Genomic DNA, 106,914 nt, shown 5'->3' with positions numbered 1-106,914 from the left:
TTATATCTTATATCAGTCATTCTGCTTTTATAAGCCAAGATGAACATCTTCCTAAACCCTGAACCGGACACACAAGACAAGCATGTAGCTATATGATGTGATACAGTCATCAATACTACTATGCATTTATTGTATCTTCGGAGGCCTCCATCGATAAATAAAATAGCGCGCTAGACCAGCGTAATGACTCAGGAGCCTCTCGGAAGGTGGAATATTTTTGAGTACGGCGTAAAACACCAATCAAATAAATAAATAAATATGTTATCTTCACTACTTTCTGCCAACAAAGAACTTTTAATACCTCATACAGGCACTGAAAACGCTGAAAAAATATATCTATTAAAAACAAGACGACACTAAATATTGTATGAACTCTTGGGTGATAACCCTTTCACATGATATCGGCTCCAGTGATTTTCAAAGGCCTGGAATGTGATCGCGTTTATCTCCCTTTTAACTGTACTATGCATACTTTCATTTGGGATTGTAAACGAATGTTTCATGAACGAAAACTTCTGGTTTATAATCACCGGTATAACCGTAATACATGGGCTTATATCTTTTTGTCACTTCATTTGATATGACCATAAGCTGATCGAAAACATGCTAATAAAGCTTTATCTTTGGTGGGAAATAAATTGGCGAATGTCGAGAAGAAGGAATGGCACGTTGCAGACTGTTATTATGTATGTTCTTGTCATTTCCTCGAAAGTTTCGATGTTAAGTATGTATGCAGTCAGTCGTGACACCGAAAGTTTCAGTCGCTGCGAAACGAGAAGAGTAGGCCTAAAGAAAAACCGCAGAACTTTAGGGATTCGTTGAAAGTATTTAAAGGCACGAGTAACATTACGTTAGTCTAGTTCAGTGAACGAAGTTCATTCATTGCATAGCGTGTCTCATTACCGACATTATACATACATGTATTGATGAAAGTTAATTATTGAGCATATTGTTAAAGTTGCTAATGAACGTTCAGGTGAGTTTTATTTAACAGGGAGTCTAGATTACGCTGTATATAGAGCGTCCATATAACGTGTCGGGATAAGGTGGTGAACGCATGTTATTTCTACTGTAAACATGATCCAGTATTCATCAGTCGATAATGTTAGACAATGCAGCTGTTATGAAATCCAACTCACTAGATGATTTGAAAGGCGAAAATCTCTTTATCCTGAAGTCCGATTTTCAAGCTGTTTATACTATACATTTAGGCCTACCTGTAAAATTTATTTATTTATTTTATTTGATGGGTATTTAACGCCGTACTCAAGAATATTTCACTTATATAACGGCGGCCAGAATTATGGTGGGAGAAAACCGGCACAGAACCCAGCAGGTTGCTGGCAGACCTTCCCACTTACGGCCGGAGAGGAATCCAACATGAGCTGGACTTGCACTCACAGCGATCGCATTGGTACGTGTAAGACGCGAACACAAAACGCATCACAGCACATTTCAAATCGTATGCAAAGCATGTTCAGATGGGCCGCCATTTACAGGGTTATCAGTTTTGAAATTGAATTGTCCAGCTTATGCATGCTGGTTTCTCTCCGGCCGTACGTGGGAAGATCTGCCATCAACCTGCGGATGGCTCTGCCCGGTTTGCTCCCACCATAACGCTGGTTGCCGTCGTATAAATGAAATATTCTTGAGTACGGCGTAAAACTCCAATCAAATAAATAAATAAATAAATACATGAAATCGAATTATTGCTTAAAGGAGTTTTATATATTGAGTTTTATAAACGAGAAATGGCGTGCCATATAGTTAACAACTCTTATAGGAATGTACACTTTCACACACACAGGCACACACATGTAGTGCATAGTGCATACATTCTTATAGTCACAGTTATAAATAACCTTTCCGCCACCCAGAAACCCGGCGATAGACACAGTGGCATCAAACACATAGCAAATAAATAAAATATTTATAAGCTCTATCGGATTATATCGTTGGCTATAGCTATTTGTAATCTGCATCTCCAGAGGACTAATATAGGCTTAACCAGGCTTCTGGTGTACAGCACTGATATATAAACTTAAAATGGATCTGATTTAAAAAAAAAAAAAATACTTTACACTGTATACATTGTCTACACAAATAGGCTTATCTATAGATAAGGGCATATATGGTACACAGTATACACAGTATATCAAGTCCGCGCACTGAAGCGACCCACGTTCAAACAGACCATGTGTCCGTTATATAGCTGCACTGTTTGCCTACCCTGAACAATATATCGCTGTGCACCACCATGCATCACCTATTCAAGATCAGCCTTAAACTAGGCCAAAAAGTTTTAAATTTCATACCCTGTGAAAATTCGTGCTATTTTAGCAGGGACCCTTATCACACAAAGAGTCGGATATGAATTTCTTTATGTTTCAGCACGATCTAGTCACGCTGGAGATGTCGCCAGGCGGTGCGAAGTCCGTGGCCGGGGTATTCAGCTCCGGCCGTTCCGCCTTGCATTGTTAATATAAGGACATGTAGATAGTCACATCGGAAAACAAAGTACTAGATGTCCTCTCATCTGCACTTAGAATGGAAATATCTCTGCCACAACTAAACACCATGGCCCATGGGGGAAATGGAGAGTGGTGAAAATTTAAGTGTCTTTAATGTGCTTCATAGGCACATGGTTAGAAAAGGCTCTACTGAAATAAGATTAAGGCAATTTCTGACTTTGGTGGTGGTGGTTGGGGTGCGGGGTGGGGTATCGGGGAGGTTTTGGAGTGGCATAAATATTTTTCTTGCATAGAATAGAAATCATGAAATATTTTCTTACTCCAGCTATTTTAAGAAAGACAAAAAAAAAAGTTGAAAAATTAATTCATCATTGAAAATCAAAAGTTTTCACATTTTTTTCTTGCCTAACATAGTTTTCAAATTGCTTTTTTACGTTAAGACCCACAACAGTTTGAATAAAAAAAATGCACTTCTCAAAAACGTGCTAGATTGAGAAAAGTTTTTTTTTAAATATAGCACATTTTCTCCGTCAGGAAAATACGTTTCAAAACTCTCCCATTTCTGACTTACTTTCTTGAAAACTACTTTCTTATTGAAACTGATATTTATGCTTTGTAAGATAAGGACTACGTTATCAAAATTCTCCCGCGTTGTGTTCAGAGAAATGTTTATAGAGAAATATTTTAAAAAATCATTCTTTGTGAAAAAAGGAAAACACTTCATACATGTATACCACCTGATACTTTTCTGAAAACTATACGGATTTCAATAACGTGAAGATGTAATATACAAAATATTTTACAGCGTAAATTAGAATCTTCCCGTCTCAGTTCACTTTCCCAAATCTTACTTGCACGGGCATGTATCTCTTGCTTGCGACTTTATTTAATGATGTATTAAAGAGTCTTCGTCAACATGTCAAAACTTAGGCTATATTGCTTGGAAAATAAGTTTCGAAAAGGCCTCGCATATTAATATAATGAACAATGATATATCGGGCTTACGCTGGTCAGTGAATTGTTTACTGTGACAAAGTATCTAACGATATGTAGCTATGTTTGTTCCACATATGAGGCGCCTTTTTGACATTTGCATCAAACTAACGGCACATCTCAACTATTGTTTGTCATGCACGTTTTGTAATATTCACTATGTTTCATATATACTTGTGCGTTCTAGTTTAGAGGAAAATAATTTGAATTTTTCAAGACAAAAATCTGTATTGAACATATATTTAACATTCAGGCGGAAAACCAAAATTCGATGGTGTCTTTTCTTATTCAATCATAATATTTTGCCTCAGTCACGGCACCATGCAGGCAGTAAAAACCATGCATTGTATGGAAGAAAAACTCGCTATTTGTAAAGTGAGTTTACTAAATGACCAGACACATAGAGATGGATGAACTGTTTGAATCCCTCGACAGGAAGATGGGTATATATGTATATTTCTAAAGGGACATGCCTTCTGTCCGACCTTTAATTATTTTCGTGCTCAAAAAGACGAAATGCTTCAAGTAGGGCGTACATGTATAGGCGTCCTCTGACAGGCCATTCTCCCTACAGGTCGAGTACAGTATACAAATTACCTCCCCCTTTATACGTGTCAGTCTGTCTATCTGTTAGCAATGCTACAGAAAAATTTACACATGAATGAAATTATATGCACAGGTAGCTTTGGGCTGATCCGTTAATGTTCAGAAATGCGGAACATTGTCCCTTTGACTGTAGTGGGGAAATTTATACATTTTAAGTTGCAGGTTTGTGTTCTCGGAGTCCATGCCGTCTACAGTTGAATATTGAATACTCATATATGCCTTTACATAATAATGATTACAGCGTTCCAGCATATGTTTTACGTATTAAGTATTCATAAAGATAAAATAATTGAACTTACATTACGGTTTTTAATCAAGTATTGCCGACCACATAGCTGATTTTTAAATATTGAAATGAAGTTCTCGAGCTGAATTAATGCTCATACTGAATACAAAAGAACATGGTTTGGGTTTTTTAAATGGTTACAGAATCTGTGCTGATTGGCTAACAGTGGAGACAAGCCTTCCTGGGTTAAATCTTACAGCCTTGGTCACGGTTGAATAAATATCATACTTATCATACCTAAAATCCAGTCTATCAGAACGGATTCCGTATACCTTTGATCATAACGTTTGGCTAACTCTGGACAAACGATTTGTTTATCTGTTATTATACTCCTCTAAGACAGATGACTGTTCATAGCTTTCCATCCACGAGAAACGATATAGATTTGTACATGATCTGTTCTGGGGAATTTGCATGGGGAGGAACTGCTAGTATCGGGCGAGAGTCCGGAAGCTCGGGCCTTTCAGATACCTAGAGACGCGTTATTAGGGGAGTTTGTCTGGTGACTAAATAAAGGTAGGAAGCCTGAATAGCCTGGGGAGCCTAAACTGTCCTTTAGCGGCAAGTCTTATTGTTTTGGGGTCTTGATGAAATAAATGACATCAATCTAGGCCCTATAAGGCTTATATCGGTCAAGAAAACAGGTTAGCACCGTAACCAGTAATTTGTCAACAAATATAGGCTAACTGAATATTTGTTTGTTTAATCTGAATTCGCCCACACTTTTATTGTGATAAAACCTTTAAAACAAGGAAAGAATTTGACAGGATCTGACTATTCCTGGAACATTGCCTTGCCTCAGTGTTCGGGTTTTCGGGGTGTTGTGGTGCGGTGATTAGGGAGGGTGATACTGGGTGATCAGTTATTGAACCTTGGGAGTATGATTGATTTTAAATACAGGACTTACATACTAGGTGTTAAAAATGCCGATCCACTGCGTGTGAAACCCGTAAATGTTTTAGACAAGTACAAGATGGCCGTCGTAGATTGCTGAGGTTGCCTTGAAAATCGTGTCAGTCGGTGACCTTTATGTGAGCACGCCGTGCGCACATGTAGGTCAATGCTGTCACGCTTGGATGGGAGAGGAGAGAGCAAAAGTTGGCACCTTGACAGCCTTCAAGATTGTAACTCGGCGGGAAGGTGGCCTCTGGTGAGTAACATAGAAGAACTGTACTCTCGTTTTGTCACGTATTCCATTGGTGTATACCTGTAGATGTCTCTGTCTTAATGAGTAACCAAACAGTGAGTAGAAGTTTCCAGTCCATTTGTTGTTGTTGTTGTAATATCGGCCATACAGTTTGAAGACGACACCGTCGTCGTGATCTAAAAGATCTTCACGCTGTGGAATTTTCTAGGACTTATTTTGGTTATGTTATACATTCTATTCCATTCTTCTAACCCAAGATCTATCTATGGTTCATAATGTTTTTGTGCACTTTGGGCGTTAAAACTCATTCATGAAGATTTTTGTGCTAATTATTACGGCGATTGGTGTTAATGTGACTAAATTTTTATTTCCTGGTATTCTAGCCCATGATTCTTAATTTGAAATTCGATAAAAATTGAAAAATTTTTAGATGCTTTTCCACAATATCCAACTTTCAAGAAGACAAAAGGTCCCTTAAATTTCATAGCCCTATATGCCAACGATGAAGTATATTGGTTGTATGGTTTTTGGTGACAGATTTTGATATTTAGTATGATCAATATAAGATTACATTATAATTCCTGCTACTGGGTTTATTTTAAACAAATCTACAGCAAGATATTAAGAAAACATATTGAAATCCTTCTCTCAGTGCCCAAATTTAATACAGTCTCTTCCTGTGCTGGGACAAGAAATGTAGCCCATCGACTCAAGAATTCATTAAGTAATCATGTAAATAACAGTATAATAACAGTACACATTGATGTCTGTGGCCTTTGAAATCGACAACCCTTCCATTGGAAAATTAACTGTGAAAATTCTGAAAATTTTGTGCAGAAAGAAAGAGAATACCAGTAATCAAAGTCAACTGCAAATCATTTGCGAGGAACCATAAATATTTTACCAAAAATACAGATTGACGTTAATCCATAACACATGGCAGAGAAATGAAGTCAACAGTGGCGCTTTTAATTGGGGATAGGCTGAAAGTGTCATAGGAGTTCATGCTGACCGTTGATGAGGATGTGTAATGTCAGTGAGGTTCCAGGCTCAGGTCCAGTTGCTCTTAGTTTAGTTTTTGTGTCAGGAGATTTGTCGTTACTAGGTGAATTGTGGCAATGTCTAAAATGGGTGGAACCAGTTGTCCTTAACTTAAACCTGACAGCTGTCATATAAGCAAAAAACTCACATTGCTGATAAAATTTTGGTACGTTTGACAAAGTTTTCTTGTAGGACATTATTATCTAAGTACAGATAATAGGCACTTCAGTTTAAGAAGCATCTCTGGTTGTAATATATTACATCTTACATGTATAATCATCAGATACTACATTCAAGTTACAAAAACAAATTTCCTGTTAACAAAGGGATGCTGACTTGTAAGTTTGCTGCAGTGTGAAATCGACCATTCGGTCTATGTAGGCTGAGGTGAATTAAAGTTTTTAGGTGATTTATTCATTATGTATTCAAGTGTGATCAATATTAGATTCTTTAACCCATGATCCCTGAACTCCTGTGTCAGCTAATCATCATCTACTCTGTATCTTTTTTTGATGTATTGTGGACAGAAGAACTCAGAAAGAAAGCAGCACACTATTATTTTTAAAGCACAAATGAAAGATTAAGAATAAATCTTAATTGCTTCAGCATGTGCGTGTTGCTGTGGAAGTATAAGAAACAAAGATACAAATGTACAGACTGATCACAATCAAAATCTATTTACTTACACTACTGTACATATATATCACATTGTTTAAAGCCAGTTCCAAGCACCTGGCATGAAGAAAAGAAGGGTCTTGACAGCTTTAATTGCTTTAATACAATACATTAGTATTTGGAAGCACTTTTTCGTTAATTATTGAAGGTTTTCTTGTGAAGCAAATCGATTACTGTGTGTATTTATTTTGATAAAAATGAGTTTTTAATACCTGGACATAATATCGTCCATACAGATATGAGGCAATTTACTTTTCCAGCATTAATGTTCCATATACAAGAATTCCAATGTCTGGCAGGTTACTTTGAGTTTCCTTGTGGATAAGAAAATGTCATAAGAAAGGCAATGTTGTTGCAAGAGTATTCTATGAGTATTATTCTGTGTAGACATAAAATTATACTTCTTGTGAAACCATGAAATTGGTTAATCCAACCAATGTAGTTTCTTCTCCAAATTCAAGTTTCAAAGGTGCATAAAGCACATTGAAAGTTACACCATTCATTTGCCAAATCATGGTTGAAAAGTTAGGGTATATAATTATATATATATATATATATATATATATATATATATATATATATATATATATACACATGTATGGAGATGTAGGTGTGATCAGTGTACTGGTACATGTATGCTGATGTCAAGCCATGGAGCCAGTCTGACCTGAGAACATTGGTCTAGTACATACACACATCAGTCTATACAGGTCTGGTTTACACCCCAGCCATCAGACCATAGTCTGGCCTCTTGTTTACCAACCCACTGTTTGAGCTGACAGGCTCTGCTACACCCTGTGGGTCTGCATGGCTGCCCCAAATTCACATCAAACCTGAGCACAGCTTCTATAAACAATAGGCAGATCAGGTTACTTCCAAATCTGTTGCTAACCTAGGCATGCCCCAGCAACTGCCCCCAAATCAACTCTGCTAAGGCTGGTTTTGGGCACTGAGCAACACTATAGATCGAGATAGAAGGTATATTTTAAGCAAGAAGTGGGTTCTTGGGAAATATCAGAAACATCAAAGAAAAGCTTTCAGCAGGAGAAAGTCATCAGATAGTCATCTTTTCATAATGATAGTGCACAATTGTTGTGCTCTCTTTCTTTTGGTGTACAGTTTTAAATCGGCCGTCATATTTGTGTCAAGAGTTATGTAGTGCTTAGCCAGTGGATGTGTGGGGGACCTGAACTTGTGCGTTGTACTATGACCATCTCTTCCTCAAGAGTTGATTGAAGTCTTTATCCTGATGGTGACATATAATGTCCCATTGTTCACAGAGATTTAGGTGACATCCGTGTTATATTGTGTACACAAGAGAACTGACACTTAAAAATAAAAAAAAATTGACTGAAAATAAAAATCCACCTTGTTATTTTGTACAATCTTTATGAATTTTATGATTTTACCTATTTTTCCCCACAAAATATATATTTCCACATATTGGATGATTTTCAAATTTTATTTTTGTCTTCTCGTATGACAAAAAGACAAAAGATTTCTTCTACTTTTAAAACAATTAAGATTGTTATGCCCATATGTGACAGTTTTTGTCTGTCTGGCATGCTTTTACTCCCCCCATGACCATTTAGATTATTTACACCTGAAATCATTAAAGAAAAGTGAGTTAATTATTCATTAAATATCAGCTGATGGAAAACATGTAGAAGTGAGAAACAGTTGGTAGAAACGTAGCAGCCCTTAAGTGCACACGTCTTTGACAGAAGAAACTTGAGGCTACATGTACATGTGCAGAAATGACCTGGTCGAAAGCTTCACATAGTTTTAAAGAGTTACAGGTTGGTGATGAAACTTTTTTACTGTTTACGCCTGAAGAATATCATCCAGGGTAAAGGCGATCAGCAAGATGTCACCAGCTCACCACTAGCAGACTTGCAGCAGGCGTCTAGCATTCTACCCCCATTCACCTAGCTGCCATGCAACAATTTACTCAGCGATGTGGTAATATTGATATCGTGAGCAGCAAACCATGTCATTGAATAACTGCACCATAGGCATACTACCCTCAGGTTGTGGGCTTGTAGAGAGCTAAGCTTGTGAATACAGGTGTTAGGTAAATACCTGTAATTAACTGGATGTTTCAACTACTGATGACCCTTTTGTTCACATTCTGTACTGCCTGTTGTACAAAAGCCAAAAAAAAGGGCGTTACGATTACCCTAAATGACCTAAAATCCAACCCACAAAAGTGCATTTTTAGAGGCAAATAAATGTCACAAAATATTATTTTTGGTGCTGAAAATTAAAATTTTCCAGTAGAATATCATTCTATGTTGTACACAAACCTCGAACACCTTTCTGAAGTCAATAGAACTCTCAGAATTCAGAAAAATGGGCAGGTTTGTCATGGACGAAATTTATGATCGTGTGAATCATGTGAAATTACATGCATGTATTTATGTAACTTACATGTAAGGTGTCAGACCGGCCCCGATAGCACAGTTGGTAGAACATCCACTGCGGTAGTGGTAGATCCAGTGTCAATCCTGGGTCGAGTCACACCTAACACTTTAAAAGAGGAAGTTGTAACCCTTGGTTGGTGTTCAGCATGAAGGGGATAGTGCAATGACTGGTTGACCCATATCATTATAATGGCACAGCTGATTTGTCTTCAGTGAAGCAGCACTAGATAAAAGAGCGGTGGAAATCCGTCCTGCAACAAGAAGGCAGCACATTACATGCACTCTAAGGATTCCTTGGTCGTCATATGACCGAGAAATTGTTAAGTGCGTGTTAAACCCCAAGCACTCACTCACTGCAGCTACCAGACCCTTGACCATTGAATCTAGAGTTACATACAAGAGCCTTCTTTGAAATTAGTTCTACCAAGATTCATTTTAAAGAATAATATGTGCTGTTTAACACCTTTGTCCTCTTTCCTTTCCCAATAGCCCCTCCCATCAAAGTTTCCCGAGCTATAAATCAGATTGTCATTGTACATGTTTTGCGTATAAGTGAAATGTTTTACCCCTCATCTCATACCCTTGTCCATTGATACATGTACAATGCAGGTTGCATTAATATTGACCAAAAGGTTTCAAATTCACAGTAAAACTGTATTAAAATGGAGGAGAATAGTGATCAGGACAGTAGAATATTCCAGGGAGATAACTCTTAGTCTTCCTGGAAACAAGGCTTCAGCTGTCAAAAACCATGATTGATAGGGTAGGAGCTTGCTCTGACAACTTTATTAGGTTTGTACAGCCTTTGATTATCCATTTCTGTCAAGAGATATGCTTGAAAAGGTTTTTCCCCAACATGTAATATGTACCCGTTATTTATGTTATGGCATGATCGTGTGTGCTTGGAAATTTTGATTTGTTGCATTACATGCATGGATGTCACATTACAAATTGTCATATATCTTATAGATCACTCACACTTATGGCCATTTTGAATCTCTAACAAAAGAATTTCATGGTCCAGTGTGTGTAGTCATAGGCACACTTGTGGAGATACCATGAACATTGTTTGTTAGAGATACAGCATGGTCTCAACTGCAAATCAACAATACTGAACTTGTAAATAACTTAAAGATTTCATTTTTAGAGGCCAATAAATGCCATAACATCTTACTTTTTGTGCTGAAACTTCTTCAGGAGGATATTATCCTACTTTCCAAATGACCCTCTAAATACCTTTCTAAGATCAGTAGAACTCTTAGAATCAGGCAAAATGTGTGAATCAGTCATGGGCGACTTAATCGTGGGCGACATCTTAGGTCCTTTACAGTATATTTACTTAAAATACAATTATATAGTTTATGGAAACAGAAACCATGTTGTGCATATTCAACTTGTCACATATTCTTTCCTTTAGATTCCAAGCTTTTAATTTTGGTCAGTGCATCTGTCTGTCTTGCTTCAGTTACCGAGGAATAACCATGTCAAATATTGTCCTATGTGGATAAAAAATTTTGTTCGCAGTTATACAATTTTGGAATGGGCCGTAAAGTCTCTGAATTTGCTTCATCAGTTATAACATTGTCTCTAGGACTGTATATGTCATGATCAAGGCTTTCAATTGCACTTTAACAAGTATGCAAGATGTTAAGGATATTATCAACAAAATTGCATTGTTGTCTTGTGACTTCATTGGATAATAGTGAGTGATTGAGTGCTTGGGGTTTAATGTAGTACTTAACAATTTTTCAGTCATATGACGACGAAGGAATCCTTAGAGTGCATGTGATGTGCCTCCTTCTTGCAGGACGAATTTGCACTGCTCTTTTATCTGGTGTTGCTTCACTGAGACGACTTACCGAAAGCAAGTAAGCCGCCCCACCCGAGCCATTATACTGATACCGGTCAGCCAGTCGTTGTACTGTTCCCTTCATGCTGAACACCAAGCAAGGAAGTTACAACTTCCTCTTTGAAAGTCTTAGGTGTGACTCGATCCAGGATTGACCCTGCTTCTACTGCTCCCAAAGCGGACGCTCTACCAACTGTCGGGGTGGCTATTGGGGCCAGTCCATTGGATAAAAGTTAAATCAACAACTAGCTTGAACATAACATGTAATAGTAGACATTACAAAAGGTTAATTGTCCATTCTTGTGGGCGGGGAATTGCCTTAAAGACTGTATCAGTGTAGAACACAAAATTTATTTTCCTCTATTGGTTGGACGGCCATTTTTCTGACCACGCACCTCATTTGTTGATTTCCTTGTACATGTTTTTATGAATATATCTATATGTACATGTATGAATCTGTCTATCTTGGTTTCTTTTCGTGCAGTTTATAAACAGTCCTATTACCCCAGCCACAATCTTCGCTGTGGCAGCCCCTCTCATGAAAACAAAAAAAAACAAACAACAAAATAGCAAGCAGCAGAGAAGCTGGCAGTAATTTTCTTCCTGTGGTTTCTGCCTTGTGGCTTTCAGCCCTCTCTGTTACTCTCTAATTAATACCCCAACTCTGCTGTGGTTTTACCCCCTTTCAGGCATTACAAGTTCCATATGTGACTTTTTAGTCAGCCTCAGTGTCTGACAAATTAGTTACCACATTCCTAGTGCCCCACTCTGCGTTTGGATTAATTATGACCTGGCCTGTCAGATCTCTGACACTTTATGCACTAAAGACATTAGGAACATGGTGTTTCTTGTGAGGCTCAGGTGGAGGGGGTCACAGCTTGTAGAATTTGTGTTAAGACCACAACACACAGCTGGTTCATACATATTATTGAAGTAGTTGATATATAAATGTTAAGAATATGTAAATATTTTTTTTTTTAGTTTGATTTTTTTTTATAACTTATAATCAACAAGTTTAGATTTTATTTTATTTGCATCAGAAGAAAACATGTAAGTTTGTTGTGGTTGTGCATAAAATTGAAAAGACACTCTCACAGAAATTTTGTGTGTGTAAACATACCTGCAAATTGTTCGATACAAACAAAATATGGAAGTGATATAATTTTGTGGGTGATATTTTCTGTCCACTAATTATGCTAGAAATAGTGTTTAATACATCACTCTGTAAACATATAAAAACCACAGATCTTGTTTGTTGACAGATTTACTCACCTATTTATGTTGAAGGAAGTTGCAACATTATAAAAATTCTAAATTAATTATTATCACTTTTTAAGGTGACATTGATCATATCAATTGCTGTAAAATTTATTTCTGTCCACCTCCAGATTTGGACATCCCAAGTTAACTGAGAGTTTATCTTTAGCAATATCTGTTTATGGTTGTGTAAAATTTTAGCAACGTTTTGTAACAAGTTTGTGGTTACATTTTCAGTTTAAAATAAACTTTTTGGTGTGTTTTAATACTTCACATGCCCACTGAGCTTGTCGACTAATTAAAACAGTTGTCGGTATAAATTTATGAACATGATCTATTATTATATAAATATACGTATTATAAATGATAAATGTATGGCAATTAAACGTAGATAATGTAATTTCATTGATTCTGTTCATTTAGCTATTCTGTAAACTAAGTTTGAGAAAATAGATTATGCATTATTTACAAGTGTACACCAATGTGCTATTCTTTTTCCTAAGTGCTAATGTTTTAAAGTTTTGACTTTTTCATATGAGTTGATTGATCTGGCGTAGTGAAATGTCTAAAATGAAATGTGTCAGTTAGCGTGCCCAGAGAAATTAACACATTCATCAGTTTCATACCACCCATCCCACCCCCCTCCACCACCAGTTAAACACACATCTTAAATCCTTCTGCTTTAACTCAATCCATCCATCCTTCTGCCTACCCCTATCCACACTTCCACCTCTCTCACCCACTACCAACCCGGCTCTTCCAACAACCCTGTGTTCTGCATGCACACTGTTGAACACCTCTTACAAGGCCTTCTGCTCTAACTCCCATCCATCCCTCCTGCCAGATTCCCCCTCCCCACTCACTACCTATCCCCTCTTCCTTGAGTCCTATCACCCCCTACCCCAACCCACCCTGTTGAAAACATCTTATATTTCTGGGATTCCCATCCATCCCATCTTCCTAACCACCATCTACAGTCCTGCAACTACTCCCCAACCCCACCTGAAATCTCCAACCAGTCAACCCTCACCAACCCACCCATCTGCCTACCACCCTCCTCCCTTAGCCCCAGGCTTCCTCCTGTAGAAAGCTGACCTGTATCCCCCACGCATGACCTGGCAGTCTAGTCATGTTACTGTGTCTAGACTGCTAGGGTGGAGTCACAACTCTGCCAGCTGATAGCTCCTTTCCCCCCTTCACTCCAAGTGTGTATGTTGTGGAGTTCAGCCAGCCTTGTGACTATGACCCAGGAACTGATGTAATACAGCTGTGCTGCAGCCAAAGGAATCAAACCTAGGATTAAACACCCACCCAGCTTGGCCTGAAAGGCTGTACATGTATACAGTTGCATTATTGTTGAATACCCAGGTTCTAATGGCTAAGTCACAGAATCTTTGCAGAGAAACATTGACTTCAGGAACTGTGTTAAGGATATACAAGTATATACAGTATCCATGCTGAAACTGATAGATACACATGTTCACATGACATACATGTGTACATATGGTAATATTTATATACACCTATGTGCATATAATCAGCATACATGTACATGTGTTTATTTGAATGTGAAATCCAAACACCAGAACTTGAATGAATTAATGAATGAATGGGTGTAATATCATCATTAGATATGCAGTCACCATATTACATGTACGTATGCTTTGTATGGTACTTACGCATTGTTTAACAGTGTGACAAGAGTTGGGGTAAAAAAACATTTTGTGTCAGGACTTTTTTTTTTTTTTTTTTTTTAACTTTTTGGACCAGTGTGTATTATGGTAATATCGCAGAGGATTTCCCAGCATTATGCGTATGGTCAAGGGTTTCTCCTGGGCTCTGTCTAGTTTCCTCCCACCATAATGTTGGCCACTGTTGTGAAGTATTCTTTAGTATGTCTTGAAACATCAGCTGGTGCCTGAGCAAGCTCATGCATTGTGTACACTTGTCACTTTCATGTATATACATGTACCAATAATTGATTTTAATTACATATTGATGTCAGGAAATCAATAAAAAGGGACTACTTTTTACGATCATTTGACAACAGATGTCACTATCTGACTTAAGATTTGGTTCCTTGATGATATTGTTTTAACGTGAGCAGGACGAGAACTGAAGTGTGTTGACTTGGCCTACATAGTAAATCTCTGATCTGTGGTGTTCCGTGTGCATGATGTGACCAGCAGGCGGAACCACTGTGGTGGGTGAAAATGCCCTGTCATGGATAAGTTATGTCACAGCTGCTCTGAGCCAATCAGCAGCATACTCGTTGGTCATTTGACTAAATATTGGAGGTGAAACCAAAGAGAATTTAACCCAGGTGAGATAGGCATCGAAGAAGATTTTATCACAAAACATGAAAAATATAGTTTTTGGCTAAGAAATTCTGTCTGTAAAGATAATTAGAATGTGTCTAGTCTTCAGATATGATGGTTTCATTGCTGTGTGGTACTTTGAACTTCAGAAGATTTTGGCAGAAATCGGCATTTCTCCCATTTAGCTCCATGTTATTTATCGATCACTTCCTGCTCCTTTCGCCAGGAACCTGGGTTAAAAACCTGAAACTTTTTGTCGAATTTTTTATTGCTGATTGTAGTGATAAGAAACTATACCTTTCAGAGCCAAAATCCTGATTGTTTGTGGTGGTTTGTATTAGGAAAGATGTGATATACATACTTTTGAGTAGGAAGTATCACTATATATATATATATATATATATATATATATATATATATATATAGACACAGATGTAGAACCCCTGCTGATATTAAAGCTGATATTAAATGTACACAGGTTACCACGAATTTGACAAACAGTCTATATAGTTGGTGAATGTCCATTCTGTGTTGCTGAATGTGAACATGGATATCAAGGCATCTGTGATGCTGAATGTGAACATGGATATCAAGGCATCTGTGTTGCTGAATGTGAACATGGATATCAAGGCATCTGTGTTGCTGAATGTGAACATGGATATCAAGGTATACATGTACATAGATGTTTGCCTTGGCTGATTTTTCATGGATAGTGAAATCTAGCTTCTCAGTGTGAATTTTCTTCAAAATGACCGGAAGGATATGCGTACCCGAGTCTATCTGATAACGTAGAAGTCTTGCTATATACCCTAAATCTTCAATAAACTTGACCACAGACATAGTGCATGTTGTGGCATATTAGACAGGGTGCGCACAGTCCTTGAAACTCCTTGAACTTGCTTGAAAAATACAATTTCATTTTCAAGTACTTGAAAGTCCTTAAAAAAGACAAATACTCCTGGAAACTCCTTAAAAATCTTAGTTTGTCCTGAACTTAAAAGTTGGTGTTACTCCAATGTACTGATCATAATGTTGCATTTAAATAAAGATAAATACAGATGGGTTGAAAAAAGGATTGATTTTTTTTTTTCAAAAAACACACGCTGCTAATCATTGGTCCATTATTTTGATGGCAATTGTTCTAAATGTAACTTTTGATAAACACCAGATATAGCTGGAAGAGACCAAACTGATTTCTAGCAGCTACCCCAAGGCAGATAAAAACGAATTACAGAAGGAGACCTTCAAGAGTCATGGCCATTAAGGAAGTATGGCTAAAGAAAAATAGTATTTATTACGAAATCTGATGAGTGTCTAAAAGTGATTGGATGAAAAAAAATAGTAAAAATACTAACCCAGAGGAAGCCCTGCATAATGATATATAGGCCGGATCAAAGAATGTGTCACATTACAGAGCTGAAGGGCAGATATTTCGTGCAAAAGCAAGCGTACTATTCAATATACAAGATGCAAATTAAAGCATCTATAATTCAGACTTAAAATTTAATCTATAATTTGCACCATGGTATGTTTAAACTAGCCATGAAAATGACAAAAAAAACTCCTGGAAAACTCCTTGAATTTCATTTTCATATACCTGTACGAACCCTGTCAGATGAATGCTCTCTGAAACGGACATGTTCTTTTAGAACTTTTGTGAAGTTCATATTTGCCCCTACATTTTCTTATCAATTGTATTTTAAAATTGGATCTTAAGTTGTACTTTGCTCGTTGAATTTATTGAAAAGCATGGTTTTGCCTTATATGAATTTCACGCCACTTTTGTCGTGGATCTCTGACCACCTGAAATAATAGATTTTAGATTTGTTGTCTAGAAATTAAACAAAAGTATACATATAGGCCTATTTCCTTCCAGATTATGAAATGCTACATTCTTGTTCCTAAATATCTTGCTTTCAGTGTCAACTGAAAAACTTCCCTGTGATCTACAGCCTTGGTTGATTGAGCCTTAGTGAAATGCCTCAGTTACATGTATGTGTAGTTTTTGGTTTGTTTGCGTCGTCTTAATTGTCTAACAGTAATTACTATTCATCTGATGACTGATAAAATCAAGATCTACCTGAACAACAGCATTTATTTAGATCTACCTGTTCTTTAGATTTACCTACAGCCAATAGATACCTATTGGTTAGTATGTATACGCGCAGCTGTTCATCATTGTTATCTAACCATGGATTCTTTACTAATGTATACTTTCCCTAAATGACTATAAATTTTGTCCAAGATTAACTTGTCCTAGAAGGGTGTATTCAGGTTTGTTTGAACATGGGATGATATTCTACAGAAAAATTGCAAATTTCAGCACCAAAAATAATATTTGTGACATTTTATTTGCCTGTAAAAATCCATTTTTTTGGACCAAATTTTTTGTCATTTAGGGTATGTATATTTGTACATCACATTAACTTAATTTAGAAAATTCTTCACTGATCAGTGGTGCCAGAAGGTCATCTTGTACAGTATACCTGATGGTGTACTCACCAATCCCCTATACTTGTTTGCCACCTTTCAGGGGGAGGTTGTTGTAAAGTATACATGATGGTGTACTCACCAATCCCCTATACTTGTTTGCCACCTGTCAGATGCAGGTTGTTGTACAGTGTATCTGATGGTGTACTCACCAATTCCCTATACTTGTTTGCCACCTTTCAGGGGGAGGTTATTGTAGAGTGTACATGATGGTGTACTCACCAATCCCCTATACTTGTTTGCCACCTGTCAGAGGCAGGTTGTTGTAGAATGCACCTGATGGTGTACTCACCAGTCCCCTATACTTATTTGCCACCTGTCAGAGGCAGGTTGTTGTAGAATGCACCTGATGATGTACTCACCAATCCCTTATACCTGTTTGCCACCTGTTGGGGGCAGATTGTTGTACAGTGTACCTGATGGTGTACTCACCAATCCCCTATACTTGTTTGCCACCTTTCAGAGGGAGGTTGTTGTACAGTGCACTGATGGTGTACTCACCAATCCCTTATACCTGTTTGCCACCTGTTGGGGGCAGATTGTTGTACAGTGTACCTGATGGTGTACTCACCAATCCCCTATACTTGTTTGCCACCTTTCAGAGGGAGGTTGTTGTAGAGTGTACATGATGGTGTACTCACCAATCCCCTGTCAGAGGCAGGTTGTTGTAGAATGCACCTGATGATGTACTCACCAATCCCCTATACTTGTTTGCCACCTGTCAGAGGCAGATTGTTGTACAGTGTACCTGATGGTGTACTCACCAATCCCCTATACTTATTTGCCACCAGTGAGGGGCAGGTTGTTGTACAGTGTAGCTGATGGTGTACTCACCAATCTCCTATACTTGTTTGCCACCTTTCAGAGGGAGGTTGTTGTAGAGTGTACATGATGGTGTACTCACCAATCCCCTATACTTGTTTGCCACCTGTCAGAGGCAGGTTGTTGTAGAATGCACCTGATGGTGTACTCACCAATCCCCTATACTTATTTGCCACCTGTCAGAGGCAGGTTGTTGTAGAGTGTACATGATGGTGTACTCACCAATCCCCTATACTTATTTGCCACCTGTCAGAGGCAGGTTGTTGTACAGTGTACATGATGGTGTACTCACCAATCCCCTATACTTGTTTGCCACCTGTCAGAGGCAGGTTGTTGTAGAATGCACCTGATGGTGTACTCACCAATCCCCTATACTTATTTGCCACCTGTCAGAGGGAGGTTGTTGTAGAATGCACCTGATGATGTACTCACCAATCCCTTATACCTGTTTGCCACCTGTTGGGGGCAGATTGTTGTACAGTGTACCTGATGGTGTACTCACCAATCTCCTATGCTTGATAGCCACCTGTCAGAGGGAGGTTGTTGTACAGTGCACCTGATCGTGTACTCACCAATCTCCTATACTTGTTTGCCACCAGTGAGGGGCAGGTTGTTGTACAGTGTAGCTGATGGTGTACTCACCAATCCCCTATACTTGTTTACCACCTGTCAGAGGCAGATTGTTGTACAGTGCACTGATGGTGTACTCACCAATCCCTTATACCTGTTTGCCACCTGTTGGGGGCAGATTGTTGTACAGAGTACCTGATGGTGTACTCACCAATCCACTGTACTTGTTAGCCACCTGTCAGAGGCAGATTGTTTGTAAGGCAACACCTATTCTATACTGTGTTTAACGAGCGAGCTTAGGCTAAATCCAAATTTGAAATAAAAGTAAAATCGTTTCGTATGTTTCCTCTGATCTTAATGCTGTTATGACTTCCCAGTTTTTCAAGGTTTACCAGCCAAAGACCTATCTTTAACAGGAAAAGTTGCTGGGACAGTGTGCATTTCCCACAGATTAAATGATTTTTCATTTATATTTGTATGCCCGCCTCTCACATGAAGAAAAGCTTCATTCTGCCCTGTGAAACAAAAATTGTAATTGGTGTGGCCTGACCATACATTCACTCAGCATAGTTGTATACTGTCAGCAGGTATTGTGCCGTTTAGTAATTCCTACCTTGTACTGAAGCACATCCATGTGATATTGGCTTGTCTCATTGACTCCATACCTCTTTGTCAAGCATAACTGAAACATGATCGTTTAAGTCAGCTTTTTTAGGGGTTCTTTTAGTTCCGCCAGGGGTGTTGCATGATGTACATATAAAAGCTTACCACGCATCATTTCCTCAGTAAAGCACGGTACAATTTCCGGACATTGGAGGTACATTGAGGATCCAACAAAGTTGTGGGCAACGAGAATGGATGCGTGGGAATTAACCAACCTGCTGGTCATGGAAGGCATGTCATGTGGCACAGATAATACCTGTATGTGGACATACATGTATATATATGTACAGGTATGCTGTGCTGAGATCAAATCCGTTCATTTAGCAGGTAGATGTAAATGATGCTACAGTCTAAGATAGCTTTTGTAAAGCTTAACAGATTAGGTTGACTATTTTTTGTGACTCCCCCCCCCGCTAAAAAAAACAAAAAAAAAAAAAAAAAAAAAAAAAAAAACAAGAAAAACAAAACAAATGAAGAACAAGGAATTTCGTGCCATTTCATTTTATAGCAATTGGATTCTCTTGTGCAGATGAGAATTATCTCCCTTTGATTTCCATTTGACTAGCACTTCCACTGACTTTATTCATGTGGCTTTGGCACAGGTATGCAAATTTAAGGTTTTGCAAGCAATTTTCACTAAAATGTCACAGATGTTGATGTTCTGTGATACATGTACATTTATGCACATGTATGCGTAAAACAAGTGTTGTATTTACCCTCTTGAAAAGTTTGGTGTGTAAAATGCACTTTCAGAAACATATAAGTCCTTCAAAAGACACTTCTGATGCCAACACAAAAGCATTTATTCAAACTTCACAAAATATCATATGTAGTATATGTACATACTAGTACATGTTGCGCTATATTAAGGGGAATGAGTTGATCAGAATTAAGCAAAATGTGTCACTTAAAAAAAATACAATGCAAACTTCAGGTATTTGTATTTGATTTGATTTGTTAACTCTCCTCATCTTTAGATCGTGATCAACATTTAATACCTCATCATCCAGGCCATACCTCAGGAACATCAGCTGTATCCAGAAATACATTTCTGATGTACAACACAAGTGACCGATGTACTCGTATGTACTACGTATAGGTTGTCCTTGGGCTTAAATGTATAATTGTAAAAGGTAACCATGAGCTTAAGGATTAGTAAATCTGTAAAGTTAAAGATAATACACGTATTCAAGTTAAACATGAACAATTTATTTATTTATTCGATTTGTGTTTTACACCGTACTCAAGAATATTTCACTTATATGATGGCGGCCAGCATTGTGGTGGGAGGAAACCGGGCAGAGCCCAGGGGGAACCCACGGCCATGTGGAGGATGCTGGCAGACCTTCCCACATATGGCTGGAGAGGAAGTCAGCATGAGCTGGATTTGAACTCTCAGGAACTGCATGGGTGGGAGGCTCCTGGGTCATTATGCTGTGCTAGCCAACTGAGCCATGGTGACCCCCTAAATTTGAATTAAAGGAGAAGAAAATTTAAATATCAGTCAGATACCATTGAAAAGAGTAGGCATTTCCTCGCAGGTGCATACCATAAAAAAATTCTAATATGTACCTCAAGTTGATAAATTATAAATAAAGTCAGCGCCAACATCCAATGTGGGCGATTCCATTTTGCCTAAGAACTAGTCCTGAAGTCTTCTGTGTTAGGAGGAGAATTGCCGTCAGAAACCGCCGAAGTGCAATTCGTACATTTCCGGTAGAACTCTTCTTCCCAGAAGGTAGTGACCAGTACAGTTCGTTTTATATTTGACGATCGGGAAACCAGAATGTTGGACGTAGGTTCTGAGTTTACACAAATAAGCCGGCAGTTTTATCGACTCTCATTGGCTGAGAGGCAACACACCCCCAGCATAAATTACAGGGTGTTAAAGATGGAGGACACGATGAACTCAGCGATTTATGCCAGCTTTGCCGTTTTCAGGCTTTACATGTTTTGCAAGGAAAAATTGCACAATTATGCAACAGGCACCACCAGATAGAAAAAAATGTGCTCTTTTCAGCCTATAGTGCCATGTTTTTAAGTTTTCTTCACCTTTAAACTGTACAGGTACAGTATGTAGTGGTCTTGTTAACTGTAACCAGGTATGTATGGATTCATCTCAAGTGTTTCGACAGGAAAACTGGTGCAGTATTGGATTACATCAGTTTAGGTCAGATCAGCCCTGGGTGTATCCAGGTCAACTTGTGACCCTAGTCTCCTACCCATTGGGAGCGATGATTGATTGGTCATGTTACACAATATCCCTTTTATTATGCACGGTTCAGTGGTCAGGAAAATTACCAAGCTATCCCTGTGATATCCTAGAAGCTCCAGAATTAAGGTTGCATGGTCGACTTGCACCCAATCTCCACCAGAGGGTTTCGGAGCATTGGAGTGCAATCGGATCCTGCCATGGTTGGCTGTTCCTGTAATTAGTTATGCGACAGGGTGCGGACTCGCGTAACCGTACCACAGGGATAAATGCTAACGAGGATTTTGTGTACATATAGGTAAAGCTCTGTGCCTCGATTCAGTTTCCAATTCCCTAGCTTATCCATCACAGACAAAACAAGGCGTTCTAATACAGGTAATATAACCTTTTAATAAGCTCTGCTACAGTGAACCATAAAGTTAAACCTCACAACACAAAGATTTTTCAAGATTTAATTAAACTTACTTGGTCACCCTATAGTGTACATCACAGTAACATTCATGCACTTATGCAGTGTTACATATGTGTACATTTGGTTCATAAAAAGTGCAAAACTTTTCAGTTCATGTCCCATGGACAGTTTCATCCCTCAGCTGCCTCTTGATTTTCATTGCCACATTCCTACACATGTACACACAAGGACACATTCAAGCATATGTAACTGATTTGGCCACAGATACCATGTTGGTCCACAGTGCTTTCAAACAATTCTCACCTTCCTAGTTGTATTCATTGTCATGTTACCTACATACTTGTACCAATTTGGGCCACTTCGGTTATATACTTAAGAGCTTTACTCACACTGTTTCAACTTAAAACTTTCTCATCTTGTCTGCACTTATGAAGTCTGTCTGCTTACATCATGTAGCTTCATTCATTCTGTCTACTTGTACATGTACCGACTTACCAACTTGACTCATTGTGCCTACTTACCAACTTGACTCACTGTGTCTACTTACCAACTTGACTCGCTTTATTTACTTACCAACTTAACTCACTGTGCCTATTTACCAACTTGACTCACTGTACTAACTTACCAACTTGACTTACTGTGCCTATTTACCAACTTAGCCACTTGACTCACTATGCCTTCTTACCAACTCGACTCACTGTGTCTACTTATCAACTTGACTCATTTTGCCTACTTACCAGCTTTACTTCCCCTTCCTACTTACCAACTTGACTCACTGTGCCAACTTAGCAACTTGACTCATTGTGCCTACGTACCAACTTGACTCACTTTGTCTACTTAGCAACTTAACTCACTGTGCCTATTTACCAACTTGACTCATTGTACTAACTTAGCAACTTGACTTACTGTGCCTGTTTACGAACTTGACTCACTGTGCCTTCTTACCAACTTGACTCACTGTGTCTACTTACCAACTTGACTCACTTTGCCTACTTACCAGCTTTACTTCCCCTCCTACTTACCAACTTGACTCACTGTGCCAACTTACCAACTTGACTCACTGTGCCAACTTACCAACTTGACTCACTTTGCCTACTTACCAGCTTTTCTATCTCTTCCTTATCAACTTGACTTACTGTGCCTATTTACCAACTTGACTCACTGTGCCAACTTACCAACTTGACTCACTATGCTTTCTTACCAACTTGACTCACTGTGTCTACTTACCAACTTGACTCACTTTGCCTACTTACCAACTTTACTCACTGTGCCAACTTATCAACTTGACTCATTGTGCCAACGTACTAACTTGACTCACATGGCCTGCTTACCAGGTTTACTTCCCCTTCCTTCTTGCCAACTAAACAGGTAGCCAGTTTTACTCTCCCTTCCTAAATCACCTTATTTTTTCCACCTTGCCTACTAACCAATTTCCCTTACGTTGCTACTAATGTAAACTTTACTGGCCCTTCTTACTTACAAGCTATACTCACTATACTCACCTACTTATGAATCATACTCACTTGTCCTGCTTACAAACTGTACTCACTCACCTCTTTATAAACTGTCCTCACCTACACCTATGTGTACCTACTTACAAAATTTACTGGTCCTTCAAACTTACAAATTCATTCATTCTTTCTTTCTTACAAAGTATACTCTCTTCTCCTAATTATGAATCACACTCATGTGTTCTGTTTATAAACTGTACTCACTCACCTATTTATAAACTGTACTCACCTGCCTATTTACAACAGTACTCACCCTGCCTAATTACAAACTATACTAACCATACCTACTTTCAAGCTGTACTCACTCTGCCTACTTACAAACTGTACTCACTCTGCCTACTTACAAACTGTACTCACTCTGCCTACTTATAAACTGTACTCACTCTGCCTACTTACAAACTGTACTCACTCTGCCTACTTATAAACTGTACTCACTCTGCCTACTTATAAACTGTACTCACCTGCCTATTTACAACAGTACTCACCCTGCCTAATTACAAACTATACTAACCATACCTACTTTCAAACTGTACTCACTCTGCCTACTTACAAACTGTACTCGTTCTGCCTACTTACAAACTGTACTCGCTCTGCCTACTTACAAACTGTACTCACTCTGCCTACTTTCAAACTGTACTCACTCTGCCTACTTACAAACTGTACTCGCTCTGCCTACCTACAAACTGTACTCGCTCTGCCTACTTACAAACTGTACTCGCTCTGCCTACTTACAAACTGTACTCGCTCTGCCTACTTACAACTGTACTCACTCTGCCTACTCTAATACCGGATATCCATTCTATCTACATACATGATACTTATCAACATTTACTCACTGCATCTGCATGTGAACTTTGCTCATGATACATGGATGCCAACTGAACACATCTTACATACCCTAATTCCTCAACCTTTTTGCATATGTGAAAAAGCACCTTTCAATGCAATTTATGCACAGTTGCTTCGATTGGCCAGTTTTAGGGCTTCACAAAAAGAAGGATTTTAAAAGTCCACACAGAATAATGCCTTCAGAATATACTTGAATAAACACCTTGCGAAACATGCGAAAAAGGTGAAGAACTACAACATTTACTAACCATACTCTGCCTGCCTACTGGTACTTCTAAGTAGACAGGGTGATTAAAGATGGATTAGATAAAAATTCCATAGATTAGCTAGTATACACCGCACTTGTAGGATACATATAGATAATGACGATTAGTCAGGCAAATTACAACTAGCATCACGTGTGTGACTTTGTACAGTTATCTGGCAGTTCTGATACAGAGTAAATAGTACAAGTTTATTGAGGTACTGTCTGATATTCACCAGCCCAGCTGGAACAGGGACATAAATGAAGGGCCCATCATGTGCACAATATATTAAGTTTCTTTGCCTATCTATTTTGAGCTTGCAGATCTCTAGTAACATTCAGCGGGCTATGAGGAGCCTTGCTGAGGCAAAGGGTTTTTGATAATATATATGTATAAAAAAAAGAAGAAGAAAAAGTACTTCCGAGCTGAGTGACAGGCATATCCTGCTCTTGAGATTGTATATGATTTAACCAATGAAGGATTTGCTAGAGGTCTGTGCTGTTGTTCAAGTTAGTGACAAAGTTCTTCTTGTATTACTCTGCTTCCTCAGCCTTTTTCCACATGATTGCAAGATCATGCCTATTTAGGCATTATTCTGTGCAGACGGATAAAATTATGGTTTTTGTGAAGCCCTGAATTTGGCCCACATAACCTGCATGTATGTAAAATTAAAATTATGCTTTTTGTGAAGCCCTGAATTTGGCCCACACAACCTACATGTATGTAAAATTAAAATTATGCTTTTTGTGAAGCCCTGAATTTGGCCCACATAACCTACATGTATGTAAAATTAAAATTATGCTTTTTGTGAAGCCCTGAATTTGGCCCACATAACCTACATGTATGTAAAATTAAAATTATGCTTTTTGTGAAGCCCTGAATTTGGCCCACATAACCTACATGTATGTAAAATTAAAATTATGCTTTTGTGAAGCCCTGAATTTGGCCCACACAACCTACATGTATGTAAAATTAAAATTATGCTTTTTGTGAAGCCCTGAATTTGGCCACCATACACTATTATGCTTTTTTGTGAAGCCCTGAATTCGGCCACCATAACCAGTGTAGTTTTGTTTCCAAAATTAAATTTATAAAGTGTATAAATCGTACTGAAAGTTGAGGTTGAGGAATTAAAATAAAATCTGTCTGGCAGAGTAATTGTTGTCTTGGCTTGTTTTGGTGGGCTTGAAACACTGGTAATCCATGGGATTACTTCATGCATGATTTTATAAAAAGTGTGTTGATTTTTCATTCATTCATTTTGCAGTTTGTCCTCAAAAATTTGATATACCCTCCTACATGTAATTCTTAGCCTTTTCAGCTGCTTATGTGGCAGATATTTTTAAACATTCTGAGAGAACTATTGGGTGTAGAGAAATAATTTGCACGGTTTTGGGAAGACTGCATCTTCAGTGAAACAAACGAATCATTTTAGCCTCATTTTTATAATAATTGTATGGATAAATTCCACTCTAAAACTGTTCTGGAGGTTGAAAAGGTTGAAGATTTACAGTGTCATTGAAATATTATTAAATCTGTCCTGAGTGGATGTTTTTTTCAGAAAGTTTGTTCATAATTATATAATAATAATCACACAACCTTCTACTTGTATGTGTAGATCAAAATGCAAAATGGACCCCAAATGTTATCAAGATGATGAAGATCATTCATTGATTAGATGATAATGTCTTTTTTTTTTATTATGTTCTGAAGCTGTAGAATGTTAGGTGAACATCATGTCATGTAAAGAGCATCCGCTTCAGGAGGCGGTAGATCCAATGTCATTCCCGGGTCGAAGTTATAACTTCCTCGCTTGGTGTTCAGCATGAAGGGGATACTGCAATGGGTGGGTGACCCTTATCAGTGTAATGGCTTGGGCGGGGTGGCTTACTTGCCTTCTGTAAGTCGTCTCAGTGAATTAGCCCATAAAAGAGCGGTAAAAATCTGTCCTGCAACGAGAAGGCACATTACATGCATTCTAAGGATTCCTCATATGACGTCATATGACTGAAAAATAGTTAAGTACGACGTTAAACTGCAAGCACTCACTCACTCACGTCATGTAAAATGCTTGTGCATCCAGTATACTAAAGGAGGGATCAATTCCGCTTCAGTCATGAAGAAAATGTGTGTTAAGTACAGGTATAAATGTGAGTCCCGAGGAGTGTTATGAAGCATGTAATGTCACAGAATTCTGGACCACACCATTCATCCTGCTTGTTCATTATGTACAAGTATAGAAAGATGCAGTTCTAACTTTTACACACAGATTTCACACAATCTACCCAATAAGCTCGAGTATAGTCAGCCATTAGACTGGGTAAGTCTGGAAGCCCCACAGTTTTGCCTGGTTGGGCAGTTGGGCATTTGAGCTCAATCACTTTCGAACCGCATTTCACAGTCCGTCTCTGGAGCATGCTGATTGGAGCCGAAGCTTTCAAGGTTTCTGGATCGTTGTTTTCAGGCCAGTGCTTTTTCCGATTGACTAAGTTCAGAAGGATTTGCCATTATCCTACAGAAGCAGTCAGGCGGAACCAAATGTTATGAGCTGGCTTTACATCATCTGCTGTAAAACAAGGCGAGTCCATCAGTAGTGCCGTGGAAACCTGAGGGGGTGTGGTTCATCATCCCCTGTCTACATGTACACATAGCCACCTTAGTCATGGATGCATCCATCGGTCCTTCATGGTATGAACATATACATATTGAGTAACCTGTGTACATGTAGGTAGACTTCAAACCAGACCTGAATGTGCCTCCAGCTAGCCCCTGTTAGGGCATTGACTACATGTTGATAGATGTCTATCTTGTCATTCAACTGTTTTGTTCTTAAAGGTGTAAACCATACCTACACAGTAACCTGTATAGGTAGATTTCTAACCAGACCTGAATGTTCCTTCAACTAGCCCCAGTTAGGGCATTGACTACATGTTGATAGATGTCAAGTCATGATATCACGTCATTCAACTGTTTTGTTCTTAAAGGTGTAAACCATACCTACACAGTAACCTGTATAGGTAGACTTCTAACCAGACCTGAATGTTCCTCCAGCTAGCCCCAGTTAGGGCATTGACTGCATGTTGATAGATGTCTAGTCATGATATCATGTCATTCAACTGTTTTGTTCTTAAATGTGTAAACCATACCTACACAGTAACCTGTATAGGTAGACTTCAAACCAGACCTGAATGTTCCTCCAACTAGCCCCTGTTAGGGCATTGACTACATGTTGATAGATGTCTAGTCCTGATATCTTGTCATTCAACTGTTTTGTTCTTAAATGTGTAAACCATACCTACACAGTAACCTGTATAGGTAGACTTCAAACCAGACCTGAACGTGCCTCCAGCTAGCCCCTGTTAGGGCATAGACTACATGTTGATAGATGTCTAGTCATGATATCATGTCATTCAACTGTTTTGTTCTTAAATGTGTTAACCATACCTACACAGTAACCTGTATAGGTAGACTTCAAAACCAGACCTGAATGTTCCTCCAGCTAGCCCCAGTTAGGGCATTGACTACATGTTGATAAATGTCTAGTCATGATATCATGTCATTCAACTGTTTTGTTCTTAAATGTGTAAACCATACCTACACAGTAACCTGTAAAGGTAGACTTCTAACCAGACCTGAATGTGCCTACAGCTAGCCCCTGTTAGGGCATAGACTACATGTTGATTGATGTCTAGTCATGATATCATGTCATTCAACTGTTTTGTTCTTAAAGGTGTAAACCATACCTACACAGTAACCTGTATAGGTAGACTTCAAACCAGACGTGAATGTGCCTCCAGCTAGCCCCAGTTAGGGCATTGACTACATGCTGATAGATGTCTAGTCATGATATCACGTCATTCAACTGTTTTGTTCTTAAAGGTGTAAACCATACCTACACAGTAACCTGTATAGGTAGACTTCTAACCAGACCTGAATGTTCCTCCAGCTAGCCCCAGTTAGGGCATTGACTGCATGTTGATAGATGTCTAGTCATGATATCATGTCATTCAACTGTTTTGTTCTTAAATGTGTAAACCATACCTACACAGTAACCTGTATAGGTAGACTTCTAACCAGACCTGAATGTGCCTACAGCTAGCCCCTGTTAGGGCATAGACTACATGTTGATTGATGTCTAGTCATGATATCACGTCATTCAACTGTTTTGTTCTTAAATGTGTAAACCATACCTACACAGTAACCTGTATAGGTAGACTTCAAACCAGACCTGAATGTGCCTCCAGCAAGCCCCAGTTAGGGCATTGACTACATGTTGATTGATGTCTAGTCATGATATCACGTCATTCAACTGTTTTATTCTTCAAGGTGTAATCTGTATAGGTAGACTTAGTACATGTAGTCACTACAAACCACACCTGAATTTGCCTTAAACTGGCACTAGTTAAGACGTTGACAACATATTGATTGATCTAGTCATGATATGTCACTTTACTAAGAGTTTTGCCGGAAGAACCATACCTATATAGTAACCTGTACAGGTAGGCTACAAATCAGACCTTAAAGTGCCCCAAACTGGCCCTAGTTAAAACATTGATATATCACATAACCCATCACATATCACATAAGTGGCGCTAGTAGCTACATGTACCTAATACATTTACACTGTACATGTAAATGTTGGTGTGGGATCTTATGTTGATGGATTTAATTAGACGCTAATAAGGGATGTGTTGTAAATTAACTAGCATTCTCAAGGTCTTATTTCAGTCAGTCATGAAATTAGGAAAAACAAAATCAACTCAACATTATCAACACAAAACAGGAGTCAGACTTCCAGATTTTTCTTTTTTCTACATTTCTCTTTAAATCAAAACTAAAATTTGAACTCCTGCAACAGTTGCTTATTACTTAGTGTTGGCTCAGTAGCATGTGGGGATCATGCACATGTATTTTGTTTTGTTTCATATTTCTTTAAAAGATAGACAAAAAACCAGTCATATGTAATCTGTATAAATCATTGTTACCGTCATCAGTATTAATTGATAGATACATTGTAATAGACCAAGCTCTGTGGAGCTTTATTCTCGCCAATTTTTTCCTATATGGGTACGCCTCTGTAGATATATACAGTTTGTCCCAGAAGTCATGCACCATCCTGATTTTCATTTTTTTTCTGTGGTTCAGGTTTAATACTGATTTTAAAATTTTTTTTCTCTCTTAGAGTTAATTATGGCTAATAAACTAACAGTGCAAGAAAGAGTTGAATTGGTTTTTATGTTTGGAAGAGATGGGGCAACACACCGTTCTGTAGCTCAATCATTCAGTCTCAACCTGGATGGTGCCTGACTTCTGGTACACCCTGTATATATATATATATATATATATATATATATATATATATATATATATATATATTTATATGGTATATTGGTGAATGAAAAATCAAAATGAAATGAACAAATTAAGTATTAACCTCTTATCCATATAAAAATAAGAATAAGAAAATGATTTCATAGCTCAGTAATATATGTGTAGTTCTTTTGTTATATTTACTGTCTGTTCTATATTAATTTGCGCATATCTCAGTAATACATGTATAGTTCCTTTGTTATATTTACTGCCTGTTCTATATTAATTTGCGCATATCTCAGTAATACATGCATAGTTCCTTTGTTATATTTACTGTCTGTTCTATATTAATTTGTGCATATCTCAGTAATACATGTATAGTTCCTTTGTTATATTTACTGCCTGTTCTATATTAATTTGCGCATATCTCAGTAATACATGCATAGTTCTTTTGTTATATTTACTGTCTGTTCTATATTAATTTGCGCATATCTCAGTAATACATGTATAGTTCCTTTGTTATAATTACTGTCTGTTCTATATTAATTTGCGCATATCTCAGTAATACGTGTGTAGTTCCTTTGTTATAATTACTGCTTGTTATATATTAATTTGCGCATATCTCAGTAATACGTGTATAGTTCCTTTGTTATAATTACTGCTTGTTATATATTAATTTGCGCATATCTCAGTAATACGTGTGTAGTTCCTTTGTTATATTTACTGCCTGTTCTATATTAATTTGGGCATATCTCAGTAATACATGTATAGTTCCTTTGTTATATTTACTGTCTGTTCCATATTAATTTGCGCATAGCTCAGTAATACATGTATAGTTCTTTTGTTATATTTACTGCCTGTTCCATATTAATTTGCGCATATCTCAGTAATACATGTGTAGTTCCTTTGTTATATTTACTGCCTGTTCTATATTAATTTGCGCATATCTCAGTAATACATGTATAGTTCCTTTGTTATAATTACTGCTTGTTATATATTAATTTGCGCATATCTCAGTAATACGTGTGTAGTTCCTTTGTTATAATTACTGTCTGTTCTATATTAATTTGCGCATATCTCAGTAATACGTGTGTAGTTCCTTTGTTATAATTACTGCTTGTTATATATTAATTTGCGCATATCTCAGTAATACATGTATAGTTCCTTTGTTATATTTACTGCCTGTTCTATATTAATTTGCGCATTTGACAAATTAGCATTTTTGACCACGTGCTCTGGTAAATTTTATACTTGTACTGCATCAACTTCCTTGAAATGAAAAAAAAGAATCTTTTTAAATATTTTATAAATTGAATATTTAATTTTAAGTTTCTAGAGAATCCTGTTATTAATTTAGAATTCAATCTGTTTGCATCTTGACCACTACTATTTAAATATTTTCTTGTCTTATTTTATCTTATAAAAGCTTTACACATTTATTTAGGCAAGAAGGTGTCAAAATATGTGTGTTATTTTTAAGCAATTAAGAATGGAGAAAAAAATGATGACTTATTTATCTTCAGTAAAATTATGTCAGGTTTTATGTGAAAAGAGGGGCTGGATGTGTAAATAATTAGCTTGGAACATGTTAGGCTGGTACATTATGCATTACCTGTATACCGTCCATTTGTGTGTAGCTGTGGCGATTAAGGGCATATATTATATAGCGTGTGCTATTTTTACAAGAAGTACGGCCTTGTAAAACAGCGAACAAGGAAGCTCAGGACAGGCTGGCTTGTGTCCACAGCCAGGCGTTGTTGTCGCTCCAGTGAGCACGCTGGGATTGTCTCCGCTGTGCTCTGCCTTCAGACATTTCCTGCAAACACAGCGGAAATATCAGTGAGGCTCCAGTGAGCACGCTCCACGGCTGGTAGCCTAGCATGAGCTAGCCTTGCGTGAGAGTAGGTGTAGCTCATCGCCGTGTCGAGTTCAGTCAGCTGGGGCAGTGTATAAGCAGGCTGCTAGTGGAGGACACAAAACACTACCGCAATCCTCATTTACATTTATACACCTCCTCCAAGCTGCTCACTCTCTCTACATATATGCCTTGATGGGGTACAGCATCCTGGCTTTTGGATCGGGACACTGGACTAGTTAGACCAGGTCCTAGTGATTTTCACCTTTAGTGCAAATCTCCCTTGTACTAAAGCTAACCCCAATTTACAGCGTTCCTTACAGGCTGGCAGAAATCACCAGCCTTATCGACAAGGGGCGTTATACTTGATCCACCTTGCTGCAACGACAACAGCCTGTTATATTAGGCATTAACCCACATTGCATAAAGCAGTGTCTGTAGACCACAATGTGATGGTGGAGTACTGTCTATAAGCCAGCATGCATGTAAGTATATACATACCGTTTACTGCTGATTTTAGGTTTGATTGAGATTTTACAATGCTGAAATCTTAGTGCTTTAATAAGCATCACTAGGTAGATTGCGTTTAGCGTAACCGTCCACAGGTAAGCTTTATTGTATGTACCACTACTGAAATATTGTAGAAAAAAAAAATTATTGTTTAGAAAACGCTGTATACATGAGCATGTAGGTTAAGAATTGCAGTACATTCAGCTGGTGGTGTTGTTGTTGTACACAGCTGTAAAATGAACTGTACCAAACTCTTGCTCTATGGGGCCGGTACTTCGTGTAGCTACCACTGGCTGCTTTATTGTGGTGAGGGTGAAATGATGTATGTTTTGGGAGACTGCCGTTATGGTTTTTACCATTATCATGGTGAAGGGACTGATTTATGATATGAACGTGGCTGAAGTGCTTGTGTAACATGTGTGCGTAACAATCATATTTATGCCACTTAATTCCTATATCATCTTAGACCATAAACACCCCACAAACTTCCCGCCCCCAACCCACTTCTCCACTTTCTTAGCTCAGGGAGAAAGGTATTGTGTAAATATATATTCACCACGTTTTCAGGGAAAGAACACAATTAAGTGTTAACTTAACCTGAGGGGGCCAGGGGATAGGATTTCTTAGGGACTTCCCCCACTGTTTACATGGCTCATGCCATTTTTCTTGGAAATACAATATAGCTTTTACACGTGTAAATTCAAATAGTATTGTTTCGGTTATAGATAGATTGAAAGAAGACATTTAACAAATTCATCTAAAGATCCGTTACTAAAATTTTTTATGTTTTGTTTGAAAGCACATACTATGCATGTGTATTTACATTGTACTTGTACATGAATTTTAATGTTAAATATTCTCTCTATTTAGTTAATATGTGGTTTTAATTTATATTTACAGGGAAAATTTGTAAATCACAGTAAATGACGAAATTGTCAAAATGTCATTTAATAATACTTTTTGGGCAGAACGTTACATTTTCTCAGTAGGATATCATCGTACTGTACCTGAAAACACCTTCCCAAGATCAATAGAACTGCAGAATCAGGCAAAATGTGCTACTTAGTCAAAGGTGAAATTTTACATTGCGCTTTACATTGTATTCAAGCAAGTGTTTGAGTGTAAGGAGACCGTGTATATTGAAGCATAGAATGCACATGCATATATGATAGGTGAATAAAGAAAATAAGTAAATCTGTTTAGAGGTGCTGATGAACACCACTTACCTCTAGTCAGTAGGATGCGCATATCTGTACTCATAGGAGAAAATTCACCCATGAGAAACTTTGTCGGTGCATTGCCACAGGTTGATGGTTTACCCTGGGAAAACCACAAAACTGACTTCCATTACGTATTAAAGTGAGGATAAAAAGGCTTGAGTATGGTATTGAACAACAGTCAGATAAATTAAGAAAACATGTTTCATTTCAGTATGCGTATTCAAGCTAAGATATGGTTTTGTTGTATGTTTATATATGTTAAGTTTCTTTCAACACAGATACTTTTGAACTTGAGGTGCTTTTTTATGTGAATTTAACTTCCGGAAATTAAATTTTAAGAGCAAGAACTGTACATCTACGCAGATGAGTTTGCCTATCATTGTGTTTCTTCAGTGGGGAAAAAAAATCAAAAGATCTTTGCATTTGGAACTGTAATTTTCATGGTGTAGTTACGGTACATTTAGTATGAAATATTAGATTTCTGTGATTTTGACAAGTTTGAGTAAAATAATTCACACCAAACTACATATAGATCATTTAAGTTGTTAAGAATTTTTTTTTTTTTTTTTTTTTGTTCACTAAATATGATAAGAAGCAAAGGTCAACCAAGTGAGGGCTATAGGGATATGATAAACTGTGTACCTGGACAGTGTCTGATCTGAATGATGACCGTATAATCAGGGAGGCTCTAGAGGGGCGGACACTCTGAGGTGAGAAACAGCTCTTTCTGGTTGATCCACTGAACAGCTTAGCATAATAAATAAGCAAGGTAACTGGGAAGAAATTCATTTTGTTTGCTTTCAATATTTGGACTTAAATTCATCCTCAGGAGAATTGTCCTGAACGTACATGTCTAGAAGGCTGTGAAATATTTCATTTTAGGGAAGGGGGTGTAATTTGTAACCTGTGATTTGTGTAGAAGCTGTATGATTCTACTCCATAGTTATATGCACTGCACAGTTTACAATTTTGTAGTTCTCAAAAACTTAATAATATCACATGTGTTGTATTGGATTCTAGTTTCTACTCTCAACAACAACAACAATGTTTTGGTTTAAATGAGGGTTATAACTGCCAGGTGAAAAAATGTGAAAATGTGTTATTTTCTGTTTGTGATAGTCACTTGTTTCTGGTTGTGTAATTCTTTGACCTTTTCGTGTGTTTGCAAGGTGTTTATTCAGCAGTATTCTGGAAGGCATTTTTCTGTGTTGACTGATGAAATTGTACTTATTGTGAAACCCTGAAATTGGCCAATCAAACCAATGTAGTTTTGTCTCTAAAATCAGTTGCTCCTCCGTATGCGAAAAGGTTGAGGAATTAGGGCAATGTGCGTTAATTATAGAGATCTGGATTGATATTTTGGAAGTTTTGGGTTGGTCAGAGAAAAGCTTGTCTGTCCACACACAGACATCTTCCCTATGATGCACATTATTTAATGAGGGAACATCTGTTCGTCTGATTTGATGATTCTCAAATTATATGTGCTTCATTGCATTGTTAAATTTCAATGATTCTGTAGTCTGTTAATATTTAATGATTAATTTTAAAACAAAATGTGTGAGTTTACTCCTGGCCTTAGACATGAAATTTGTGGATCAATCCCTCTAACAGTTTTTTTTTGGATCTTTTCCCATGTAACAGTAAGCACTGCTCATGTGGCTGTTTGTGTTGTCTAACATTTGTTGAAGACCACTGGTCTTTCACCAGTATGATATGCATACAATTCTATGAATGTCACTTGTACGAAAGATTGCGAGGAACTTGACAAAGGCATGTGGCTTACCCCAGTGGCTTGAAGTATCGCCTCTAATAAAACTGACGAACATTATAACAGTGAAAGATTCTTCAGTATTTGGCTTCGAACAGCAATCAAATAAATCAAAGAATGTTTGTCTGACTCATAATTGAGTTGGCACACCTGTCCGCTGAGTGATTGGAAGAAGGAGATGTGGCCAAGTGCCACAGGTGCGGTGAAACAGACATCAGACAGGCTGGTAATCAGACAACTCCCTGTGACAGGGCCTGTCTACGTGCAGGACCAAGAAGTTCACAAGGAATCGAGATAAGTTGTATGGCACTGATTGCAGGGCAGCAAGGCAGCCCTCATTCATCTCTTAGGTTATTTTTTTAGTAGAGTAAAAGTCTACAATTTCTGTTTATGTCAGACATTGTATGTCATATATATACTGTATGCTTCTGAAGAAATGATCAAATGATTCAGGGAAATAAAACTGGTTTTTATCTCTGGTTGATGTAAACCTGGTTGTCCAAGAGTGCAAATCATCCCTAGGGTCAGTGTATGAATGGGTGTTTTTACAAACATTAAATACAGAAAGTAGCCCATCTATATATGCAAAGAGATGGAAGATGATCTTGAGAACAATATTGATATTAGTCAGTTAGATAAAGATATCAGCACATGATGCTTGAACACACACATGTGCCACATAACACCATGTTCAGTGTCTTCTTATACATGTATTAAAACAGATTACCAGTTCATGCATCTGTCAGTTCCTGCCTATGGTAACCCCCCATCGGAGCCCCGATGAAGTCAGGTGGGGAGTTAGTGTAGTCAGCAGGCCATGGGGATTACAAGCTTGTTATCAGTTGACCTAGTTGCGCTTTGTTCAGGAAATATCTGGGTGATTTTTCGCCTGAGCCGTGCTGACATGGTGTAAGGTGAGTGGATCGCTCAGTACTGGGTCTTACCTGGCACAGGTGTGTCGTGGTCTCACCTGACCGCTCGTTAAGGTAACCTGTCCAGACTAGGAGATATTCCCATTTCTTTTGTAGTCCACTGGTTGAGCTCAGCACAGGAAGGCCAGGCTTGCCTACATAGTCCAGCACCTCTATATTCCTGTTAATCTACCCTAATTGGTATAAATTAATTTACCACTACTTGTAGTTGCCCTCTTACACGGAACTATACTTGCCAGCCATTGTTATCTGCTGTAGCTTACTCAGTCAGGCAGGTCAAATTGAGGACATGCCCTTATTAGTCAATGGGTCTGTATACCAAATAAGTACATGTGTACATGTACTTGTTTAATATTTGTCAAGATATTTCATAGTTTTACCATTTTCATTAAGTCAAGGCAAATCTTACATGTACTGTGTATCGCTATGCTTTTATATCACTCAAGTCATGTACAGTAATTCTTCCAATTTTTTTCGAAAAGATATTAGTAGTGCTGAAAGCAAAAAATTACATTTCTCTCTCACTTTTGGTGGCAAATTTTAGTAAAGATATGGTGATGTTCTTCATTCTCCGGAATAACCATGTGAGAAAAAAGAAGCTATGGATTCCTGTTAGATTTGATCATATTATGTTGGCTAAAAGGAGCATGTCCGATGTCCCAAAAATGAGAAGGATTACAGTAAACCTGGCCATACACAAGTACATGTGAAGCATCTGACTTGATAAAATGTATACAGATCTTTATGTTATCTGTATATTGTTTCATCAATTGATTAACAAAAGGAACATAATGCCAGTGAAACCAAATCAGTTTGTTTACCAGTTGTCTATTGTACTCTGAGCTGACATCATGAATGTAGTTGTGAGTTCTAATCCAGCTTCGGCCGCCTGAAGATATTGAATATATTTCCCTAGATATTGTACATGTACCTGTAATGAATCCACCATTACCTGGTCTTAGTAAGCAGATGTGACTGCCACAGGTGGGAGAGATGGTCATGTGTGAGTTAATTAGCATTCAGAGATCTGGATGCTTTTGATGGTTTAGTAAATGTGTTTTTTTCTGGACTGTGAAGGTGATGTCTGGAGGTTGTGCCTGTAGAGCCTTGAGAAGCGAGCATGGGGAAATGGAAGGTGAACAGAGGTGAAAATTAGCCAAATTAAGATGAAAGAACCTTTGATAGAAACTGTTCGATGTTTTAAACTCTATTTATGCTAATTGTTTTGTAGGTAGAGTACATGTACTAATGAAAATGTGTTTTGAATTAATAAGTATATGATAAAGAAAAGAAGTGAAAGAATAAAGAACTGAAAGGTTTCACTGATATGGTATAATGACAAAAAAGTATCTAAAATATCCCTTGATTGTGTAAAATATAACAATTTGTTTGTAAACACTATTTTTTGGTTATATTGATAAATTTTGGTGGGGCAAAGTATGATATAATGGTGTACATGTACACTTCAGTGTAATCCGCATCAAAAAACTGTCGGAAAGACTGTGTAGTTTACTTGTATTTAGTTGTTGACTTTAATTTATCTGATAAACATAACTACATAAGAGGCTTTGGTTTTAATACTGTTCAAAACAAAAAAAGAAAAGATTATTACTGTGTGGTTGATAAATCACATACACTTCATTCTCTTTATGACAAACAATACTTTATAATGTTCTTGTGACTGGCACAGATGGGTTGAGGTTGTTTTTGAACAGTGGGAAGTTCCCTGTTGTTAATGAAAGCTAATGTTTACAAAAACTGCCTAGACTGGAGTTGATGATGGATTTAAAGGCAGAGAAAACACTCAACATAAAGTATGCTGAAAGACCATTAAAAACTACTCACAAAAATAGTTGGATATGTTTTTTTAGTATTTTGTCTACCCAGAAAAATGCATTTGGAACTTTTGATTGTAAAGATACCTTGTCTGACTATATTGGGACCAATGATGATCACACAACACACATACACCGCTTGATTTCATTATTCTAAATGCTTATTATATACATGTAGATCTTTGAATGTACTCTCTGAATGGACCGTGAAACAAACTTTTTGAAGGAAAAAATATAGATGTGATGTACCCTGTGTGACGTCACTGATACCCTGTGTGACGTCACTGATACCCTGTGTGACGTCACTGATACCCTGTGTGACGTCACTGATACCCTGTGTGACGTCACTAATACCCTGTGTGACGTCACTGGTACCCTGTGTGACGTCACTGATACCCTGTGTGACGTCACTGGTACCCTGTGTGACGTCACTGATACCCTGTGTGACGTCACTGATACCCTGTGTGACGTCACTGATACCCTGTGTGACGTCACTAATACCCTGTGTGACGTCACTGGTACCCTGTGTGACGTCACTGATACCCTGTGTGACGTCACTGGTACCCTGTGTGACGTCACTGATACCCTGTGTGACGTCACTGATACCCTGTGTGACGTCACTGATACCCTGTGTGATGTCACTGGTACCCTGTGTGACGTCACTTGTACCCTGTGTGACGTCACTGGTACCCTGTGTGACGTCACTGATACCCTGTGTGACGTCACTGATACCCTCTGGTTCACTACAAGCACCATAGATTCTGATGTTTTAGAACCGTTTTGTTCGGCTGGAAAAATTTTATAAAAAGTAAATCGAACTGTTTTCATGGAAAGTGTTTTGTGGTCTTTCACCTGATATATTCTTCATTTTAGTGTTTTCTTTGAATTTAAAATGACTTCATTCCGTCTAGGTATACATATATGTAAACTTCCTCTGGGCCATCAGGCTGAAACATCCAGTGTAGGAGAAGAATACAAAGTGCTACATATGAAATGGTTAGAGCATCCGCATCGGGAGCAGTAGATCCAGGGTCAATCCTGGGTCGGGTCACACCTAATACCTTAAAAAAAGAGGAAGTTGTAACTTGAAATGCCAATGAAATCAAATGAATAAATCTAATCCAAAGTGTGACAGTGGGTAACACACATGGAGACGTAGTCCTCAACACAAGACCTATCCCAGTGATCCTTATCTAAAATGTATCTAAGTGAAATCAAGCTGTGAACCTGAAACTTGGTTGAATATGAACAGGTGCATGACCATTAAGCCCCTTTCAGTTTTTTCCTCGAAATGCTAGGAAAAAAAGTGCAGCATGAATTAATTCAAACGTAGCGCTCTATTGGTAATACAGCAACCCATTCAGTTATAAATAGTATCTTTTTGATCTGTCATTTATATGAATTGGTTCTTCTGCTTTCTATGTTGTAGTTTAGTAAGAGTAGCTCATTTTTTTCCTTGTCATCTGTTCGTCTCCTGTATTTTTCTGAGTGATAATCATATGGTCACTGAACCATGACTGCCTTCTGAAAGTCGTCTGCTATTGTGAGTTCCAGGATCTCAGGCGCAAAGAAAAGGATGTGTGTCAAGATGTAGATATTTGTCAAGTACATCTTGCACAACTTTTCTTTGTTGGAGTTTAGCAGACTGTAAAAAGCCCCACATAACTTCCTCCAAGCTGTGGAACTGAATAGCAGGGTGTAACATGAACCGTGTGTATTTATACGGCACAAAAACTAGGTTTGCGTGACGCTGTAACGAGTCATTTGGCTGGAGATGTGTACTGGCCGCCATGCCTGTTGCTGGGATTTTCACGTCCACCTGTGTAAGCAGGCTGTGTGGATCTGTAGCTCTGATAACATTACAACCCATTCCCCAGCGCCTCCAGTGTACATGCAGAAAGCCTCTTATATCTTAGGGAGGGGGATGGAAAAGCTAAAATAAACTGTTACCTCAATTAAAAAGCTTTATAGGAAAAACTTGGTAACTTTCCTATATCATCAAATCAGTTCTTCTATTAAAGTGTAGTGTGATACTTACCCTAATTGTTTCTTTCCACTCTCAGTTTTATTTTGAGTTTGTACCTCATCTGTTTGCCCTTGTGTCTGAGCAGGCATGTCTGTGATTTGGCTCTCAGAAACAATTTGAAATTTAAGTTATATCTTTCATTTAAGTACCCTTTGATATTTGGTGTGTCTACTTGTTTGTCTGTCCATTTACTTGGCTGCCTGTTTGTCTGGCTCTCTGCCTGCCTGTTTGTCTGTGTGTCTGTCTGTCTGTTTGTCTGGCTGTCTGTCTGCCTGTTTGTCTGGCTGTAAACTACTCACCATGTATTGTACAATACCTTACACTATCATAGTACAACTATGGTATTGTATAAAGATTACAAGTATTCCAACAACTTCACGTAATACATCGACTTTGCAGTATGGCTGTACCACAACTGTGTTGCGTACCATACATTGCGCTTTCTTGTTGTGCAGTATGCTGTAACCCAGTGCAGTTCATTTTGCTGTTTTGTACTGTAATACTGTTCCCAGTGCATCATAGTACATCTGCTGTGCAAATTGTACTGTAACATATGATCACAGCACAACCTCTGTGTACATGTACTTTGTACAGTAATGTACAGTATTACAGTACAGATATTGTGTTGTGTATATATATCGTACAGTGTCACAGTACAACCACTGTGCAGTGTACATGTATATTAATACAGTGCCACAGTACAACCATTGTGCTGTGTACATGTATGTTAGTGCAGTGCCACAGTACAACCACTGTGCTGTGTACATGTATATTAGTACAGTGCCACAGTACAAGCACTTTGCTGTGTACATGTATATTAATACAGTGCCACAGTACATCCACTGTGCTGTGTACATGTATATTAGTACAGTGCCACAGTTCAACCACTGTGCTGTGTACATGTATATTTGTGCTGTGGCACAGTACAACCACTGTGCTGTGTACATGTATATTAGTACAGTGCCACAGTTCAATCACTGTGCTGTGTACATGTATATTTATGCTGTGCCACAGTACAACCATGGTGCTGTGTACATGTGTCTTAGTACAATGGCACAGTACAACCACTGTGCTGTGTACATGCATATTAGTGCAGTACCACAGTACAAGCACTGTGCTGTGTACATGTATATTAGTGCAGTGCCACAGTACAACCACTGTGCTGTGTACATGTATATTAGTACAGTGCCACAGTTCAACCACTGTGCTGTGTACATGTATATTTGTGCTGTGGCACAGTTCAAACACTGTACTGTGTACATGTATATTAGTATAGTGCCACAGTACAACCACTGTGCTTTGTACACGTATATTAGTGCAGTCTCTCAGTACATTTCTTGTCTGAACAGTATGAACAGTATTGCATTAGAACTGTTGTGTTACATACTTAAGTACTGTATGTACATGTACATGTACTGTGCATCTTTTATTAAGTCACTTAGGAGGTGTAATTATCATCTACGTTTTGAAGGGTTAAAGAAATGAACATGATTTGTCAGCTGTCAGAAGCTGTTAGTCATAATGATAGATGGTGTAATGTAATGTAGACCTGATGTCTTACTGGTAGACTGGGGCTTACAAGGAGGGGGTGCCACGCACATTGCAATTTCCGTACTGGTGGACTTGATGGAAAAGACTCTTGTCATTTTAATTTTTGTTTTTGTGTTTTACTGGTGAGTCTAGAGTAAAATATTGATACCTGCAATGAATAATGGAATTGATAATACAAATTTTTCTTTCGTTTGACATAGACATTTTTATGAGTCCCCTGCCTTTTTGTTAAGATTTTCTGATCTAATAAACAGGATATTTGGAGAAAAACTTGCTGGGACAGTCTACATTTACCATAAATTCAATAGTTTATTTTTATACCCTGAAAAATAGTGATTCTGCCCGTGAAAAAGAAATATAAATTGGTTTGGCCTTGATATCAAGATGCGGATGGTCGTGGGTTTCCCCCGGGCTCAGCCCGGTTTCCTCCCACCATAATGCTGGCCGCCGTCGTATAAGTGAAATATTCTTGAGTACGGCGTAAAACACCAATCAAATAAATAAATAAATAAATTGATATCAAGATTACAACACCTGTAGTAATCAACAGTTTAGCTCTAAGAATAAATTAAAAGTGATATTAACAGTTAACAGTTATATCATGTTACCAATACAAACATGAGTTAAGGTACGTGTGTAGTAGTTTTGGTTGCCTGTAGTAAAGAGTGAGTCAGATGGGAAAACTTGACTTTGAGATACAAGTGAATTAGAAATTGTATTTAGGTTTATTTGCGTGTATGGGCCACATATTCATAGTGACTGATCACTAATTGATCAACCACCACTTCGGTGGCCAAGTGGTTAACTTGGAGCATCTGCCTCGAAGGCGGAGGACCCAGGATCAAACCCAGGCCGGGTCATAGGAAAGACTTCAAAAATGGTACTTGTGACACTGCAGCACTGAGAAGTTAGAGCAAGGAAAGAGGACTGATTGGCTCAGTGTCAGTATAATGTGACTGGTTGGAGTATCATGTCTGGTGCCTTTGTTTTGATACTTCAGTGACGGCAGCACTTTGGTGGTATGGACTCACCCTGCCAAAAGAAGACAAGGTGTACATGTCTATACACATACCTAATGACTCCTCCTCGTCTTATGACTGAAAAGGTGCTAACTACATGACGTAAAACCCGAAGCATGCGTTCATTCATTCTGACTGGCCAACCAAAAACTTTGGAGAAAAGGCATCATAGATTCATGGAGTTGCCGACATATATGAATGAATGAGAGAGTGAATGATTATGGCTTTCTTCTACCTTGGCAGTATTTCAGCGATATCCGCGTGATATTCACATATCTATGATCTATGATATTAGGAAAGGCTGTTACCTGCACAGCTTGATTTCATAAGGGGAAATACCTTCAGCATTTTTTCCCCTTGACATTATTGTTTATGGTACTGACAATGTGCCTGTAAAAATATAGGGTATTAAATCTTCCTGGCAATAAAGCTCCAACTACTTTGTAATTTCTCAACTCAAGAGCCATATAAACTGAACTGTATTTATGTGAATGTCTAAGTTATTTCTTGTATGTGTAAAAGTTCTGTTGTTCTATTTTCAGGCAGTACAATGTATGGTACCTGTACCTTAATTATTGTAATTTTAATCTGTCTAATTTCATAAAATACGTGGCAATCTTGGTAATAAGCTTAATTTCATTAGGTTCTAACATCAGCAATCTAGCCAATTAATTATTAAACCCAGTGTGATGCCAGAGAAAAAATAAAATTTAAACAAAGGAATGAATTATATGTGCAAATGATTAGACCTGTGACATTTGTTTAACATTTGCCTTCCTTGATTTCTAGTTGAGACATTGCTAAAGCGGAGAAAAGAATAAAAATGTTAGAAGGGAAAAACAATATGGCCCTGTGTTAATCAGATTATATTACTGACAGAAGACAGCGTTCTTAACAAATGCATGCTGGTTGGCGTGTCAACTAAGATGTTTAGATCTGATGCGTGTGCCTGCAGCGAGAGTTAAATGTCTAATTACCAAAGAGTTGGCGGTTCAGCATTAGTTCTAAGGCGAATGATTTGTTGTTTGCTTGGTTTTCACCTGTTTACAAGGCAGCGTGGCAGAAGTACAGAAAGATCATTCTGGTATTGTTATCAGGCTCAGACCTGCAAACGTTCAGAAGAAAACCTTAACAAATATAGCCTTCACCTGACCACAATTACCTGTCTAGTTCACCGTGTAATTTACTCTAGCTATGCCCATAGGCAAGACTGCTTATGCTTGTTTTCCACAGCCTCATTAAAATTTCTTATTATTTACTCGTGCAAGAAGCCGAGTTAAGAACCAGGCTATTAAATAACTCATTTTACCCAACTCGTTATGTTCGAGCTGAGCAGTTTTATTCGCACCTGGCTATGTCCGCATTCATGTCATATCAACTCGCTTTAATCATTCTCTATTCAATTTTCTTTTATTCTATTATTATTATTTTTTTTTTGTTTCCTGCAGAATGGCACGGCCAAACAACTGAAGGGACGAGTAATACACAACTTGATGCTTCATGCTTTACCCCAGATCCCCTCCGTCAGAAAAAAGATCCGGTCTATTGTGGGTTTGGCAAATAATGGCACGAACCGAGCTTCCATAGAAAGCCAACCAGGCGTGCTGGAATAGCAGGAAGCCCAGGCAAGCAACAAGGCAGCATCTCAAATGGGCTGTTTCATCATGCTTGAATGATTATGAAAAGTTGGCTGCCTGGAGCCTGGCTTCCTATCCCTGCAAACACTTCACCATTAAAGCAGATGGTATGGTCTGCAGCCCAGGGAGCTGGGGAGGAGTAGGTTACTGTGGACATAGCCAGACTACAGCAGGATCCCTGTCAACTAGCAGCACCGACGACGGACGGCACTGTTTTCACGTCCCTGTGACTCGCTATGACAGCGGAAGTCCTTCAGTCCCCGCTGGAACGAGAAGTGATAGACGCAAGCCGTAAAGAGGAGGTGGATGGACTCGCTGCAGTTGTCCAAGGAGCAAAGACCTCTCCGGATGAACCCACGGTTGCCACGGAGACAGATATGGTGGTGATTCGCGAGGAGGTGTTCTCATTGAAACAGATGTCAACTGTGCTGTCAGCAAACGGGGTCAGTGCCAGTCACGCTAGTACTAAACTGGAGCCACCTGCCTGGTCAGATGAGGACGCAGCCACTCAGCCGGGGCAAGGCCAGATAATTCCCAATAACCAGTCCCCTCATCGGGAGCCAGGCAGTGGGGTCTCCGAGGAAACCAATGACAAATGCGCACAAGATACAAAAGCAGCAGAAGACAGCGTAGAATCATGCAGAAACAGTTTGTTGGCTTATGGAAGTTCCAGTCCTTCAGTATCGCCCAATAACTTGACCAGTGGCCAGAGCAGCCCATTTGGCTTTTCCCAGCCCAGTGCTACATTAGAGCCTGGAAGCGGCAACGCAAGTGTGTCGCAATGTGAGGGCAACGTGAATGTGATGAGTGCATCGACTGTCGCCGGGCTGATGTCAGCTGCTGCGACAGGTGCGGCAAAGATTGCCGGTGATGTGACATTCCAGGTAAACTCTTCCATGGTCATGGCTCAGTCTTATTTACAGTATCTGTCACAGAAGAGTCTTCATGAAGGTGGGAATGTCTGTAACCCTGACAAGCAGTCACCTGGTCAGGTGGGTGAGGAGAAGGCTCCTGACCCTCAGGAACCTCTGGACCATGTGGTTAGGGGATCAGATGTATCATTGGATGGCGTCTCGGACGATAGCAATGGGTATGAAGACCCCATTTTCTCTGACCCTGATGAATTAGAGGAATACCTGAGGAAAAAAGCTGAGGGCAGATTACAACATTCAGGTATGAAGCATTATTTATTATTCTCTAGTCCTCCAGTTCAGTTCTCTGCATAGTTCCATTCCATGTCCAGTCCTACTGTGTTGAACATGTATGTGCGCATGTACGGCTTTTGTGTACAGCTTTTGTCTACAGCTTTCTCTCCATGCTTGTTACGTTTGATTTACCAGTCCTACCTTTATTCTCTGGTCCTGCTCTTAACTCTCCATTCTGTCGTTTAATTCTCTATTCTTCCTCTCAGGTTTACCCATTCTGCCCCTTAATTCTCCATTCTACCCTCAAGTTTCCATTCTTCCCCTTAATTCTCCATTCTACCCTCAAGTTTTCATTCTGCCCCTTAATTCTCCATTCTACCCTCAAGTTTCCATTCTTCCCCTTAATTCTCCATTCTACCCTCAAGTTTTCATTCTGCCCCTTAATTCTCCATTCTTCCTTCAAGTTTCCATTCTACCCTCAAGTTTTCATTCTGCCCCTTAATTCTCCATTCTACCCTCAAGTTTCCATTCTTCCCCTTAATTCTCCATTCTACCCTCAAGTTTTCATTCTGCCCCTTAATTCTCCATTCTTCCTTCAAGTTTCCATTCTGCCCCTTAATTCTCCATTCTTCTGTCAAGGTTCCATTCTGCGCCTTAATTCTTCATTCTTCCCCTCAGGTTTCCATTCTGCCCCTTAACTCTACATTCTGTCTTTTAATTCTCCATTCTTTTTCCCCTCAAGTTTCCATTCTGTCCCTTAAGTCTCCATTATGCTTACTTGAGTTCATTGTTTTATAAATGGCAAAAGGAAAGGTTTGACGACATTAAACCCCAAACACTCACTCACTCACTCAAACCAAACAGTATTTGGCAGCATTAGGATGTGTAACTCTTTAGTGCAGGAGTTACATTTGAAAGATCAAACTTGGATGAATATGTCAATGTATGTGGCACAAAAATTCATAGCTCTTATTTGAAAATAACAATAATAATGTAAATTTACATGATGTACATGTAATGAGTGTAGTTGAGATGAAGGAAGACTTGTATTTTCTCCTGATACACCTCCGTCGACCTTGATACAAAACATCATAATAATTAAGAAATACAACAGCATGAAGTGACAGCATCTGAAAATTGTGTAAAATCATTCGTGAATATATTTTTTATACCTGATAAACGATGTTGACCAAAATAAGAAACCGTTCATGATTTTGCTGTTTAATGCAATTACAAATTTGACATAAATTTACACGTATGATTTCTTGAGTGCTCCCAGCGTATTAAATCTAAACAAAAAGTACGATAAAATTGGGCTCAAAATCTTTTTCAACAGAACTGGGTTAAATGTCTATGCAATTTAATAACCACAGGTGTTGACAAGAGTTTTATGGATATTCAAACAGATCACTACTGTACTGCTGGAGTGCTCAAGAAATTCTGCTTAACCATATACATGTATATATATATATGTATGTATGCAACCAGTGATTATCCCGAACAATATTTTATATAATATAATGATGTACTAAATGTAGCTCAGTAAATCATAAATCTTAGGTGCTATTCATCTGAATTTTGCTCTTTTTGATGGAAAAGGAAGGAATATTACATGTGTCCTAGGTAACTACGTGTATATTCACAGTGTACGTGTACATGTTTGACTACGGGTACATGTATATCTTGGTGTACTACATGTACAGAGTTACAATACACATGTACATGTACAGGTACACACATGTGTATCGATATGTACAAACCATTACGTACATCACTGAAAAAACAAATCTAGCCTGCAGAAAGAGATAATTTTCACCTCATCTACAACATGGCTGATTGTAAAACTTCAATTATGTTTACTGTATGATCAAAGCAATCCTGCCAGGTATACGTCCTCGTTAATGATTGCACGCACGACAAATGCAACGAAGCGTGACGGAATCGCTCGAGCGTCTCAGGACAGGTCTGTAGCTAAAGGTGTTAGGATGATTGATCAGGCGCCAAGCCTTACATGACGCCTGAGGCTGATCTACAAATTGCTGTGCGCAGTTTGAACAAATGCTTGGCTGTCGTACACGTGACATGCATGCTAATGCATACGCCTTGGGGCATCACAGCTTAGAGCTTACCTGTGCATGCAGTGCATCGTTCTACATTGGATTTTTGCTATTCTGAACACCACATTTCAGAATTTCTCCTAATTTTGCTTTTGTTGGGTGTTAATTCTTTTACAGATAATGAATTTAGGCCCTCATATAAAACACGGCTTTCAAGGCTTTCTCGTTAAAAGTAAATGTACATACATGTACAGCTTGACTAAAGAATCCTGAGGCTGTATTACTTTACTCTAACAGTTTCCATAAACTTTACCCTGTCATAATTCGCAAATACCTAAGACTGCAAACCTGAACACTGTCATTTATATGTAAAAGAGAAGTTTTTGAGTAAGGCATTAAATAATGTACCTATATATCCTACAAAATCAATCAAAATTGATCCGACAGCATTCAGATAAACAGGTCAATTTCTTGAGGAGATTTAAAACAGTATGCCTCATAAAGTGCACATAGTATCAGTGATGCGTTCCCTTCGTGCCACAGGAAATTGTTTGGGGCGATACAGTTCTGGGGTGGTGTATACACATCTGCTTAATGCCACGCTGGCAATATTTCAGCCGTGTCATTGTAACAGCTTCATAGAATTGTATTTCCTCCGGCCATAATACTGACCACCATAAGTGAAGAATTCTTGAGTATGTTGTTAAATGGCTATCAAGTAAATCAGTGCATTGGCTCAGATGTAACCTCTGACCATAATGTCAGCTGCCGTCACATGACTTATATATTCTTAACGGGCCTCCGTGGCTCAGTTGATTAGCGCACTATCGCAGCGTAATGACCCAGGAGCCTCTCACCATTGCGATGCTGTGAGTTCAAGTCCAGCTCATGCTGGCTTCCTCTCCGGGCTCTGCCTAGTTTCCTCCCACTGTAATGCTGGCTTTCGTAGTGTAAGTGAAATATTCTTGAGTGTGGAGTGAAACACCAATAAAATAAAAAATAAATAAATATTCTTGAGCATGGCATAAGATACCAAGCAAATAACTATATGTAAATAAATCAGATGTATTGGCCTTGCCGCACACAGTACCATATAAGCACAGTACCATAATGCTTGCCATGTCGTATAAGTGAAATATTTCTGAGTACGGTGTAAACACAATCAAATAAGTAGATGAATAAATGTAAGCATAGCAGTTTCCTTCCCCCATGGATGGATCGGGGTGGGTGGGTACAGCTCCGCGGCTGTTGACCAGGTAGCTCCTCATAAATGTGGTCGCTCATGCTGGTTTCCTCTCCAGCCGTATGCGGGAAGGTCTGCCAGCAACATGCGGATAGCCATGGGTTTCCCTCGGGCTCTCCCTGGTTTCCTATTGTATGAGTGAAATATACTTGAGTACGAAGGAAAACATTAATCAAATAAATAAATAAATAAATAATTAAACCCATGAAACTTTCTGTCATTGTAGAAGTGAAATATGTCAAAGTATGGAGTTCAACAAATAATCGATCAGTCCCTCATTCTTGGGAACCTTGCTTATATAAACATGGTGTTCTCATCATGTTGGTAAACTTCTTCGCCTCAAATCCCTGCAATGTTTAGCTTCAGCAACTTTCAAATTTTATTGATGATGTGGGCTAAGTTTTACTGAATGATGAATCTGAGTGCATGACTGCCTCTCCTCGCTTTACTGGTTCACCTGCAAAGCCCTGCATTTGATAGAAGTTGCTGAACTTAGGCTTTTTCCCCCAGATTTATTTATTTACGTTTTTACAACATGGTTTTTCTCTGACTTGTGCCAAAGCCCATCATGGCTTCTCTTCACGCTTGACCAGATTGTGAGCTCGTTGTGGCAGATGACAAAATCAACGGGTTACAGAACTCGACCATGCAGAAATTTAGCGCTAAGACTTCATCGAAAATTAATGGAAAAACCGACGAACTGTGGAAATCTTCTGCCTAGGGATCAGTGGCACATGGCCGATTTTGAACAAACCCCCTTGAAGCTGGCAGAATTTCAGGGCTGGAGTCTATAATGGTTGATTTAAAGTTGTCCCGATGGCATCTATAGCAAACACTTCAGTATGGAGTAAACCAGAGCAAAGCCTGGCTCCCATTGGTCATTATTTACACATGGAAGTCTTCGGAATGCAGCATCTGTACTTGTACCAATTGTCTCAGCAAGGAGATCTATGTGTAATATGAATTTTGTACATTATGCACAGACCATCCTAAAGAGGATTTTTTCATAAATAAAGCAACAATTGTCAGTATTTTATGAAAAAATAAGTGAAAGCAGGATCCGCATATATATCTTATCTGTAGTTCAATTTAGTGCTGTAGTTGAGCAGCCCGAGAAGGTAAAATACATGTAGCAACTCCAGAGATGTGTGATTAATCCTTAAATCTCAAGTGGTCTAAATGAAAACTCAATGTATATATTTTTTAAGAATTTATTGAATAGTTTGTTTAATGGCTACATGTATTGCACAAATGGCTGCCATGAGCCTCGCCAATGACTTATGGTCACCAAAGCCCAACAAATGGGGGAAATCTTCAGATTCCTTGTCCAAGCCCAGGACTGAACCGACGCTTTCTGTGTACTAGCTTTTGAAGGACAAACCACAACCTGCACCTCTGATGGAATTAAGTCTAGAAATTCTGGAAAATTCAGCATTGTTTGTCACCTACAGGCTACACGTTTCTATCAAAATAGCAAGGAATTGTGTAATGTGGACTCTAGCAGGAACAGTTTTATGTGTGACTCTTAGAATGCCATCATTGAATCTAATCTCATTGATGAAAGAGGAAGTAGTGATAGCAGAATTCTGGGAATTCATCCCTGGCGAATTACCTCCCCTGAACAACGCTTCACACAGACCTGGGCATTGCATATTTATGGAATTTGAACTCCGTTAAGATCCCTGATACAGTCTGGGCAGGCCCTTTACACTCTACCTATAAGTAGTGCAATAACTACAGTTGTTAACTCTTTCTTACATTTCATGATGTTATCTATCAAGATGGCGTTAACTGAAAAGCTGGATAGTGATCATAGCAGTCTTGTCTTTATTTTGGAGATTTTCAAACATGGTTTCCTCACTGCCCCAGTATAAGTGTAGAAATGCGATTAGAGCATTTAACTTGCATAAAGTGAATAAATAAATGAACTGATCAGTGTAGAAGAATTTATTTCTTTTGATCACTGACCTCAGAAGTTTAGTACTGTGTCTGTGTAAACTTCTTGCTAGTCCAACTTGTTATGACAACTTTCACAAAGTCATATTTCATTGAAGACGTCTTGGTTATAGCGTCATAAGGCAATGTCATTACGAAATAAAAGTTAGGAAAAATATATTTATGAAGCTTTGTGAAATGGGGCCCAGGGCTCTTATGTTTAAAAAAAGAAATAATTAGGTCATAAATTGAAAGTGCTTAAAAAGCCAATCTCAAAACAGGAAAGAACTTAAATTGTGGTTATTACATTGTTTTGAAGTAAAGAGTCACTGTGCAAATTCTAAACTTCCTAGAGCATAATGTTTTAATTGTAGCTGTGTATGAATTGTTGACTTAACACTTAAGAATGTGTATGAATTCTTGACTTAAGACTTAGGGATGTGTATGAATTCTTGACTTAAGACTTAAGAATGTGCATGAATTGTTGCCCTGATGAATATGCGGACATGTACAGTTTTGTCAAGTGAAGCAGTCTAGTGGCGCTGAACTACAAAAAACATGTTAAATTTGCATCTAACATGCTAAATCAAATTCAGAAGTCAATTTTCACATTTTTATTTGGTCTTTGCCTGTCAAACCATAGATTAGAACAATTGAATGGTGCTGGCATTTTAAATAAATGACACAGACCAAATGTCAGAACATCTGCCATGCTTGCACAGTTCTGACAACTCTATTGAACAGAATAATTCAGTTTCATGCAAAATGTTGTACAGGGTTTTCATTTAGAAGGGAAGGAAGTCTCAAAAGTATGCGGCTGAATTGAAAGTAATTAGGTCAGAATTACTATTGATTTAAATAGTAAGAATATTCAAAGTAGGCGGCCAAGGGGACGGCGGTAGACAGCTGTCTGCAGCCTGCTACGGGGACAGCAGTATACAGCTGTTTGCAGCCTGCTACATGTCCTTGCCCTTTTTGAACACCCTGTGCATGTGGGTGATTCAAAGAGTAGTAATACATTTCTGTCTTTAAATGTGTATAATCAGACATTGATTAGTTTGTACAACTGAACAAACATATTGTCAGGCTTCAGTCATATGCCGCAGTATTTAAGGGGTTTAGAGTTATTTCCCCTGAATCCACTACTATGGACAGATTTCATTTTATACATGTAAATTCCTATTGTTTTTTTGTTTTTTGTTTTGTGAGAGGCATGCAATTAGTTAAAGGACAAGACAGCACCTGACTAAAACATATCTCAATTGAAAGCAGGATACTCAAGCTTTCTAAAAAGTATCATACTTTATTATTTTAATGAGATTCACCAAATAACATGTGAAACAAAAGCGTTTACCCATTCACTCCATGAAGTGACATATGACAACACAAAACTACAGCATTATACATCATTTGTATACAACGATATAGTTACATGTAGCCAAAAGGCCATTTCACAAAGTGCTGTGGGGCAGGTCTGTATCATCTACGGACCACCACAGATGTAAAATTAGTTGATTTACAAGCTGTGTAATATTCAACGGTGGTATCATAAATTATATTAGACAGTATACATACCGTGTAGGTGCAAACCACATTCATCTCCCCAAATACATTTCTTGTAGTTCATTTTAGCATTCAGTCAACAGTTTCTAAATGACAAATATCAGAGTCAATGCAAACTTCACTTGGGATGCCAAGGGTGTATGTGAATGAGAAGACAGTGTTTAAGGCTTAAAATTAATGAAATCTTATGATGTAATTTGTTTTCTCTGAATTTATTACAGCTAAAGAATAGGAGCATAAAATCCAACCACATTTGAATGTCTAGATTAGCCTCAGTGGTACTTAGATTTCTTTCCATTTGTTTCAGAATTGAGCATGAATCTAGTTATACAACAATCCCAGTGTAATGTTGTAAACATTGAATAGGCCTCAAAATCACCAGAACAATCCCTGCCGAGGCTGCGGCCTGAACCAGGAATACCCCGGCTGTGTACATGCAGCTAGAATATTTAAACAGGGTCGCTGGAGTTCCTTGTAAATGATATAGTAAGCCTACTGTATGAACAGTGCAAGCAGTGGAAGAAATATTCTTCCAGTATGTCCAATTTCCAACAAAATTTTATATTTAACACTTGGGCTTTCATCACCGAATTCCACAAATTTAGATGCCACAGGCTACTGCTTAGACTATTGTATGGAAAAAACCTTTGACATTAGAGAGTTAGAATAAATGCCATGTCACTGTGCTCTCGATAATGGAGATTTACTGAAGCAGTGTGAAGACAAAGTTTCACTAAATTTTTACTGGGTTGAAAAAATTAAAAAAAAAATACTTTATGCCAATTTAAGATACTTTGAATGATAGATTTGCGGTGGACATAAACGATAGTCAGGTGCTGTCTTTCACTTTAACATACATGTTCTGTGCCATTTGCATGTATTTTTCACAGCTATTTGATTTATACGGGTACATACAATATATTGATTGATTTTTGTATCGATTATGGACGATATATTCAAGAATTTTTTGCCTTTACACAGTGTATACAATGGGAGCCAGGAAGTGCTCAGATTAAACCACCCCCCTCTGCCACATACATGTACATTGGCCCGACAAACCAAACTTAAGGCTGTAGAATTACCAGTCAGAGCTGGATCATAGGTCTAGCATCTTCTATGCACAGAGAGAGAGGGCTCAGTGCATAGTCAGTTTTCTGGGCTAGTACTGGTAGACCAGAGTGTTTAGTCTGAGGGCTATATTACTTGTAAGGTTTTATCAAGTGATACAGTGTAATGAATCACGGGGACATGAGTCAGTTATGCTTCTTCACTTGATCAGAATATCTTTGCTGTTAAAATAGCAGTTGTTATTATGGTCATTAGGGATGAAGCTTTCTGGATATAGCACAAATTCTAGTGCTCAAAATTGTATTTCTAAATAATGCTAATACTGTGACTTAAAATCCACTTTCTAAATCACATCTACAATCCTAATATCTCTTCTACTTGTTGCAGACATGTGCACACTGGGAGGGAGGAACGTGAACCAGTATGGACGGGAGTTTACAAACGGCCGCCCCCTCCCCGATCACCTGAGGGTGCAGATCTTACAGTTAGCTCTCCAGGGCATACGACCGTGCGAGATCAGTCGTCAGTTACAGGTGTCACACGGATGTGTCAGTAAAATTCTGAACAGGTATGATGTCATCTTAGAAGAGTTGTGTAATCATAATGTAGGATATATTGCCCATGACCATCCACAGGTTGCTGTCAGACCTTCCCACGTATGGCTGTAGAGGAAGCCAGCATGAGCTGGACTTGAACTCTCAGTGACCACATTGGTGAGAGACTTGTCACGACTTGAATCTAAATGTATTATGCAAGGGACATAAAAGTTCCTCAAGTGAACAATCAGTCATAATTGAATGGTGTCTATTACAGGTATCGTAAAACAGGCAGTATTAACCCGGGGCAGATTGGAGGAAGTAAACCCAAGGTCACCACTCCAGATGTTGTTAACAGAGTACGGAGGTACAAGGCCGAGAACCCACAGATGTTTGCTTGGGAGATTCGACAGAAGTAAGTACTGCTGCTAGCTCACTAAAGCGACACCAGTTGCGCTTTGTGCTTTTTGAGCGAGCCAGTAAAAGAAATAAAAGTGGAAATCCCCATTTTTATTTTGTCTGATCTTAATGTTTTAGATGATTTTCCTGTTTTTCTTTCCCTGGATGATCATGTTTGCTTTTTTTTATATTGGGATGGCGATTGCATAGTTATGGCTTACTGCCGTTCACCTCTGTAGGATATATAGTAAAGTTCTAGAAAACAGTTGATTAACAATCTCGTTGGCATGTCGAGTTACTCCTATAAAATGCTTAAGACCCCCAGACCGCCATCATCCATCATCATAACCACCATATCCACCGTATCCACCATCATAACCACCATATCCAGCATCATAACCACCGTATCCACCATCATAACCACCATATCCACCATCATAACCACCATAACCACTGTATCCCATCATAACCACCATATCCAGCATCATAACCACCGTATCCACCATCATAACCACCATATCCACCATCATAACCATCATAACCACTGTATCCAGCATCATAACCACTGTATCCAGCATCATAACCACCATATCCACCATCATAACCACCATAACCACTGTATCCAGCATCATAACCACCATATCCACCATCATAACCACCATAACCACTGTATCCAGCATCATAACCACCATATCCACCATCATAACCACCATAACCACCGTATCCACCATCATAACCACCGTATCCACCATCATAACCACCATATCCACCATCATAACCACCATAACCACTGTATCCACCATCATAACCACTGTATCCAGCATCATAACCACCATATCCACCATCATAACCACCATATCCACCATCATAACCACCATATCCACCATCATAACCACCATATCCAGCATCATAACCACTGTATCCATCATCATAACCACCATAACCACCATAACCACTGTATCCACCATCATAACCACTGTATCCAGCATCATAACCACCATATCCACCAGCATAACCACCATATCCACCATCATAACCACCATATCCAGCATCATAACCACCATATCCAGCATCATAACCACCGTATCCAGCATCATAACAGACTGACTACAGCAGCCATTTTGGGAACTTGGACCCAGCGGACAGATTGAGCATGATGAAATACTGATGGATGTTTATTGGTGAGATGATTGACATCATGCGGTCTGGGCCATATGTGGAACAAATTGAAGCTTCTGATCTCAGACTTTAAAGGTGTCATTGTGATCCTGCATAAAGAAATTTTATAAAATGTAGCTCAACATGATGCTTTTTGAGAGGTTTTACATCTGTGAAGTGAAGGAATTTGTATGAAAGCTTAATTTCTTTTATTTTGGTAAACCATTATATACTCGTTAAATTTTCATGTTTTTATAGAGTTTGATTATAGTTTGGGTGCCCAACAGTTTAGGAGCTTAAACATTTCCTGGAACTAAAATGGCTCTAGGTATGGTCCCGGTGGTCACATAAGAGGTTCATAGGAGACCACTTGCCTTCTTCAATATATCCTATGTCACAAGTAGGGTAACTCGTCAAAAGTTAGTGGTTACTATAGGCACAATAGTGGAAATATATTCCATTTAACATCAGTCAAATAAATAAATAAATATGTCAACTTGTTGAAAATATCATGCACGTACAACTGAATGCTCTTACATGTTACAGTCGAGTTCCTTATATACAGCTGAGTTCCACATGTACAGATGAGTTCCTTATATACAGCTGAGTTCCTTATATACAGCCGAGTTCCACATATACAGCCGAATTCCTTATATACTGCCAAGTTACATATATACAGCTGAGTTACATATATACAGCTGAGTTACATATATACAGCTGAGTTCCACATGTACAGATGAGTTCCTTATATACAGCCGAGTTCCACATATACAGTTGAGTTCCTTATATACAGCCGAGTTCCACATAAACAGTCGAGTTCCTTATATACAGCTGAGTTCCTTATATACAACCGAGTTCCACATATACAGCAGAATTCCTTATATACTGCCGAGTTACATATATACAGCTGAGTTACATATATACTACTGAGTTCCACATGTACAGATGAGTTCCTTATATACAGCCGAGTTCCACATAAACAGTCGAGTTCCTTATATACAGCCGAGTTCCACATATACAGCCGAATTCCTTATATACTGCCGAGTTACATATATACAGCTGAGTTCTACATGTACAGATGAGTTCCTTATATACTGCTGAGTTCCACATATACAGTCGAGTTCCTTATATACAGCCGAGTTCCACATATACAGCCGAATTCCTTATGTACTGCCAAGTTACATATATACAGCTGAGTTCCACATGTACAGATGAGTTCCTTATATACAGCCCTGTTCCACATATACAGCCAAGTTCCTGCAAGTGGTTTTACTTGCCAAAGCCAAATACAAAATAGATCACTGGTTTCTGTAATCAGCCTATTCCCTGTAGATTTGACATGCCGTGAATTTGTGATTGTCGGAAATTGGTAAACTATAGCACATATTTTCTTGTTTTAGATTGCTAGGTGATGGCATCTGTAGTGAGAAAAATATCCCCAGTATCAGTTCAATCAACCGTATCATCCGTGATAAAGCACTGCAGCAGAGACGGCTTGATTTTGGTCAGGGCAGTGAACAAGAAGATGTGAGTACTAACGAACATAATGCAGTAAATGTCATAGGTCATTCCTGCATAGAAATCAACCATTTGATTGGAGATAGAGGTAATCAGTTAAGTTGGAAAAAAAAAAACAAGAAAAATTTAGCGTTAAAATCTGTTGTGAAAAGGTGATGGTTTAATGCCCCTTTGTCAATATTACAGGTAAATATCATGAAGAGAACATGTATAAACCATGAGATGGAAAATGGTTTTGTAGTGTTTTGTAAAAACCAGCTGAAGGTAACAAATAGACAATCAGAATTTCTCTCTTCAAAATGGCTTAATTTTCGCTGATTCTGGTGAACGAGTCATAATCTATCAGTTAGTGGTAACTTCATTTTCCAGAAATTTTGAATGCTTGTGATTTTGAAGAACCTCCTATCATTGGTGATATCTGTGAAATTTGAAAATTGAAATGTTGCTGTTACAGGGAGACTCGGATGGGGACTCATCACTGATGTCACAGATGATCGACCAGTATCAGGTGGAATACGCACAGTACCGTGCTAAGGCCGACCAGCAAGCCGTCAGGAGAACCAGCACCCCCCAGGCACCCCAGGGGCTTCATCCTGCCTTCAATATCCCCAACAGGACCAGTCTCTTTGCTGTGCAGAGTCCTATTCATCTAGACAATGGTCCCGAGAGCTCTGGTTCAACTGTAAAACGTGTAAAGTCCAAAGAGTTGTCATTGTCTCCTTCAGACGATGCTTTGTTACCCAAGACTCCTGAGTTGGCTCACCTGAGAGGTGTGGCTGCTCATCAGGAGAGTCAGTCTGACGACGTGCCCGTCTCACCAAAGAGGGCACCCAGAGCAGATGGAGCCAAAGAAGTGCCAGAGACATCCAAAGGTGAAGAGGGCCAGATCCTCTTCAAACAAGACCTAAGCCCAAGTCGGAAGAGCTCTGAAATTGTGCGAGCGAGTCTGGCTGCGAAAGTATCCCAGCTGATGGCCCTGAGGGCGGAAGAGGAGAGAGCCAGCCTCTCTAAAGGAGAGGGAATCCAAAACAGCAACACCCAGCTTCCGGTGACCAAGGTGGAGCCTCTGTCACCAAGAGAGCAGGAAGGCCAATTAAACAGCCAGCGGGGCTTGGCGTCCAGTTGGCCCCAGAGCTCTTGTTCCAGTCCCTCAGTAACCTCTTCTTCACCTGCGTCCCCCATGGCAGGGTCTATTTCTGCTCGGAGCCTGTCTGATGGCCATCCAGCCGTCCCATCGGCAACACATCGACAGCGGTCCACTGGTATCCAGGACAAAGGCAGCATTGCCTCAAGAAGCCTTATTGCACAAAAACTTGCTACGTCAGTTCACCGCCTGCCTGGTGCTTCCAGCGGCAAGCCAAGTCCCATTTTACCTGCGGCTTCGGAAAAGCTGGGGACGGTTTTTTACGACTATAGCCTTCCAGACCGAGGCCTTGGAGCAATGACTGCAGCAGCGGCGCGGTTACCAGCAGCTTCTGTCCCCGTCATGGGCTATTTCCGAGGGTGGCCCAACTTCCCTGCCTCTTGTGCCCTGGATTCCCCTCCAATCAGCTCTCATGGTGCTCCTTTAGACCTGTCCAATCATAAAACAGAAGCCTTTCTTCGATCTGGCCTCAAAGATGGCAAGAGTGAGAAACATACAGACATTTTAATGAAACGATCTTCTCAAAGAAGTAGAGTTAAAAGAGAAAAAACAAGTTCTAAAACAGAAAGACTGGAAACTTCTACGAAGTTTGCTGTGAAAGCTGATTTAGCCTCACCAGTAAAGGATACAGCTGGAGGAGATACAACTGCTGCACGGGAAAATCTGAACAGAGAAATGGTGGTCCCAACTAGTCCTGGTCAAATACCTGTGGTTAACAGCCAGCCAGATACCCCTGAAGCCAAAACGAGTCACACAAGCGAGAACGTCCAAATCGAAGCTGCCCAGAAACCTTTGTATGAAAAGCATATGCTACTGGTTGGTGAAAAACAAGTTGAGATCATTTCTGTCGGCAAACATGTGTGGATTGTCAGGAATGAAGCAGAACTGGTGGATATCATTGCTAGTGGAAACTTTGGAGTCAAGGATAGGAGTGCTGTGCCGGCAGATACTGAAAAGGAACCTCCGCAAAAGGAAGAAAACTCAGACGTTAGTAAGGAAAATTTTGTCTGTGTGAAACAGGAATGTAGAGATAAAGAAGTGGTTTCGTTGACCACTGATGATAATGCCAAAGATTCGAGCGCCCACAAGGACTCCATGGTGGGACCGAGTCTGACAGAGATAACCAATCAGTCTGTCGGAAATCATGTATATTCTCCGAGCGAGGATTTGTCCAGTAAGATCTCACCAGCATCTGATACGCCGGAAGGTCATGCCCAGAAGAGACGTTCAGAAGGAGGCACGGAAGCAGAGCTCTCCCATTCAGATGCGAAACAGTCACGCCTTATCGACAGCCTCAGCCCTCAGCCATCTTCTTCCACAGAAAATAGTGCTATGCCTTCTTCATGTGCTACCGTGACCAACGGGGACTGTGGCGGGACTGAGTTGGTAAAAGAGAAAGTCTACAGTTGTGAAAGTGATGCAGACAGTTGCTGTGAAGGTGTGGAGAAAGAGGGGAAACAAAAGGGAAAGAACTGTCCTGTTCTCCAACAAATGCTTCAGAAAAGTGCATAATCTGACCGCTGCTGCAGCAGGAGATAACAATATCTCGTCTTCTTTCATCTGCAAACTGCAGGAGAACATTTCCTCTCCAGTCTTCTGCTACTGAAGATGACTGGAATCTGTTCTGTTTGGTCTACTTCAAAACATAGGGGAAGATGGTGTTTTGTGTGCTGAGCAACTCAAGAATCTGTTCTGTTTTGAAGATTGAAGTATGTTCTCTTCTGTTTTCTGCCACGAAATGATTTGCCAAGAGGAAGATTTTACGTCTCGAACCCCCCTGTTACTTTCCGTCTGTCCTCTCCTGTCTTCTGTTGCTTGTGAAGCTTTCAGTCAAAGGTTATCAGTCTTCTGTTGATGATGAAACAAAAATGGAGCAGAAAAATTTGAAGTAACACACTGAGTACCGAATTCTAAAAGCACTCCCTCCTTCCCCCACTTCATAATTTGGACCTCCCTGTAACAGTCAAAGATGAGAATATATGTACTATATGCTGTAGTGGCGCAGTTTGTGTCTGTACTGAGTAAGGGGTACAAAGTTCAGAAATTGTACTTTCTTGTTTTTGCGTTCTTAAACATGCTGCTGATAAAACAACCTACATTTATGATACGGCTTGAAATGTGTTGGGACTGTGTAGGAGTGTACTTCAGATAATGTACTGACGTGTACTATTGGTGATGGAGAAAGTACACTCAGTACATGAGCGTACTATAGGGAAAGAGATTGAGTGAGGGATTGAAGTATATTTTAATGGAGCAGGAAAGTACCAGAGGTTAATTGTATTAAAGGCAGTGGAAAGAGAATACATGTATTCTAGGTGATGTAAGAAGTACATGTACACTTACACTTAAGGGAATTGTACACTTACACTTAAGGGAATTGTACACTTACACTTAAGGGAATTGGTTGGAGTGTGCTTTTAAGTGTAGGAGATTGGTAAAGTTTCCCCCCTGAGCAGAGAGGTTTTTACATTGTACATGTATAGTGACTCATTTGTCGTTTCTTGAAGCAAAACTGACTTTGAAAACAGAACGATTTGTGATTTGGACACATTCTGTTATTTGCTGAGTAATAGTTGTTGGAATTGGCTTGAAAGTGATCAAACTTTTAAACTATTATTTGAATGTTTCATTTTTGTGTCCTTGGTTTTGTGACCCATGAACCATGTTTGTTGGTTCTTCAGTGCACAGTTCAGAAAAGTAAAGACTTGCATACTGGAGGTAGTTATACCTACAATGTATTTCATTTTGGATGGATAGTTAATATTATTAATCCTAAAGATGTTTAGCGATGTGTCAGTCCTGTGATGCATAAAGATGAACCAAGATATGTTTTATTTTTGCAATTCCAACAGTTTGTGGCCCAAATTTAATATTGCATTCTACCTTTTACATTTAGGATGTAGAAGTATACATACGATTTTAGACACACACATATATGCGTATATTTAGGTACGGATATGTCGCTGGATTTATCCAATGATTTACACACATTATAGTGCTTCTTTGTCATTTGTCACCTTTGTCATTGTATTTATTTTTTCGTGGGAGAAAGGTTCTGCTTTGGTAAAGACTAGTTCTCTTGGTGCTATCTCCTGCCAGTGCTATATTTAACCAGGTTGGGAAATTTATTACCTTATGATACCATTTTTGAAGAAGAAAAAAAAATCACCCTGTTTGTTTTATTGTATTCGTTTTGGTTGTGAATGATAAAGATGATGATTTTTTTTTGTGTTTTGATTTGTTTTTGGGGTTCAGTTTACAATGTACACTGAACATTACATTGCCATTGTTAAATTGCCTTCATTTAATGTGCTTTGAAAACCACAGTCCCAGTGCTCTATATGTACTTAAAACACTTCCCAGGTTGTGACACGATAGTTTTTTTTTTTGTTTTTATTTTTTGTTCAAGTAACCCTTTATGTTGCTTTCAGAAAAGGCTTTTCTAACCACTGAAACATTGAACTAGCGGATATTTATGATTTCCAGTCAAAATATTTCATTGGTAAGAGGGTAATTAGAAATCCACAAACAAATACATGTAGTTATTCATAAAGGCAAGGGTGAAAATCTTTCAAATTTCATACATTCATATGTGCTTGTACATGTACAGCTTTGTACTCTTTAATTTATGGACTCTTGCAGACATTTAGAATTGTTTAGATGTAATCCTGTATTTATTTATTTATGTTTATGTTTGAAGTCCAGTTTAATAATAATTCTGGCTGGTGCTGAAAAGTAACATCCATTCGGACTGCTTACATGTTTCCTGTATCGTACTGATGGTTTAAGTTTCTTAGATTTACAAGAAATCCAATCATAAAGAGAAATTATGTGTTTAGGGCTTGTGCAAGAGAAAATTGTCATCTGGGAATGCAAAAGATTTGTTACCTGAATGGAATTGTAAAGAGAAGTTATGTGTTTGGGGCTTGTGCAAGAGGAGATTGTCATCTGGGAGTGCAAAAGATTTGTTACCTGAATGGAATTGTAAAGAGAAGTTATGTGTTTGGGGCTTGTGCAAGAGGAGATTGTCATCTGGGAGTGCAAAAGATTTGTTACCTGAATGGAATTGTAAAGAGAAGTTATGTGTTTAGGGCTTGTGCAAGAGGAGATTGTCATCTGGGAATGCAAAAGATTTGTTACCTGAATGGAATTGTAAAGAGAAGTTATGTGTTTGGGGCTTGTGCAAGAGGAGATTGTCATCTGGGAATGCAAAGGATTTGTTACCTGAATGGAATTGTAAAGAGAAGTTATGTGTTTAGGTCTTGTGCAAGAGAAGATTGCCATCTGGGAATGCAAAGGATTTGTACTGTGAAAGTAAATTGGAACAGGAAATTGTGTCTATGGAAGGTGTAATAGGAAAGTGGATTTGTGGAATGTATGACAGGAAAGGGGATGTATGGAATGTGTGAGAGGAAAGTGAGTTGATAAAAAGTGTGACAGGAAGGTTAGTTAATGAATGTGTGAGAGAAAACTGAGTTTATGGAATGTGTGACAGGAAAGTAGATTTATGGAATGTGTGATGGGAAAGTGAATTATGGAATGTGTGACAGGAAGGTTAGTTAATGAATGTGTGAGAGAAAACTGAGTTTATGGAATGTGTGACAGGAAGGTTAGTTAATGAATGTGTGAGAGAAAACTGAGTTTATGGAATGTGTGACAGGAAGGTTAGTTAATAAATGTGTGAGAGAAAACTGAATTTATGGAATGTAGGACAGGAAAGTAGATTTATGGAATGTTTGACAAGAAAGTGAATTATGGAATGTGTGACAGGAAGGTTAGTTAATAAATGTGTGAGAGAAAACTGAATTTATGGAATGTAGGACAGGAAAGTAGATTTATGGAATGTGTGACAGGAAGGTTAGTTAATGAATGTGTGACAGGAAGGTTAGTTAATAAATGTGTGAGAGAAAACTGAATTTATGGAATGTGTGACAGGAAAGTGGATTTGTGGAATGTGTGACAGGATGGTGAGTTTATGGGATGTGTGATGGTAGAGTGAGTTAAGTGTGTGGGTGACAGGGGGGTGAGTTCAGGTCCGGGTGTGTATATTATGTGTGGCAGAAAATGTGGTGAGTGACATATTTGGTCTTGTTACTGTATTTAATGTCATTACATTTAGGTTATGAAAAATTCTGTCTTCATTTCAAAATTCTCCTTTGATTTGATAATGAAATATCAAAACCCTTCTTAACTAATTCTGCATAATATTTGAAATCATGATAATTAGAATTTCGTTATGTGCATATCTCTGTGTTCTGTTACTAGAGTGTTTTTTTTTTCTTTTTTTTTTTTCGAGAATCCTTCCAGTGTATTGGAATTCATTAAAGTGGCTTCAGTTGCAGTGGAGTAAAAGAAACCAGATTTTCCTACAAACGTTAAATTTTCTGCTTTTTTAAAAAAAATTCTTTCGTTTGAGTAATGCAGCCACGATGTGGTACCTTCAAGAAATATTCATTTCTTTTGTTTTAAGGTTCTTTTAGTGCATTTTGTTCATGCGATTGAATGAAAACCATATGTGTGTATGAATGGTAGTGTACAGGAATTCAGATATTGATTTATTGCCAATATAAGCTGATTGGTATTGTCATTGTAAGCTGATTACTGTTGCCATTATACGCTGATTGCCGTTGCCATTATACGCTGATTACCGTTGCCATTGTACACTGAGTACCAAGTGGTCCCTATTACACCATACATAGTCCAACACCAACAGGAACTTCATCGTTATGCACTGTTCTTTAGGAGCCATTAAGTTAAGTGTCTGTATTGTTTCTGTTTTTTTTTTAAATTAATATCCTGAAATACCATCTTACAAAGATTTTAGTCGCTATAATGTGTTTTTAATAAGTAAAAAAGTAATGTGTTCTTAATAAGTACTTAATGTGTTTTTGTAAGCATTTAAACTGACTCTAAATTACTCTTTTTCCGGTATACCGTCGAAAATGATGGTTCGGTGAAGGAGTACATTTGCCATTTACATGTACTGTATTTACCTTACCTTGTTTATACATGTCAATCTGCCTGTATGTGGCTGCAACAGTTTTAGTCACATGGATAATTTGAACAGGAAGTACTCTTTACCGTTCTTAGCTCTATGGTGGGAAGTTTGTGAAAGAGAATTTCGTGTGTGGTTGTATGCAGAACAACTGCAAAAATGTTGTTTGAACAGTTCAGGACTGGACAACTTTTTGAGTTTGTTTTAAAACCGTGAGTGTTAGTATAAATATATACATATATATGAAGTTGTCATTCAGAACGAGAAATTCATGTTTAATGAAAACTACAGTGCCATATTATTCATGTATTCATTATTGTCCATGCCGAAATGTGGGCAAGTTTTTTGTTAGATATGTCATTACATATGGTTTATTATTCCTACACTATCATCGTTATATACATTATTTATACTTGTTGAGGAGAATTAAGCTGCACCTGTACAGAATTACTTGTTAATTGATGCTAAAATGCCAATCAAAGAAATGTATTGATGATCATCGTAATGAGTTTGTGTGTTGTCGACCTTTTAAAGTTAGTGCGACTGTCCTCCAAGCCCTACTCGAAGAGGACAGAATTTTTAAGGTCTTACGATTGTGAATCCCCTCCTATCGTAAGAGGTGATTTTTGCACATTTTGTTTCTTGGCACATTTACTTTCAGGTTGTATTTATTTCTGTGCTTCATGTCGCAGTTTTCTTCAGATCATTTACCATTTGTTTAGTAATTTAGACAAATTCAGATGAAGTATTCTGCTTTGCGCTTACTTATTTCAGTTAGCAACACTTGTGTTTCCACCGCCATGTTGTTTGTATTCAGTGCTGTACATGGTATGGCTTTGTGGTAATGGTTTGAAGTAACACATTCACCTGTTATTTTTGTCTGGGTAAGTAGCCAAGAGCACTTCAGAAAGTAAAGATATGGTTTGTACGTAAATGTATATAGAAATATGAACTACGTCACCGTTTTTTTTTCTCTGACGCCATTCTAAGTTGATAAAGACATCAGCATTCTGTTTTGTATAGTATTTGTTTGTGTGTTCAAATATTTCGTGATGGTACGTATATACACTATGTATTTTGTTGTAGCGCAACATTTTAGAAAGTGGTTAATCTTCTTTTAATTGCTAATCAGACATGTCCCGCTCTCGTTGTTTTTAACCCCCCGAGAAAATACCAAAGTTTTATGATTGCTTTATTGGATCAGCACCGTATATATTTACGAATGCTGGTTTCTTGTGTGAGATGGTCCCAGATTTTATACTATTACATGTTTTAGCTTTAAGAATTTAAACAAAAAAGTCCCTTGAATAAGAATGGTATATTTTTATGCTGTATTGTGTGTTTTTATGTCCAAGGAGTTTAGCTGTTCTATATAGATGTTCGCTGCCAAGGAAAGACAACTGCGACCGAATCAAGTGCTGTAAAGATGTCAATAAAATTGTTCTTTACACACAAAACTTCAGCTTTATGTTTGCTACATTTTACATGCGACAAGCAACTTTACGACCATTTACTTAACCCTTGAATTCGGGAGAACCGAGGTCAAACCCTGGTTGGGTCATACCAAAGACTTAATAAGAATGGTACTTGTTGTTGCCTCGCTTTTTTTTCAGTACTGACAGGTTAGGACTGGTTGATACAGTGCCAGTATGATATGACTCGGTGTTGTGGAAGGGTAGGACTGGTTGATACAGTGTCAGTATGATATGACTCGGTGTTGTGGAAGGGTAGGACTGGTTGATACAGTGTCAGTATGATATGACTCGTCGGTGTTGTGTGTGTGTGTGTGGGGGGGGGGGGGGGGGGGGGTGCGTCGTCATGTCTGGTGGTTTCGGCATGACACTTGAGTGGCGGCAGCAATTTGGCGGCATGGACTTGCCCTGCCACATGAAGACACAGTGTACGCATACACACCTAGTGACTCCTTAATTACGATGTAAAACCTACATGTACATATACTCACTTAACGAGAGACACTAGTACACAAGACTACATGGAGATGTTGCGGAATGTCGGAGCTATTGCATATATGCGCTTCTTGACCTGTTAGATGTATGAAACGGGTTCAGACATACCCCCTGTGGTGATCAACGAGTTTGAGACAGCTTAGAAACTAACATTTTAAAATTTTTAAGACAATATATATTCAGATGTAGTTTAAATTTGAGACTAAAGTAGGTACCTGGCCGTAAATCGGTTATTGGTCAACAATGATTCCGTTCAGACGGTTATCTTCCGGTAAATCTCGCCTTTGTGCTTTGCTTACGTGTACCTGTGTTTGGCGCAGGGTATTTTTTATTTATTTGATTGGTGTTTTACGCCGTACTCAAGAATATTTCACTTATACGACGGCGGCCAGCATTATGGTGGGAGGAAACCGGACAGAGACCGGGGAAAACCCACGACCCACAGGGTATTACCAAAAGTTATTAAACACCACCTATTAAACTGACCTTTATTGTACAAGTGAAAAAATCTTGAGTGAGGGTTTAAACAAGAATCAATTAAAATGATTGATTTTTTATGGTAGGTGATTTTTGTTTGATCACTGGATTGTGCGTGTTCAAATCCAGGTATATACGGCTCCATTTTGGGAATATTTTGGTAAGAAGTTTGGTTCTTCTTGGAGTTATTCTGATTTGCTTCAATGTACTCAGTAACGAACCTTACTCTCTGCCACAAGAAGGCAATATGTATACACACACTTAATGACTCCTCGTCGTCATACAACTGAAAAATTCTTAAGTACGACGTAAAAAAACAAGCATACACATAAATACGAACTTCACTGAGGTAAATATAGTAACCCAACTTTTCGATAGAATAAATTAATATGTATTAAAAACAGAAAGCGATTCAGGATAACAGGAATGTAGCAGACCAAGTGCTTCATGGTCGACTTGATGTCAGTATAATGTGACTGGGTTGAACGTCGTGATCTCATTAGGTTCGGCCTGCTATAAGGAGACACTTAGCCATGACTTTGGTCGAGAGAGTTAGCACGCCGGCAGAGCGCAATGACCCAGGAGCCTTTCACCAATGTGGTCGCTGTTAGTTCATGTCCATCTCATGCCAGCCGTACCTGCGGATGGTCATGAGTTTTCCCCGGGCTCTGTCCGATTTCCTCCCACGATAATATTGACCGCCGTCGTATAAGTGAAATATTCTTGAGTGTGGCGTAAAACACCAATGGAATAAATAAATAAATGAATAAATAAATAACCATGCCCTGGTGTCACTATTCTCCCACATGTAAACCATAAATAGTCTCCATACTTCAAATCCGATCGCCATCAGCGAATGTGGTAAGATAAGCCCGGTATTAGCTCTTCCGCCTCGCTGAGAGTTGGGGTCGTCCCATGCTGTGACAGCGACTTTGTATAACAAGATGTTACTGCTTACAGTGGTACAGTCGTGTCCGCTGGTTGGTGTGGATTATGTTAATTTGCCATTGGATTCAGATTTGTGTGCTCTTTCAGCTGAGGTAGTAGACGAAACACTAGTAACATAGTGTCTATTGCATGATTTCATGCAGATGGCAAGTCTTGATTCTCTAAAGCCAGGTTCGGCTGCCGCTGTTTGTAATGTAGACTTACTTAGGCCGTTCCGTTTCCTTCACGAACAAACCTGATGACCGACTTATATAATTGGAAAATTCTTCAGTATGATGATAAACACAAGTGTAATAAATTAATATATGATGATATTCAGATGTGATGGAAATATCATGTTGAAATCAATAGGAGGAAACGTGCATACACCTCTATGGAAAAAAGAGAGTTCTACTCCGAAATGGTAAGCACAAAACATAACAACACAGAAACTATAAAAGAAAAAAATCATTATATTTGTCATTTTGACTTCATAAGCAAATTACTAGTAAATCAGACACAAAAGAAGACGAGCTTGCGTGGATGGAGAAAGCTGATGGCACTAGGCCAGTTGATCAGTACACATATACATGGATAGACGCGCCATCTGCTGGCGGAGGTCAATATGTTTCATTTCACGGACTGTTAGATATTTCATCCAAATTTCGCTTTCACACTTCCTCAGATTTATCCATTTTCTGCCGACTGATGCTTCCCTCCTGTCACCATCTTCATAGATTTGTCACCTGTGAATTATAGAAGAAAGTTCCATTTTCAACAACCAACAAGACTGGCCAAGAATTATAGCATGATTAGGTCATATCTGCATCAGACCAGTAACAACACGAAGAATACCTCAATCTTGAACCTGAAGAGTTCAGGAGAGTTATTCTGACTTTTTCGCATGACCCAGTCCATCTGGATGGCAACACTGTGCTATTTTCAAATTCTGACATTCACCATAAAACTGACTCAGTGGGTGTCGTCCACACCACTCGTCGCAGTGTTATTTAATATTCCAACGTATGCGGTCGCTATAAGTTCAATCCCAGCTCATGCTTGCTTCCTCTCCCGTCTCATGGGGGAAGGTCTGCCAAAAACCTGCGGATGCTCGTCCGCTCCTCCTTCGGGATCTGCTTAGTTTCCGCTCACTAGTATGCTGGCTGCCGTCGTATAAGTAAAATATTCTTGAGATCCCTCTTGGACTTCATGCTTGCTGCTGTTCCAATAATGAGATAAGAGGGTATAGCAAATGAATTAAGAACATATTTTGCAAGATTCATTCAGAGACTAGTTGAGAAATGTATCGAGGAGGTGAGATCTGTGGCATGAAAAAAAAAACAAAAAAAAACATTTTGCAATTGGACGTGTTTAGTAGGTACATGGAGTAAGTACCATGATTAATATCAGATGGAGTTTTATAATAGCTCATCTATTGTATTTTTACCCCAAAGCCGCAATCTTTTCGCTTGAGGCTTATTTGACACCATATACTGTGGTTAGGTTAGGTTCTATGGTGTCTTAAGTGTGGTTTTCCAGTGAAGCAGCATTGTGAATACTAAGACGCTGGCTTCAGTATAACTTCAAGGAAACATCGTTGTACTATGAAAGAGATGTCGTTAAAACACCAAGGGAAGAATACAGTAATACATGTACTTAGAGGAGAATACAGTAATACTTTGGGGAGAACACGATCTGACTTCTCCAGATCAAGATTTTAAGTGCAAAATGAGTTTTCTCCCCTTGACCATGATTCTCGACCACGAAATATGGCGTCTGTTTCAAATCGATCTAGTGTGTGCACATTTTAAGATGTCCTCTTCTGTTGCCTATACAGTTTCTTGTGTTGTTTTAATATGCACAGTAATCAATTGATGAATGGGGTAACAGAGAATAACGCTTTCTCGATTGACTACCGATGTATTACTGATGGCCATCTTTCGGTAGGCCAACTCCACCACTGAAACATGGATGTAGGCCTACACAACGGGTTTTGGGCTCCTTGTGGTGATCTGATCACACGTCGGACATCAGCGCCCTCAGCGTCTGATTGGAGATAAATTTTCCACGATGTTTGTGTCTGAGGGCAACTTGCGGATGGTCGTGGGTTTCCCCGGTCTGTGCCCGGTTTCCTCCTACCTTAATGCCGCATGGACGGCGTCGTATAAGTGAAACATTCTTAAGTACGGCATAAAACACCAATTAAATAACTAAATAATTTTTTATCCAGTAATACATAATTAGTTTATCTAAATTTAGCTATTCACATTTAAATATTCAGTATTTGATGCGACACTTCACCGGAACTATTTAGGCTTACATGTCAAATTGTTTCCTTCTCAACGAAAATCAACATGGTAGATTGGTTTTGGAAGATGATTTGATCGGTCAAATCCAACACTAACATGCTGAACCAAACATTTGGCTTGCACTGGCTCGGCAACTGTTGCGATTGGTTCATGGTCATAGATTCAAGTCGAGCTAAAGTATAGTTTGTGGTAAAGGTAAAGGTATGAGTCGTGTGCTCAGACCACTAGTGATTTATTTATTTATTTATTTATTTGATTGGTGTTTTACACCGTGCCCAAGAATATTTCACTTATACGACGCCGACGCCGGCCAGCATTATGGTGGGAGGAAACCGGGAAAAGCTCGTGGGAAACCAACGACCATCCGCAGGTTGCTGTAAGACCTTCCCATGTACGGCCGGAGAGGAAGCCAGCATGAGCTGGAGTTGAATTCTCAGCGACCGCATTGGTGAGAGGCTCCTGGGTCATTGCGCTAGGCTAGCACACTAAACAACTCAACCACGGGGGCCCCTACTCTGACGCCGAGGCTTTAGCAGTATGTCATGTCGTAGGCCTATATTACAAAAGTATGCTCTATATTCTGACGATGCATGTGTGTGTATGTGTATGCGTGTGTGTGTGTGTTTATTTGACAGTTGTATAACACTCTACCCAAGTATTTTTCACCTAAATACGGTGCTAGTCAGTTTTATTGTGGACGAAAGCAGAGTGGACAGGGAAAACCAGCGACATTGGGCAAGTCACTGGCGACCTGTCCCTCATGAGAACGTGCAGATACTCACACCACTGGGTGAAAGACAAGTTGTCTTCAACGAACGTTAGACTCTCCACGGTACAAAATATCCCACGGGCGTCGTCGATCGCTTATCATCATGTACCAAGGCCCCACAAATTACTTGTCTACGGTCGGTTTTGAACCCGCACCTTCCAGGTTATGATACCTGGTTCTGTTCTAAGGTCTATACATACCGTGTTTTGGTTTAACATAGGTAATGTCAAACTCGGCGGCAGCTAGGGGCTGAAGAGAACGTCGTCTACCTCCTGGACGCGGGGGTGGGGTTTGGGAGAGCCTGAGGTTTAAACATCGACAGATTAGTAGTGTATAGTGACTGCTCATGGGCAAATATCTTGGTCATAAAAAGGGGTCACGAGTTGGAAAGTTGGAAGTCCTGAGGAGAGAATCCTGAATTAATAATTTGGCACCTTGTGTTCACATTCTGAGACAAAGATATCCATCAGTCGTGCACCTGCTTCACATCTGGGTTTTACTATCAATTCTCCACGCAATTGTGTTTGTAGAAAATTTGACCTATCTTGTGTATTCGCTGATAAAGACATTGTCCAATCTGTTATGAATAGCCAAAGACAAGCATTCCGTATGTACAAAACCTAGTGTATACACAAGTGAACAATAGCGACCGTGAAGGAATATTGCTTAAAGAGGCTATACCGGAGATTTTTGGTAAAAAAATTCATCTATCCAAATCAATTTTTGCTATATCTTAAGAATGGCTCAAATTGTTTCCTTTGAGAAAATTTCAGATTCGTAGCTGAACCTTTTATAGAGGTAAAATAATTCTAATGGTTGAAAAAAGCTATGATGCGACCCGCATTATAAATTTACGAATTTTATTTCCGATTTTGAACTGCAACATGCACACGGAGGAGGTTGATATTTTATGAACGGTAATTATTTGTGCGATTTTAAAATAATAACAAAAATTCCACTGGATTTGCGTCGATCGCTTTTTTCCTCTTTAAGCATTAATTAAATAAAACTGTACGTATTATTGTACGTACTGAACATGGCGTTGACGCACTTCATGATTTTCTTTGTTAAAAGGTAAACGTTAGAGGGCAGATAATTCTACATACCTGGTGAGCTTATCTGCGTCACTCGACTCCTCAATGCTGTTTAAAATTCCTGAATGAAAGCAATAGGCCTACATTATTGAGTATGAGATATGATATGCTTAGCCTTATGCTCTCCATACCTCACGTTCCTACAACATGCTATACATAAAGAGCTTGTAAAGTTTTGTTATCCTGTGTTTACATCTTCTTTTTCGTGAATGACCCCAGATTTCAGTTGTCGTGTATCAAGTAGAATGGCGTTTGCCATTCCTTAAGCAAACGTTCTGAAATTCTCATTGAAGACTACATGGCCAAAACACTAATACAGTCACTTGTCTAAAAATCCATCTCTCAACCAATCGGCTGTAGTTTTAGTCACGGCTTGGCCAAGTATCACAGATGTCAGTACATTACATTATGAAACACTGATCACATATATTGTAACAAACAGAACATTATAGGCTAATAAAAAAGAGCATTGCTGCACTGGTGACAACATGTCTTATTGATGGCATTTATACTCTTTTTACCGCTGTTCAACAGAATGACATCTTTTGAAGAAAACAATATTTCACATACTTTTTGCAACATTAATCTCCATTGCTCACCTTGATGATCCACTACTGAATTCATCACAGGCAATAAATTAACCGGAAGAGAGCATCTTCTCCCTGCCCTTCTCGAGGCGAATTCCGATGCAAGCTGTGCCTTCGTCTCTGTAGTGCCGTCCGCCACTACACTCCCTCGACGAGCTCCTGCGATTCGGTGGTCAGGTCTTCTCCGATGCGTAAGTTCAGCGCGGACAGCCTTTTGTTCAAATGTCAGTTCCCTCTCAACTGTTTGGCGGATCTTCTCCAAATCTCGGAGTTTCTTATCCAGTAAGAGATCATGGCGTTTGTTTAGCTTTTCCCGCGCTTTTTCCGAGTAGCTTCCAGGGAGTGAGAGAGACATCTTCAACGAGTCGATGTATGGCTTACATTTTAGGTTGTGGAATCACTGACTCATCTGCAATTTCCTATCATGAATTCTAACATTAAATAAGATTGGAAGACATCCTCATGAAACTGCGCGTTTTTCCAGTCTTGATATTTCAAATTGGCCACGGTATACCTATGCGTATCGGCTGAAACTTTCTGCAAACCGTGGCGAAAATCTTTGCACTGTTATACCCCTAAGGTCTCTACCTAGAGCGCAGTTTCGGTTCAGCCCAGAACCTTGGCGGACCAGACATGTGTTTTCTTACGTGTGTGTTGTAGTTTGAAAATACCGGTATTTTAATTAAGTTAGTATCACGTGCCGTGTGGCATTACCATTTCATCGATTAACACCGTGAAATTAACACTGATGTTGTTAAACTTGATACAATTATTCACAATGCGATTCACCTAAAGCCGTGAGGGTATCCATTACCTCATTAAAACCGAACTCATTTTAGCTTTTCCTTGCACTGAATTGAGCCTTATACTGTCATTAAAGCTGACAAAAGCAATATATAATGTCAATAAAGTACCAACCTTCTCGCAGATATCATTTTACAAAGTGCTTGGAGTTCTCAGTTCTCTTCGGAAAATATCTTAGTTATATCTTCACTGAGTGGATTTAGGTGCTTCGCGTAAGCTTAATAGCCAGAGCGGTAATCAGGTCGTGTAATGCGAACTGGCCGATCGTTGTGTGAGCCTTTTAATGCATAAGAAACGCAGTTTCAGTAAGCTGGTCAAGTGGTAAAGATGCCTATCTTTCAGTCGCTATAAAACAAGATCGAAGTGTGGGCTGAATCCTCGACTTGGGCAGGGAACTATGTGGTCTCCTCCTTTCTGTGACTGTGCATGCGAATGTTTACGTCCCAGGTGGAAAACTCGTCATTAACCACCAAAGGTCTATGATTCATTCTAGTCCCTCCGGTTACCTCCGTCAGTACAACTGACTTTGTCGCCATATGCTCAGCAGGGGTGTTTCGAGTTCGAACTCTTTTGGCGTCAAAGTTAAAAACAGCCCTGGACTACTTTTCGATGTGGCTTGTAAAAAGTGTTAGGCAGCCTAGGTTGATATTAATAACACATCTTTCTTTAAGGAGTTTCTTCTGTTCACATGATATGGTAAATGTGATGAAAAACAGTTGCCTAACGTTTGTTATTGGGCAGGAAAATTTTGACACTGAAAAAACTATAGAATATCAATTCTATATTCCACACAATGTGCGACATTCTGTGCATTATTTCATCCACACAAAGGCCTATGAAACGAAAGAAAAAGAAAATCATCCACAATTAAAAGTCCCATGCCTTGTTCTGTTATTACGGCTAAATGGTCATTGGAATTTGCAATAAAGGGGAGGTAATCGTGACGAACAGGCAGCCAGGACCAGTATACCTTGTCTATGGCTCGGAAATGGGCTCATGCTGGCTTCCTCTCTGGCCGTATGTGGGAAGGCCTGACAGCAACATTAAATAAGACTGGAAGATATCCTCATGAAACTACGCGTTTTTCCAGTCTTGATATTTCAAATGGGTTTCCCCTGGGCTGTGCCCGGTTTCCTCCCGCCATAATGCAGGCCAGTGTCGTATACTCTAAGTGAAATTTTCTTGAGTACGGCGTAACACATTAATCAAATAAATCAAATAAATAAATCGGAAATGGCAGTCTGTCTGAATCAATAACTAACACGGGTAAATTCTGTCCGAAATAAGGCTATTCGGGCATCTGGATATTTCCATCTGAACTGCACCTTTTGTAGATTGTGTATTGCTACAATATTGCCTGTGGGGCGTTTAACCGTAATCATTAACTCATTAAAATTGGTCTTCTTGGTGAGTGAGTGAGCGAGCTAGTGCTTGGGCTTAACGTCGTACTTAACAATTTTTCAGTCATGTGCAGAGGAAAGAATCCTTAGAATACTTGTGATGTGCCTCTTTGTTACAGGACGGTTTTCCACCGCTCTTTCATCTAGAGCTGCTTTACTGAGGCAACTTACCGAAGGCAAGTAAGTGGCTCCATCCGAGCCAATATACTGATGCGGGTCAACCAGTCGTTGCACTATCCCCTTCGTGCTGAACTCCAAGCGAGGAAGTCACAACTTTCTCTTTTAAATTCTTAGGTATCACTCGACCCAGGATTGACTCTAGATCTAGATACTTCAAAAAGTTTTAAACCCAATGAAATTCTACTTAGATGCCATTTTCCGTTTAAATAAACCCTGGAACCTTAAACAGCATTTAGTGATAGCACAATATTGCTATAACCAATGAGATTAACAGTCTGAGAATGTTTATATACAGGACACATTATTGTTCCTGATTAAAGCAAAAAAGAATAACGTTTTTAATTTTTTTAATTGGTACAAAGAAAAAACATACCTATTTACCTTCCATCCTCCAAGCACTTGTGATGATCCAATAGCATACTGATTCTGGTTCTTTGACCGTCTGATTAGCGTTGTTTTGGGAACTCCATACTGTATGCTGGCCTTATTAAAGCCCAATCCGTGTTTTACGGCCTCAATAGCATTGAGCATGGAAGATTCCTCCCATTTCTCTCGGTCTGTTTTCCTGGAATATTTTCGTACCATCTCCAAATAATCTGACACCAGAATATATCATTCTGTTGATATGACAATTTGTCTAAAACTATTATTAGGCCTATTTGTCGGTACTTCATTTCATTATTTTATGTATTCAAATTTCAATATATATATATACGAAGACGGTCAGTTCTACCTTGTTTGGAGATTACCGGAGTGCCTGGGGATAAAATATCGGTCTTTGAACGCTATGCTGGTAGAAGACGAACGCTAGGCTGCGCAAACGTCTACATGAACGTCGACAACCGTTTATTGTCATCAAAGCCCCGCAGATATGCAATGAGAGCAGAGGGGAGATGAGGGACAAGGGGAGAAGGCGTTTGGGGGTATTCCACAAATTCCTTGATCAAGGCTGGTTTCGAACCTTAAGCTCGTATGTTCTTCACTTGGTAAGCACCTTTAACCACAATAGGCTCGCTACTATTTGAATGAAAACATATTCCCATCGTTGTATGCAGTCCCGGCAAAAACCATATACCGTACATCACGTACCGTAATAGCTTTGTGAAGTTATCTTATGTCGAGTTCAATGTAAAGTTCAAGTATTATTAATTTATTAATATGGAAAACTGTAGTAATTATTTAGGCGGCCACGACTGATTACGTGGCTCTCTCCGGAAAGCCTGTCGTGACCTGGCAGTTGGCCTGTAAGCACTGTCGTGTCGGTTAACTGAGTCTGGCTGACACTGACCTGATACCAGTATTCCTTCTTCATTTCCGGTAGATCACGTGCCAGTACCGCGTCTATTTCAATAACGGTCTTTATTCTAGTAATCTGTACCCTGTAAGACCAGATCGATCGGATCGAGTGTCAGATCAATAGGAACCTTCGACTCTGCCAGTCCGCGCTGTTTCTGGCAGATAAACCGATCGGACACTAGACAGACACGGGATAGGAAGGGATGGGTGTGTAACAAGGAGGGGGAAGTGGAGAGAAGGCACAAGTCCCATCTGCTATGGCCCAACCCAAAATACAAAATGAAAGTTCGTCTACAAGATCCCCTCCACGGTCAGACAGCAGCACTGAGGGATTCACTGCCTCAAAATGCTCTTGTCCGCCTCACTTTTCCCACGCATGCTTATGGCAATATCTTCTTCGACACCATTCATCCCTCTCAAGCAAGTACAATCGGTGTCCAAACGCTTTGACTGATGCATTTTCTAAAGGCATTTAGAAACTTGTTTTTACGTACACCAGTGGTAAGACGGTATACGAGATAGCAGGACTCCGTATACCCTGACTTGTGAAATTTCATGTATCCTTTGCAAATTAACTTAAGACTTAAGCATCTTATACAAAATAAATCTATTGTTACACCAACATACAATACTACATTCCAAAAACAACGATATGGACCAATTTTATTTATTTAATTTTAATTGGAGTTCTACGCTGTGTGAATTTTAATGGTGTGGGAAACCGGAAACCTATACGAGCATCGGCCAGAAATTGTCACGTACGACCTGTGAGGACGCCAACACAAGCTGGATTTTGTCTATAGTGTCATCTTGGATAACTGGTTTTCAAATGTTGTTTGGAGTTTGAAAGTGACATCACTGTTGTATAAACACACGTATATTAGGCCTACTTATAATCCGGCCACGCCGGTGCTGACTGAATCTATCAGAATTTGGACTTTAAATAGAAACTTTAAAGTTAAACTGAACGTTGGTGTTTCAGTTTGACAAAAACACAGAGACTTGTGGCTATCTGATAACACTTTATTAATTGCCCTTCAGATAAACTCTAATGTGCTATATTATCATATATTTGCTTATTTACTATCCATTATTTGCATTCATGGGAACGATTGTACAACCTTTGTTCTTTGAAGACCTTTCGTCTGTCACAAATATGACGGAAGGCTTTAAACATCTGGGGAGTTTGTCAATAACTTGTCAGATGTCAGTGATTTTACCTCGGACGCCCTAGTATCCTTCAACACAGCTCTTTGCTGAGCGGCAATGCCGATAGCGTACACGGTAATGCTTCTAGCGTATTTGCTTTTGCATCACAATCATTTATCTTTATCTAGTGTGGCGTTAGAATCGAATCATTCATTCATTCATTCATTTCTTTCTGTTCTGTTAGGTACAGAATACCTTCCTCATAATTCCCACAAGAGACTGAAATGAGTTTAGCTGAATATTAAATTAAATGATCATAAAACAAGATATCGAACGTGAATGGTCACGAACAAAAAAATATAGTTACTCACGACTGCCAGATTATCTTTGCCTTCTACATGAGAGAAAAAGTATAAAGTGATGATCTATCTAATTCGTTTACAGGTGACTTTGGATTCTCTTCAATCATTGCTTCTCTGTACAGAATGGTTTTACACCATGTGCGTTGGTTAACTGTGTGTTGTGTTCTAGTGAGTGAGTGAGTGCTTGGGGTTTAACGTGTGTTGTGTTCTAGAGACAGTTCAGCTGCTATGTATAATGACAGCGCGCCAATGTTATATTGCATGCTATGGTTAATTGACATACAGATACGGTTTCAGTTGTGTTGCATGTTTGACTTTATTCTTCATGCATTTCCATATATAGTACCCATTCCATGTTCTCCATACTTGTACCGTTCACCTACGACCCTTGAAATTGTTATTAAAGTAGAATCAAGTATAACATATTGTACAAGCACACTGTAAACATTGTACCATATCCGGTATGCCGTTTTGTTAATAAAGAAGATCGGACAGGTCATAGAGCAAAAGTCACATTATGTCGTGCCAGTAACCTGCGCATAAAACTTTACTGGCATTGTAGGCTCCCTTTTTATTCCTCATTTCCACGTTAGCCCATATTCTGAAATCGTTGAGGTATACAGTACAAGATCGCTGTCTTCTGGCTTTAATGTCCTTCAACAAATTTCTTATTGCGGGTGAAATTGACGATACACCATTTTATCATTTATACTCAACGGTCAATTACGAACTTAACACTAGACAGTGATATACAATACTACAGTAGTCGGCATGTTATTTGCTAACTACTGGTTGGATACATGGGAGTTCAGGTTAATGAATGTACCTCAATTAGCAGTAAATCAAGTTTGAGTCTCCCCCTTCTCAGTCTAAGCAGCATTATCCATCTTTGCAGAAGCCATACGTTCTGTTGATTTTTTTTCTCCCATCGCAAACCACATGAATATAGATCTCTCATCGTTCTTGTCAGTTATTCGATTTTTACGGCTGAGATGAAAGAAATGGAACTTAGGAATCACGATCGTCATTTATCTTTGTGTATTAAATGAAAACCTATAGCGATTCACTCGATAGCTCCGTAATTCCTATCCCTTTAATTTGATCACGAGCCAAAGACAAAAGCCAAAGTCTGAGAAGCCAGTTTTCGTGTTGAGAATTGCCAAAGAATAGCCGAGTTACGTGGAGGTCACCATGGTATCAAGAGCCAAATAAAAGAGTCAATATCGGCGAATGAAACCTGGTAAATGTTATATGGGCAGACCTAGGAATAAATCCAGACCATGTATTATAGATGCCATCGTGGTGTAAGCTGGTTTTATGTACAAAACCACGAGAACAGCATATCGGGTACATGGCTAGAAATAAAGGATAACCCTCTTAAATTGGGAATTTTTCAAAACTTTCAAAATGTAAAAATGTTCAAAAACGTTTTTAAAATTTCACACAGATTATTTAATGAATATGGTTTTTTTTTTTATTGGCGTTTCACTCCGTACTCAAGAATATTTCACTTAATTGAGAAAGGAAACTGACGGATATTAGACAACTTTCATGAAACTTTCACAAGGTGAAATAATATTGAAACAGCAAAAAAGGGCTATGACCGAAATATACAACGTGAGGCATTGACATCAAGTGTCTGAGATATTGTGCATTTGAGGCAATGTTTTTGTTTTAATATATTTCACCTAAAATTTTCATGAAAGATGCTTAATATCCGATGAATAAAGCGTGGGAAATATCAAAGTGTTACGTATCTTCCAGTATTTAAGTTTATTTGTCCTTAACAATTGTAAAAAACGAAGATACCTTCACTCATTGTTGGTTATCTGATATACTGTTTTATAGGTGCCACCTTTACATACTGGTTGGGTCCAAGCAGAACCTAGATGAAACAACCATATCTGTCAGTATCAGCCTGGTTTAGATTCGTGCCATTAAATATAGTACCTGGCAAGGTGTCATTGCTGTTCATTCTATGATAGGATTTCTCACCTTATATTTAATGGCTAACATCACAGAGATGATAGAAATCTATAATATTGATCAAATAGCAGAATACAACTCACAGTTAAACAATTAGTTTTATATAGGCACTGTGTCCATCTCTCATTTCATGAAAGTCAGGAGATCTGGGATGAGACCGGGGTAGAGGAACACCGAAAAAAAGAAAATTGGCGCTCAGAAGTGACATGGAGTTCGGACATGGAAACAGGACTAATTGGACCGGTGTGACTGGATTGGGTGTCATGTCTAGTGTCTTCGGCATATTACGTTACAGTGCCTGCAGCACTTTACCGGCGTTGGACACCTCTTGTCACATGTACGACGCAAAAAGCAAACAAACTTACATTCAATTCAGACCGACCGTCTGAAGAGGTAAAACAGCCTCGATCTAAGATAAAATTTCAGAAGGACTTTTGTCATCAATAGATTTCCTTCTCACAGATTGTTCTGTTGAATATAACAACCTTATTCTGTTAAATCATCATAAAGATTCTGTTGGACTGATAATTTTATGTGGCAATAACCATACATTCCAGCATCACTCAGACAACAGATTTTCTGTTAAAATTAACAGATCAATGTTTTTATAGTTAAAAGCATTTACAGTTTTGTACCATTTAAAGTTGTACATGTTCTACACGACGTCATTGAAAGATGGACCGCCTCAATTACTTTTCACTAGATTACCAATGATCACTAACTGGATAGCCATAACACCAGTGGACCTAATCGTATAATTAACGGTTAAAAACTCTCAATATTTTTGAAAACACATCGTTACGCATGCTTCATTTCCCTCTGCAGGACAAAATCTCTAAATCAGTTTTTTCTGGCATTAAGCCAAGTCAACGTACACCAGCATATCTGTGTTACATTTTTACTCTCCTTTTGTGATATAGCACAATAGTGATATTAAAACTGCACAATGTTTACACTGCTCCGAGACGCAATGCATATAAATTAATAGTTAAGTGAGGTTCGTTTAATCGTTAGTTTATAGAGGTTGCCACAATTTTGACAAATGAATAATAAGCATGTGTGGCACCAGCAGATAACGTTTGACTCTTTAGTCATTGATCAGAGTAAATTAAACATAATAGCTGACGAGGAATGCACAGTGAATTTGGAAAGCCGAACTCTTTCGGCGGCTTTTGACATCTAACTAAAAGCACTTAACGCGTGATTCGACTGGCGTCCACCTAAGTATACAGCTACTCACAGTAATCAATGATCGGATCTGAGATTGCGAACAATACGGTTGCTGACCATCGAAGCTCACCAACCAAAGCATGAAGACGGTAATGAAAGTGGCGTATAAACGCTCTAAATGTTGTGTTGCTAACAAAGCATGCCTCATTGATTCCAAACGCGCCAGCGTCCAGAATCATCGTTTGATCAAACTTCGGTATCACTTAGAGTGATGATTTCGAGCTCGTTGGGGCAGTGCTTTTGTGTATATTCCTGACACCGTGAAGTTTGATGTCTATGGGTTCCTCAAAACCATCTGAGCTTATTGTATTTAGACCCTGAAATTGACGTTTTGATCCTCGCGTGCATGCTATATTTCAAAATTTTATCACTCAGAACCAAAAACTAAGCATTGTGACGAGGCTTAACATTTTGGGTGAAGATGGAAATGGCTTTGTTGAACAGGAATTAGCCTCAATAGTTTGTCACTCGCTGAAACTTTTGATCAGAGGAAGAGTGTTACAGTCTGCTAAGTTTCGCCTGTTTTTTATTCGAACAGTTTAAACAGGGAGCTAAAATATAGAACTTTGGTTTTAGAAAGAAGGGCGGAATTTTAAAAATCCATAATCGGAAGGGTTTCCAGTGCACGTCGTAATAGAATCTCCCGTACAAAAGGCTTGCGGGGCCTCCGTGGTCGAGGGTGTTAGCACGCCAGGAGGCTCTCACCAATGCGGTCACTGTGAGTTCAAGTCCAGCTCATGCTGGCTTCCTCTCCGGCCGTACGTGTGAAGGTCTTCCAGCAACCTGCAGATGGTCATGGGATTCACCCGTGATCTGCCCGGTTTCCTCCCACCATGATGCTGGCCGCCGTCGTTTAGGTTCTTGAGTGCGACGTAAAACATCAAATAAATAAATAAATAAATAAATGTACAAAAGGCATGCCGATACTGTTACAGCTATGACATGCAACCCACCCAGATTTTCAGGTCAGTTTTTAAATAACGTGCAGATATACTTGTATATAACAGCACGAAATATCTCATAATCGGAGGTGGAATTGCCCACTTCCTCAATGTGACGAGTGTGACGTATTCGATTCCAGCTCTCGCTGCTTCGGCTTCGGATTTAAGTCAGAAACTTTGTCAGTACGCTGATGAAAAAGGGGTTGTTTACATAGGTCATGGTAATCATAAATTAGATTGTCACTAAAGGTAACTGGATTGATGAATGATGGTGGATTGATGTTTGACGCTGGATGGAGAAACATTTCGGTTAAATGTAGTTGTATCTGTCGAATATACCGGAGTGCGCGGACAAAACCACTGGCCTTAGGCAGCGATAAACTTCCCCACCTGTGGGAACTCTCGAAGTGCACGCCATACAGGTGGAAAGAAAGCGCCTAACATCTTCTGAAAGGTTTGCCCGAAAATTTCATGTAATTGTTTATTAAATGTGATGTTAACACATTATAATAACTGCAATTAACATCGATATAACTCCATTCCCTTTTTACCTAATTCTACTTCAGGTATTGTGCTAGTGTATGAACAGTTAGAATAAAATACTCAGGTAAACAAATGGTCGAAATTCACCGATTAGGACTGACTAAGGTTACGAGCGACCAATATTCAATTAAGACGGTGTCGTTGCCGCTCCGACTAGCTTTACTCTCTATTGCTGTAGGTTTCTATAGATCGCGCGGTAACAGATTACCCCAACAAAGGTAAATAAATGTGATATCCGTACATGTGAATATGTAAGATTTAAAAATGTGAAGGCTGACCCCAGGATGTGAAACATTTTTCAAGATCATACTTAAATATGAGCTATTCCATTAATGTAAATATAGCTTAATTAATCCTGTATATATTCCTTCATCGGTCTGAAAAACCCCGCCTTGCAATCGAAAGAATCTATATATTGTTTTTCAAGACATCGCCTTGTACATGATTCTGTACTTGACGAAATTCACCAGAATGATTTATCACTACTAATGCTGCAGGGAATATTTCACGGACATTTAATTAAAATACAAGCTGATGTGATAGCCGAAATCTCCGTGACAATTGCAGTGCACAAGTCCTGGGATTTAGCAGCATCAACAGTGAAATCCCTATGGAATCCACTGTCGGGAATATGTACAGATTGCAAATACCCGGAGCGTCTAGCAAGCTGCCTTGAATACACAAACGCTCAAGATTAAAACGGTCTACACCTACCTTCTATTTAGTCTGAAGATTTTTGTTGTTGTTTATTTTTTCTTCTTGTTTTTTTTTTTGTTCGATCCAACTGCTATAGCAAACGCCACAGATATTAGATGTAAACGTAAAACCTGATGGAATTAGCTCACAAAAGGAAATAGTAACATTTATAGAAAAAGATTTCTTCATATCTCCGTGGTGATCATATCATCTTACATAATGTACCAAATTCATATGTGGATTAACATGCACATTTTAGTTAACAGTCATCTTTTCTGCTTTTCATAAATTTGCGATAGTGCGCAAATCTGTTAACTACCACGTAAAAGATTTAATTTTAAAAATATCACTCCGCAATATCCGGATAAAATACCATTGTCAGCGGAAATACACATAGACCACAAAAGAAGTTAAATTGTGTACCTATATGTAAAAAGGAAGATTCAGACCTCCTAAGCAGGTTTGCGTCTAACGTTATGCATACCCAAGGAGCGTTTGATACATTTTTATTGTTGTGGTACTCTATTGCCGGCGAGGCCAGCATCAACATCGACAGGTTTCAAGGTGTCCTCTATTTCATAATGGAAAATCAAGCTAAACGTTGCATCGGCAGTTCTGACGAGAACCACATTGCATGTCGTCTTTTTCGGAGATAATATTCCAAAACTTCCATCAAACAAGCTTGTTTAACTGCTGGTAATTCCGCGCCTCACTACCAGTTTCTTGTCATGATTAGTTTTTAACGGGCTCGGCGTTATCGTTCGTCTGCCAGTCGTGTAATAATGCTCCTCCGAAGGAGAGGTTTGGCAAATGACGCGTGGCACGGTCGATGCGGTGGATGCTTTACCAAGAATCCACAACGGCTATAGAATATAGAACAGACTCCCGTTCCAAATCAACAGATGCTGTCATTCTGTTTGCTGGCTGTTAATACATGGAAAACCAGATGCTAATAACCTTGATCGTGGGACAGATGAGCCGGATATGTAGTACAAGACACACTTCAGGAATGGACGTTCTGAGCTGTCACAAGTAAAATCGAAATTAATGGATACGTACTTAACATCTACACACCTCGGCACAGCGCATGTCACCCATGAGGACCCAAAGCAGTTTCGGACCGCCACACCTTCGGATTTTTCTTAGAGAGTGAGTTTCTAGGAAATGGAGATGGTCACAACATAAGGGTTACTTAGTGCAGGTGGACCAAAGCAGCATGCTGTCAGGTAGAAATAATTCAAGAAGGCAGCTGTACACGGTATCTGTTTACATGGAGACTATTTATAAACCGCTCAAACAAATGTGACAGAAGTTTTGATATATATTTTGCTGAGCCATTTCCCGAAATCTCGCTTCTCCACTGAGTTCACATATTTCAAGAAGCACTTCACCGAAATCCGTTTTCTTCTAACGGTATGGCGCTACCACTGCTTCAGTGCGGGTAAGTGTTTAACTCATATAACTGTATATTTAGTCATTATTAAAAGCAAAACCTTCTCAGATTGAGCTTTCTCTTGTTCAATATATCGCGTGGTCGAATACAACTGTCACTGTTGTGACTGTGACTGTGGGTCAGAAACTGTATCAAACACTTGGAAAGATACATCGGTTTCTTTCATTAATGAAAATATGTCTTAGGAAATCATTCGATAGCCGATGATGAATATCAGCGTAATATGCACTTAATATTAAAACACCAACCAAATAGGACTACATCGAAAAAAGAAAAGCAGTAACTGTGCTAAAGACAGCTTCACTGTGTTTCTGTGTTTCTGTCTCAAACCATCTATGATCAGTAACCTGTGAATGGTCGTGGGTTTCCCCCAGGGCTCTGTCCGGATTCCTTTCACCATAATGCTGGAAGGCGGCGTATAAATGACATATTCTTGAGTACGGCGTAAAACTCCAATCAGATAAATCAATACAACAGACTATCTATGTTAAAAACTGGAACCAAGTGCTATGTTGCCAGCTAGAGGATGACGTTCATCACAGCTTGTGTTCTCATAATCGTTTCAATCTGGGGAGAACAATCATACATATTTATATATAAAACTTCCCCATAGCCTTGTACCTGAACGAACGATACTCATTGTGTTTACATTTTTGTTTGCCTGTCCAGCCAAAAGTTAATAAAGAATCATAATAAAAATTAATACAGAATCACTATCCCAGATTAAACTATACATTTCAGTTATACAAACAAAATTGAATGACATAGATACTTACTTGTTACCATCATGCTGGGGGAAGTATTTATTTTTTATTTATTTAATATATTTGTTTGATTGTTGTTTAACGACATGGTTAATCATTTTTCAACTATGAAACAGTCATCAGCTTTATGGGTGTAGCGGCCTACGTAAACCACAAATGAGCTTTCTTCCATGTTTGTGTAGATAAATGCACACCATTTATCTACGGTCAACACACTAAGCCCTACCCAAACGGCCACACCAGCGCAACCAATAACTTGGTTCATTGCCACATTCATTGCCTCCCGTGAATTGTGACATCTCGAAATTGCCTCACCTAGAATTTGCCCTTCCTAGAAATTGCCTTTCCTAGAAATTGGCTTTCCTAGGTCGTGATTGAACTCGAGTATCGTGTCCCAGCTGTCTGCTGTCAGCTATGCAACATTCCACTGGTCTACACCTTGCGTAGATAAATAAATAATTATTGGTTGATTTGTTTATTTATTTTTATATTTGCCCTACTTAAGAGAATGCACAATCAATTTTGACAGGCTGGTGTGAGCGATTATTAACTCCAGTGTATTGTAGGCTGTCCAAAGGTGGACGCTTTAACCAAGGAAATCCTGCACTGTTAGCCAGTCAGCTTCGCTTCTGTATCCCACTGAGGGTATTTCCTTTATAGAACGGAGATTATGCAGGTTTATGGGTAAATAAGTGAAAATTTTCTATAAACGCTTTGTTTTGTGATGGAATGTTACAAACTGCAAGCACTACAAAGCCTTACAGAATCAAAGATGTGATTGATATCCTAGAGTATCGATCTGATAATGCAGAAATATTTGCCTCGTTTCTAAAACTATGACTTCTTTCTTTTAACTTGTCGCCGATATTCAACTATCTGTAAATTCGTGGCTCAGTCGGTTAGCGACCCAGAAGCCTCTCACCAATGCGGTCGCTGTGAGTTCGAGTCCAGCTCATGCTGACTTCCTCTCCGGCTGTAATTGGGAAGGTCTGCCAACAACCTGCGGATGGTCGTGGGTTTCTCTGAACGGATTCCTCCCACCATAATGCTGGCCGCCGTCGTATAAGTAAAATATTCTTGAGTACGGCGTAAAACACCAATTAAATAAATAAATAAATAAATCTGTAAATTCACCCATACCCATTGTCAAATTTGCTTTTCTTCAGTGACGCGTAACAAACACAAGCTCGCCACGTTGATGCGTTAGACGTCCATATTATTGCAAAGAATGTGCAGCTGGGATATTTCAAATTCAGAATGTTAAACTCCAAGAACTTGTACATACACCAATATATGTGATCAGTTTTAATTCAGACAGGCATGTGTTAAGAAAATGTAGTTAGTATACTCTAATTCATGATGTTGAATTCCATAAGCTTGCTTTCGACAGCAAGAACTTATTGCCCCGGATGACTTGTAATTACTCAAAAACAAGTGACAGGCTGGGCCATGGGCGTGGAGAGACGTCTAGTCACACACTTCGCGTATAGCTTCGTTTACTACCTTAATGCCACAGGTACGAATAACCCATCCACCAGACTTCATACATGTAACTGATGAATATTAATAAGTATAGTATCCAAATAATAGTTTCCTTAATGAGAGACAGCAAAGGTGAAACAGCAACAAGATGAAGAGGAAGTCAGCTTTCACACCAAACTACGGGCAAATTCAAACAAGCACGCGTTTTCCACTTCTTGGACTAGTGCGTACAAAAAGTATTGAGCATTAACTAAAATGCCACAAACCAGCAGCTGCTGGTTTGCTGTCGTAAATATGGTGTCTGATGTACTAACGTTTTGATCACATTCTCAAGTTGGATCATCACGTATTTACGTTTGATTTATTTACTTGATTGGTTTACGCCGTACTCAAGAATATTTGACCATTATTATGTTGGGGCGTACTTAAATGGTGTCGCTATACATTGATTGGTACGTTTATTTGCATAAACCCTTTGCAACTTGAGCAGGTAAGTATTTGATTGGGTAACGATGACGGTATGTTCAGGTAGAAAGACTCAGGTTAAGGCACTACACGGTGCGGCGTTGATAACTTGGTTAAATGACAATGGGAGAGTAATATGTTGTACTATAGCAGGTGCACAATTGGACAAAACAAACACGCAAACAAAGTCTACAAAAACAAAATTCTTTCGAATAAACCACATTGTTTTCATGACAGAATTTTGTAAAATCTTTACCCTGAAGCCATATGCCTCTGTCATGAGATAACAGGATAAATAGATTTTATTCATTCATGTTATATTATAGCAAAATTTGAAAACAGTTTCAAAATTGACAGTGTATGAAGCAGGATTTACACTAAAATTAATCACATATTAGGTGCATGTAACATGTGTCCTTCTCCGCTAAAACATATTGGACTTTTGGAATAATTGCGATGTTTACCGAGGTAATAAAGTCTTGCCCTCGAAAAAAAATATGGAATTTAACATTATGAATTAGAAGTATTCCAACTGCATATTCCTTGCAATAATATGAACGTCTGGCATATCAATGTGTAGAGCTTGCTGTTGTTACGCGTCACTGACGAAAAGCAATTTTGACAGCAGGTAAGAGTGATTTTACAGATAGTTAAATATAGGCGACAAGTTAAAATAAACAGATCAAAGTTTCAGAAACGAAGCAAATAATTCTACATGGTCAGGTCGATATTCTAGGATATCAAACACACCTTTGATTCTGCTCAGGCTTTGTAGTGATTGCAGTTTGTAATATTGCATTACATAATATAGTGTTCATAGAAATTCTGGTTGAATCCTGACTTACTTATCCATGTACAGCTTGTGATGTTACCTTTCGCTGACGAAAGGCTGTTTTGGTTGTGAGTATGAGTTGGGACTAATATAACAGTTATATTAATCCCAGGTGGGAATGATTTTATCTTATACGGCCGATCATATCCGGGCCTGTATATGTACAAGGACGATTTCCTGTCTGGCTGACTTTAGAGGGAAAATTCCAATTTTTGGACATTGTAAATTATCTTACTTGGGCTGCAATATACCGAAAGGTGCTGCATATGACGTGTATACTGGCACTCTGCTTCATAACTGTGTCTGATTCCGCCCGGGGCTCTGGGCTGTAGATTCATCATATTAGATCGCCACATTGGATGTATTACAGTTGCAAATCAAACCGTATTTTGATAATCGACGACTTATTCACTAATATGGTACACGACTTGCATACTGATTTTATTCATTCGCCTAGAACATTAGTTGCCTCTTTCCATCACCATTCCATTGATATCTGGTGACTGTTTCTCTTCTTTGTGCATGATTTCGTCTTAATCTCGTAATTTGCATACTTTCTGAGATCCGTGGTGGTTTGTGTTCAACCGATAGATTTACCGATAGATGCATACAGGTGACAAGTTAAAACAAACAGACTACATAGCTCACATATGATCAGTGTGTTTCATTTTCATCTCCACGGCAGTTCCGCCGATTTCCAAAGATGCCACCAATTCCTCTGCACGCCTCTCCATATTTGCATACCACGTGCAAGGGAACATTTGTCCGTAGAGGAATCTAATTTGAAAACTTCGCCTGCGCAACAAAGAGCCCTTTTTTGATAGGCAGGGGGCTACTTCAGGTTCACGAGCAACCCGTCTATAAGCACGGAACAAATTAAAGTCAAATATTTTTTCTACAAGTGAATCTTCCACCTTTTTGTTCACGGGTGACAGGCCAGATAAAACTCCATCCATCTCAAGCTCGGATTTGCCATCAAGGCGTAAATTGAAGCTCCTGGCCCAACTGTATTATGTTCTCTTCAGACAGCTTTCGGTTTCATCAAGCTACAAATCGGATCCGTGAACAATGGTTTTTTCCAATTTCCAAAGGATCTCTTTGAGGGATATTGCACAGGAATGTAAAACTGATGTAATTTCAACAATCCCCCAAAAATATACGTCTTGTTTTTGTAGAACAACTTGTGGAGTTAAAACCACATTTTATTGTTTAGTTATCTGGGCTTCATGCATATGATATCTCTGAAGTAATTTAAACAAGGTACGTGCGCCAAAGCAATACGCATGGTTTATTAATAATGTAATAGGTGGTTATAGGTTATCCTTCTGATTTTTTGGTATGGTTCGAAAAGAGCGCTGGGAATAATTGCCACGTTTTCGTCTATAATGGCAGTATTTTTGCGTTAGCTCCATTCGACAATTATTGTAGGTGAAGTAAAACGAACTGTGGCTTAGAAAAATACGAATGTATGAAAATATAATAGAAAGCATTCTAACAATTAACTGAATAATTGCCCTCACTCCTCCACCCCCACCCCCGCCAAAAAAGAAAACAATCAAACAAAGAAATCTATTTATTTTACTTATTTTATGGGTGCTTTTTATGTCTTTTTTCTCAGTCAAAATTTAAATTGCATTATTCACATTAAACTTATTCACAATATCTATTTAAACGGAAATGTGTATTTTAATGTGGAGAATGACACAGTTTACGACAGCGGTCAGAAACTGTACAATATATCCATTCGGTGTACAAATAATTTCTCCAGGATTTCACGCAATCAGTCTCCTTTTCTTTCTGGATTTATTTCAGTGTAGTTTTACTCAAAACAAAGCAATGCAAGTAGAGCGCTGAGGTATGTGGGTTCAGAAATTCAACGCCTTTGGCCTGGTGATTTAAAACCCTGTTGACTTGTTTGAGTTGAGACATCATAGTTTTTAGGGCACCCTGGGGCAAAGCAATGCATTTTAACTTGGGCCAGTATATACACTACTTATTATTATTCACAACTGATGTATGTATCTATGCTTTTGGTTTTAACGTCGCATTTAGCAATTTTTCAGTCATGTGACGCGGAGGAGTCATTAGGTGTATGTACATATACTGTGTCTTCTCGAGCCCATACCGCCAAAGTGCTGCCACTGTACCATGCCGAAGAGACACGCCACCCAGTCACATTATACGGACACGAGGCCAACCGGTCGTGTTTCCTTGCCTTAATCTCTCAATAGTGAGCGCCAAGCGAGGCAGCAACAATTATATCATTTTTGTTTGATCCGACCCGGGTTTGATATCAGGTCTGTCTAAGGCGAACACTCTAACCACCGAAACTATGTATTGTTTATATTTAATTTTTATTGTTTTATATAACCGTCCAAGTTAAAACGTTGCGATTCACTCCAACGTGCAGCACAACATCGACGTCACCTCTCAAAGGAAAGATCACCGCGATGTCGTTATTGACAACTCGAAATGCTTCAGTCAGGGTTTTAATCTAACATATAAAGGGATAAATAGTAGCAATTTACACAGAATTACGTAAAAAAAATGCAGTGATGTTTATTACAATTTATTAGACGTCACTGGTCGAGAATTACTCAAAATGCTGTATGTTCACATTTAACATACAATCACACTAAAACGTTGCAAAGGGACCAGGCCTTCCGGGTGGTGATTCCACCGGAAGAAGGGCCAATATACAGCGCCAAGTGAGTAGCCTTAGGTGATTGAGACAACGAAAGCCCATTCGTAAGGCCATAGTTGACGCATCCTTTATACTGTCTGCATGTTTTAACCAATGACTTATGACGTCGGTTGAATCGAACGTCATCAAAATTACTTGTGTATATATGCCTTATGTTATAGCAATTGTTTTGATACAGCATGTACTTTCCAGCAACCTGCGGATGGTCGTGTGTTTCCCCCGGGCTCTGTCCGGTTTCCTCCCACTATAATGCTGACCGCCATCGTATAAAAGAAATATTCTTAATGCGGCGTAAAACACCAGTCAAATAAATAAATAAACCGACAGAGCATCTTGTCTATACAAACCAGTTTCTTTGTTTCTTGAGAAGTGCATAGCAACAATATGGGCATAAATATCTGAAACAGGGAATTCATACTGCACTTTACTTTAGGATTTATTCTAATTCCTGATGAAAATGTCGTAAACTTTAGCAGATTATACACCCCTGGCACCATGGCTTAAGCAGAATTATGTAAAACACTACAGAGATATTAATAGGAATATATCACACGTCACTGTGCTAAAATTACTCAAAATGTTGCGTTGCTGTTACTGTAATAAACAACAAAATGTTTGCTGGGGCGCAACCACTTACGGGGATACTCTTCTAGAGGGTCCGTCCGTGGGCGTTTTTAGACTGACAGTGGTGATTCGAGAAGAGTAATGCGGCTGAAACGTCGGGTGTACGTGTAATATATTATGTCTCACCGACCTGACGCAAACGAGTAGATTTTACGTCTTACCGGAATAATCGGAAAAGCGAACAGCTGAGCATGACGAGTTAGACGTTAAAGATACCCTACAATTACTCAGAACTCAGACAAACCCGCGCAGGTCTGTAAATTAACATGAAGCCATGGCATTTCACGATATCGCATTCCCTTATTTACTGCTTCCTGGAGTAACAGCTGCATTTGACGAGCCTCTTTGAATGAATGATTGTGGCTTAGCGCCACTCTGGTAATATTGACAGGACGTCTTTGATCTGCTAATTGCACAGTTACTATGAGTTTTAAAATAAAACTGAGAATCATGGATAGACTACGGACTGTCTTCAACACATCTTCAGGAGATCACAATATATGTTGATGACAAATTCTGTCCTACATGTAACATGTCTGGAATTTGACTGATTGATTGTTGTTTAACTCCATAATCAAGAATTTGAGTATTTGTTTGTTTCAAATATATAATTAAACACTCACAGCATAGTGAGCAAAACCAGAGCAGCGAAAGTAACCGGTGAAATACAGCTTCCTGTCAATATCATCTCATTCAGGGTTTCATTCTAACTGTTCATCTAAATGCTTAAAAAACATAGTAGCAAATTACACCCTCTTCTCCAGCAACACGGCTTAAGCAGCGTGGGTTATAAACAAAATGCAAAGATGTTAATTGTAATTTATTCACTGGTCTAGATTTACTCAGGTTCGATCTTACGTATCAGGACATTCCTGTAACTAGGCGCCTTTCTACGTTTTAAGGTACAACGCCTTGTTTGTCAGGCACATATATTTCGGTGAGAAATTATATTTAAATTGATTTCGAAAAAAGTATAATTCTTATGACTATGGATATTGGTCGTTCTTCCGAGCTGCATGTTAAGAGTGCAGTCTGGGTACGTTTCACTAATACAGCATCAGCCAAGGCATCGCCCATGGACAGATACCTGACCAACCTTCTGACTTAAAGCCGCAGTCAAACATCTGTAGCTGCACTGAGCCCCAATGAAGCGATCTCAGCGGCATGGCATAATTAAGGGACTGTTGGTCACTTTGCGAAGGATGTCTTAATACACCTCAGATATTCCAGTAGAAGATTTCTGGAGTGCACGCGTGGGCGACAATTACATCCCCGCGTTCCCAGTGCTTTTCCGAAGAACAGTATACCGAAGCTTGGATACATCCAGGACGATTTGAAGAAACTGATGTCTCATTTGTAGTTTGACTTTTCAGCAAAAACACCGTGCAAATTGAACTGTACTCTAATTGTTGGCGAATTTGACTTGGCGATAAAGACTTGAGCCACTTTGAAACGAGGCAATAGGAGATTTGCTGATAACCGTTCGGAATCTTAGAAAGAGTTCGAATTTTAACAGTCGCTACACGCCGCTGAGGACAATCTAGTCACACTTGTGCAAGATCCCTTGATAAAGACAAATGCTGACATGGTCTTTTTACATCAGTTTGTTGTTTAGTATTCATAGAAAGCGTTTCCGAGAACTCTACAGCATTTGAGGGCAGTACGCTGTACAGTCCTGAAAGAAAACAACGTTTAAAGTTTCCTAGCGATTACGGGGATTTATCTAGAAGGGCAATGCAATATCACGCTGTCTCATGAAGCTTTCTTTTAGAAGGAGAAAAAAGCTCTCAAAACTCTCCGGAGGCAATTTGCGGCGTATTTCACAATAATGCACAATATATTCTTCGCCAAATGTGCAGTCGACTTCGCCTCGCGTCCGCTTCGCTGTCTTCCAGTGTATACATGAATGTGACACACATAGAGCAACCGTTCCCGTCAATCCAGTCCTGACTCCCTGTAAGTGTGAGGGATCTACTACAGCAGATTTAGTTCGTGACAAGTCAAATACTACAGGTGATTGTTTAGTGTTATATATAAGCCTTCTTGTGATGAATCTTGACATATTTTAAAATATTCAAAGAATTAATCCGTTAATTTTAACAGAAAGTCTGTTATCTGAGTGATGCTAGAATGTATTCTGCTATTGTAACAGATGCTTCTGTTAAATGTAGCACAGTATTTTATTGATTCAGTATAAAGACCCTATTAGCTCTGCTGAATATGACACATTATTATGTTATAATAACAGAATACATTCTAGCATCACTCAGGCAACAGACTTTCTGTTAAAATTAACAGATTAATTTTTTGAGGTACGTGGTATCATAGGGAAATAAAACGTTTCAAGTGTGAAATCTCGTCTCGATTTTCACTACCATTTTGTTTCCTTCGAGTCGTGAGACCGTTCCAAAAGGAGGCATTCTATATTCAACGTAAATTTCCACCACGCTTGAAATATTTCCACCATTGTTGAAAAATATTCCTTACGTAAAACCAATATTCTGGATTAAAATTGTTTTTCACTGTAAAAAGTTATTTCATGGGTAGACAAATAAAATAATTTCGTTAATAACAAATGTTCACGAACTGTTTCATAAACCATCGTGCTACCAAATGAAACATACATTGCATATGGCACTAATAAGCCTCTCGTATTGGATCGAGTACGTTTCTATCGATTAAGATCGACGTCAGGTAGTACAAATACTTAAAAACATGACGTATTAGTTCTATATTTATGTGTTCATTGCATAATACCGTTCTGTTAGCGGAAAAGGAGACATTTCTGTTTCCAGGAAATTACTAACTGAATTACGCAATACTGTCTCCTGAAACGCTTTATTGACTCTTTCGTGTTTCAAGCACACATTGAAGTGTTTATACAATTAATTGTTTTATTGATATGAATTGACATTGTCAAATCCATTATACTTTTTGGTGTCGTGTTAACTGCGTGAAACACGGGCAATGGACATGATTTATCTGCCTATCATGCTATTGGCGCGTATAACCGAGAACAACAGGCTGTCCGGTATCACCGCTTGGCAGCCATAAAGTAAAATCAATGTATCTCTGAGACAACTCGGAGTATGGTCAATTATCGATTACTCTATCACGCAGAGCGAATCTTTCCGAATTTCTGCACGATTTGTCAATTTGTACTCCTCCGTGTGATGCTCCAGCAAGCAATTCCTATGATTGTGTTTCCGGCTTCTTTCCCTAAACTATTTATGAGATGGTTTTTGAGTGGATATCACGCAGCTGGCGTTAACTTAGGAACAAGGTGTCATGTGGCTTCATATTTGGGATGTTGATGGTGCTCTCCGTGTAAATAGCACAATAAAACCAAACACGGGAAGCTATCTCACGCGTCTTAATGGGCACTAAACGGGTGATCAACTGGAGCAAGCCAGTGACATTTTGTTCTGAACTTCATCCGAGTAATACGTTTACGGTAGTCATAAATCTGTCCTTTACTGGCGGGGATATGTCGTGTTTAGAGTTTTGAAAAAGTAATTGTCAGCTCTTTCAAAAATGGGGAATTACTTTAAAAGATTGGCATTGTGAGAGGCTATATATCCTAGGGAATACACCGTAAAATGCGATTATTTTTACAGTGTAAAAGTTCTACATGTAATTCGTACAAGGATCGAAGTCAGTTCCACTTTCGAAAGGAAGGTAGGCCTATGGCTCAGCGAACTATCCAGAGTTCATCAGTGTATTTTGCTTAAATGCATATTTTTGCTTTCTCGCTCAAAATTATAATGACAGAAGTTACGTATTATTATTCCAATTGTACCAGGTACTTATCCAAAATGGCGTACTGTTCATGGGACCTTAGGGATCGTAAGGAAGTCAGTGACGCTCACCAGTGTGGCCGCTTGCGCCATCTAATTTTTGCTATATAGATTGTTTTAGGTCAGCATGGTGTGAATATTTGTCATTTGGAAAACTATAGTAAGTACCGATAACGTGTTAAGTGTCACTGACTTACCCCATGCCCTCCGGTTTCCACAACTCAGTTAAAACTGTATAAGTGAAACGTCCTTGGATGTGATATTAAACCATAACTGAGTGCCTCCACACTCAGACAAATGCAACGGGAACCTGGCTGGCTTTATGGCTTAACGTGTCACTCTCCCGGCAGTGAATTAGTTCCTGATCATTGAGGTATATGGCAGCTTAGAATCCTGCTCAAGCTGGTTTTGGCTGCGGCTTCAAGTCAAATGGCTAAAAGTGAAACATTATTGCGTTTGGCACTAAACCAGAATTAAATAAACACATAAATACTCCTTCAGCGGCTGTGCCACTTTCAATGGTTGCGTTTACATCAGTGCCACCACTAGTAAAGCGCGTGGCTCAGTTGGTTAGCGCGCTAGCGCAGCGTAATGACCCAGGAGTCTCTCACCAATGTCGTCGCTGTGAGTTCAAGTCCAGTTCATGCTGGCTTTCTCTCCGGCCGTATGTGGGAAGGTCTTGCAGCTACCTGCGGATGGTCGTGGGTTTCCCCCGGGTTCTGCCCGGTTTCCACCCACCATAATGCTGGCCGCCGTCGTATAAGTGAAATATTCTTGAGTACGGCGTAAAACACCAATCAAAAAAAAAATCACTAGTAAAGCTTGAGCTATAGAGCATGTACGACGGACGTTTATGTAAGCTTGTTTCGACATAGCCTCACCCCTTTGTCTCTGCGCAGAACTATTTAATCAACAGTCATCAATGAAATGGTTTAAAGTGCTGGTTAGAACCGTGCTATACACATTTTAGATGAAGAGAATACATGTCTGAAAAGTATTATTAGAAAGAGGTTTTGTTATTGGTGGCAGTGATGAAAAGCGAAGAGAATGGCGCATGCCCAGTGGGGAGTATGTAGTGCTAATGGGAATTGTTTTTATAGCGCCTGCGCCTGTGTACAGAGTCAGATCGATGAACTGTACACTTGTCCCGTTCAAAAGATCTTCCACACGTTTTGGTGGTAGTAATTTTCGAACTCATAAATCTATACATATAGGTTTCAGACGAAATAGTTTAAGACAAAAAAACCTTTGTTTTACAATGTTTGGAAATAAGTGGTAAAAAAGTAAAGCGTCAAGTTAAGTGGAAACCCCTATTTTGATGACCGGATCTGACGAATTAAATGAGGGATCGTGCGATTCAAATTTCAAGTTATCCAGCACATGACCGCTCACAGGAACTCTCCATGTAAAAAAAAAGTTGGCCACGTAAAGTGGTACACACCCGCCGATTCATCGAAGGTAGTAAGATCGATCCCATTCTGAGATGAATATATAGAGCCTTGGTAGTTCTTTGAATATGAACAGATCTCTTCCATGTCGAATGAGATGACTTGATAGTCTAGATGTTATAATTATAGGACAGAGGCATTATTGTTTTATGCTCGTGGAAGAGTGCCTAATGGGAATGGGAACATACTGGCTTCCTCTCTAGCCGTACTTGGGGCCGGCCTAAATTCCCATTAAATAAATGAACAAATAAATATACTTCACAGCAACTATTTACAGACAGTACCAACACTTAATTGTGAAGTAACGGTTCTTTTGACAGGCCTGTTACACTAAATGTTTGATTCCGGTAACTCATTTTCATGTACTCGAATACTTCAAACGACCTGGGGCGCATTTCACAAATTAAGTTTTGAGAGAAGTCTTGAACTTTAAAGTTCAATATAGAATCCATTATAGACCATATGGGCCTGAAAGCTGAAATTTCGGCGCCTTTGCGCTAAAACTTGTACTGCATCTAAAGTGCCGCTGAAGTGCTGCTGCCATTGATGAATCATGCCGAAGACATCAGACACGACACCCCACCCAGTCACATTATACTGACACCTGCGCAAACAGCACTGTTTGCTTGATCTATCCTCAGTGCTGAGCACCAAGCGATGCAACAGCAAGTGCCATTTTTAAAGTCTGTGGTATGACTCAACCCTACTGATACTAATTGAGTAACGGTGTAAGCCTCGGTGTTTGTGTACAAACCCTTGCACTGTGCACGAAGCAGATTCCTCATCAAACAACCCATCTTTATTAATGAAGCGAAATCAATTAATGTCGAAGCAGTAAATTACGCGGTTTGGACATTATTTGTCTCCTATTTAACATAACTTTGGGGCGTAGATCATGCAAGTCTGCAATGAAATGCTCCATTTAGACCTCGTCTCAGGAGATCAGGCCTTGATCAATCTCGAAAACTATCGACTCATCTATTAAACCATGTAGTTGCTACCCTGTACCGACGGGAGTATCTGATAATTTTGACGCCAAACTAATTCCCCGAAGCTTCTGCCTATAAAACACTGACAGCGCCACCTAACGACGGTCTCCTTCATCATCCAGCTGCCTTCCAAGCGACCTGTAATCAATCTCTAGGATTGTTTAGTGTCGTTGCAAAATATGACAATGGGTTGTGGTATCTTGTTAGGCGTTTGATCATGCCATGCACTTCTAGAGAAACAAGAAAAGAAATGACCGATGCGCGGTCCAAAGTTGCGACGCCTGCGCATTGCCAAAAACAAACAAAAACAACGCGATTGCTGTGAATTCAAGCCCAGCTCATACCGTCTTCACATTAAAATTTCTACCAACAATCTTCGGATGGTCGTGGCTCAGTGCTCAACCCGGTTTCTTTTTAGCATAATGCTGGGTGCAGGCGGATACAAGTGAAATATCTTGAGTTCGGCGTAAAACTCCGTCCAAATAATATATAAACCTCAACGACCTCCTAAGCAGCTGAACAAGCTGCGGAGGTGTTTTGTTTGTCCGCAGGATTCGATTCCTCTCCTCCCACACACGTATTCTGTACATTATACTTGACAAGTTATCCATGCATGCGCCACTCTATATAGTAACCCCATCAGTACCACGTGGTAGCTTTGCGATTTCTGATGCCGAAGTCTGCCAATTGCCTATGCAGTGTTTTCTCTTTGCCTGATCTGCGTGGCAGCATAAAGTGTTTTCATTTGTCATGAAATGTAAATATAAAATAATAATGACAATAAGCTCGCCTTAGACGTCAATATGACCCACAATTCAGAACTTTCTGGTTTCCTCCACCCATAAAAATGAGCTCTATCATGTAAAAACTTCTCGAGGGTGTTGTTATACAACTCATCAAATAAATAAATAGGACAGGCAAATATATAAAATCCTTCAATAACTCAGAATGTTAAGAAATCCCTCTAAGTGGAACTGTTTGGAGCTTATAAAATATTTCAGTAACTCAGAAAGTTAAGGAATTCCTCTCAGTGGAGCTGTTTGGAAAAAGAGCTTTTTTCCTTATTTAAATCCATTCGAACCCTATAATTCTCAAGATGGACAGAATAGGGATTTCAGTTCACAAACAATTATTTTTCAGAACTTTAATACAATTTTCATATATATATATATATATATATATATATATATATATATATATATATATATATATTCCTCTTTCTACTTGATAACTTGGTATATACATGCCGAAATAGTGCATGTACGCGGAACTTTTTATCCTTAGTCGCCGTATATGATTGTAAATTTGTAAAATAATTGTACTACGTTAAACTTTAAGCATAGATACATATACACCTTTCTAATCTTTTGGGAGGTCTCTGGTTTGTCTGCTCACTTTGAACTGATCTTTGCTTGCACTATATGTCACTTGACTGGATCCCAGAGCTCTAGAATTTAGTTTAGGTGTTTGGAAAATCAGCCAGTCAATTAGTCCCTAAATTAATCTATACTAAAAACCATAATTCTATACCTCTCTGGGTATTTTCTGTGTAACGAAATCAATAAAAGAGTACAGAATCGCCTCGTCAATTGGTTAAAATTTATTTATTTGATTGGTGTTTTACGCCATACTCAAGAATATTTCACTTATACAACGGCGGCCAGCATTATGGTTTTAGGAAACCAGGCAGAGCCAGGTGGAAACCCACGACCATCCACAGGTTGCTGGCAGACCTTCCAATGTACGGCCAGAGAGAAAGCATGAACTGGACTTGAACTCACATCGACCACATTGGTGACAGGCTAACCAACTGAGCCACGGAGGCCGAAATGGTTAAAATTAGAAGACGGAATAAATCATTGAAAGATTTCCTTCACGTTGTATTCAAGGAAACTTGACGTGCAGGATGTATATGTGATTGACAGAAAAAAGGCATTTCAGCAAAAAGTGAAAACTTGGTAATAGCAGTTAACACTTGGTTTTCATGTTCTGTTTTGTTTTTGTTTTCAGACAGTATGAGCCTGACAGTTCCACAACCAACTGCTGGCGACTAAAAGCGGACTCACAAGTCATTGTCCCGGAAAACGTCACCACTGCCGTGTCGTCGTCTCTCATGAAGTTTGCCTACCTTTATGCTAACGTGCATGGCTACATTAGCATATGCGTCTGCGCGTTTGGCATCGTCACGAACTTCTTCAACGTCACTGTTCTCACGCGGAGGAATATGCGGACGCCCACGAACTACATTCTCTCCTGGCTTGCCGTATCTGACATCATCACCATGATGTCTTACGTTCCCTTTGCCGTACACTTTTATTGTTTTTATCCTCCTGGACAAATTTCAGTGGAGAAAAACAATCTATTCTGGATGACAGTTATGCTGGTTCACGTGAATTTATCAGCGACTACTCACACGACGTCGATATGGTTGTGTGTGGCGTTGGCCATCTTCAGATATCTACACATACGAAATCCCACCAAAGGCCAAGCAACCAGGCTGCGACGTCTCGCTCAGACCAAACTCATCGTTCTGATCATTTACGCCGCGTCCGTCTTAGTTCTTATTCCCAATTATATGTCGAATGTTCTTGAGAGGATATACGTCAACGCCAATCAAACAGACCAAGTCGTGTACGTGTTCAAGGACACAGAGCTTGGCAGTGGAGAAACCGACGCAATGTACCTTGTGAACGCATGGCTGTACTCCGTGATCGCCAAAATCATCCCTTGTATTCTGATGTCCATCTTTGGCGCGCTTCTCATATACCATATCCAATTCAAGAACAGACGAAGAAGGGAGCGTTTGGTCATATCGGGAGCCAGCAGTCTTCGCCTTACGGAACATTCCAGAACCACCAAGATGCTTCTGGCAGTCATAGTTTTGTTCTTGATCACGGAATTTCCACAAGGAGTGCTCGTCATTTTAAGTGCAGTGATTCCGCATTTTTTCGAGACGATTTACCTGCCCTTGGGTGATGCCATGGACATTGTGGCGTTGATCAACAATTCCGTCAACTTTGTTCTGTACTGCACAATGAGTGCACAATTTCGGCAGACATTTCTCAAGCTCTACTGCAGCTTTCCGAAAAAGGATCAGGCCGTGGCGGTACATATGCCCCTTCAACAAAAGCCCGATAGTAACAGTCCGAATAGCCCTCAGTCCTAATGACAGAGTTTTGCTGTAAACACTGTCAGTGAAGTCATTTAAAGGTTGATTCGTTCTGTGAATCGTGTTGCACGGATATAGGTGAAATTCTTCCCAGCGAATTTTCAGTTCGAACATGAAATCTAACTATTTGGAAGTAGTGATTCCAACTTAGTAAAGTTCTAGACTTTTTTAATTTTTTTCCTTTTTTGAAATCAGCACAACTAGAATATACCATATAATACACATTTACCAATGCTTTTGAGTTATTTGTTGTTGATATATACCCCCTGTTTTGGTGGATTTCTCCGTGAGTGTTACTTGGACGTTATTTTCCACGTCGATGAATGTGGTAGCAAAAACTTATGTGACATCACCTGTGTCTTTTCAACATCGACGGAAACCACCAAGTGCCGTTCAACTTTCTTCTTTTTCTTCTTTGATAATATACATTATTTAGTTTCCTGATCTTTTTATTTTTTTGGTCTTTTTTTTTTTACGTTTGTTTTCCTTTATCACATCACACTTTTCTGTGTATACTTGTGCTCATAAAACACTTACATGTACATACACCAAAACTGTAGGGGTACGGCAGAAAAACTCGATGGCAATTTATTCAGATTTAGAACTCTTTTTTTAGCCCGTAAGAATCTCCCACCAGGCTGATGTTATTCAAAAATACTGGTTACAAGAATTCTTCCCTTGGCTTCAAGTTATCCAAGTTCAAACTTACGTTCGCACTACTTACCACACTATGGTTAGGCTTCATTGAAAGACAATGACATTTTGAGAGCTACCTTCGCACCGGCCAATACTGCTAGGTCTCGTCGTAGCCTTACATCGATTGATCTTTCTATGTCATGAAGCATTCAGATAAACGTAGGATTTGGTTACTTCCGGTGAAAGGGTAACCACGGGGCTGTAGTGTTAACGTAAGGGCCACATTTGAACGTGGCTACCATTATTATCTCGTTACATATTCGGCGTCTTATTTATACAGTTATAAAGATTGCGGGCTTTTCCGTTAAAAGTTCTGCAATTGGCACTGAAGAATTTTCTATCTACTATTAGCGTGGCGTTAATACTGATAGGGCATTAGTATGAATCAATGGCTGTTTAGACGTTTTCACATTCTGAAACACCTATAATACAGGATCCCATGTGGCCACGCCTGGAGATGGTCTTTTATTGTTCCTCTGGACAGAGCTCCTAATGATATTATATTTGCCTGCAAGAGTTATTACTATCAGGTTCTTGTAGACGAGCTTAATATCACTACAACAACTAACGGAACATCTACGTATTCTATAACGTCCTATTCCCTTGAGGAACCCGTTAAACGACGCGATACTTTTCACAAACGCAGACGATTATTGTGTACCTCCCAAACGTCTCACTGAAGAACTAGATATCTCTTATAAGGATATCTCTTCGTGGGATTTCTCCATTCTCTATACTACTATTCCTCACAAAGATTTAATTGACAGAATTCCATCACTAATTGTGTGGATGTTCATTAAAACTGGTCACCGCTGAATTAACGTAAAAGGCAACAAAGCCTTGTTCAGTTCCACTACCATTTAGCGATTACCATTCATGGGATGTTTCCATGTTCCTGGAAATGCTTGAATTTATAAAATAATGAATAATAACATCTATGTGAAACTCCGGGAAACCATATATCAACAGTGTATAGGTATTCCGATGGGTACAAATTGTGTCCCTCTTTTGGCTGACCTATACCTGCTCTCGTATGAAAACGATTCCATGCTGACACTATTATGGAGTAACTCTCACCATGCCCAGTCTTTCTCATTTACCAAACGGTATATTGATAATCTGCTGGGTTTTAAGAATCCCTGTATAGCACAGGCTGCGCAAGACATGTACCCATCTTCGCTGGATTTAAAGGAAACCACAGACTTCCCAGATGGCACACTTATCTGAATCTATATTTCTACAAAGACCATAACGGTTTCCCCTCCCGTGGATTTTACGACAAGAGGGATAGTTTCAGTTTTGACATTGTAAATTATCCTTACTTGGAGAGCAATATACCGAAGGGTTCTTCATATGGCGTGTATATGTACATATCTAGCCTTGTAGATCGGTGTGATGATCTCAACCAACGCTACAAGTTCTTTACTGCAAAACTAAAGTGTTTCAAGTTTATTCCATCAAACGCCTTCACTCCAAGTTACTTGGGTTTTACAATGAGTATAATTCTCTTATAAATAAATATGAAAAGAGCGTCCAGAGTCTTTGGCGCTCTGCTTCATGATTATGTCTAATTCCGCTTAACCCGAGGCTTTGACTGTCCAGTCATCGTTGAATTAGATCGCCACATTAGATATGTTTACAGTTGCAATTAAATCCCAACTGAGGTAGCCTACATATATTATTATCGACAACTAATATTCTAGGTTTTGCACGGGTTTAATATTGATTTTACTCAGTCGCCTAGAACATGCCTTGCGCCTTTCCATCATCATTGAAAACTGCTGACTGCGTCTCTTTGCATGATTCCGTCCTATTTTCGTACATTATATACTTTCTTTGTTGTTTAGTAGTTTGTGTTAAATGTCATTTTGGGAATTGGCTAAGCGATTTTTGAATTGTAACGTCCATCTTGGTTGACGGCTGGTATACGAATGTTTCGACGCATAGATTCCATAAAACACCTACAATACAGGCCTCACACAAGAGTCCATGTGACCACGACTACATACTACTTTTTAAGAAAAAGATACCTAGAACAGGGCTGTTATACAGCAAAGAAGTTAGCCGTTTCATCGCCTTCTATAAAATACCTAGAATAGAGAAAACTTCGTAAAGAATCAGAAAACTTCGTAAATCCATTTTTCCTAACTTTTCTCGTGAAGTCGCCTTATGGCACTATATCCCAGACACGATCTTTTAGGGAAAAAATTACTAGGAATATGACTTACGAAGTTTTGTGAAAGTGGCCCCAGGCCTCCTTCACTCTTGGACACCGCCTTTTTATCGCATTTTAAAACACCTAGAATACAGCACCCCTATGTGGTCACGCTTTTTACTATTTTTTTTTGTCCTCTAGAATACAAAACTCTCAGACGACTCCATGTAACCACGCCTGCATGTCGCATTTTTAAATACCTAGAATACAAGACTCCATGAGGTCATGAGTACATGGAGACCTTCTTTTTTATGATCTTCTAAAGCACCCAAACTAGAAAATTGATTATTTCCTATCTGAAGTACTTCAGTGTTGTCACCAAAAGTATCTCATATCAAAGTTCAAAAAAAACCCCGTTATGGATGGCCGTATAGGGTGGGTGCGTTGATCAGAATCACAGTAAATGTGTCATTTGAAAAATGCTAAACTTCAGCTGAAATTAACTACTACAGAATATCGAGTAAAACCAGAGCACCCACCATGTTAGAGTTGGCAACCGCTAGAACAAACTATATAAGTGAAAGGAGTGATGTTAAGCGCAATTTATTACATTCACTGGTTTAGAATTACTCAAAATGCTGTGTTGTTATCCATTATCTTACATTGTGAAAGAGAGGACTAACATACTAAGACATATCTAGAGATATTGTGCGGACTGGGTGATAAAAATTGCTGATTGACTACGCGCGCCGAATGTGACAAACACAATAACTCTTTCCCGATTATAGTCATTTACCCCAGATATTAAATACAATTTATTTACATGATTGATGTTTAACGCAGTTCTCAATAATGTTTCACTCACACGGTCAACAATGTTATTGATGAAGGAAGCTGGAGTACCCAGTGTAAACCACCGACCATTGGTAAGCTATTGACAAACCTACCCGCGTGTGAATAACAGATATGCACACCATGTTTGTGGATGATAAGTGGTGTTCAACTAATGTTAGACTGCCATTTATCCCCATGGCCCTACAAAAAATGATGGGGGTGGGAACTATAAATTAGTGTATCCTAGCAATTTAATCGTTCAATTCTTTGTGAGAATATAAAGGTTTACGGATAGAGAACCGCAGCACTAACAGAACTAACACACGATAAGTCTGATTTTTGTTGATGTGTTATAGAGATACATTGTATCTGACGAATACGACAAATATTTCACTTGTGAGATGTTCCACTAGTTTCACGTTCAACATGCCCCATGATGGTACCTGTATTTTACGTAGAAAGCGGTAGTAAGGTGCGCTTCTTTCCAGTTGCTGAGTTAGGGGCTCTATCCCAATCTTGGACATGAAATTTCTAGATTGCCCCAAATTCAGTTGTTGGTGCAGCCTTAGTTACAAAAAGTAGTCGATAGTGCTCGCGAGGGTCATTTACAAAGTTGTACGTTTGTACGTGTCTACTGGCCCGCAAGATCGTTGGCAACTTGACAAAGGTCGATCGTGGTTTAACTCGGGCTCACTATTCCTTCACCATTAAAATTGGCCGCCGTCGTACATACAATGGAGAAATTCTTGCGTACGGCATTAGACAACAATTAGATACACACACAAAAAATCTCCTGAAACTGTCAGACATTTTTAATACCACAGGCGGTGTTTTTATGTCCAGTATAAATCTGTCTGGCGGGAAACTGGTGGAACTTTTAACATGTCCGATGAAAGCTCACAGATTCACGCAATGTTGGTGATAGGTTTTGCTCGCGTTGTAACAGACCTGTTACCTGAGACTACAGCATGTCCGGCTAAATTAAACAATTTAAAACACACCTGCCATAACACTGGAAACAATCCCGCTTAAAGTAACCCGGTCATTAACTGTGTGTTCAATATTTTCTTCCTTCCTTCCTTCCTGCCTTCGTACAAGTTAAACAAAATCCAAAGTATGGCGTTAAATATCACATAAATAAATGAATAATTAAATCGAAAGGGGTAGGCTTAAAAAGAAAAGGCAACAAGTAACATAATCAGAGTTAGTTAGGAAGACGGGTCCAGTGTATCCACTGGAATTTAAAGGAAATAGCTGCTTTTCCAGTCGTACATGATTTATTCGTGAATTTTGTCGGAACGATCAGGGATTTTCGCGAAGTGGATTGCACAGATCATCAAAGCACAGATAGACCTTGATAGATGATAGGTAGATTTATACTTCAATGGTCAAATAAAGAAAAATGACAATATATCTTTGAGTTCTGTCTAGGTCAAATACATTAAGAATAATCTATAGCCCATAAAACATTATTACAGAAAAGCCTGAAACCATCAATGGCATTTACTTAAAGGAAAAGACAACTAGGGGATATCGTCTAGTATGTATTACATATATTAAAAAAGAACGCAGTTTGCTGTTCACTGTAAACGGGTTCATATAGCAAATTATAGTCAATATCAGTTATTGAAATACTATTCCTATGCAAGAGCCCAGGTCTGATATATTATCAGTATCAGTAGCTGTTTTGAGTATACGAACCCAGCTCATTTGAGTTTCCCAAGAATTGGAGATCTCATGCCCATCAGCGATATAACCCAATGACATAACAAGCTGCTCCTCACCACTTTTCAAGACACGCGCATGTAATTTGATAGTGTTATAAATTGATAGTGTTGTAATACTGATTTTTTGGAAATGTAAACGTCTTATTATATGCATGAGTAATTTGGATTCAATATATTTGTTACCATTTTTTTCTTTTTCTTTTTGGCCTACCACATCTAACCACTTCAAAATTATAGCATGGAATATAAGGTGTGGTGTACATACACTGAAAGTCGGGTTCATGCTGCCGATGTGCTGCCGCCAATAAAGTACATGTATCATGCCGAAGAAACCAGACATGACAACCCCCTAAGTCACATTAACCTGACTGGGAGCCAGACAGTCCAGTTTCATTGCTCTAACCTCTCAATGCTGAGCGTCAAGCGAAGCAGCAATAAGAACCATTTCTTGAAGTTTTTGAAATGACCTGAACCGGTTTTGATCCCAGATCTCAGACTTCGAGAACTTTACTGAGTAATGCCATATATTTACGAATTTACTTGTAAAATTGGTGCATTATTAATTTTTCACTTTTACGACGTCGGTTTGCCTTAATTGTGTTGGACACTGGGATGCCAAGGATAACCGCTGTCTTACTCAACACACCGGACGCATCTCTTTAAATTTTGTGCCAGCCGAAGTAGTGAGAGCCGGGCTCGAAACTGCAACCTCTTTGGACAGACACAAGGGCCATGGTTTCATTTTAATCGCTTACAGACCTGAGGAGCGGAACAGATTCTCTATGTGTCTGCTT

The 106,914-nt window shown here is 39.0% G+C and overlaps 2 protein-coding genes across 5 annotated transcripts; both read left to right on the top strand.

Moving 5' to 3' along the window:
- Window positions 1-5,383: 5,383 nt before the first annotated feature.
- On the top strand, window positions 5,384-65,684 carry LOC135465386 (uncharacterized). 4 transcript variants are annotated; one of them, XM_064742607.1, is made up of 6 exons: window positions 5,384-5,506; window positions 44,315-45,676; window positions 53,902-54,082; window positions 54,328-54,465; window positions 57,008-57,134; window positions 57,580-65,684. In XM_064742607.1, the coding sequence occupies exons 2-6, from the start codon at window positions 44,740-44,742 to the stop codon at window positions 59,779-59,781; spliced, it is 3,585 nt and encodes a 1,194-aa protein (XP_064598677.1). In that variant the 5' UTR covers window positions 5,384-5,506; window positions 44,315-44,739; the 3' UTR covers window positions 59,782-65,684. The 4 variants fall into 4 exon arrangements, with proteins under 4 accessions (XP_064598677.1, XP_064598678.1, XP_064598680.1 ...); XM_064742608.1 differs by lacking the exon at window positions 5,384-5,506 and adding an exon at window positions 32,430-32,490; XM_064742610.1 differs by lacking the exon at window positions 5,384-5,506 and adding an exon at window positions 34,327-34,445.
- Window positions 65,685-84,396: 18,712 nt separating this feature from the next.
- On the top strand, window positions 84,397-100,968 carry LOC135465434 (G-protein coupled receptor dmsr-1-like). Its single transcript, XM_064742674.1, has 2 exons — window positions 84,397-84,422; window positions 99,550-100,968. The coding sequence occupies exons 1-2, from the start codon at window positions 84,397-84,399 to the stop codon at window positions 100,703-100,705; spliced, it is 1,182 nt and encodes a 393-aa protein (XP_064598744.1). The 3' UTR covers window positions 100,706-100,968.
- Window positions 100,969-106,914: the final 5,946 nt, after the last annotated feature.

This window comes from Liolophura sinensis, chromosome 5 (genome assembly GCF_032854445.1).
Source record: "Liolophura sinensis isolate JHLJ2023 chromosome 5, CUHK_Ljap_v2, whole genome shotgun sequence".
NCBI classification, from domain to species: domain Eukaryota; kingdom Metazoa; phylum Mollusca; class Polyplacophora; order Chitonida; family Chitonidae; genus Liolophura; species Liolophura sinensis.
This window is presented reverse-complemented; position numbering and strand designations above follow the sequence as displayed.

Excerpts from the sequence above, each read along its gene's own strand:
- LOC135465386 (XM_064742607.1), top strand. The coding sequence starts at position 44,740 with ATGACAGCGGAAGTCCTTCAGTCCCCGCTGGAACGAGAAGTGATAGAC. Across the intron at positions 54,083-54,327 it reads GTCAGTAAAATTCTGAACAG|GTATCGTAAAACAGGCAGTA; the intron begins GTATGATGTCAT and ends TGTCTATTACAG. Across the intron at positions 54,466-57,007 it reads GCTTGGGAGATTCGACAGAA|ATTGCTAGGTGATGGCATCT; the intron begins GTAAGTACTGCT and ends TTCTTGTTTTAG.
- LOC135465434 (XM_064742674.1), top strand. The coding sequence starts at position 84,397 with ATGGCGCTACCACTGCTTCAGTGCGG. Across the intron at positions 84,423-99,549 it reads CTACCACTGCTTCAGTGCGG|ACAGTATGAGCCTGACAGTT; the intron begins GTAAGTGTTTAA and ends TTTTGTTTTCAG.